This window comes from Hippocampus guttulatus, chromosome 3, assembly GCF_054856545.1.
Source record: "Hippocampus guttulatus isolate MCC_2025c chromosome 3, RoL_Hgut_1.0, whole genome shotgun sequence".
NCBI classification, from domain to species: Eukaryota; Metazoa; Chordata; class Actinopteri; order Syngnathiformes; family Syngnathidae; genus Hippocampus; species Hippocampus guttulatus.
The window spans coordinates 29,020,408-29,151,877 of NC_141263.1; the positions used below are offsets into that span (position 1 = coordinate 29,020,408).

Consider the following 131,470-nt stretch of genomic DNA (forward strand, 5'->3'; position numbering starts at 1 on the left):
GATTCAAGGGTTGTTCATGTTCAAGTGGAACGATGTGCGTTGATTCCAATCCAATCCAATTCCGATCCAATACGTACGCCTCGGTTTGAGAGGGGATGATTCAATGAGATTCCTGTTCATCTGAAAAATGTATACAGTGTTTGTTCATATACTTTTTGTCCACTAATGTCTCCCTTTCATACTTTTGCTGCTGTCATTTGGGAATTTCTCCATTGTGAGACAAGTAAAGCTTTTCTCATCTTATCTTCTGTTTTTGGGCATTTGACTCAGCCTGATTGGAGTCTTTTATTCCATTCCGTCTCGTCTATGTTATTAATTTCATCTTTCAACAGTCTTTGTTCTCAGTTGTTTTACTTGAAGGACATTGCGGTTGCGCTCTACAAATAATGGAGTTTAATTGAATTGTCGTTTTACATGAATGAATTGAATTGAATACAACTTTATTGTCAAATGTGCTGTACGTATGTGTGACATAAAAGCACAGATGAAATTTCTTCCCTCTCGACATCAAACAAGAGGAGCCGCTGCGAGTGTCCGCGGCGCCATCAAAAGAAAAGTTAACAAAAAAAAATGACAAAATAATACAAGACAACACATGACACACAGACAATCGCGCAATCTTAACCACTTCCTGCATACACTTTGTTGTCTGAAGCCGTTATAGATGAAAGAGGAGCGAATCAAAGTGTCCCGTCCATGATGACTGAGACTGACCTACAAATATGGCGGACACACACACACACACACACACGTCTGACGTTTATAACGAAGCAGTTTGTGTCACGAGTTTCGATTAATTTAGAGGATCCAAAAGGCAGTTGTCTCAATAAAAGTGAATTGAGGCGATGGCCGGAAAGTCCCGCTTCAAGATGGCGGCTAAATCTGCACGTCTTCGAACGAGCTCCTAATTCAAGCTGATGCTTTTGAAGGCTCCGCGGAGTGAATGTTTATGTTTGAGCGCAACAAGACCCGATATGAGTATTCGAAAATCAGAGCTCTTTTGGTGTATTTTTATTTCATTTTGTCGGATGAAAGGGAACCGTTTCAATGGTAGATCAAGGAACTGGCAGCAGTAATCCATTTACATCTGTAGATGGCGGTATTGTGCTAATTCGGCATGCAAACAGCCGTATAAAAACAAGGAAGAAAAGTCACATCCGCGGGAAATCGCTGCACTACTTCTTGCACGTTGTACGCAAGCATACATTTGATCTCCACCAAACGATCGTTTGACTCCCCGGATTCTGATTTAGTTGAACGCACGGAGGCGCCGAGGCACCACCTACGTCCCAGCCGACCGAAACACAGTTTGGAGGAGTTTCGTGTGGGAATAAACGCCTCTCTGCCTATTTTAGCTGAGGTCGCTAGCCGCTAGCTAACAAAGAGGCGAGAGGCGCCCCGCGTCGCAGAGAGCAAGAGCGAGTGGCAAGGGCGACGATTACCGTGGGCCAATGTGTGCGAAAATTGTGAAAGACGAAGAGTACGGGGAGGACGTTTGTGGAGCAACCCAGGAGAGCGAGCGTCAAGTCCTGGACGCCGATGTCGAGCAGCCTCCACTTTCGCTCGGTGACGCAGGTTCGTTCACGACAACTTGTTTGCCGACCACACCCGTTGCATTTCATCGCAATGCTGCGGCGTTAATTCGACCGTCAAAGCGGCGGATCTCTTGCCATGCCGCATTCCAACCTGGGTGTGTGTTTTGACGGAAGGGTCTCCAGCTTTGATCTCGGGTAGGCGTTTCACATGCGGTTTTGAAACCGGGATTAGGGTTTCCAAGATGGCTTCTAAACTTGCTTTTACTGTTTCCAAGTTGGGTTTTGAACGAGGGTTAGGGTTTGAAATGAAGGTCTTAAGCTCGGGCGTTAAACCGGGGATGGGGTTTCGATGGAAGGGTGTTAAATTGGGGTTAGTGTTTCAAAGTAGGGCTTTAAACCAGGGTTCGGACAAAAGTCTTGAGGTGTCTAAAACGGTCCGAGGAGTCTGCGGGTGAGAGAGCTTGTGGAGTCGGAGCTCAAAATGCAAATTGCAGTCACCTTTAGATTTGCGCTTTGCCTTTGGGCTCCGCTTCTCCTTCATCCCGCCGGACCCAAGCCGAGTCGGCATGAGGAGTCCATCCGTCTGGCTCTCCGCCCTGCCCCGACTCGTCTGGGAACGAGAGCCCAGGAAAGTCAAACTCCTTTCCTACTGAAAACCAGCGTCTCAGATGTGGAGCTTTGGATGGCGAAACACAAGTTCTTCAAAGTCCTCCCGAATGGCCTCACCCGAGCTTGTACCTCAGCGGCCACGAAGGCGACCCAAAAGGCCCCGCTGGGCCTCCTTCATATTGACGGCAGCTCCCTGCCGGTGCCGCCGTCTCCATTGGGTTAAAATGGGACATCTGTTATCATTACTTTTGAGGTCGCTTAGCATTATTTTCATTCCTATTCAAAAGTGCCTGCCCTTACATCGTAATTGAACCCTTGGGCATCGAGAAAGGATACCTTAAACATTGGCAAGAACATGTGCAGACAACAGCATGCAACTTCAGACTCCTTTGAATAAAGCTTGTCTCGGTCAAAGCGTGTGTGTGTTTGTTTGTTTGTTTGTTTTTTCTTTTGCTGTCCCGCAGACGTCAGTGAAGATCTTGTTGGCTCGCGGCGGCCGGCGTCTCCCCGCATCGAAACGAAAGAGGCGCCGCAGCCTGCGCGCGTTAAAGAAGGGATGCCGGATCCCGCTCGCATCAAAGTGGAGGAAGAGCCCGAGGCACCGCGCGTCAAAGAAGACGAGCGGGAGGAGCGAATCTCAAAGTCTCCGTCGACTGGCGTCATTGTGAAGAGCGAAGGAGCCCACCGCGGAGGAACCCCGTCGGACGGCCTCCTGGCTCCGCTTTCAGATGGCGATGACGTCACGTCACACTCTTCCGACTATGGCGGCGACGACGACGACGATGAACAACGCTCTAAAGAGGATCCGACGTTTGGCACTGGCAACAAGTGGGTTAAATGTTCTCACTTTGACAAAAAGTCCTTGTTGAAAGCACACACGGGAGAAAACCCATACGCCTGCTCCGTTTGTGGCAAAATATTCTCGAGACAAACGCATCTGACAAATCACACACGAACACACACTGGCGACAAACCGTTTGTCTGTCCGGTTTGTGCTCAACGGTTCACCACGAAGGCCAATTTAAAAAGGCACGCCAGAATGCACGACGGAGAGAAACCTTTTACTTGCTCGCTTTGTGGCAAAAGCTTCACGCAGAGCGGAGATTTGCGAATACACGTGAGAACGCACACCGGCGAGAAACCGTTTGTCTGCCCGGTTTGCGGCACAAGGTTCACCATGAAAAAGAACCGAACAAGACACATGGGAACGCACACGGACGAGAAACCTTTTGCTTGCTCGGTTTGTGGCAAAGCCTTTAACAGGAAGAACAATTTGAAGACTCACGCGAGAATACATGTTGGCGAGAGACCATTCACTTGCAGCGTGTGTGACAAGCGATTCTTTCGGAAGGATCAGCTTAAGAAACACAAATGTGCTGCTCAGAACGGCAGAAGACCGTCGAGCGGCAAAATAAACTCTTGAGCGACTGAGACTGTTGGGGCTCTCGGACTCATTGCCGGTGGCTGGAACGAGGTCGAGATTTTTCTCTTCTATCGTTGGCCTTTTTACTATTTTTCAGAGATGAATTTCAACCGTTCTTCATGTTTTGTTTTGTTTTGTTTTAAAGGTTCAGCAACCGGTGGAATGTCTTCTTAAAACTTTTTCATTCCACAAGATGTACTTGTACGTCTTTTTAAAATTAGGCCCCGCCTACCAAGGAAGTACTTGTACGTCATTTTTTGCGTCATAGAGGGGAAGAGGGTCTGATGCAATCTGTGAATGAGAATAAGCCGTTTGCATTGTAAATCATGTAAAAAAGCGACCAGCAGGTGGCAGTGGTGCCTCACGTGTTTGAAATGCTTGCTTTAAAAAAAGAAAGCTATTTTTCTCCGCAGAAGCCCAGGAATCGCCATTTCCATGAAACTTAGCCATTTTGTAATGCCTATTGCCGAAGAATGGAAAAAGATGGAAACATTTTTTTTCTGCTGAAAGAATAATGAAAACGCATAGTCGAATCGTTGCTGAGCAAACCTTTAAAGGACGATCTGAAAAACCACAACAAAGAAAAGATCTCAAAAACAACGTGCAAGACTTTTATCATCAAAAAACGGATGTCACAGTCTGTGGAGAACACTGCCATCTATGGGCGGGAAAGCGCATTGGTAGACGGAGGTCGTACGGCGGCACTCCTTCGATTTATCGTAAAACGAGGCCGAGCGCAATACGTTATATGGATTAGAATGTAAATGACTACAGTCTTCCGCCCCATTTATACTATTACCCCCCCCCCCTTTTTATTGCTATTCCGACTAAAATGAAAAAGAAGACATTTGTCCAAGTGAAGCTGCCGTACCTTTTCTCCCACAAACGGGAGCTTCTTTACGTCGGGCTCACGCAAACGTGCTCGCTTCACTAAAGCGTTCTTTCCGAATTGCCTCTCGAACGTACGCAAGCGTCGACACGCGGCCTCCTTGCCCATTTAATTGGACTCAATCCAAATTCGTTCAATCTCGGTGGCCTCCGTGCGCGGTGAAGCTTCTCGCTTTAGCTTAGCTTGACCTTTTTTAGCTCGCTTGCTAACAAAGAGACCCCGGGCGGCTGTTAGCAAGACGTCGCTAGGCCACCGAGAAACGCGGCGACCACCATCGCGTGGAAATGTGCACGAGACGCGTGAAAGAGGAGGAATGCGATGAGGAACTTTGGTGGACCAAAGAGGAGAAGGAGCCACAAAGCCAAGCACTTTGCAAGGCGGAGCCTCGAGTTCCGTCAGACCCAGCAGGTATGTTCGAAGACTTCTTCCTCTCACTCTTGATCGGAATTACCTTGGAAAATATTCATGCGCGTTGAAGATTATCACGTCGTAAATCTTGTTTGGAGTCATTCGAGCAATCTTACGTCTCCGAACAAAACCGAGAGCAATTTCAACAACGCTCGATTCTTTATTTCATACCCGGAAGGATCGCAGAGTTAAAACAAACGCGGGCACGCGCACAATTTCAAAGAGCAGCAAGAAAATAAGAGCAGAAAACAAAGCCAAGCCACTTTAGTCTTCAGGCCTTCAGGCAGTATGCCAGGATTGACATCGCAACCACTCGTGCTGGGTCCAAGATCCAAGGTCAGTCGTGTCACCGTGTAATGTGAGCAAGTGATCAGATTGATTGTAAAACGTTGGTTGAACGTCCGCCGACGTCTTCGATGCTCGCTACGCAACGAACATTAACTGGCAGAATGTTGTCTGGTGTTTTACTTTTTTTGTGTGTGTGTGTCCCGCAGTCGCCAATGACGCTCTTGGCCCTGAGCGGCAGGAGCCAGAAAAGGTTCCGATGAAAGACGAGGTGGAGCCAGAGGCACCGGGGCCTCTTTGCGTTAAAGAGGAAGAGCGGGAGGATGAGCTCAGCTTTCCGCTGGCTTGTGTCAGCGTGAAGATCGAAGAAGGGGACGGGGACCACTGCGGAGGGTCCCACTCCGACGGCCTCTCGCCGCCCCCGTCAGAGAGTGAAAACATCACGTCGCACTCTTCAGACTATGACGACGGCGATGACGAACGCGCCACAGGTGACGGGACGTGCCCGACTGACGCCAAACGAGTCAAGTGTTCTTACTGTGACAAAACGTTTTGCAGAAAGTCCGTGTTGAAAGTACACACGAGGAAGCACACCGGAGAGAGACCCTTTGTCTGCTCGGTTTGTGGCAAGGGCTTCATTCAGAAGGGCGCTTTAAGAGCCCACGTCAGAACGCACACTGGAGAAAAACCTTTTGCCTGCTCCGTTTGTGGCAAAAGCTTCATTCAGAAGGGCGCTTTCAGAGCACACGCGGGCACGCACACCGGGGAAAAACCTTTTGTTTGCGCAGTTTGCGGGAAACGATTCTTTCGGAAGGGCGATTTAAGAATACACATCAGGACGCACACCGGCGAAAAACCTTGCGCGTGCTCCGTTTGCGGCAAGCGATTCACTCGCAACTCGCAATTAACGAGGCACGCCAAAACGCACACCGGAGAAAAACCTTTTGCGTGCTCCGTTTGCGGCAAGAGATTCACTCATAACGCCACGCTGACGAGGCACGCAAAAATACACACCGGAGACAAACCCTTCGCCTGCTCCGTTTGCGGCAAAAGCTTCACCCAGAAGGGCGACGTCAAGGTGCACGCGAGAACGCACACCCGAGAAAAGCATTTTGCCTGCTCCGTTTGCGGTCAAATTTACGACTGCAGGGCAGATTTGAGAACGCACGCGAGAACGCACGGCGGAGAAAAACGTTTTGCTTGCCCAGTTTGTGGGAGCCGATTCGCGAGGATCGGCGACTTGCGAGTCCACGCGAGAACCCATACCGGAGAAAAACCTTTTGCCTGCTCCTTTTGTGGCAAGCGATTCTTAAAGAACGGCGACCTCAGAGTCCACACGAGAACACACACCGGAGAGAAGCCGTTTGCCTGCTCAGTTTGTGGCAAAAAATTCACTCGGAGCGGAGGGTTAAAAAAACACGCGCAGACACACACCGAAGATCCGAGCGATCAAAGATCGCGGGGTCAAGGAGAGACGGAAGGGCGCTTCCTCTCCAAAGTGAAAAAGGAAAGCGAATGGGACTCCATTTCTGCAAACTGACGTCACGGGGCGATTGTGCGGTGTCCGGCGGCGGGTGGGCTCTCGCCGAGGGGCTCTTTGCTCATCTGCTCTCTCACCGCCCGGAAGCTGGCGCGCCATCTACCTACCTGTCATTTGACACTTGTTTGATCAATGACCATGTCATTAAATTCATTCGAAATACCTTTCTGGACCATTGTTTGTGTCTTTTCAGAGAAAATAAGCAAGCATTCATTGCTTTTCTTTAAAACGGGGATTTTCTGAAGTGATGCCATAGAAATCCGAAAATACAAACGACCGAAATGTGTGAGGAGAAAACCTCCAAGGGGGGAACAATTTGAACAAAGGTTTTTCCAAGATTTATTCCTATCAATAGACACAACAAACAAACACGCTGCCCAGTGGGCGATTCGTGGCAAAAAGAGAGAATCTCATCCGGCAGAAATCTTTTCAAGGCTTTGACATTGATGGCGTACCAAATGGTCCCAATATCTCGCCTGACTCGGTTTCCACAGTGGATACTCAATGGAACCAAACAATATGCACCTCCAGTTCCAGGAAAAAAAAAATATCTTTGGGGGATTCAGATCTTTTTTTTTTTTTTTTTCGAGGCATTGCCATTGTACACAGTCATTTGAATGCTTCATATAATTCATCTATTGCAAAATGAGTTCAATGTTGACGTTGCACTGGCTTCTTTGGCCATCACAACAATTCGGCAACGGGGCGTTTGTTGTCCCGAGCGGCAGCAGGCTCACCTCCATTGGCGCCCGTCCGAGTTGAAGTCTGTCGTCACCGGCGTGCGCCGGGTCGCGTTTTCTTTTGGTCTCATCGCTACATCTTGTTCTGGTCAGTGTCGCTCTGTTGACAAAAATCTTTGCATCCCAAGTGTGGGGGAGAAGTGTGACAGCAACAAAAAAGCATTAGCCGCCCCCCAAACCTCCAAAATGCACTCGCACTGTCTCACGTTACTGGGGCAAATCAAAAATCGCTTCAAAATGGGAAACCGCCTTGGGCCTTTTCCGATGTGGGAAAAGAAGCACCCTTTTCATCTCTGCTTAACCCCGTCACCGAAAGGTGAGCGACGTGGACTTTCTCGACACAGGCTCGGATTCGTCCGCAGCTTCACTGACCGCCGCCCTTCTGGCCAGCGCACTTATGCCGACTCAGGAGATACCTCCGAAAGAATTTTTGATCGCACACGCCGCAACCGAATGGTTTCTCTCCGGTGTGCGTCTTGGTGTGCCTCGTCAAGTTTGAGTTCTGGGAGAATCGCTTCCCACAAACTGAGCAGGCAAATGGTTTTTCTCCTGTGTGCGTTCTCGCGTGCGCAAGGAGCGCTGTTTGGAAAATGAAACGTTTGCCACACACCGAGCACGCGCAAGGTCTTTCTCCGGTGTGCGTTCTTGTGTGCGCTAATAGCTGCGAGTTCCGAGCAAAGGTCTTACCACAAACTGAGCACGCGCAAGGTTTTTCTCCAGTGTGTCTTCGAGTGTGTATTGTTAGATCTTCGTTCCGAAAGAATCGCTTGCCACATAGTGAGCACGCAAAAGGTTTTTCGCCCGTGTGTGTTCTGGCGTGTGCTCTCGAGGCGCCTTTCTGAATGAAGGTTTTACCACAGAGCGAGCAGGCAAAAGGTCTTTCGCCGGTATGCGTTCGGAAGTGAGTCGCGAACTGCGCTTTGAGCAAGAATCTCTTACCGCACACCGAGCAGAGGAACGGTTTTTCGCCAGTGTGTCTTCTCGCGTGTCTTGTCAAATCGCCCTTCTCGTTGAATCTTTTGTCACACGCGGAACAGGCAAAAGGTTTTTCTCCAGTGTGCGTTCTGGTGTGTTTGGTCAAATCTCTCTTGCGATTGAAGCGCTTGTCACAGAGCGAGCAAGCAAAAGGTTTCCCTCCACCCCGCGCACAAGTGTGCTTGCCTAAACCTGCCTTCCGAGCGAATCTTCTACCGCAGTCTGAGCACGCGAAAGGTTTCTCTCCAGTGCGCGTTCTTCCGTGTCCGACCAAGTCTCCTTTTTGAAAGACTCGCTTCGCGCAGTCCGAGCAGGAAAAGGGCTGATCGCCATCATGTCGCCTTCTTGTGTGCCGCGTGCCACTATGATGGAATGTTTGACCGCACACCGAGCAGGCAAAAGGCTTTTCTCCACTATGTGTTCTGAGATGTACTCTCAACGCCGACTTGCCGTCAAAGCTTTTGTCACAGAGAGAACATTTGACTCGGTTGTTGTCCGTCGGGCATCTCGTGGTCGAGTGTCTATCGTGATCATCGTCATAGTCGGAAGAGTGCGAGGTTGCATTGTCACCATCTGAAAGTGGAGCCAAAAGGCCGTCCGATTGCGGTGCTCCACTGTGGCCTCCGTCCTCGTCTTCGCGCTTCACAGCGACTCCGGCCGATGGAAACTCGTCCTCCTGCTCTTCCTTTTTAATGTGAGGGGAATGCAGCTCGGCTTCCTTTTTGATGTGAGATGATTCTGGCTCCCGCCGCTCGGGCCCCAGATCTTCACTGACGTCTGCAGAAAAAAAAGGGAAGCGGGGGGGGGCTCACGACATGGCTTGATCGAGTCTCGTGTCCCGGCGCAAAATGCCGCCATGCACGGACCGTGCGATTCATCGGCAGATCGCGCCAACTCTTGGTGATTGATCGTCAAGCGGAAAAAAACATTTGTGGCGGCCCTACCGCCAATAGGTTTTGCCATCCATAGGAATACATTTTGGTTGTGTGTTGTCAACATTTGCGGATGGGTTTTGAAATGTGGCTCCGTTTGAAATGATTTCCGGATCACAACACACTTTCGAGATGCCACCTGCGGTAAAAAGATCCACCCTGAGAAAAGACACCGGAGATTTGAGATCGCTCTTGTGATTTGCAACAAGACAATCAGTTCAAGTGAATACTTGCCCAAATACCCATTTGCAATTGCGTTTGTTTAAAATGGATTCGGCGGCCCGGTAGCCCAGTGGTTAGCACGTCGGCTTCACAGTGCAGAGGTACCGGGTTCGATTCCAGCTCCGGCCTCCCTGTGTGGAGTTTGCATGTTCTCCCCGGGCCTGCGTGGGTGCTCCGGTTTCCTCCCACATTCCAAAAACATGCGTGGCAGGCTGATTGAACACTCTAAATTGTCCCTAGGTGTGAGTGTGAGCGCGGATGGTTGTTCGTCTCTGTGTGCCCTGCGATTGGCTGGCAACCGATTCAGGGTGTCCCCGAAGACGGCTGGGATAGGCTCCAGTACCCCCCCCCCCCCGCGACCCTAGTGAGGATCAAGCGGTACGGAAGATGAATGAATAAAATGGATTCGCTTTTTCCCGTTTCTTGGCGTTTTCGCTCGACAAGAGGCTGTTGGTTCCCGAATCTTTTTCCGAAGAGCGTAAAGAAGTCAACAAACCCGCGCTGCGTAAGGCGACTCGAGGCTCCGACTTGCAAAGTCGCTGAAGTTGAGGCCGCTTCTCCTCTTTGGTCTCCCAAAGGTCCTCCTCGGGCTCTTCCTCTTTCACTCGTCTCGCGCACATTTCCGCGCGACGGTCGCGACGCTTTCCGGTCGCACTCGATCTCTTTCTTCGCGACGAAGCTAAACTCAGCTCAGCTAGTTCGAGCCGCTTCAACGCGCGCCGAGACGACTTTATCGGGACGCCAAAATGACACTACGGGCGCTTTAGTGGAGTGAAGTAGAGAGGGCGTCGTGTGTCGACGCCCTCCGGACGCCCAGGCAATCGATCAAAAATAAAAAAAAGATTTGATCGAAGTCGCTCGATCGCGTAGGCCCGAAACGAAGTGGCTTCGCGCTGCAGCAGGAGCGGTACGGCAAAGCCACTTGGACAAAAGTCTCCTTGTTGGTTTACCCTCGCCGCCTCATTCGCAAAGCGGAAATGGCGCCCGTCAGTGACAAGTCTGCTGTCAAATGAATGCAGGCTGCGCGAAAGCCGAAGGGCGCGAAGAGGCGGACCCCGTTTGCCACACGCAAAGTCCACTTGTTTCTTTGATAACTTCTTTCATTTTGCTTTGGAAACGCTGCTTGCGGTTTGCGACGTGGCCCCGCTCAATACACCGCAATGCTCGTCACCTCGAAAACGGAGTCCAATTTGTCATCGCAAGAGTGGGCTTTCAAACTCGAGCCAGGGTTTCAAATCGGCGTTTTAAATTTGGGTAAAATTTCAAGTGAGATGGAGACGACTGGGGAAACAAAAGAATGCAAGATTTTTTTTTCATGAAAACAAAAAACTTCCGAACACAATCGCCATGCGGGTGGCTGCCAGAAAAACTGAAGATGGAGGGGAAGTCCATTTATTTCAGCATTTGGTTTCAAAAAGTGAAACTTGTGAAATGAATACCGCAGCCTTTGTTTGTTTCGCGGTTGATGATTATGCCGGAAAGGCACAACATAAAATGTTTCCCCAAATTAGAATAGCACGACTACACCGTTCGCTCCCTGTTGTTGGCTTTAGTCGGCTTCGGAATCCCGAGGAACCACAAGACCGCTTGCCGACTTGGCAGGTGGGCAGGAAACCATCTCGGGGAGGCCGCGGGGGGTCGCTGTCGCGCGGAAGCTTGCCGCGGTTTAAGCGGAAATGACGTCTAGCTGCCGCGACTCATGTCGCCGCCGCAAAACGGGCGAGCTCTTACCGCGCGAGCGCTTTTCTAAACCCGAAAGTGCAACGAACGAATCGGCGCCGAACAGACCGAAGCCTCGACCTTTTTTTTTTTTTTTTTCTGGACGAAAGCGTCGTCCAGGACAATTTCGCGTCCGGTTAAACTCGCCTCGGCGTATTTTGAAGCTTCTCAAATGAGCTTGGCGTAATTTAGCCGGCAAGCCGCTAACGCAGCGCCGCCTCGCTCGGCGTGAGTTTCAAGCGTTGCCTTTATCGCGGCGAAATGTGTGCAAAAAGCGTGAAAGAGGAAGAGTACGAGGAGGAGGTTTGTGCAATTAAAGAGGAGAAGGAACCGCAGCTCCTGGACGCTCAGGCCGCGCTCCACGCAGCAGGTTTGTTGACTCCTTCCGCGCTCGGTTGTTTGACGGCGTCTCATCGCGGCACTTGTGACGCTGAAACTCGGAACCGCTGCGTCCGAATTATTGAGCGCCCGATTCCGGGGTGCGGAGGTCCGGCGGGCTAAATGGAGGGCACCGCGCGTGACTCGGAACGCGCTTGGCATCCGAGTGAGCCTCGATGTTGGAAAGTCCGATCCGCTCCCCCTTTGGCCTCCTTCCCTTCACCTTTGTCGGATTCCGTCACCGGGTGACGGGAGAGGTGAACAGGGGCCTCCTGTCCGACGCGGGCAAGCTTTCCGAATTGATTTGGCCTCCGCTTTTCCGAACTGACGTCCCCGTGCAACGGCGAGTATTGTTGACGCGAGTTTCCAACTTGTGGACTTGACCCGCAAAACATTCGCCTGAGTGAAAAAGATCCAGACACTCATCTGTGTTTTGTGAAGGATCACTGGTGATTTTTTTTCCCAGTCATTTTGGAATAATTCACGTAAAGGTGTTTCAAATTGGATTTTGGTTTGTGCGGAACCGCCCCTTCCCTTCTGCCTCGAACGGACATTTCTCGGGCTCACCATTGGCTCAAGGCGTACGCTCGTACCAAGAAGCCTGCGAGAAGCACTTCGGAATGACCTTTTAAACCGCCGCCCTCAAACTCGAGGCCCGCGGGCCAGATCTGGCCCGCCACAACATTTTACGTGGCCCGCGAAAGCAAATCAAGCATGTCAAGTTCCACCACGCGCGCTAAAGTCTGAACCAAAATTTCAAATTGTCATACGTAATCCACACTAACAGTCGTTATTCTTGACTCGGGTCTTTTTTTTGATTTTTGACTCGGACCTCGGTTGACGTACCGCGCGCGAGCGCTCGGTTCGCCCGACGCGTGCGCTCGTCCCCACCGTGAGGCGTGACCGGTCGGGGCCGCGAAATTCCATCGCCTCGTGGCGCGCCGTCGGCGGCCCGTCGTCAATGCTTGCCTTGTTTCTGTTGACCTGTTGAGAACTTCACGAGGTTTGTTTGATCGCCGCGGAGCAAGACAGGAAGAGAGCGCGTTCTTCTGACATGTGGGAGCACTTCAGCCTCATCACTCCCGACAAGGTACGCGCGGGCGCCGCCGACTCATTGGCGAGCGCGCTCAGTGGAGAAGCCGCACGGCGTCCGCCCGACTGTGGGCCGCAAATGTCTTTCTGTCCAGGTCCAGTGCTTGGCGTGTTCGGCGGAACTCAAGTATCACGGCAACACGTCCTCCATGGTGCGGCACTTCGCGGCCAAGCACGGCCCCGCTCTCAAACAGAGCAACGCCAGTGAGTGCCCTTCCCCCGCTTTCGCCCACAGGGGGGGGGGGGGGGGGGGGGTACGATTTTGCCGTCTTTGTGAAATTACGGCAGTGAGAAGAAGTCGACCGATGTGTCGTTTCCCAGCGGCCGCTTCGTCAACGTGCTTTGAAGCGCGACTTGGGGGGGGGGGGGGGGGGTACTCGTCCGCTCCTTTTGTGTTCTAACACGTCGAAACCTATGCGCAAAGTACGGATCGTACGTATTGATGAAAGGAAGGCGAACATTTTTCCCCGGACTGCCTCGGGGTCTTAAAACGCCAAGCGAGCGACGCTTCTTTGTGCGATTTTCAAAACGTAGCGCTAGAATGTAGGCCCAATGCGAACGACCTCGGTTGCTACTTGCGCAGGCGCGGGGCAGTACCCCCCGGGGCGGTGCGGGAACAGACGCTCGGAAGCAAAAGGAGCACGCCGCGGGGAATGGGAACCGAGGCCGCCAGAGCGAGCGGCGGCGCTCGCGATTTGTCGTCAACGAAACGCGAGTCCGCGGCGAAGCTCCGCCGGCCGACGACGGACAAAACCCCGCTCGGGTCGGCGGCCTCGCTCCCTTTGACTTCTCCGTCTCGACGCAGCGGGCCGGAAGCAAGCGCTGGACGAAGCGCTGGTGAATCTGGTGGTGAAAGACTGGCAGCCGTTTTCCATCGTGGACGATTGCGGCTTCAGGGCGTTGGTGGCCTCGCTGGATCCCGCCTACGCTCTTCCGTCCAGGCGGGCCCTGAAGAAGATGGTGGCGGAGAAATACCAGGAGGAGAAGAGCAAGGCCAAGGCCGCCGTGGGCGGCGCCGAGGCGGTCAGCCTGACCGCCGAGACGTGGGGCTCCGCGGGGACGGACGCCCGCGTGGCGGTGACCTGCCACTTCCTGGACGACTCCATGCGAGCGGCCACGGCGCCGCTGGGCGTGCTGCCGCTGCCCGAAGCGCACACGTCGGCTCACGTCGGCGAGCGCTTGACCTCGCTGCTGGAGGAATGGGCCATCGGGGGCAAAGTCACGTCGGTGGTGACCGACGCGGCGCCCGAGATGGCGGCCTCCGTCGGCGACCTCAACCTCAGACACGTGCCGTGCTTCGCCCGCTCGCTTCATCTGGTGGTCAAGAAGTCGCTGGACGCCACGGCGGGCCTGCGGGAGCTGCGCGGCAGGGCGCGGCAGCTGGTGGCCCTGTTCAAGAGCAGCGCCGCCGCCCAGGAGAAGCTGCGGCAGGCGCAGGCGCAGATGTGTCGCCCCGCCGCCCCGCTGGTCCAGGAGGCGGAGGCGCGCTGGACCAGCACCTTCCTCATGCTCCAGCGCCTGTGCCAAGAGCGGCGCTGCCTGGACGCGGCGCTGGCGGCGCTGGGGACGGACGCGGCGGCGGCCCTGTCCCCGCGGGACGACGAGACGGCCGCCGCCTGCCTGCGCCTGCTGGCGCCCTTCTACCAGGCCGCCGTGGAGATGTCGCAGGAGAAGCGGCTGGCGGGCTCCAAGGTCATCCCCATCACCAAAATGCTTCTGCTGCACCTGTACGAGACCAACGGCAAAACCACGCACCCCACGGCCAAGCGACTGGGCCACAACTTGGTGTCGGCCATGCAGGAGACCTTCGACACGCTGGAAAGCCAGACGGCGCTCACCCTTTCCACGCTGCTGGATCCCAGATTCAAAACCTTCGGCTTCTACAATCAAGCGCAGGCGCAGACCTCGGTCAAGCGGCTGGCCGCCCAGTGCTCGCAGCTCATCGTGTACACGCCGCCCGGCACGCCCGCCGGAGAGCCGGCCTCCGCGGAGGCGCCGCCGCCGCCGCCCACAGGTACGGCGTCTTGCGCGGCGGGCGCCGGCCTCCGCGCGCTCGCTCACCACTTGTGTCCCTTTTTTTTTTTTTTTGCGCGTCAGGTATCGACCTTTGGAAAAGTCTGGACCGAGACGCTTCGGAAGCCATGAGGTGGTCCAGGAACGCCTCGGTGGACGCCACGGCGGAAGTGCAGCGCTACATGAGCGATCCGCCTCTGGGGAGGGCCGAGGACCCGCTGGCTTACTGGCTCAGCCATCAAAACGTTTACCCGCATCTCTTCCGCTTGGCCAAACATTTTCTCTGCACGTCGGTCCTCCGTTCCTTGCGAGCGAGTCTTTTCCAAATGCGGGGAAGAGGTGAGCAAAAAAAGGAACCGACTCAGTCCCAAAAGTGTGGAAATGATCATGTACCTCAATAAAAGTCTTTGAGCGCGCTCGAGCCGGGACCCCTGGCTTTTTTGTTTTTTGTTTTCCCCTCCCGCGAGATCGCGACGTTATCCGTCCAAACGACGCCGATACTCCGCGACGACGGCCTTTTTGCCGCGGTCCATCGACGACAAAGGCTGTCGCAAAAGAGAGGAAAGACGATTTCGACGTCGACAAAAGAAGTGCTGACGCCAGGGCACGGCGACACCCGGCGGGACGCGCCACGTGAAGTATTTGGGCCAGAAATCAATTTACAACTCCGGCCCGTACATGGCCAGCCAGTATTGAGCCACCCTTAAATGCAGTTTCAGATTTATTTTTTCAACACTATTTTTATTTTTACAATTGCACACCGATGCGGAATTCCATTCATCACACACACACGCACGAGGTTCAATCAGGCCCGCAAGGTAATTTAAAATTGCATAAAAGACACAGAATTAATATTTTAAGAAGGTGCGATTCATTGAGTATCCGCTAGGGAACACTGTTGACCAGAGAAGAAGACAGCCTCGGTCCGTCGCTGAGACAGACCCGTGACAGCAGACGCTATCAATAGCACTCTCACATTTACACATTTAATAGCACCCTCCTTAGTTTGTAAGGTGTAGGCAGGGATTACATTTAGATTTTATATGCACGTGTAAAGTTTAAAACTTCCTTTCTTTATAAATCTTGTTTCTTCATAAAGTGCATGACTATATTTTTCAATACCAATTACTTGTTAAAGTTTGCACAATCAATGGGATGAGTTGCAATGCATAGATGTGAATGATAAAAGTAAATTGCACATTTGTTGAAGGAAATGTAAGGTGCTTCATGAAATGTTTTGTAAAAGATACGTTCATTAAATATCAACATTTTCCAAACGTTCTTGTGCTTCTTTATACCAGAACAAAGGAAAGACATGTTGTTTTGGTTGTTTATAGCAAAGTATGGTATCATTTTAATGGGCCGGCCCACTTGACATCGACCGAGGCCGTATGTGGCCCACCATGTGAAATGAGTTTGACACCAGTCATGTATAGTAAGGCGTTTTTAGCCGAAAAAAAAATGACCATGTATAGTAAGGCGTTTTTAGCCGAAAAAAACGACCATGTATCGTAAGGCGTTTTTAGCTGAAAAAAATGACGATGTATAGTAAGGCGTTTTAGATGAAAAAAATGACGATGTATAGTAAGGCGTTTTAGATGAAAAAAAACGACCATGTATAATAAGGCGTTTTTAGCCGAAAAAAAACGACCATGTATAGTAAGGCATTTTTAGGCGAAAAAAATGACCATGTATAGTAAGGCGTTTTTAGCTGAAAAAAATGACGATGTATAGTAAGGCGTTTTAGATGAAAAAAATGACGATGTATAGTAAGGCGTTTTAGATGAAAAAAAACGACCATGTATAATAAGGCGTTTTTAGCCGAAAAAAACGACCATGTATAGTAAGGCGTTTTTAGCCGAAAAAAATGACCATGTATAGTAAGGCGTTTTTAGCTGAAAAAAATGACGATGTATAGTAAGGCGTTTTAGATGAAAAAAATGACGATGTATAGTAAGGCGTTTTAGATGAAAAAAAACGACCATGTATAATAAGGCGTTTTTAGCCGAAAAAAACGACCATGTATAGTAAGGCGTTTTTAGCCGAAAAAAATGACCATGTATAGTAAGGCGTTTTTAGCCGAAAAAAACGACCATGTATCGTAAGGCGTTTTTAGCTGAAAAAAATGACGATGTATAGTAAGGCGTTTTAGATGAAAAAAATGACGATGTATAGTAAGGCGTTTTAGATGAAAAAAAACGACCATGTATAATAAGGCGTTTTTAGCCGAAAAAAACGACCATGTATAGTAAGGCATTTTTAGGCGAAAAAAATGACCATGTATAGTAAGGCGTTTTTAGCTGAAAAAAATGACGATGTATAGTAAGGCGTTTTAGATGAAAAAAATGACGATGTATAGTAAGGCGTTTTAGATGAAAAAAAACGACCATGTATAATAAGGCGTTTTTAGCCGAAAAAAACGACCATGTATAGTAAGGCGTTTTTAGCCGAAAAAAATGACCATGTATAGTAAGGCGTTTTTAGCTGAAAAAAATGACGATGTATAGTAAGGCGTTTTAGATGAAAAAAAACGACCATGTATAATAAGGCGTTTTTAGCCGAAAAAAACGACCATGTATAGTAAGGCGTTTTTTGCCGAAAAAAATGACCATGTATAGTAAGGCGTTTTAGATGAAAAAAATGACGATGTATAGTAAGGCGTTTTAGATGAAAAAAAACGACCATGTATAATAAGGCGTTTTTAGCCGAAAAAAACGACCATGTATAAGAAGGCATTTTTAGCGGGAAAAAAAAAACGACCATGTATAGTAAGGCGTTTTTAGCCGAAAAAAACGACCATGTATAGTAAGGCGTTTTTAGCTGAAAAAAATGACCATGTATAGTAAGGCGTTTTTAGCTGAAAAAAATGACGATGTATAGTAAGGCGTTTTAGATGAAAAAAATGACGATGTATAGTAAGGCGTTTTAGATGAAAAAAAACGACCATGTATAATAAGGCGTTTTTAGCCGAAAAAAACGACCATGTATAGTAAGGCGTTTTTAGCCGAAAAAAATGACCATGTATAGTAAGGCGTTTTTAGCTGAAAAAAATGACGATGTATAGTAAGGCGTTTTAGATGAAAAAAAACGACCATGTATAATAAGGCGTTTTTAGCCGAAAAAAACGACCATGTATAGTAAGGCGTTTTTTGCCGAAAAAAATGACCATGTATAGTAAGGCGTTTTAGATGAAAAAAATGACGATGTATAGTAAGGCGTTTTAGATGAAAAAAAACGACCATGTATAATAAGGCGTTTTTAGCCGAAAAAAACGACCATGTATAGTAAGGCGTTTTTAGCCGAAAAAAATGACCATGTATAGTAAGGCGTTTTTAGCTGAAAAAAATGACGATGTATAGTAAGGCGTTTTAGATGAAAAAAAACGACCATGTATAATAAGGCGTTTTTAGCCGAAAAAAACGACCATGTATAGTAAGGCGTTTTTTGCCGAAAAAAATGACCATGTATAGTAAGGCGTTTTAAGACGAAAAAAACGTCCATGAATCGTAAGGCGTTTTTAGCCGAAAAAACCGACCATGTACAGAAAGGCGTTTTGAGCCGAAAAAACGACCATGTATAGTAAGGCGTTTTTAGACGAAAAAAAAGACCAAGTACAGAAAGGCGTTTTTAGACGAAAAAAAAACGACCATGTATAGTAAGGCGTTTTTAGCCAAAAAAAACGACCATGTATAGTAAGGCGTTTTTAGATGAAAAAAACGTCCATGAATCGTAAGGCGTTTTTAGCCGAAAAAAACCCGACCATGTATAGTAAGGCGTTTTTAGCTGAAAAAAACGACCATGTATAGTAAGGCGTTTTTAGCTGAAAAAAACGACCATGTATAGTAAGGCGTTTTAGATGAAAAAAAACACGACCATGTATAATAAGGCGTTTTGAGACGAAAAAAACGACCATGTATAGTAAGGCGTTTTTAGCCGAAAAAAACGACCATGTATAGTAAGGCGTTTTTGGCCGAAAAAAACGACCATGTATAGTAAGGCGTTTTTAGGCGAAAAAAACGACCATGTATAGTAAGGCGTTTTTTGCCGAAAAAAATGACCATGTATAGTGAGGCGTTTTAAGACGAAAAAAACGTCCATGAATCGTAAGGCGTTTTTAGCCGAAAAAACCGACCATGTACAGAAAGGCGTTTTGAGCCGAAAAACCCCCACCATGTATAGTAAGGCGTTTTGAGACGAAAAAAACGACCATGTATAGTAAGGCGTTTTTAGCCGAAAAAAACGTCCATGAATCGTAAGGCGTTTTTAGCCGAAAAAACCGACCATGTACAGAAAGGCGTTTTGAGCCGAAAAAACGACCATGTATAGTAAGGCGTTTTAGCCGAAAAAACCCCACCATGTATAGTAAGGCGTTTTGAGACGAAAAAAACGACCATGTATAGTAAGGCGTTTTTAGCCGAAAAAAACCGACCATGTATAGTAAGGCGTTTTTAGATGAAAAAAACGTCCATGAATCGTAAGGCGTTTTTAGCCGAAAAAAACCCGACCATGTATAGTAAGGCGTTTTTAGCTGAAAAAAACGACCATGTATAGTAAGGCGTTTTAGATGAAAAAAAAACGACCATGTATAATAAGGCGTTTTGAGACGAAAAAAACGTCCATGTACAGAAAGGCGTTTTGAGCCGAAAAAACGACCATGTATAGTAAGGCGTTTTTAGACGAAAAAAAAGACCATGTACAGAAAGGCGTTTTGAGCCGAAAAAAACGACCATGTATAGTAAGGCGTTTTTAGCCGAAAAAAAACGACCATGTATAGTAAGGCGTTTTAAGACGAAAAAAACGTCCATGTACAGAAAGGCGTTTTGAGCCGAAAAAACGACCATGTATAGTAAGGCGTTTTTAGACGAAAAAAAAGACCAAGTACAGAAAGGCGTTTTTAGACGAAAAAAAAACGACCATGTATAGTAAGGCGTTTTTAGCCAAAAAAAACGACCATGTATAGTAAGGCGTTTTTAGATGAAAAAAACGTCCATGAATCGTAAGGCGTTTTTAGCCGAAAAAAACCCGACCATGTATAGTAAGGCGTTTTTAGCCCAAAAAAACGACCATGTATAGTAAGGCGTTTTTAGCCCAAAAAAACGACGATGTATAGTAAGGCGTTTTTAGCCGAAAAAAAACGACCATGTATAGGAAGGCGTTTTTAGACAAAAAAACGACGATGTATAGTAAGGCGTTTTAGATGAAAAAAAACGACCATGTATAATAAGGCGTTTTGAGACGAAAAAAACGACCATGTATAGTAAGGCGTTTTTAGCCGAAAAAAACGACCATGTATAGTAAGCCGTTTTAGGCCGAAAAAAACGACCATGTATAGTAAGGCGTTTTTAGGCGAAAAAAACGACCATGTATAGTAAGGCGTTTTTTGCCGAAAAAAATGACCATGTATAGTGAGGCGTTTTAAGACGAAAAAAACGTCCATGAATCGTAAGGCGTTTTTAGCCGAAAAAACCGACCATGTACAGAAAGGCGTTTTGAGCCGAAAAAACGACCATGTATAGTAAGGCGTTTTTAGACGAAAAAAAAGACCAAGTACAGAAAGGCGTTTTTAGACGAAAAAAACGACCATGTATAGTAAGGCATTTTTAGCCGAAAAAAAAGGACCATGTCGGCTAAAAACGCCTTACTATACAGGGTGGTTTTTTTTCAGCTAAAAATGCTTTACTATACATGGTCGTTATTTCGGCTAAAAACGCCTTATTATACATGGTCGGGTTTTTTTGTCTAAAAACGCCTTCCTATACAAGGTCGTTTTTTTTCAGCTAAAAACGCCTTCCTATACATGGTCGTTTTTTTTCGGCTAAAAACGCCTTACTATACATGGTCGTTTTTTTTCAGCTAAAAACGCCTTACTATACATGGTCGTTTTTTTTCGGCTAAAAACGCCTTACTATACATGGTCGTTTTTTTTCAGCTAAAAACGCCTTACTATACATGGTCGTTATTTCGGCTAAAAACGCCTTATTATACATGGTCGGGTTTTTTTGTCTAAAAACGCCTTCCTATACATGGTCGTTTTTTTTCAGCTAAAAACGCCTTATTATACATGGTCGTTTTTTTTCGGCTAAAAACGCCTTACTATACATGGTCGTTTTTTTTCGGCCGGTTTTTTTCGGCTAAAAACGCCTTACTATACATGGTCGTTATTTCGGCTAAAAACGCCTTATTATACATGGTCGGGTTTTTTTGTCTAAAAACGCCTTCCTATACATGGTCGTTTTTTTTCAGCTATCCATCCATCCATCCATCTTCTACCGCTTATCCGGGGCCGGGTCGCGGGGGCAACAGCTTTAGCAGGGAAGCCCAGACTTCCCTCTCCCTAGCTACTTCTTCCAGCTCTCCCCGGGGGATCCCGAGGCGTTCCCAGGCCAGCTGGGTGACATAGTCACTCCAGCGTGTCCTGGGTCTTCCTCGGGGTCTCCTCCCGGTGGGACATGCCCGGAACACCTCACCAGGGAGGCGTTCAGGAGGCATCCGAATCAGATGCCCAAGCCACCTCATCTGGCTCCTCTCGATGTGGAGGAGAAGCGGCTCGACTCTGAGCCCCTCCCGGATGACCGAGCTTCTCACCTTATCTCTAAGGGAGAGCCCGGACACCCTGCGGAGAAAACTCATTTCGGCCGCTTGTATCCGGGATCTCGTTCTTTCGGTCACGACCCACAGCTCGTGACCATAGATGAGGGTTGGAACGTAGATCGACCGGTAAATTGAGAGCTTCGCCCTTTGGCTCAGCTCCTTCTTCACCACGACAGACCGATACAACGTCCGCATCACAGCAGACGCTGCACCGATCCGCCTGTCGATCTCTCGCTCCCTCCTGCCCTCACTCGTGAACAAGACCCCAAGATACTTAAACTCCTCCACTTGGGGCAAGATCTCTCCCCCGACCCGGAGGGGGCACTCCACCCTTTTCCGACTGAGGACCATGGTTTCAGATTTGGAGGTGCTGATTTTCATCCCAACCGCTTCACACTCAGCTGCGAAACGCTCCAGTGAGAGTTGGAGAGCCCCGTTTGAAGGAGCCAACAGCACCACATCATCTGCAAAAAGCAGGGATGCAATACTGAGGCCACCAAAACGGACGCCCTCAACGCTTCGGCTGCGCCTAGAAATTCTGTCCATAAAGATTATGAACAGAATCGGCGACAAAGGGCAGCCTTGGCGGAGTCCTACCCTCACTGGAAACGATTCCGACTTACTGCCGGCAATGCGAACCAAACTCTGACATCGGTGGTATAGTGACCGAATAGCCCGTATCAGGGGGTTCGGTACCCCATACCCACGAAGCACCCCCCACAGAACTCCCCGAGGGACACGGTCAAACGCCTTCTCCAAGTCCACAAAACACATGTAGACTGGTTGGGCGAATTCCCACATACCCTCGAGGACCCTGCTAAGGGTGTAGAGCTGGTCCACTGTTCCACGGCCGGGATGAAAACCACACTGCTCCTCCTCAATCTGAGGCTCGACTTCCTGACGGACCCTCCTCTCCAGCACCCCTGAATAGACCTTACCAGGGAGGCTGAGGAGTGTGATCCCTCTGTAGTTGGAACACACCCTCCGGTCCCCCTTTTTAAAAAGAGGGACTACCACCCCGGTCTGCCAATCCAGAGGCACTCTCCCCGTTGACCACGCGATGTTGCAGAGGCGTGTCAACCAGGACAGCCCCACAACATCCAGAGCCTTGAGGAACTCCGGGCGGATCTCATCCACCCCTGGGGCCCTGCCACCGAGGAGCTTTTTAACCACATCGGTGACTTCAACCACAGAGATAGGAGAGCCCACCTCAGGGTCCTCAGACTCTGCTTCCTCCAAGGAAGACGTGTTGGTGGAGTTGAGGAGGTCTTCGAAGTACTCTGCCCACCGGTTCACAACGTCCCGAGTCGAAGTCAGCAGTGCCCCATCCCCACTGTACACAGTGTTAGTGGTGCACTGCTTCCCCCTCCTGAGACGTCGGATGGTGGACCAGAATTTCCTCGAAGCCGTCCGGAAGTCGGCTTCCATGGCCTCACCGAACTCTTCCCACGCTGGGGTTTTTGCCTCGGCGACCACCGAAGCTGCGTTCCGCTTGGCCAGTCGATACCCGTCAGCTGCCTCTGGGGTCCCACAGGCCATAAAGGCTCGATAGGACTCCTTCTTCAGCTTGACGGCATCCCTTACTGCTGGTGTCCACCAGCGAGTACGAGGGTTGCCGCCACGACAGGCACCAACCACCTTACGGCCACAACTCAGATTGGCCGCCTCAACAATAGAGGCACGGAACATGGTCCACTCGGACTCAATGTCCCCCGTCTCCCCCGGAACATGGGAAAAGCTCTGTCGGAGGTGGGAGTTGAAACTCCTTCTGACAGGGGATTCTGCCAGACGCTCCCAACAAACCCTCACAATACGTTTGGGTCTGCCAGGACGGACCGGCATCTTCCCCCACCATCGGAGCCTACTCACCACCAGGTGGTGATCAGTTGACAGCTCCGCCCCTCTCTTCACCCGAGTGTCCAAAACATGCGGCCGCAAATCCGATGATACAACCACAAGGTCGATCATCGAACTACGGCCTAGGGTGTCCTGGTGCCAAGTGCACATATGGACACCCTTATGTTTGAACAAGGTGTTCGTTATGGACAATCCGTGGCGAGCACAGAAGTCCAATAACAGAACACCACTCGAGTTCTGATCGGGGGGGCCGTTCCTCCCAATCACGCCCCTCCAGGTCTCACTGTCATTGCCCACGTGAGCATTGAAGTCCCCCAGCAGAACAAGGGAGTCCCCAGCAGGAGTACTCTCCAGCACACCCTCCAAGGACTCCAAAAAGGGTGGGTATGCTGAGCTGCCGTTTAGTGCATATGCACAAACAACAGTCAGGACCCGTCCCCCCACCCGAAGGCGGAGGGAAGCAACCCTCTCGTCTACCGGTGTGAACCCCAATGTACAGGCACTGAGCCGGGGGGCAATGAGTATGCCCACACCTGCTCTGCGCCTCTCACCATGAGCAACTCCAGAGTGGAAGAGAGTCCAACCCCTCTCGAGAGAACTAGTACCAGAACCCAGGCTGTTTTTTCAGCTAAAAACGCCTTATTATACATGGTCGTTTTTTTTCGGCTAAAAACGCCTTACTATACATGGTCGTTTTTTTTCGGCCGTTTTTTTTTTGTCTAAAAACGCCTTCCTATACATGGTCGTTTTTTTTTCGGCTAAAAACGACTTACTATACATGGTCGTTTTTTTCATCTAAAAACGCCTTCCTATACATGGTCGTTTTTTTTCAGCTAAAAACGCCTTACTATACATGGTCGGTTTTTTCGGCTAAAAACGCCTTACTATACATGGTTGTTTTTTTCGGCTAAAAACGCCTTGCTATACATGGTCGTTTTTTTTCGGCTAAAAACGCCTTACTATACATGGTCGTTTTTTTTCAGCTAAAAACTTCTTACTATACATGGTCTTTTTTTCATCAAAAAACGCCTTACTGTATATGGTCGTTTTTTTCGGCTAAAAACGGCTTACGATACATGGTCGTTTTTTTCGGCTAAAAACGCCTTACTATACATGGTCGTTTTTTTCGGCTAAAAACATCCTACTAAACATGGTAGTTTTTTTCGGCTAAAAACGCCTTACTAAACATGGTCGTTTTTTTGGGCTAAAAACGCCTTACTATACATGGTCTGGTTTTTTTCGGCTAAAAACGCCTTACGATTCATGGACGTTTTTTTCATCTAAAAACGCCTTACTATACATGGTCGTTTTTTTTGGCTAAAAACGCCTTACTATACATGGTCGGTTTTTTTTCGTCTAAAAACGCCTTTCTGTACTTGGTCTTTTTTTTCGTCTAAAAACGCCTTACTATACATGGTCGTTTTTTCGGCTCAAAACGCCTTTCTGTACATGGTTGTTTTTTTCGGCTCAAAACGCCTTTCTGTACATGGTCGTTTTTTTTTGGCTAAAAACGCCTTACTATACATGGTCGTTTTTTTCGGCTAAAAACGCCTTATTATACATGGTCGTTTATTTCAGCTAAAAACGCCTTAGTATACATGGTCGTTTTTTTTTTGTTAAAACGCCTTACTATTCAACATGATTTTGCTGGGAATGATGATTGGCATCAATTCTTTTCAATGCGCATGATTGGGTTGACTTCCCAGCAATGAGAGTCGCAACCTTGGTCAACTTGTAAATCAAGGCGTCAGTTTCCCGACCCTCTGAGCGAGCACCCAAGTCACGGCAAGAGATGTGACTTGACTTGTTTTGTCTTTTTGGGTCCCGCAGAAGTCGGCGAAGATTTGAGGCCTGAGCGACGGGAACCACGGCGGACCCGCGCAAAAGAGTTAAGGACGAAGAAGAGGAGGGTCGCCATTGACCTTTGTCCCTTTCATGAGTGTAGAAGACGAGGACAAAGCTGCAGGTGAGGAGAGCCTAGCGCCAGCTCAAGTCACCGCGTGGCAGCAGAGAGAGAGAGAGAGACTGTACACGCGTTACTCCAATCGAGACTCTGAATGTTGTTTTCCAAGTTTAATGAAGCAAAAACGATGAAATTAAGAATACAGCCAACTTGATGACAACCATATATTTATACCCCCATCCCTCCCTTAAAAAAAACGAAATGAAATTTTTCACCTCATGAGTTGGCACGGCATTGAGCAAAACACAGCAGGTATGCTGGAGAAACGCGGAGGCGGGTTGAGAAGGTTCCAATGGTCAAGGTGAGCTCGTGGAGGCAAAGAGCAGATCAATATTTCACCACGTTGGCCGACTCAAGAAGCGGCGCGGCTGACTCAAGTCGGAGCCGGCAACTTGCCTTGTCGGTTTCCTCAAGAGAATGCCGCAACTTCACAGTGGGCCACTTTGAGGCCCTTCCCATTCCAATCAAATTCGAGTGACACCAGGTGCTTTGAGCATTGTGCTGTCGACGGTGGATGGCAGTGATGAAACCTTTGACCTCGTCCTAACGCGGCTTCCGTTTCTTGCATTCTCCGCGGAATCTTTAGGCGTTAGGTGAGCGTCCGCTCTTGGCCGTGCGTTCTGGCGTGTCGCCTTAAATGGCCGTTCTCCGAGAAGCCTTTGCCACAAAGCGAGCACACAAACGGTTTCTCGCCCGTGTGCGTCCGCGCGTGCCTCGTCAAATGTCCGCTCTCGTTGAATCTTTTCCCGCACACCGAACAGGCGAAAGGCTTCTCCCCGGTGTGCGTCCGCGCGTGTTTGGTCAATTCGGCCCTCTGAGAGAATTTTTTGCCACAAACCGCGCACGCAAACGGCTGCTCTCCGGTGTGTTTTCGGGTGTGTATTTTTAACAGTCCCTTCTCGCTGAACGTCTTGCCACAAAACAAGCAGGTGAAGGGCTTCTCCCCATCGTGCCTTCTCACGTGGCTCGTTAAATTTCCGTTGGTGGAGAACCTTTGCCCGCAAATGGAGCAGGCAAAGGGTTTCTCGCCGGTGTGCGTTCTCGCGTGCGCTTTCAACGTTGTCTTTCGGTTGAAGGTTTTCCTACAAATGGAGCAAGCAAAAGGCTTCTCCCCGGTGTGCGTTCGTGCGTGTCTCGTCAAACGGGCCTTCTCGGAGAATCTTTGGCCGCACACTGAGCAGGCAAAAGGTTTTTCCCCCGTGTGCGTTCTCGCGTGTCTCGTCAGGCGGGCCTTCTCGGAGAATCTTTGACCGCAAACTGAGCAAGCGCAAGGTTTTTCTCCGCTGTGCGTTCTCGCGTGTTTTGTCAAGCCTTCCTTCAGGGTGAATCTTTTCCCACAAACCGAGCAAACAAACAGTTTCTCCTCCGCGTGCGTTCTCGTGTGTTTCGTTAAGTCTCCCTTGTGACCGAATCGTTTCCCGCACACCGAGCAGACAAAGGGTTTTTCGTCCGTGTGCGTTTGCGTGTGCCTCGTTAAGAGCGAATTCAGGGTGAAGCTTTTGCCGCAAACCGAGCAGGCAAACGGTTTGTCGCCGGTGTGGGTTCCCGTGTGTATTTTCAAATGTGTCTTTTCGGAGAATCTTTTGCCGCAAACTGAGCAGGCGAAAGGTTTCTCTCCATTATGTCTTTTGGTGTGCCTCGTTAAATGTTCTTTTCGAGAGAATCTTTGATCGCACACTGAGCAGGCAAAAGGTTTCTCTCCAGTGTGCGTTGTGGTGTGCGCTGTCAAATGGGCCTTGAGTGAGAATCTTTTGTCACAAAGGGAACAGGCAAAGGGCTTTTCTCCAGTGTGCGTTCTCAAGTGTCTCTTCAACCTGGACTTGTAGACAAAGGTTTTGTCACAGTGAGCACATTTCACCCGTTTGTTGCCAGCGTGACTCGCCACGTCTCCTTTGTTGCGCTCATCATCATCATCATCCTCCTCCTCGTCATGACCAGAAGATTGTGACGTGACGTCGTCGCTTTCTGAGAGTGGGGGCACCAGGCCGTTGGTCTGTGATCGTCCACAGTGTTCTCCCTCACTTTCGGCCTTCACGTTGACGTCAGTCAACTGAAAAGCTGCGATTTCATCCTCCTGCTCTTCCTCTTTAACGTGACGAGGCTGTGGCTCCTCCTCCTCCTCCTCCTCCAGTTTGACGCGCAGGGACTGCAGCTCCTGCCGCTGAGGACGAAGAACTCCTTCAGCGACGTCTACAGGACACAATGCACACAAAGACGCAGTTTGCAACTGTGACTTTGACCTCGTGTCTCATTGTTTCTCATAGTATATTTTGGGGCCATTTGTGTGCGTGTGTTTTTGTTAAGTCTCAAGAGCGGAAACTTTTGTGAACCGGTTGGAGGGAAAGCTTCGTGTGTTGGTGACTAAGATGGCAGTACTACCAATACGGCAATAAGGCAAGAGTTGAAGGTGGACCAACCTGCTGCACGGACCACAACTGGATGTTGCTTGAAAGCTCGCCGATCTCCCTCCTCTTTTCTTGCGCAAACTTCCTCCTCGTACCGCGTCGTGCCCCTTGAACACATTTTCAGACAGCGGTGCCAACACCACACGCGCACCCGATCGTTTATTCGCGATGCGTTGCCAACAAACGCGTTCCTTGGTTCGCCGGCCACGAAGCTGTCCAGCTATCCATAAACTAAGCGAAGCTAAAGTAGGCTAAGCTAAGATAGGCTAAGCTATGAGGAGAAGCCCCGACTTGCACCGAGACCGGATGATCCCGCACTCGGAAACGTCAGGAATGATTTCAAAGTCCAGCCAAATTCCGGACGTCCTGTGTCGAAGTTTTAGTCCGCCGGTGACGATTTCGGACACCAGAATGAGGCGACCAGCGTCGAGCCACGAGAGCGGGGATGCGCGGGGGCGGGGCCTGATTCGGAAGCGGAAGTTGATCAGCGGACGGAAGTTGAACCTCATCTCGGGCCTGCGTTTGTCCACCCCGTGGCACGGATGAAGAGACGCGACCCATCTCGCGTGGATTCGCCTTAGCGATCAAAAGTCTCGCCGGCTGAATATGAACCGACTGTGCACGCCGCGTGCCGTTACACCCCCGTGCGTGGCGGCGTCATGCGCGGCTCCTTGTCACGTGACGAAAACAAGCCAGCTTTCAGGGCAATCTAGGACGATTTTTTGTTTTGATTGATTGAAAAATCGCTCAAACACAGTCAAAAGAAAACGTTTAGTGGACACAAACGCACACACACAAAGCGGCATTCTGAAGACCCGATTATCAACAACCTACAACCGTTTGAGTTCATTTCATCGCATTAATTTGCGACATTTATGCAAGACTGCTCAGTCCGCCTGATGTCTTTGTGCAACAATCTTGCTTATATTCTCGGCCGATCAGAAAGGTAAAAAATGTGCCACGTGTGCCATATTAGAATCGCCACACCACCATTTTAAGAGGCACTTAAATGATTGAACCTGAAACGTTCAGCAGTTCTTGTAGGCTTTCGCTGCCTTTTATTTTTTATTTTTTGCTTTCCAACACAGCTTGCCGGTTTTGTGCTAAGACTGCCCGCCATGTTGAACGGTCTATAACTCCCTACACCTTGACGAGAACCCCAGGTACAGCTGAAGACAAGGCAAGGAAGGCTGCTTTATTTCTGCGGCGCATTCCAGAAAAAAAATGAATAAAGTCATGAAAACATTTACAATCGACAAACTGAAGCCATTAAAAGCAAAGAACAGAAATAAAAGATGGCTTACAAAAAAAAAAATCACACAAAGAATGTCCTGTACAGCGATGGAAAAAGCTCTTTATTTCTTTCTTTTTTTTCTGGAAAGCTTGAAAGAGCTCAATACCAACGCATATTTCCAAGTGGGAGGCCCGGCGGCACGTCGACCTCGCAGTGCGCAGGCGCAGGGTTCGATTCTGGCTTCGGCCATCCTGTGTGGAGTTTGCGTGTTCTGCCCGCGCCTGGGTGGGTTTTCTCCGGGTACTCGGGCTTCCTCCCACATCCCAAAACACGTCCGACAGGTTAACGGAACACTCGAAATTGTCCCGCGGTGTGGGTGTTGCTCGACGTGCGATGCCAACGCGGACTTTCTGGGCTCTACGAGCCAGCGGCAGAGGAGCGGCGTGCCGCGCCGCACGTCGCCCGTTCACCGTCACACTTTCAATCCCGTCACATGCAGACTTTGACAGCTACGTGCAAATGCTAAGATCTCTCCGAGTCACGTTCTAGGTCTCGTTTACCGCCGCGGCATTTGTGTCTCTTCACATCGATCTTGTTAAAGAACCTCTTGGTGCACACCCTGCAACTGAACGGTTTCTCTCCGGTGTGCTGTCTCGAGTGACTCGCTAAGCGGCCCCTCCTGGAGAATCTTTTCCCACAGACCGAGCACGGGAAAGGTTTCTCTCCGGTGTGTGTTGTGGTGTGGCTCACCAGCTGTCCTTTCAAGGAGAAGCTCTTCCCGCAAACCGAACAGGCAAACGGTTTCTCTCCCGTGTGTGTCCTTGAGTGGGTTGTCAAAATGTGCTTTCCCGAGAATCTTTTCCCGCAGACTGAGCAGGGGAAAGGCTTTTCTCCAGCGTGTGTCTTTTCGTGCACCCGTAAACTTGTCTTCAGAAAGAATATTTTGCCGCAAACCGAGCAAGCCAAAGATTTCTCCCCGGTGTGCTTCCTCGTGTGGATCGTTAGACTTTCCGTTTGAGAGAAGGTTTCGCCGCAAAGTGAGCAGGCGAAAGGTTTTTCTCCGCTGTGTGTCCGCGCGTGCCGCGTCAAATGTCCCTTGATGAAGAATCTTTTCGGACAAAGTGAACAGGCAAAGGGTTTCTCTCCGGTGTGCGCTCGGGTGTGCGTCGCTAAACTTTGCTTTCGAAGGAAGCTCTTGCCACAAACCGAGCAGGCAAAAGGCTTCTCCCCGGTGTGTATTTGGGCGTGCGTCCTTACCTGGCCCTTCTGAGTGAATCTTTGCCCGCAAACCGAGCAGGCGAAAGGTTTCGCCCCGGTGTGCGTCCTCATGTGTAACTTCAAATTCCACTTTGAACTCAACGTTTTGCCACACCGAGAACATTCCGTGCTTCGGTTGTCGGCGGGACACGGGGCGTCACTTTGCGAGCGTTCCTCATTCTCCGTGTCGGGAGAGGGCGAAGTTAGGTCGTCGTCGGACAGCGGAGCTAAGAGGCCGTCCGCTCGCGCCCCTCCCCGGTCACCTTCCGTCGAGCCGCTGCCGCGGGGCCGCGCCCCTCCGCTCTCCTCGCCTCCGACCGGGTCTCCCTCCTCTTCGCTCTTCAAACGGACAAAACTCATTGGCCGCTGGGTGACTGCATCCACCCGGCCTTCTCGGAGGGAAGACGGACGTGGCCCCTCGTCCTCCGCCTTCACGCGGAGGAGCACTTCCCCTTCTTCCCGCTCCTCTTTGATGTGGGGAGACTCCAGCTCTGTCCGCACGGGGTCAAGATCGTCGCTGACGTCTGCAGGACACGAGACGATAAACACACGCGCTTCGGGTCGCATCGTGTTATCCTAGCTCGGTTTTACGACGGCCGATATTAAAGACGATTGTCTGAAAAGACAAGGAAAAGAATATTTCTATTTCTATTCCTTTCCCATTTCCAAAGAGTCGATGGCTTGGGCGGAGTCTCGTGCGAAACGCTTCCAATGCCTCTTTCGTAGCCGACGCCAATGTCAAAATGTCCTTTGGCAACTTGCCGTACGGTGACGCGACGAGACAGTCTCAAGCCGCGGCGTAGGAATCTCAACGTCGCCTCACGCGCCCGCACTGCGATCGACGGTCACCGAAATCGATGTCGACTTTCTTTACTTGATGCTCGCATCAACCTCTGAACATATTCAAAGTATTCGGGATTTTCGGGCGTTTTCCTCTCCGTGGAGCCCACGAGCAGAAAAGTTTCAACTCGGCTCAAAAAAAAAAACGCACACGTCAAACAAATAACTCTTGGTTTCGAGTTTCAACCTCCAGAAAGTAATTTCTCGACCAATTTGTGGGACTTTTTCGCGTTTTCACAATTTCATCAAGAACACGACCGTGGCAATGTCGTTGCGTGATATCACACGTTTTTGAGCCAATTTGGGATAGGCGCACCGCACCGCGCGAATGACCCACGACGTGAAACAAGTCAAACTACATCAAGGGGTAAGGACGAGATGTTCTTCTACTTCTTCCTTTCATAACTTTGCTGCTGTGAATCGGGAATTTCTCCATTGCGAGACTAAGAAAGGTTTTCTTATCTGATCTTATTTTCCTTTCTAACTTCTTCCCACCTCCCTTTGAAGGCGTCGACCGCGCTTACACGATGCCCATCGATGTCTTTTCTTCCTCGGCACCTTTCTGTCATCCGTTTGTATGTTGTGCAAAGCCGAGAGTGCGCCGACCTTCTCCGGGGAACACGAGACCGGGCCGCTGACGAGCTCGCGACTCCTTCTCCCTTTTCGTCCCGCCGATGTCCTCCTCGCACTCTTCCCCTTTCTCTCTTTTGGCAGCCATCGGCACGCGGCAATCACGCCAAGGAACGCTTCCCACTCGGTCTCCGCGACGCCTCTCTTTTTTGTCTTTGCGAGCGGCTCGCCGTGGGAAGCTAAACCGGGGCCCGAGAAGCTTCCGGCCGCCCTCGCGCGATCGCGTCCGGCCGCGACGATTTCCCAAACGATGCGGACGTTGCCGCTTCCCGCTCAGGTCCCGTCCGGGACTCTTTTGGAAGGACTCGTTTCCGACGCGGAAGTGCGGGTTTCGCCCCGGGAAGTACGGCAAGTCCGCTCGGACAAGCGACGTCATCCTCGCGAATCAGAACAGACAGAACCGCGGACAGCAGAGAGCTTTTCCGGCCGCTCTGCTCCCACCAAACTCTGGACTCACTTCCACCCACTGATTGTCTCCCTCCATTCTAATCCCGTTTTTAAAAAAACGAACCTATTCCAGATTGCATGCTCCGTTTAAATGACGTCTCTTTTTTTTATGACGTATACTTTTATCTGTGGTTTTGTATTATATGATTATTATTCTTATTAGAAACTTCCGTGTCGAATTGCCGTAAAAATCTTTGACGTTATGCGGCTTAAGTCGAAGGGTTCTGATGAGTCCCGTGCTACTCCGGCGATGTGGTGCCACGCGCGCAAAACGGGAAGATGAATATTGAGAGCGATGCATCGTAACATACGGATAACTTACAATACACCCGGTATGGAAAGTCGGCGCGTGGAAAACCTGTTGATCACTTCATTGATCATGTATGTGGATCGATGTGGCTAATCGACAAAAACAGAGAAATTTGAAAGGCGACGGAGTCCAAAAGGGTTTTCCCGAAAGGTTCCCTAGCGAGCGGCGTCTCCAGATACCAGTCTCAATCATTCCGCGAGCGCGGGGGTCACGCAGAACGCTCGTATCGCAAACCACCGTTCCCTTTGAAATGATGAGAAATCCCTTTCATTTGTTTCAGCCCATCCCAACCCCAAAAAGTGTCGGGCTTTGCTTTTTTTTTAAATCAGGCAAAAAAAGCATTCTTTAAAGCTGATGAAATCATATCGCAATGAGCTAACATCATCCGAGCGTTGAACAGTTTTTGCCACATTTTGGCTCCGATTCAGTGGCCATAATAGTGCGCAGTGTGTCCCTTGGCCATCTGAGGGCGCTGTAATACAGAGCTACAGGTAGACGGCAAGAGGGCCAATCCCGAGGAAGCCGCGCGTAGACTTCATTCCTCTCAGAGGATAAAGAATTGAAGCTGGCGAGTTTTGTCTGTCTACGCGTGCTGCTTCACGCACTCTTCATGGCTTAAAAGGCTTATAGCCGCGACGCCGATGACATTTGTTAGCTTAACCGTGGCGTTTCTCATGTTGTGTTAGCATGAAGCTAGCAAAGGCTTTGTAGTTGTCGCAGATGCGCAACACGTCGCGCGGCAAAGCAAACGAGTCATCCGAACGAGGGCTCGTGTCCGGTCAAAGCCCCTAACGCGGGCCCGACGCGCGGCGGGGCGCTCTCGGCTCGCCGCCCGCCACGCCCCCCTCCTGTGCGACGCAAACGCAATCAAGCCGGGAGCGTGCGCCTCGATTAGCGCACGCGTAATCGCATGAAGGAGAAGCAGACGGAGCGGCGGAGCTCATCTTCAGATTGCAGACGCGCGGCCGCACTTAGCGTCAGATGTCATCGTTAAGCAGCGAGACGGATGGCGAGGAGAGCGACTTCCTGTCTCTGGGCTGCGGGCGAGTCGACGCAGGGGGGGGGGAGCGACACCGGCGCTGGGATTTCTTGGACGGCCGACTGCCGTTCATCCAAAACGCGGAAGACGAGCGCACGCGTGAAAGCTCGCTGGAGGCCGCGCTATGGCTCGGGCTTTCGTGGCTGCTTGGGGAACGGACGGGCTCGCTAGTTTTTTAACGCCGACGATGATGGCGGGAGAACGATTTCTGAAGTCCCGCCCCAAATAAGCACCCAAACTAATCGTAGCAATAAGACAGTCGGCCGCCACCGCAACCGAGGACTTTGTCTTTGAGGGGCCGAGCCAATCGCCCGACCCGAACCCAATCGAGCCCGCATTTCACCTCCTGATGAGGAGGAACCACCCCCCCCCCACCCAAAAAAAAAAACCCCAAACAGGGACAGCCGAGAGAAAGCGCTTCAAAAGAAGAAAAGCCACAGTCTGGCCAAGTCGGCGCCTCGGACGCGCGATGCACTGATTGCAAGGAAGGCTTGCGCCATGTCGATGTGACAAGCGGCTGGCGTCTGTCATGGTTGTGTTTGTGACCAACAGGTGGCACTGTAGGGCTCCGCCCTGTTGGTCGTTGTGTCATTGGTGGCGTGAAAGGACTCCCGGCCTGGCCCGGCCCGGCACGACCGCTCGGTGTCGGGTCATTGTTTGTTTCCGTCGTTGGTTTTGTTGCCGTTTCTGTTCCTTTTCTGCTTCGTGCGATTCTTGTCGGTTGTTACTTTGGACCCTTTTTGTTTTTAAGACTTTGTTTGTTTCGGCTTTAGTTTCTTCATCCGATTTGTCAAGTTCATCTTGCTCCTCCTTCCCGCCCGCCTGCTTTTTGGGGGTCCGCGATGCGACGGCGTCAAACAAAAGGTGCTCCGTTCCGACTTGTTGAACGCCTCCTCCGGATGTCGAGAGCGGGGGAAAGATTGAGCGGCTCCCGCGCGAACGTGCTCCTTTTCTGCTTTTCGGTCGTTGGCGCAAAAGCGGGCCCGGCGAGCGAGCGAGCGTGACTCACCCTTTTCAGCTTGCGAGGGCGCACGGCAGCTTTACCCGTGGCGCTAACGCAATTGTGCCATCAAAACAGAATCAGCGTCCGATTGCGGAACGCAATCTAATATCGGTTTCCCAAAGCGGCAGAGCCAGATGGAAGCGGCCATCGCAACGAAGGCACTCCGAGTCGAGCTTGATGAATGGCCCGTCGACGATTCGAAAGCCTCATCGGTTTATCGCGGAGTGAGAAAGAACCGCAAGTTCTGACCGTCTGATGCGGGCCCCGAAAATGGGCATTTTTAAACACATTTTGCAGTCGTTTGGTCTTGCCAAATAGCGAGCCCGCGCTTACTGTTGACTGGGTTTCATCGGCCAGATGGATGGATAGAAAGACAGCAATTCGGATGGATGAACGATGGATACATTTGGCTCGGTTTTGGTGCCCGGTGCAAGTGTAGCGCAAAGGTCCAATCTGCGTGGCCGAAAGTCGCTTAGACCGAGTGTTGGTATTTTCATAGACACGTGTGTGTGTAAAAAAAGGCTAGAAGCTTCCCATCGGGGTTGAAGTTGTTCCATCTCGGAAGAGAAATGGAGTCGGAGGAGTTTGTTAGGAATGTCCGAGAGGTCAAAAGAGCGTCACGTAGAGTGATGAGACTGACGCTCGAAATGGAATGGCCGCAAATGCTCGTTAGTGGCTTTGCTTCGCGGGTAGGATGTGAGTTGGGAGGAGAAGGAGAAATTTGGGTTGGACTTTCGGAGAGAAAGTCAGAGAGGCTACACCGAGGTGCTTTGGACACGCGCGGGCGGATGAGAGAGGGCGAATATATCTGGGAGAAGGATGGCAGGCGGGTGGCCGAGAGGAAGAAACCAAGCGGAGGTCGGCGGATGGGGTGAGAGGACATGTGAGAGAGAAGAACACGCGCAAAACGGGCTTAGGTGGAGAGGCGAAAAGAAAAAGACCAGTCTGGAGCGAGGAGCGAGGAGACTCTTCTTCCTGGGCTCCGCTCACAATTGCGATCAAACTTGACCCATGACAATGGGCGGGGAACGAGCATTCATCATATTTTCCGCCAAAAGTAGATGCTGCTGTCAAGAGGCGAACGGGAATGGGCGGGTTGGATTTCTCCTCAGATTTGAGGAACATCAAGGAGGCCACACCTTGAGTCACAATGACGTACACACACACACACACACACACATATATGCAAGGCTGAAGACCAGAGCTCGATTTCTCAGAAGCGTTGCCAGCCGTTCCCGAGTGACTCAGTCGTCGACGCGGGTAAGCGAAGAGAGTGGATCTTGGAAATCTTTTGAGCAGGACCAAACAGCTCACTGACAACCACCAGACGGTAAGGAGCGATCCTGACTTTTGGGCTTTGGGCTGTCTCGCTGTATTTGATCAAAATGAGCAGTGGATTAAAAAAAAAAAAAGTGGACCCAAACTCATTTTCAAGTTTTTTTTTTTTTCAAATATTTCAGTTACGTGAATCACGATAACATTCCATCATAAATGATCGCAATGCTATCCGTGATATTTTTGTTCATGTTAAAAAAAAAAAAGTACCCGAACAAAAGCGTACACTATTGCAGTCATTAAAAAAAAATAACGTGTCCTTGAGTGTTTTAAATCAAATGTATTATTATTATGATTAAGATATCCTTTTATTTGTCCCGCACTGGGGAAATTGACAGTCTACGGCAGCAAAATTGGGGGTAGAAGAAGAAAGAAGGAAAGAAAGCGTTTGCGTTCGCAAATGTACACAGTTCGATTAAGTGCAAAATAAATATAGGTATAGATAAGGCGGCTGCGCTATTTACAATTTATTTCTGACGGCAGTCGGTCGGAAGCGGCGTCGCGATCTTTGAACGGGCTTCGTTTCATGACTGTGCGTACCTAATAAAGTGGCCTTCCAAGTCGAAGTTGTTCCGACGACGATTCAAACGAAACGGCCGCACGTATTCGTTTCAAAGCCTTTCGAGTTCCAAAGCGTTTGGGGTCCAGGGGGCGGAGCCACATGGCGGCCGGCGGTGGCCTCGGGCACCCAACGTCAAGGCGAATTTGGATGCCATTTTGGGCACGGATGCGCTACTCTTCCATCCCCCCCCCCCCCCCTACCCCCCCAGACTTTGCCACACGTTGGGTGACGCCAACTGCGTATTTAAAGCGCAAATGACAACCGATCTGAAGGCACGCTTCAAGAGAAGCCGCCTTTTCTCAAGAATTGCTCATTCTTACAGTCACGGCGACTCACGACGATGACTTTCGCACCGTAGCGAGCAAACGACACGGCCGAGAAGTCATCGTTGATCATACCGTCCGCGGTCATTGGTTGGCATTGCGCTTCTTACATCCGACTTGAGCGAAAGCCCCGTTGATGACGGCGTCTCGATCGCGCCGATTGGCGAGCGTCTCGCAAATCTCTGCCCGAGATGGATGTCGCTGAGCCAGAGCACGAAAGCAAAAGGAGAGCAAAGGCGACGGCACCGTCTGGTCAATTGAGCGGAGCCAAAGGTTTCTTCGGATTCAGACTTAGGTTGTGGCCGTGTTGGCGCAAAGCCGCGGACGCTGCGATCAACCGAGACTTCTCTCGGTCCGGTGGGCGTTATGAGCACGCAAAGGCAGACGTTCCGGCCGCCGCCGCGCTCCGTGTTGAAAAATGTCCGGCTGCACCCCGGCTTTGGTTCTTGCCGCCTTCGGTGACAAAGAAAGACTGGAGACGGGTGAGCCACCCTTTCGCCGTCTTCTTCTCGCAACGCGCTCGGCCGCAGATGGCCGCGGCTTCGGGGAGCGTCTGCGGCGGGACGCCGGTCGGCGCCACCATCCTCTTCTCCCTCAAGGACGAAGTGGGCGGTCTGGTCAAGGCTCTCGGCACTTTCCAGGTAAAGCCCGCCTTATCCGAAGCGCCCGCGATCTTCAGCCGGAGCACGTTTGCGTCGGCCCCGCAGGAAAAACACCTCGACCTGGTTCGCATCGAGTCGCGCGAGTCCAAGCGCGGGAATGCCGATTTTGAGATCTTGGTGCACTGCGACATGGATCACCATCAGCTCAGAGAGTTGACGCGGCTCCTGGCCCAGCACGCCGCCGCCGTGGAGGTCGTGTCCCGGAGCCACGCCCACGGCGAGGATGAAGGCCAGACTCCCGACGGTAAGGCCCCGAAAACCCGCGCGACGCGGGCGGGCCGAACTTGAGCGGATTCAAATTCGGCTTTTCAAATGCCTCTCCGTTTTCGCACGACGACCTTTTTGCGTCTCGGCCGGCATTCAACGCGGCTCGGTTTTCGCACGCCCGAAGCCGACCCATCGCGCGAGTGGCCGAAAAGGAGTTCGGCGGACAGCGAGCTCCATTGATCCGCAACGCGGGCCTCGCCATCTCCTCCGCAAAACACGACGGCGGCCCGTAGGCCGTCCAACTTTGCAATAACGGCGAGAGCAACGGGGACGGTTTGGCCCCGCTTTTCTGCTTTTGAACGAGCTGACAAACGTTTGCCCCTCGGGGCCAAATAATGACAGAACGCGCCGCGCCAATGAGGGCCGAGCGTTGCCGAGCTGAGCGGGGAGGCTTGGTCTCGCCTTGAGTGGCCGGCATTGCGCGATACGTTTCGGCATCGCTCGGATTTTTGGCGGCTATTTACTGAACGCACAAAACGAGTGGCGAGAAAAATCTAATAATTCCGGAACAATGACGACAAAAGTAGAAAATTCTCATTTGCTCACCGCGTGTGCCATCACGCATTTCCATCCAAGGAAGAAGACCATTGATCCCCTTTTTCCACCCGGCCGGGTCAACAAGCCGTTTGTTGACAGTCCCGAACAAAGTTGACTTTGAAAAGCGAAACGTCAACCGAGCCCGAACACAAGCAAAGGGTTAGGGTTTAGGGTTAGGGTTTAGGGTTAGGGGTTAGGGTTTAGGGTTAGGGTTTTGGGGTTAGGGTTAGGGTTTAGGGGTTAGGGTTTAGGGTTAGGGGTTAGGGTTTAGGGGTTAGGGGTTAGGGTTTAGGGGTTAGAGTTAGGGGTTAGGGTTAGGGTTTTGGGGTTAGGGTTTAGGGGTTAGGGTTTAGGGGTTAGGGTTTAGGGGTTAGAGTTAGGGGTTAGGGTTTAGGGTTAGGGTTTAGGGGTTAGGGTTTAGGGTTAGGGGTTAGGGTTTAGGGGTTAGAGTTAGGGGTTAGAGGTTAGGGTTAGGGTTTTGGGGTTAGGGTTAGGGTTAGGGTTAGGGTTAGGGGTTAGGGGTTAGGGTTTAGGGGTTAGGGTTTAGGGTTAGGGGTTAGGGTTTAGGGGTTAGAGTTAGGGGTTAGAGGTTAGGGTTAGGGTTTTGGGGTTAGGGTTAGGGTTTAGGGGTTAGGGGTTAGGGGTTAGGGTTTAGGGTTTAGGGGTTAGAGTTAGGGGTTAGGGTTTAGGGTTAGGGTTTAGGGTTAGGGTTTTGGGGTTAGGGTTTAGGTTTAGGGGTTCGGGGTTAGGGGTTAGGGTTTAGGGTTAGGGTTTAGGGGTTAGGGTTTAGGGGTTAGGGTTTAGGGTTAGGGTTTAGGGGTTAGGGTTAGGGTTAGGGTTAGCTAGCTTCATGCGAAACACCACACATTGGCGAGGAAACGGCATCGCGATCGCGGATCAGGAAGTGTTTGGACTCTTCAGCCAACCGGGGCGTTTGGCTCGTTGCTAAAGACAAAGTGGTCCAGAAAACCCCCAAAACCTCACAGTCAACATTCGAGCCAAAATGTCGGCTCGAGCGACTCGCGTTGCGCGCGAGCCTTGGGGGAGGTCCACGCATCAGTCGACGCGTCTTTGGCCGTCGGTCGCGGGCGAGCTGAAACTAAGACGCTTAGTTGCTTTGCGAAGAGCGGGCTGTTCCCTCATGGCCAAAAGAGCGCTCTTCGGACCCCTTCTTCAAGCCGTTGTCGGAAAGACATCAAAGGCAGTGGTCGTGTCGAAACGGCAAAGGCAAAACCTCATCTGGGAGTCTTTGGAAACATCCGCGGCCATTTGGAATCTTTGACGAAGGCTTTGCGTGTGTCTTTTGTCAACGCCGAAGGTAAATGAGTCTTGGACAAATTGAGCGCGTGTTTTTGAAATGTTCATTTCAGAGCAGCGTGCCATTCCGTGGTTCCCCAAGAAGATTTCCGATCTGGACCTTTGCAAGCAGGTTCTGATGTACGGCTCCGACTTGGACGCCGACCATCCGGTTTGTTTTGGCTCAAAAAACAAAAGCGGCCCCAAAAACCCCTAACAAAACAAATGAGGTGTCTTTGTAGGGATTTAAAGACAGCGTTTACCGCAAAAGAAGGAGCTACTTTGCCGATTTGGCTCGGAGCTACAAACAGTAAGTCGGAGCCTTTTTGTTTGCCGTCGTCGTCGTCGTCGTCGGAGCCATCGTCACCCGCGTTCCTCATCATTTGGCAGCGGTGAGCAGATCCCGCGCGTGGACTACACGCCGGAGGAGGTCCAGACCTGGTCTCGGGTCTTCCGCGAGCTGCGCCAACTCTACCCCGGCCACGCCTGCAAGGAGTTCCTCGACAACCTCCCCCTGCTGGCCCGACACTGCAACTACAAGGAGGACAACATCCCCCAGCTGGAGGACGTCTCGCGCTTCCTCAAAGGCGCCACATATCGCCTATTCCTCGACACTCGCGAACCCGATAATCGGACCGAGATCGGCGATCATTCCGAGGCTTCGACGCGCCCGACCGACAGACCTGATTTTGTACACATCGTAGATGAGTTTGAGTCTTTAACGATCGCGCCCGACGTTTGGTTTTGGTCGACGTCAAAGCGGAACGAGTCTCCAACGAACGCCGCGTGCAGCTTTTTTTTTCGGTCTCGAAAACAAAGCTCACGTTCCGTCGACACCAAGAGCGCTTTGACGCCGTCAACAAACGACGCGTCAAGATCAAAGACGTTTTTGTCAAGGTCAAAGTCCATTTTGTCCGACTAGCCCGAGCTATGCCACGTCAAAGACAAACCAATGCAGATGTTTTTGTCGACATGGAACACAATGTCGTCTTCCCCGACTAACGTGGGTGGTTTAGAATCATTCAAATCAGTACGTGGAGTTTGTTTTTGTTTTTTTTAATGTTAACATCAAAGACAAAATTGGGAGTCGTAGTCAAACGAGACTTTGTCAATGTCGGAGCCGATTGAGCCCGGAACTTGCGCCGTTCCGCCGTTCATACTCCATTTTGGAAAGGGTGAAGACCTTTCATCGTCTTTCGCGAAGCTTTTTGGAAACGAACCGACGCCTTTGTAAGCATCAAACGACGTCCGCGTTTTTACAAAGCTCAAAGGCAATTGGGTCTTTAAAGCGCGTGCGGAATATGGGAAAACCAAGCGCAATTTCGTCTCCCAAAAGTCCACGTCGGACCTGAACTTTTTGGGAAAAGACATTGAAGACTCTTGGACAAAACAATGTTGTCTTAAAAGAACGGAGCTAACGCAAAATACATGACGGGATTGTGTCAAAACAAGTTTGACAGCCTCGGACAAACAGACTTGATTTTCTGAATTTTCAAGGCAATTTTGTGTCAACGTTCAAAGAAACACGGACTGATTTTGTGTGTGTGTGTGTGTGTGTTTGCGTGCATGCTAGTAGGGCGCTCGGGGTTCAGCATTCGTCCAGTGTCTGGCTACTTGTCTCCTCGAGATTTCCTGGCAGGTTGTGTCTTTGTCACGACTTTGGATCGCAGCTCTCGGATGCTTTCTGGCCTCACCGATTTCCCCCGCGGCCCCCCCCCCTTTTTTTTTTTTTTTCTCGGCAGGGTTGGCCTTTCGAGTGTTCCACTGCACCCAGTACATCCGCCACAGCTCCGACCCCTACTACACCCCCGAACCGTGAGTCCAAACGCACAAACTCGCATCCGCCGAAAAGCGGAAAGGGTCTTTGATATCCGGGGGCCGTCGGTGTCAATGGCCGCCGCCGCAGGGACGCGTGCCACGAGCTGCTGGGCCACGTGCCGCTGCTGGCCGAGCCGAGCTTCGCGCGGTTCTCGCAGGAGATGGGTCTGGCGTCGCTGGGCGCCGACGACGACGCCGTGCGCAAACTGGCCACGGTAAGCGCCGAGGTGCCGCCGGCCCGCGGCGCCCCCGCGGCGTCTCTCTCAAGCTCTCCGCCGCGTCCGGCCCGGCAGTGTTACTTCTTCACGGTGGAGTTTGGACTCTGCGAGCAGGACGGAAGACTTCGCGCCTACGGGGCCGGCCTGCTCTCGTCCGCCGGCGAGCTCAAGGTAGGGCGAACGCCGCCGGCCGCGACCTTTGGCCCCCGCGCCGACCTTTTCGCCGTCACCGTTTGCGTTTCATCGCAGAAGCCGTTTGGATTGAAAATTGTGATTTCCAAGTTGGTTTCGGGGGAGTCGTGAACTCACTCGGAGATGATTTGTCGTTCATTTCAATGGTCCTTTTGCCATCGGATGGTTTCGATTCGTGCGTTTGGCACATTTTCACGTTGCTGGAAATGTACCGGCGGGCGGTCTTTTCACGTTTGCGCCATTTTTTGCTTTTCTTGGCCATTTTTGGGGGTTTTGCGGCGGGCGGGCGAGCAAGCACGCGCTGTCAGGCGAGGCCCGCGTGCGCCCGTTCGATCCTCGGCTGACGTGCGACGAGGAATGCGTCATCACCGCCTTCCAGAACGTCTACTTTGTCACCCGAACCTTCGACGACGCCAAGAACAAGATGAGGTGGGTGAAAAGAAAACAAGTCAGCCAATTTTCCAATCGCGACTCGCTTAGCCACGAAAAATGGGGAATTTGAGCTCATCAAAATGCAACTTTGTTCTCGACAAAAAAAAAAAAAAGGTTTCATCTCCAAATATGGCACCGACAGTCCAGCCAAAATGTGTCTTGAACTAAACAACAGCAAACCAAATAAAGTCGGAACTTTGGCCTTGTAGGATTTGTTGCTCAGAGGCCACATCCCTCGACATGATGACTTTTTTTTCTTCCGTTCTCAACGAGACGTCGTTCTTGTCAAGCGATTTTGACCTTTTTCATTTCACAGTAACCCGAAAGAAGAAGAATGGCAAATAAATAACGGTCGCCACATCCTTCAGTGACTTGAACCTTGTACAACGATGACTTTTTCATCAGAGAAATGACATTTTAGCCCCCAAAGACTTGCTTTGTGAAAGCATACAAAATGATGGTTGTGAGAAAAAAAAAAACTCGATTCTGAAATGTTACTTTACCGTCAAATAAAGTTCTTGCTCAGAAAACTTTTTGCACCCTGAAATATACAGTCTACTGTATATATATTTGTTATCTGCATGTTTTCAGAGGATGACAAATGTTGCCATCCCAAATGAAACTTTTCTGACTTGACTCTCGCAATGTCCCTTTTGCGATTGTGCGCGCTTGCAGGGAGTTTGCCAAGGGCATCGGCCGGCCCTTCTCGGTGCGCTACGACGCGTCCACGCGGAGCGTGGACGTGCTGCAGGACGGCGGCGGCGGCGTCCGAACGCCGGTGCAAGATCCGCGCCGCCAAGTGGACGACGCCCTCAACAGACTCGCTAGGCACAGCGCCGCCGTGTGATCTCACGTGAGGCTGCTCGACGTGCAAAAGTTTTATTGGAGAAAATTCTAACCGTTTTTTTTGGGGGCGGGGGGGGGTTGGACAATAAAGTTGTATTCATTTCAATTCAATTCAAAATCTTGAACTGAGATATGATGCTTGTTCACAAATGTTTTAGCACAATTCTCCTAACCAAAAAGTTGGGGCCGGGGTGGCGCATCCCTGTTCCTGAGAGATTTTTTTTTTCAAATAAGACAACTTTGAGCTCATCATTTTCCATGATTTTCGAGAAAAAAATAATAATACTCCACTTGAAGAATAATGGCATTTTTTCTCCAAAATGATGTCTTATTTCACTGCGTTTTTGTTCACTTTTTAGCTGAAAAAAAAAAGACTTTCTGAAAAATGTCAACTTTATTCTCCCACGATTGTGATGATTTTGTGTTTATAAAAAATGACCCCCCCCCCCCCCACCCCCCACCCCACCCAAAATGTGGCTTTGACTGTCAGGTACATTGTCGCTACGTGATGATACAATTTGTCGGCGGTTGTCCAAGTGTAATTGTTGCCATGCACGAAATATAAAATGAAGCTGGAATCAAGGCCCGAAGTGCAAAATGGTTATTTTTGTCATCGCGCTAAGAGTGGCTGACGACGTCGAGTGAGTTCGCTGATGCGGACTGCAGAGGCGCTCTAACGTCCGTCACTGAACGCTGCCGTTGTGCTCGTCGCTCACGACAGAAAAATAAAACACCACATAAGTCTCAGAAGACTGAGCACTTGAATTAAACCGTGTCCCCCCCACCCCCCCCAAAAAATAGGCATTCTTTGAAAAACATCCTAATTGCTGTAAAATCATGAGGCTTTTTTTTTATTCTCATAAAATAGCTCGCTACTTTGGTTTCTTTTTCAAAAAAAAAGACACCTTTATTCTCTCAAGTAAAGGCATGTCGAGCCCACTTTTAGGGGTAAAAGAATCCAAGCACCCTCTAAATGATGTTTCTTTCAAAAAAAAAAAAAAACTTATACCCTACTCAGGTGACATTTGCCATCCATTCTCCCAACTACTTTAGTCCCACCAGCGAGCCGGAGCCTATCCCAGCAAGTTCTACGGAAATGCAGGCGGGGTAACCCCTTGAATTGGTTGCCGGCCCATCGCAGGGGCAACCGATCACACTCACAATCGCAGCAGGGGGACAATTTACTCAACTCAACTCAAATGTATTTACGGAGCACTTTCAAACAGCCGTCGCCGCACACAAAGTGCTGTACATGGAGCAACTAACATATACAACAGGAAGCAAAACAACAAATCAGTGTCAAAGACGGTAGAGGGCACCAAACAGTAGAACTAAGATCATAATTTAGAGGCTTCTGTTAACCTACCGTGCGTATTTTTGGACTGCGGGGGGGGGGGGAAATCGGAACACCCAGAGAAAAGCCACGCAGGGCACGGGGAGAACATGCCGCCTCCACGCGGGAAGGCCGGAGCCGGACTCGAACCCTGTACCTCTGCGTCGTGCGGCGGACGCGCTGCCCAGTCGACACTTTCCCTGCATTTTGTGTTTACTTGTGTTATCTTTGACTGCTATTTACATTTGTTTTGATGATCTGAAACATTTAAGTGCGACAAACACCCCAGAGCGGCCTCCTACTCACCTTTGACGTGCGCGGCCAAATCCAGAGGAATTCCTTTCCCGACACTCCTCAACGGACCAATCGCAGGCCGGGAAACCGGCGGAGCAGTTGGCAATGATGCGTTGATCCCAAGAGTTGCACGCCGGTCTGCCCACCAAGTGTGAAACTAAACAACCGAGTCCATCTTTGGCCATCTAGTTCTGATAATTAGCAATTGAGACGGCCAAACATTTTTGCCGATATTCGAGCGGAGAGGAGAGGGAGTTGGGAGTATCGGTGGCGCGTGCTATTTTGGCCATTATACGGTCCATAAACACAGCGACACTGCCTCGGGTAACAAGAGTGCGTCGGTATGGAGCATGACGTTGCCATTTACCCGTTGCGCAATCTGGGCCCTAAATACATCGAGAAGCGGTCATCGGCATCACTACGTGAAGCCGGATGACAAAACCGGCAGCGCAGAAAACCAATGACTGAATTGAAATGGAGCAAAGCGTGGACCGTTTGGCCGGCTGATGAGCGAGGCGCTATCGCGGTGCAATCTGGGAATTGAAGTATAAGAGGGGTGTGCGTCGTTTGGGAAAATTTAGGCGCTATATATATCCATAAACAGATAATAAACATAAACGTGGCCCCCGGTGACGTCAAAAATAGAAGATATAACAACTACATATCTTGAAATGGGGCAAATCAGTGATATTTTGGGGGCGCGAGGGGCGAGGCGCTGTCGCGGTGCAATCTGGGAATTGTAGTCTCGCCGTTGCGTGCTCCGTTCGGCCAACTTGGGCTCTAAATACATCCATAAACAGTCGTCGGCATATCTGTGTGACCCAGGTGACGTCACAAATAGCATATAAAACGAATAAATATCTTGAAACGGGGCAAATCATTGACATTTTGGCAGCATGAGAGGGGCGAGGCGCTAGCGCGGTGCAATCTGGGAATTGCAGTATGACGGTTCCGTGCTCCGTACGGCCAACCGGGGCTCTCAATACATCCATAAACAGTCATCGGCATATCTGCGTGACCCCCGGATGACAAGATAAGCGGCATAGAAAACGAACGAATGCATTTAACGTCGGCAAAACGGGGAGAAGTGAAGGTAAAATGGCCGGAAGAGCCGTCACCCACCAACGCTTTGAATGGGAGGGGCGTGCCCGGAAAAGGCCCGGCCTGGCGGGCCTTGGATTGGCTGGAGGGTCTCGGGAGGGGGAGGGGGAGGAGGAGGAGGAGGACGGGGACGACGGGGAGGACTGGGGTCTCCGGAGCAGTTGCTCGCTTTGGGTGTTGTCTTCTCCTCCGTCTTCTTGTGCGGAGCCATTTGACTCGCCGCCGTCCCGTTAAGTCAAGTCGTCTGCCGAATCCCCGTCAGCATGGGCGTCGAGGGCTGCACCAAATGTATCAAGTACCTGCTCTTCTTCTTCAACTTCATCTTCTGGGTGAGCTACCAAACAACCAACCGTGTTGCTCTTGTTGTTTTTCTTGGAGGCCACATTTTGCTTGCGTGTGGTCGGTCCGCCTCCCCACCGCCCTATTTTCCTTCTTCTTCTTCTTCTTCTTCTTCTTCTTCGCGTCGTTCGGTTCGGGGCCGGACAAAGCATGCGAGGCTCCGGCTAGCGCGTGCAAGTCAATCTCCGAAAACAGACGAGCCCCTCAAAAATGAAAGGATGAAACCAAGATTTATCGCGGTGCGAATTCACACGGCGATCAGAATCGGACGTCGTATCCCGCGTGGAGCTTCACGCCGACGCCATTTGGCGGCCTTGGCTCGCGATCTCAACTGTCGCACTTGATTGATCCGAGCCATCGTTTATTTTTTTTTAATTGAAACGATCTGGCATCACGCGCGCGTTTTTGTGTGGGGAGGGGGGGTTGTTTTTCGTTATCGTGTGGCGCGAGCCATTGACACACTGCCTTTGATTTAAGCACAAAATGCTGTGCGCGCGTGTGCGTGTATGTGTGCGTGCGTGCTCGGCGTTCGTATACTCCAGTTGCAGTGTGGGCCAAGGCCCGACACCCCCTTAATTGAGTGAAATATGCTACAGAGTGAGTCTTCGTTACTGTGCGAATGAGTGAACGCATTACTGTTGGTGCGCGCGCGTGTACCTATATGCTTTGGTCTTTCCCATCTCCTTCCCCAATTTCCTTGCGAGTGTGTATGAGTGTAAGTATGTTTTAATGTGTGTGAGAATAAAAAGGGAGTGTGTTTCAGTGTGCGCGCGTTCCATTGTGAGATTGTGTGTTGTCCTGATTAAGTGACCTCGTGCGCGCGCGTGTGTGTGTTGTTGTCTTGGCCTTTGAGCGTGGCGCAAGTCCTGACATTGCAACCTTAATTTCCGCACAAAAATGCAACATTGCATGCGTTTCCCATGACGTCACACGCTTCTGGCCACGCCCACGCCCACCATGTCGGATATTGACGTCTTGTTGTTTGCCACTTGTGTGTGTGAGGAGAGAAATTTGATGGAAAGCTGACATAAACAAATTGTGAATTGCTGTGCAACGGGACAAATTGTCATGTTGCTTTTTGCCCCTCCCACTTTGAAGCAGGGCCAGTATAATTCTGCTTGCGTGTGTGTGTGTGTGTGTGTGTTGTCTTGCTGTGCCAGTGGCACAGACCACATGCTACAGAGGTGTGGGCACGCATGTGCGTCGAGACGACTGAAAGAAGCATTTATGGATGCTAAAGTTGTTCACGCCCCAGTACGAAGTCTGTCCTGTTATTGTCGTCGTGCGCGCACACAAAGATTGAGCGTATGTGCGTGTGGCAAAAAGTCAGCTTTGGGAGTCTTCCCACTGAGTCATCACGGTGATTCCTTCTTTCCACAGTTTGTGTTAGTGCGCGTGCGTGTGTGTGCGCGGGCGCGCAACTGCTCGGTGTGTCTCCCGACCACAAGTGGCTGTCGGAGTCGATCGAACACAGCAATCAGGGTCCAACTAAGAACGGAACAAGTCCTGATTGCGCTTGATCAAAGCTTTCCAATCCACACAGACGCCACACAAAAAAAAAAAAGCACAGTCAAAAAGAAACATGTAAGCATGGCTTTTTTTGGGGGGGGGGCGGGGGTATTATAGGCTATTATTGTACTAGGAGGCTAACAATGCAAAAGTTCAAATAAGAACCCGTGAGAACCACGTTGCAGCCAGCAGCGGAAAGAGAGTTGAGCATATTTTCAGTTTAATCGTCGTATTATTTGTGTCTTTGTCGACGTGCCACCTGAAAAAGTCAAGACGTCTTTGAGGAGCCGACGGTACTTGGTCAAAAATAGATTGCATTCATCACTCGCTAATAAAATGCACGCATCTTCTGTTTTTCACCCAGTCCTCTGCTTCTTCACTTTTTTTCAGTGTCATGCCCCCCCCCCCTTTTTTTTTTTAAATGCACTCGCCCATTTACTCAGTCTATTTCTGATTCAAAACACACGCACACATGTATGGCGGTTCAAGGGAGAGTCCATTATTGGCCGATTTTCGGTCTTGACAGGCTTGGTTGCCGCGCCCTTGAAACACGAGGGTCCAACGGGTGCGCCCCCCCCCCCCCCCCCCCCAGAAAAAATGCCTAATTGCAACAGCGCAGGTGGCGAATGTCCTCGCCGCACATATTGCGGACGCGTGTATGGGTGCGTTCTCTGGCGCGGATAACAAGTCTTCCGACCTTGGAGGGGAAAATCAAAAGGCCGCTAAGCGCCGTTCGCACGGCCGGCGCGTCTTTCCATACGCGGCGCTGTGGCAAATACAAATGGCGATTAAAGCAATTAAAGCGACAGACGGCACGGCGGCGCTTCCCGGCATCGCCCCCCCCCCCCCTCCCTGTCCCGTCGCAGCTTAAATGACTTGGGAACGAGCGAGAGAAAAGATGCGCGCGTCTCCTCTATGCTGAACATCCGAACTTCCTCGCACATTTTGCTCCTCGGTGATGGATGCGTAAATCCTTATTTTGAGACGGGAGCACTTTAGAATTTCTTGGATGAGGCCAATGCCGTCGCCGCGCTGGGCCGATCCCGTCTGGCTTCTAAACGGGCTGGCCCACCCGAGAGCTTTTCGCATTATTAGCAAACCGCCGAGCCTTCCATAAATCAGCGCCTGGCGGACACCGAGAGGGTTAAGAGGTGGCGCCGGCGGGAGGGAACCCTCTACGGAAGCGGGGAGGGGTCTAGTGGGTGGGGGGGGGGCCCATCCCCCACTCCTCCGCCGACATGCCCCGCGTTCTGTTACCCGCCCCGCCCCCTCCGCCCCTCCTCCTGAAATAGATCCCAGCTTGGTCATGTTTGAAGCAGCCGCGCTGCGATTGGGCCATTTGGCGTCTTGTTCGCCACCGGTGGCGCTCACGTCTTTTCCCCTCGAAGAGCGCACGTTCGCTCCGATGTGAGGAACCCCCCCCCCCCCCCCCCTTTCACCGCGCTGTGGAATGCGCGAGCAACAGATGGTGGACCAATCGGCGTGTGTTCGTCTTTGCGCCGCTCGGTGTACAAATGAGCCGCATGGGTGTTTTTCAAAAAATGGGGGTGGTGAGGGGGGGGGGTGAGAGAGAATAAAGAAAGTCGACTAGAAGAGGCCTTTGTTCGTGGAGAAATCGCACATTGACAGCACACCTAAATGAAGACAAATTCCAGGAATAGCGCCATCCATCCAAACACGCGTGTGTGGCAACTACATGCTCGCTGCGTACCGTGCGGTACGCGCGGGCGAGGTGGTCATCGGCGGGTGGTATTGCTTGCATCTCCCAAATTGGGGAAGCCCGTCACCGATGAGTGACCGGGAAAAAAAACAACAGGATTAGCGATGGCTGAACCACTCGAAAGATGGACCGATGGAATTCGAGCACTTGTTGATGACTGCGCGGCGGAGGCCTCCTCATGGCGGAGATTAGGAGCGGCCCACAAATCGCACCCGGGCGGCGCCCATTTAAATGGATCCGGAGCTGAAAATCAACTCCTCAAGCACTTGAAAAACGTGGAGCAAAAATCATTCGGTCGACAATAAACAAGAAAACAAATGAATAACCAAGAGCACAAAAACGCTCCAACTCCAAATCAAGTCGCATGCGGAGTCCAAAGCCAAAGAAGAAGGAAAAAAAAGAGCTGTTTTCGCGCTTCATGACGTTCCGTTTGCTCCGTGACCACTCTTGTCACGTTCCTCCAATCTTCTTAAAAGGAGCACAAATCACCCGCTTTTTATTGGATTCTTCTTCTTCTTCTTTTCCTCCCCGTACACGCATTAGACAAAGATAACGGCGTTGAAATAAAAATGAGCGTTTGTGAATCAAGATGCTTGCAGGGAAGACACGAATCACGTCGATGACTTTTTATCGCAGATGATAAAGAATATATGACGTTAATGCTACGTCGTCGCCGTCGGGCGGAAATCTCTCCTCTGTTGAAAATGGCAATGTTCATATTTTGTCACCAATCGATGTTATTGGTCAAGTCCTCGCGTGTGTCGCGTGTACTATTTCGGTGTTGGGAATAGCTTGTCCTCTTTGATAGTGCCATATTAACGGTTGGAGAAAAAAAAGGGCTTTTTGGGGGGTGGGGGGGCGACACAAGGAGTCCGCCCCGTGCCAGTAATATGCTCTCTCGCTGTCTTGCGCCACCATTTATGTTCAAATATGTCTTTTGTTGTGTGTGTGTGTGGGGGGGGGGGGGGGGGGTTGGTCAAATACTTAACAGGTGGCTTAATTGTACAACAAACTTCAGCGGGGAATGGCAATCAAGCCAATTTATGTGTTAACTTTCACACTTGCCGTGTTGCGGCTCGTAACTTGAGAAAGTTGGCCATGCGTGGGAAGGTACCACATTGTTTCCAAAAAAAAAAAAAAAGCAGGAGATCGGCATCTGCCATCATTTTGAGGAAGTCGAAAGGAGACGCTCGCTCTCGCAGTTCTCCGAACAAGAGCCGAGGCAGCGCGCTCGGCTCAAGATGTCCATCTGTCACGCTCACTTGAGGTTTCCCGTACCACGCAAAAGACAATTTGGCGGTCAAGCGGTGTCGCTAGGGTAGCCGGCGACGCGCAACGCCACCGAGGGGGGAGGCCATCTAACTGGTTCTCCTCGCTGTGTTTCAGCTGGCGGGCTGCGTCATCCTGGGCGTGGCCTTGTGGCTGCGTCACGACCCGCAGACCAGCAGCCTGCTGGAGATCAACTATGACGGACAGCAGGCGCCCAGCACCTTCTACATCAGTACGTGCCTCCTCTCTCGCACCCCCCCCCCCCCTTCCGCCGATCGCCGCCACCCATCGTCCGCGCGTGTCGTCCGGGCCTCTCGGAAGATGGAGGAGAGCGCCGCCAAATGTTTGTCACTGCCTCGTGAGGGTTGTCATATGACTGGCTCGATACGTGTCGCGTTAACGCGGGGGGAGGGGGGGGGGGGTCAATGCCTTGGAAACCACTTTTGTTTTGGTGTCTTGTGATGGAGGAATGATGGCGTGGCCCCGTTAGGGGCAGCCGAGGAGAAGAGAGAAGGCCTCGTTGGTGTCGGAAAAATTCCTCACGGGGCCCCGCCCCCTCCTCTCCCTCCCTCCTTCTTTCCACTGCGGCCCCCCCGCCCCCCTCTCCCTCTCTTTCCAGCGTCTTCCCCATCTGCTGGCGGTTAGCATGCGAGTCACGCCGTCCGTTTCTTCTATTTTCTTTTTCTCCTCCCCCCACTTCCTTCCCTCCCCCCCAAACATGCCCCTCCTCCTCACCCCTCGGCGACGCCGTCGCACCGCCGCCCGGAAATGATCGCGGCGGCGCGAGCGGGTCTCCGGGGCGATGGACGGCTCCCTTTTTGCCCGCGTCACTTGGCGGGCGACGTCGGATGAGTCGCGAGTTCCTCTTAAGCGGATGTGTCATTTCCTGCGTTCAGAGCGCCGCTTCCGACGGCTTCTTTCCCCCCCCCCACCTCGAAACGTCGTGCGATGGCAAGCGGGGAGTAGACGAGGGGGAAGCTCCCGTTAGGCGCAAATTGCCAAGTGAGGCCGAGGCCGGTGAAAGAAAGACGAAATGACGGTTGGATTTTTCAGGTTAGCCAACCGTAAATGACGCCGAGCCTCTCTGATGACTTGGTCGGTAGAATTGCCGACGAACGGAGATCTCACGACACGTGACGTCATCCCATCTCATCTGCCCGTCGCGAGATCGGCCTGGCGATTGCATCAGCCCGGCCGCCGTTGCGAGATTGTCGGGAATTCTCCGTAACGTCCGGCCAAAATATTGCGCTTTGGTTTCTTTGTTTTTCTTCACTGTCGAGGCTTTTAGCGTTTCCGAGCGGGCCGCGCCCCGAAAATCTCCGCTTCCAGGACGGCGGCCGAGTGTCGGGACGCGTCTCCGGGGGGGATGCGGTCGGAGGTTGTTAGCCTGCCATTTGGATGCGCCCCCCCCTGCCGCTCTGGCGCACGACACGCAGCCAATTAGCATCACTGAAACAAACTTGCGCCGCCGTTGGGCTCCACCGCCAAAGTGGAGACGGAGCAGAGAGGCAAAAGTACTGGCGCTCTGCGGCCTACCTCACTCGCAATACAGATTAGACCCCCCACCCCCGCTGATGACAAAAGTCAGTACACCCTGCATGTTTTTTGCAAATATCGTATGATAGCCAGACATTGGCCACCGAAGAAATGTCATTTCATGTCCAATGAAGTCATCTGCGTACATCCGGCACAAGAGTCCAAATGTAGCGCCCCCTCCAAATAGCTCCACACGCAGCCAGTGTGGAAAAGCGCCGGCAACAAAAAAAAAGTGAGGAAACCGCCAAGGGAGAATGTAGCAATTAGCGCTATTCCCTCCCTCGTGTCGAAAGAAAACGCTGAATTACAGATGCTTGTTTTCCAACGGAGAGTGTAAAAGTCAACGCTGGCTGGAAAATGCTCCGCCACGGACGGACTGAAGTACAATAACGCGGAATCTTCCGCTTTCGTCCGCACGCTTGCCGACTTTCTGTCGAGTATTTCTTCAAAACGTGGCAAAAAAAACACAGGGCGGAGCTAAAACGTGAACTTTGAACATCTGTTTTCCAAATGGCGCCCGCGACGTCACGGGAAACGGGAAGCGGCGGAAGCGGAGAGGTCTTGCGGCTCTTGCATTGTGTCTCGTAACAATAGCGGGCTAATTGCGACTAGCTCAACACATCTGGAGAAATGATTACGAGTCGGTTCGGCCACCTGTGGGGTAGATCGTCGACTCGCGTTCGCCCCCCCCCCCCCCCCCCCCGACAAAACTTTTTCCCGCGTATATTTTTGTCAACGACATGGTTCATACCGCCGCCGTTTTTTTTTTTGCGAACTTAGCTCGAAGCTTGTTTGCTTCGCGGGAGTTTGGCGTTCGCTCTTCGCTCTTAGGCTGGCAAGACTTTGCGGAATTAGCCAAATCCGCCGCCGGGCGCGCTTTGACTTTCTGTGCCGCGTTGAGTCCGGCCTCGGGTAATTCCTCCGCTCCACGCTCGCGGATGCCGCGGGACGACCGGAAGCGGGCAACGGCGCGGGGGGGCACCCGGGAGGCGCATTCGATCACGACGGACAGGAAAGGACGCTTAAGGGGAAAATGGAATTATGGCAGCCCGTGGGGGGGGGGGGGGGGGGGGGGGTGCGTCGTGAAAGACGGCGGCGGGGCTTTTGGCCAAGGTATCGATTTAGAAAATGAGCATTAGTGTGAGTGGCTCTGCAGACAGAGCGGGGATGCCGAGCCGCAATTGGATTACGCCTGACAAGAGCGGCTAATGATGACGAAGGGGAGGATGAGGATGCCCCCCCCCCCCCCGCGCTTGCAACCACAGCGTCGCTCTTCTTTCACCCGTACGAGAGAATGGGGCCCGCCGCCCCCTTCTCGGTGGGCGCTTCCCACTCGCAGTTTGTCAAAACGCCAGCCCCGGAATTGGCTCAAGATGGCCGATTCCCTGTTCAATTTCCTTGGCGGGCCCTTGAGACACTGCGAGGCATCTCGCCGTGATGGTCAAATTCTTATTTTTCTGTCTTTCCGATTGGAATTTGCCTTTCTGCTTTCAATCAAAATGGCTGACTTCCTGTTCAATTTTGCCCACGGGGTCTTGGACAATTTATTTATTTTTTTCCCCTCCCGTGCGTCTCGTTACGATCGTCACGTGGGACGCGACGTCGAAAAATGAACACTGACCGCCGACCGGTCGAATGAATTGCGGAACATCTCTCGTTTCGCCGGTCGGGTCCCGTCTGCTGAGATGGAGATGCTAACGGTTGACGTATTGGGTATAGTAAGCCGGTCGCCCCAGGAAAGAAAGCGCAAAGGAAGATCGTTCCGGACGCAACAATGTCGCCGTTGTCGGCCACTCCTGTCAAAGTGTCCTTGAGCGAGGTGAGCAAGGTACGGAGGGAGGCGGCTCTCCCGATGCCGCGCGGTGAGCGGGTGAAGGTGTCAACAACTCGCGCTAGCTCCACGCTCACCGTCTCGGATGCTAACGCTAATGCGCTAATGCTCAAACGCTAGCAGTCGCGATGCTAACCCCGCCGAGCAAGACGGCGAGCCGGGTGGGGTCGGCTCATTTCTGGAACATGAATCGCTCACGATGAGTCCTCTTTTCGATTTTTCCTTGTTCGCTCTACTATTTGTGGAACTTTTGGGAGGCAAAGAAAGAAAGAGAAGGAAGAAAAGTGAGAAAGGGCAAGGGGGGGGGGGTGGAGAAAGAAAACGACTTCCTGTGAGCATAACTGAGATATGACTCACCCTCGCAAACTAAACAGCACTGCACCCCCTGTTGGCCGTTAGGGAGCGTGACACGCATCGCTCGGAATCCCTTTCTCGGTTCTGCGGTCCCGCTTTGGGTTTTGTTGTTTTGTATTTTTGCACATTTATACTCACATCAAATGGACGCGGGTTTCGTTTGAAAACTCCAAACGTCCGGCGGTAAGTTAACGTGTGCGTTTCCGTGTGGCGGGCGTGTCTTCCAGGCGTGCACATCCTGATCGCGGTGGGCGCAGTGATGATGGTGGTGGGTTTCCTGGGATGCTACGGCGCCATCCAGGAGTCGCAATGTCTGCTGGGAACGGTCAGTCGGTCGCCGCCGCCGCCGCGTACGTCTCCCGCGTTGCCGTCCGCGTTGACGGTCTCGTCTTGTCGCGCTCTCCTTCAGTTCTTCGCCTGCCTCGTCATCCTGTTCGCCTGCGAGGTGGCGGCCGGGATCTGGGGCTTCATGCACAAGGACACCGTAAGACCACGTCGACGCTTTTTACACGAGGCATGCGGATGGGAGCGAGTCGGCTTCGGAATCCGCGTTCTTTGCGGCGGGCAAAGTCCAATGACGTCGACGTGTAAAAGGCCTCCCTAATTTTGCCATTCCGCCGTGTCCAAATCCTCCAGTCGCAGAATGAGACCCGATTCTTCTTCGGGGTTCGGTTTTCTTGCCGAGCGTCCGTTTGCTTTTGCGCGCCGATGCGTCCGCTTTGTGACGCGAGCGACTTTGTGTTGTCGCGCACGTCAGGTTTCCAAGGAGATGATCAACTACTACGACTCCATCTACGACAAGGCCATGACGCAGAGCGTCACCGCCGACACGGAGAAGAAGAGGGCGGTCGCCTCCGTGCTCAAAGTCTTCCACGAGACGGTACGGACGGCCGGCGGATCCTCGCGGAAATGGACGCGGGCCTATTGCCGCCGCGCCGTAAAAAAAAAAACAAACAAACAAAAAGATGGCTACGTTTGGTAGCCTGCCGATAGCTTTTCCCATTGTGTGTGTCGCGTTAAGCTAACAAACGGACTTTGACGCGATACGCGCGGTGTCATTTGTTTTCGTTTTGCGTTTGCTTTGGCGGTAAACCAATCATACCTGGCAAACTGTTGCTCGGTCGCTGCCGCCATAGCCGGCGAGCTAACTTTACATTTTCACCGTCGGCTCAAGATCAAATTCGACGGCTTGTATGTGGAAAAGCTCGGAAGTCGAAGATGATGATGATGAAAGTGTTATTTTGTTGTTGTTGTTTTTATTTTAGCTGAGCTGCTGCGGCAAGGGTGAAGGCACGTCCATTCTGACCCAATTTACCGACATGCTCGGCGTCACCGACCTCTGTCCCAGCTCCGGAACTTCTGTCGTAGGTTCACAACACGCCGCAAACAAAGTCGTCATCGCGCCCCTCGGGAAGTTCCGATCGCACTTTTTGGCACCCGAATCGGGGTCTTTGGTTTTAGGAATCTGCCAGTACCGAATCCCAAACCGGATAGGAGGGCGGCGACGCGAGGCCGAGCCTCATGGCCGCATTACGATGTCCGAAACAAGAAGGACGCGCTCACGAAAAGATCTTTTGTTCATGATGGAAAGAAATCTCATCCGCGCCGCATGCGGCGCATAGAGCAGATTTGACAATAAAACTCAACTCGATGACGGAGGGACAATCGCCATGAAACTTTGACGCCGCCTGCGTCTTTGCCGTCGGAATACGCCGGCCCGTTCGGAACGGGGAGGGATATTTGCGACCGTCCGGTTGAATTTATTTCAATGTCGCTCTCCGAAAAATTTCTCGGCTTTGGTTGCAGAGCTGCCACACCCGCATCACCGAATTGTTCTCGGACAAGATCTACCAGATCGGCATCGCCGCCCTGGTGGTCGCCATCATCATGGTGAGCCCGCCGTCGCCGTGACGACCAGGCTGTCATGTCGTCATGCTGTTTTTGTTTTTTTGTTGGTGTGTGCGTAGATCTTTGCGATGATCTTCAGCATGGTCCTGTGCTGCGGCATCCGCAATAGTCCCGTCTACTAGAAGCTCCTCCCCCTCCCGGCCGTTCCTGCCAACGGGAGCCGTACTTGGCTCGCCGGATTCCCGTACGACGGCGTTTCGGCGGCACCCGTCTTTTATTCCCAATGCTGGAGCTCACCGAAGCCTAACCCACGTGTAGACACACGGCAGTATATTCTCCTCTTTTAAAACGAAACTCGTGTACCCTCCTCTGGCGTTTTTGGGGTCACTTTTCTTTTCTGTTATTTGATTGAAAAAAAAATGTGCTTTTTTCATTTGGCCATCATTTTGCTGCAATTTCCTGTTGTAGTAAATGTTTTTTTATTTTTGTTTTATTTTTAATCTTCTATGCCTTTGACACTTGTTTCGACACATTTTTTTTTCTCCTTTTGGAGACCGAAAATGTACACGCACGGAACAAAACTGCTCAATCATCATACATCACTTCAACAACGTCAGACGAGCTCAAATAGCAACCAAATGTTGTCTTTGGTGACAATCTAAACACCGACACGCTTCTTTCACCTGGAATGAAAACGGAAGTGTTTCTATATATATACTGTAGTTTTTTTTTGTTCTTTCGTCATCGGCCGTAGAACGGTTGTTAGTTTCACCGAAACACCAGTTTGGGACCACTGCACGGAGACTTTTTGTGTGTGTGGGAGGTGGGGGGGGGGGGCAGGACTTTGATGCACATTTTTTGCTTTTATGGCCACTCCAACTATGAAATAAGACCGAGAGGGGGGCTTATGACAGCTAAATTTCAGATTTTCATTTCGCACCCCGGGCGATGCCCGCTCACTGCCCGACTGAATCTGAACAGTTGCCTTCACTTGTCCCACTTCCACCGCGATGTCGTTTCTCTTCCTTGTCATCACGATGACAATCTGACAGTGCTCACCTAATCTTTATCTTCAACTGAAAAACTGTGCTGATCTCAAAATTTGAAGCGACGCAATGCTGCCATCTACCGCAGTGGGTTACAAACCTGAATTTTACAGACCGTCTGGGCGAGGCGTCCTTCCACACCTAGCCCTTGAAAAATGGACAAATGTACCACGTGACGAATTTCGACATCTGGGGCAGTCGATTCATTCATTGAATTGCCAAGTTTTTATTACCCAGAAACTCACAGAAAATGTTGGGGGGCGGGGGGGGGGGGGTTCCCTCTATGGGTTGCGATTAGAGTGTCAATGTTTAACAGTATTACATTTACAAATAATCTGAAAAAAATCTTGATGTATGATGATTGACGGTTGAGGAGGGCACATTGGTTCACAACATGTTGAAGTTTTTTTTTTCTTCTCTCTCACTAGTGTATAAAGTGTGTGTGTGTGTGTGATTGTATACATATATATATATATATATATATATGTGTGTATGTGTATGTATGTATTAACAGTGCTTTTTTGAGTGTGGGGATCTAATCCCGCACCGCCGGACACTGGCGCTCTCTCCATCAACATTGACTCGATTCCTGTCCCACTTTTATGGGAAAGCTGGAACTAAAGTTTGGATGCCGTGCGGCGCTCGTCGGCATGCCGATGCGCATGAAGGGAATTAGAGCGAGGGGGAGGGGGGCACTGAACTTCAAAAATGAAGTGCATTGGTGGATGCCTCGGGCACGGGTGTCCTTCTTGAGTTGTAAAAGAAAAGTTGTCTCCATCTCCGAAGGATGCGCAAAAAGATTCAAGAAAAAAAATCGGTTGGATTCAAGTCAATCAGTATTTCTTTGCTGCAGCGGCACGATCGAATACATGTAGCTAAATGTGTCGAGCTCTTTTTTTGTTGCCGTTTATATATTTAGGTCCAATTAAAGAGCGCGAAAAAAAAGTCCTAATGTTCAAAATAGATTTTTGCTATGACGGTAACGCGCCTAGCCTAGCTTCACCGACAATAGTGGCGAAATACTTCTATCGGTGACATATTTTTAAGATGCGCCGCACGCGTTCTGGAAGGATTTAAAACAGGTTGGAAAAAAGTGAACGTCACGAGATCCTTTTTTCTTTTCACGATACCGCCGGCTTAGCCGAGCTTCGCTCGCGTTAGCGTGTGAAACAAAAGTTGTGAAATGTCTGCCTGAGAGATCATTTTAAAATCCGCTCCATTTACAGACGCTTTCTAAAAATGAGGAGGGGGGAAAAAAAAAAAAGTCGTCCCGTTCGGAGATTTTTGCTCTGTTGAGAACACGCGCGCCTCCCACCGCACAAAGGAGCGGGCAATATATGTTTGGCATGGAAAAAAAAAACAAAAGGTGCACGCCTGCGTCCGTATGTTGCACTGAAGCAAAAAAAAAAAAAAGAAACGTTACCATTTTCAAAAAGGTCGTTTTTGCCGAATGCTGTAAGATATTTGCTCACGATAACGGTTTACCCCGTTTGTTTGTTTTTTAGCTAGCTTCGTCCACATCATCGTGTTGAGCAAAAGTGGCGAAATGTTTTCTTTGGCGATGAAGGATCAATGAAACGTTTCACCGAACAGAAACGGAATGAAAAGTTTCGATGACGAGAAATCCGATTGCAAGTCGAAATGTTTACTAGCGCACTACAATATATTCATTAGCATGCTGACTAAAAACGCCATTCGGATGCCCCTGCCTGATCTTGAAGTTTCCGTTCGACTCGCGTTGCAAACTCATTTGATGAAGGAAAATTGTATCCGAGTGTTTTGTGCTTGAATGCCCCCATTGCTAATGTGTCTTAACGAGTTGCGCCGTCCATCCTCCCTCGAGAGGCGTCGAGCAATCGGATGCCTCGTCCTCTTCGTCCTCCTCAAAATGTCTCGTCGTCGTCGTATTTACGCTCAAGCATACTAATTAGCCGAGGCCTCGTTTATCGTTTGTCTGGTACGTCCCGAAGGGGCGGGATTGCAGGCGGGGCCGCAAGTGCGCGCAACAAATTGCTGCTCTCCGATTGGCTGCCGTGAGCCCGCGGGGCCCCGCCCGCTCTCCGCACGCTCCCGGTGACTTGTTTGCCCGAATATAAAAGGGATTAAATGTATTTTACAAAGAAAGTTTGCGTTTGTGTGCCTTTTTTATCGGAAAACGAGGCCGCGCATTGAAGCAAGATGGCCGCCGCGCACCTCCGTCATCCACAAAGAATGGTGACGGTGAAATGAAACGTAAGCGTTGTTTCTGTTATAATGAACAGTTGAATGTTTTTTTTTCTGCCATTATTTAAAGAATACTTTGTTGTTGCACGGTTATAAGCTGCGCCGCCGTTTTTGCTCTTTCGATTTATGAGCGTCATATTGTAGGTCAAGTGATTCATGCTAACCTGCAGTTGACATGTTTTACAAAGTATGTGATGGAATCCATGTGATGCGGCTGCATAAAGGAACATTGTTTTTGTAAAACTCGTGGCATATTTTTCGAATCCTGACAGCAGTAGAAGTAGGTTTTGTTGTGTTTGTTAGTTTTTTTGCTGTATACCTCCCCGTACCTTAAGTTATGATCTGAGGGTTGTTGGATGTTTCTTGTCTTTCAACACATTGGCTCAATATTTGCAATGGAGTTCCCCAGGGATCAATCTTAGGTCTTCATCTATACGCTATACATTTTAAAAATCCAGGTATGTCTTAATGGGCGGACCGCCTACAAAACGGTGACAAACTGTTCTGGCGAGCCCAGACCAGTACCGCTTTTGCCAGAGTCCCAAGCAGCCCCGCACCGCAGACGGTCCGAGCTGACGCCCGTCGATTTGGCCGCCGCTCGGCGTCGACGGCTCCTCGTCTTCACCGAGTGGCGTCCGAAGCCACGGGTCGGCTGCCGCTCAAAGCCATCGGCCCCGCGGTGGGAACCGCAACCGTCGGGCCGGCTGGAGACCTCTCGTTCGACTGACCCCGGCGGCGGCCCCCAGCGTGTGAAAGGACCCGCTTCTCCTCAACTCCGGCGCAAAATTGAAAGCGCGTCACCGGTGGCTGCTCTGAGAACGTGGCCATGGTTTTGGACTGCGATCCGTCGTCGTGACGACCGAGTCGTTTTCTTGGAACGAGCGGGACCGTCGCTTTGAGCGGAGGAATGACGAACAATCAGGACAAATGTCAACCGCCGCGCCAAGAGACTCTTACGGCAGAAAAGGTCGAAATCAGCCACTGCCTAGCTTGACCGTGCGCCCTTTTATCGTGTCCAAAACTATCGGAGATCAGGATTTCGTTCATGATTGGGGGAAAAAAAAAGCCCCAGATTGCAGAGGCCGTGCCTGGCCGTTGCCGGGGGATGTCCAAGTCGGGCCCGTTTTCGCCAACACAGCTGATCCGACCGAGAAAAGGGAAGGGACGCCGATGACATCTTCAGTTCACAAAAGTACCGCCGGGGGGCGTCACGATGGAACAAATGACTGCGGTCAGCTCATTGGGTCACCCTTACGATACACTGCGGAGAATCAAATCGGAAATAACAGCGATATAAATCAGAGTATCATCAAATAAGAGCGCATCGGGGACGAACGGATGGATTCGTTACTTGACTGTAAATAAGAAAATACAAATAGGAGTGCCATCAAGAAACTTCTCTCCAAATTCTTGTTTGATTCACTTCTGGGCTCACGCATTTGAAACTAAAATATTTCAAAAGGAACCATTTTACAGACGACTGATGAATTGCTGCACTGTGGAATGTATAATACAACATCTGGGAGAAATCATTTTACGGATGCGACAATTTTTAAATAACTAATCAATATTCTGAAAATAAACACGGTTCAAACTGGGATTTGACAAAGTGAACGCTTAAACGACTCTCGGAATAAAAAGACGAAAACCAATCCGGCATTTTTGTGGTTTCTAAATGAAAACCAAATTATCGTCGGATTCGTTCGACCTCGTCCGACTCATTGGGCCGCGCGTCCGTTGTCAAATCGGAATGTCGGCGCGGACGTCCGACGCGAGGTGAAAACAGCCTCGGGCCCAAAAGACAGATGGGGGGCCGCCGGAATGTCACTCGGCTGCAGTCGCAAGGATCGGGGCTTTCTTTTCTTTTCTTTTCGTTTTGGCTGTGTTTTGTTGTTGTTGCAGAGGATAAAGAAGACGGGTCTGTAAGCAGAGGCGGTCCTTTACATTGACTTCACTCATTTTGGGAATGAACCGTACTGTTGCCCGAGTACTCTTACGTTTGACTTCTACGTGAGTTGTCGTTGTTGTTAAGAAGAAGGGGTCGTGACGCTCAGCTGCAGCGTTTCTGCATGCCGAGCGACTGCTGCGATTTTGTCGACGTGTGTCGTGTTAGCATTAAGCCAGCGGAAGCTGTCGGCTCGTTTTAAACATGCGATTGTACAAATTGAGTTCTTTTTGTTTTGCGGTGCGGGTACGTCAAGTTTGCCGTCGCGAGTCGCGGCCAGAAATCAAAGGGCGCGCATCTCGCTCGTATCTCAAAGCGCCGGTGTTGCTCTCTGTGCTTTTTTTTTTTCTGTCGCATCGATTGAAAGTTTTCCAGAAAGTGAGATCGGCTTCTCGCTTTAGGTCTCCTTCGCGCGCAATGCTCCGGAATGTCTCCCCCCCCCCCCCCCCCCCCCCCCCATCATCTCCCGGCGCTCCTCCTCGCAGAGGATTTGGGAAAGCGGACGTGGAGGCGGAGCCACGTGAACATTGATTCCACATCCCTGAGATCGCACGTGAGTGTATGTCACTCGTTTGGTCCGTGTCAGCACTTGGCGGCTATTCGGCCACGCAGTTGTGCACTTTTGCGTACGAGCTGCACGGAGGCGCCCACCTGTCGCGCCCTTGTACTCAACCCAAACGACGCTCGCCCTTTCACCCCGTTCTGGGGACGACATTGCCGATGCGTGTCTGAGGGCGCACGTGTGCGCGCGCGTGCCTATATACCCATGCCATTTCCACCGAGACACATTCAAGGGGTCACGACCTCTTTACGGTTCGGGAGGCTGAAGAAAGAGGACAGCGCATTAAAGTTCTCCAAAGTTAAGTACACCACCACGACACGACAGCACACTCGACAAAAGTAGCGTCCGATAAAGTAGACGGTCGGGAATGCAGCAAACGAAGGGATACAAGGCGACAGTCAGTCGGCAGGTGGACACCGGCGGACCGGGCTTCATCGGCTCCCGGCCCGGGCCCGGGCCCGAACCCCCGCCCAGGTCCGCCTCGCCCCGCCCCTCCGGGCTCTTCCTCCGCGCCCGCGGACGGCGTCGGGGCGCCTCCCCCTCGGTCAGTCAGATTGCGAGTGGCCGCCGCCGCCGTCGCGTGAGGCTTGCCGCCGTGGTGCGACCCGCCCCGGATTGTCGCGTGCGCTTTGCCCGCTCGCCGTCTCAGGATGAGCGCGGCGGTGGCCGACGGCTGCTTCCTGTCCGCCCTGCAGCCCAACTCGTCCCGCACCGCCTACGTGGTTCCCTCGGACGGCCGCTGCTCGGACGCCGGGGCCAAGGCGCGGAGGGTCCAGGAGCAGGTTCGCCTGCGCCTGGCCGAGAAGAAGTCGCCGTCGCTGGGGAGGCTGGCCGACGCCGACGCCGACGACGACGACGCGCCGTTCGGAGCGGCGGCAGGTGAGCGCCCACCCCCGAGGAAACCTTCTCGACTGCCGCTCTTTCTTTCCGGCGGCGTTTGCGTTGCGTTGCTGTGCGCGATGAGTCGGTCCCGCTCCGCTGCCAAGTTCCTTCCATGGCGCCGGAAGCTTTTCTGGTGCTAACTTCACAAATCCGCGGCGCTTTTTCGGTTGGTTAAAAACACTTTTCTACTTTCATGTTGGTTTGAACCAGCAAACGAGTAAAAAAAAAACAACAACAACAACAACAACTTCGCTTTCACATTGTTGCTTACACTTTTAAATTCCCTTCCCCCCAAAATGTTTTCGAATATAACGGGGCCCCTTAAAAAACTCAAAGGTCGTTCAAGCGACCTACTTGTTGCGTTCGCCGAAGCTCCGTTTGCTCGATCGATGCAAAAATTCAACAAATCTCCTCGCTTGCTTCGTTGCGATGAAAAACATCGCGAGTTGTCCTTGTTAAATGCGATTAAGGTGGGGGGAAAAATCGGTACAAAAATGATAAATGACAGGAAACAAATTGCCATTCTTTGAATGTGTCAACATGCTGAAAAACGGCCTTCATTTGGTTCGGGTACATTTCACCGTGAGCTTGTTCATTTGAATGGCTTTTCAAAAAAAAAAAAAAAAAAGAGCCACTTGACACCTCTGAAATCGACGCGACGTGCTTCATTCAATTCACCCCAATACGACGACCCGTAGTTGGCTCGGAATGAGACTTCACACGACCAACAATCAAGACATCGACGCGAGTGCACGTCTTTCGAGCAAAGCAAGAAGCAAAGCCCCGCACGTCGTCGAGCTGCGGCGTTTTATTGTGCCGAATAACATTTTTCGTTCCGTTGCAAATGCAATGCAAGCAAAGCTGCTGAATTAATCATTGGATGTTGTAACGCGATCGGCTCGGCTGGAGTGCGCCTCATTTTGCAGGACAAACGGCCGCCGGTGGCCATGATGTTGCCACTTCCGCTGGTACGCCGCTCCTGTGTTGGCTTTTCGGCCTTCTGCCGGGATTCTTTTGGTTATTTATTTATTTATTTTGAGGGGGGGGGGCGCTAGATATGATGCTCATGTCCAAGGACTGGCTCGATATCAACAACACGAGCACGCTGATAAGAAACAAAGGGGGGGGGGGGCGCAGCGGTCGCCTGGAATGGTGACCTCAGGCCGCGAGCTGAAAACATTTGCTGACTGGAAACAAGTTTGTCAAAACGGCGCGCAAAGTCCCGCCACTCCTTCGCTGTGGCGGCCATTTTCTTCTCGTCTTATCTTCACTTTTGGAGGGCCGTTTTTTTTTTTAGTTTGGCGGGTGGGGGTGGGGTGGGGTGATGTGGGGGGGGGGGTTCCTTGACAGGAGCTCAGGAGCGTTGTGATGGTTTCCAGTGGTGGGAAAAAGGAGCGGACGCAGACGGGTTTTTTTGCGTGCGATAAGAGAGCTCAGCCCCAAAAAAAAAAAAAAAACGCCAAGCGCCCGAGAGCGCGTCTGCTCATTGTCACGCGACGCTTTTGCCGGGCCGTGCTGATTGGCAGCTCATCAGTTGGCCAATGTTGACGTGGACGCGTACCGCCGGATAGGAAGCGGGTGGCGTTCAGGACGGAACGGAGCTGAAGGATGTTTTCGGCGGCGGCGGACGCCGACTCCCTCGCGTCTTCCCCCCCGCGATCAACGGGAGGCAATCGGCATTGACTTTTGGCACCTCTCGGCCTCCCGGCGGTTGCCGTTTACGGTCGGTCGGTTCCTCACGCTGGCGTGTTTTGCCGCAGGACTTTGCGGTAACCTTTGCGCGGCGGGGGGGGGGGGGGGATCGCCACAAAGAGCTGTGAGGTTTTGGTTCAATCCTATTTTGGGGCGTATTTCAAGAGCCGTCACGCAACCCTGGCGTGAAGGCTCCCAAATTGGACATTTGGGCAGCATTTGTCGTCGCCGAGCGCGTCGGTTCACCGCGGGCCCGTTTGAACGGTTGTCCGCCGATCCCGAGGGACATTTTCACAGAGAAGAAGGAGAAGGAGAGTCTCGATAAGTCCCGACGGCGCGTGCGGGAGGACGCCCCCAAGACCCGGCGTGGCGGCCTTTGTGAAAAGATGACAATTAGCGGTTTGCGGCTCCAGCGAGCGGCGCCTCCTTCCGCGTCATAAATCAGCAAGAGCGGGAGTGAAATGGCGGCACGGCGGTCCTTGCCCCTCCCTCCCTTTACTTGGAAATAACCGGCAGAGGTTCCCCGGAGGTCGGGGCTCGGCCGCTCTGCCGACATTCTTCCCCGAAGCGGCGTCTGGCTTTGCGTTGACCTTCGGTGACCTGCCGGCAAAGCTCCCGCCGCTCCTTATCTGCTCCCGGGGGGCCGGCCGGCTCTCCTCGCAGGGGAGTTGACGGCCACATTTGGCAATCGTGTTGCGCCTGCGTGGCGCAGCTCCTCTTCTGTACTTGTAAAAAAGCTTAATTGCTGTCTCAATATCAATGACACCGATATGCTTGCTCAAAAATTCCACCCCCCCCCCCCCCAAAAAAAGAAACTTTGGCAGGGATGCTTTGGGGCCAAAACAATATTTTCTACTTCTCTGGAAGAACGCAAGCCAAACATTGTTGCTGTCACCGGTGAGGAAACCTGAGGTGTTTGTGTAAAGGAGCCCGACTGTGAGGTCACAGTGGGCGAAAGGGCTGGGGGGGAGCGGGGGGGTGGGGTCCACGTTTCCCCTTCACATAGGAGTCCCGTTTCCCAGTTTAAAGGCGGCGGAATACCGTCAGCCAAAAGGCAGGCGCCGGACCGGGGTGCGGCGTGACATCACAGATGCTACACTGCGGGGGCTCCCCCCCCCGCCTCCACCTTTGAAGTGAACGCGCGTTCGAATGATTGTCAGTTCTCTCCTATTGTTGCACAGTCGGTCGGTGCTTTGCTTTGTATCGAGAGCATTCCTGCGTCGACATGTGACCTGGCGAGGCTCCGGCTTGGCACGCGGCCCGGAGACCCTCCCTAAAAGCCCCCCCCCCTCCCTTGACTAACCCTCCCCTTAGCCCCCGCCCCTTCCTTCCGCCCTGCTGGAACGGACCATCGGAGCTGCTGGCCTTCCTCTCTGTCAAGATCACTTAAAAGATCTCAGACAAGGGTCTGCATTGTGAGCAGCGCGACGTCCCTCATGGGCGCGGCCCCCCCCCCCACCACCACCACGCACACACAAAAAGGCACCCCTCAAAAGACGTGAGAAGTTGGACATTTTGTTTGGTAGCAGCCATTTTAGACTCATTCTGGCCCTTCCGCGCTCACAAATTATTTGGGAGATTCCGCCAATTTCGCTGAGCAACATGAGATTGGGGAGAGCAACAAAAAACAAGTCTCACGTCTCCAAAGACAAATGAAGTCTGGATTTCAGCCCCCAAAGCCGGCCGGCTCCACGAAGCCACGTGAAATTTGGGAGCCGTGTCTATCTTGAGTATAACCACAAACCCAAAAGACGCCGGAGGAAGCGTCTCGAATTTGATGGCCGCTTCCTTCAAAAAGTTGCACAACAGGTTGAAATGTGGTGATTTAAGGAACGCGTGTGTGTGTGTGTGTGTGTGCGTGTGCGTGTGTGTGTGTGTGCACGCGCAGCATGCGAGTACACCCTCCCCACCGCGAGAGGCTTCAGCTCCAGATCGATGATCCACACGCCGAGTCGCCCCATAGCGGTGAGTACTCACTGGTGTGCGCGACGGCGTCCTATGATTTGAACGCCGTGATGTCATCGTGACATAACAAAAAACAATCAGAGGCCAAATAGTTGAAGGAGCAGCTCATAAGCTGAGCGAGCACGCCCTGCGTGTCCAAGAGGAAAGCAAAGAGCGTCGAAACCCGTCACCGGTCCAAGGACTCTGCGTCGCCCTTTTTGTTTTTGCCGCAGCTGCGATTAAAGCGAGAACAATGACATCGGGGGAGGGGGAAAGGGGGGGGGGGGGCGGATGCAAGCAGGATGTCGACGCGTTGCTTTCGATTGGCCGCAGCGACAATGCAAAGGCCAAAAGTCAGCTTCCTGCTTGTGGACGCCGCTTCCTGGCAAGAAGGAACACGCCGGAGGTGGGAAAGCGCCTTGCGGGACACCGGGGAACTTTTTGCAAGTCAAAATGGGGGCCGAGCGCTTTGCTCTGGGCCTAAATTTGCCGGCGGTCAACCCCCCCGAAAATGTGGCCGGCGTTCCCGTCGTGACCGGGGGGGGGGGTCATCCGTCAGATTGCCAACGCGGGCTCTGACCCGCGAGAGCGCGCGTGGTGAAAATCGATCGGCATAACGCGAGCGTCGGCGCCCCCCCCAGGTGGCCACGATGCCGTCCCGCGGCTTCTCGTCCCGCTCGGCGACGGAGACCTCGTCCAAGGTGCGGGTCAGCGTGGCGCGGAGCGGCTTCCAAACGCACGGCGGCCGGCGCGCCAAGTCGCTGTGCCAGGCCGAGATGAGCGATCGCTGGGCCCCGCCGCCCTTGGAGTACCTGATCCCGCCGCCCCCCGGCCTGAGGCGCACCCTCAGCGGCACCCTGGCCCCCCGGGGCCCGCCGGCCGGCTACTGGCCCGACGAGGAGATGCCGCCGCACTCGACCTACCGGGGCCCCTCGCACCGCACCATCAGCCGCATCGCCAACCGACAGCAGCACGGCGCCGCCTACGGCCACGACGGCTGGGGGGGTCAGCGCGCCCCGCAGTGGCACGTCCACCGCCCCGGCCTGGCTCCGGGCTACCCAAGTGCCGCGCGGCACGTGGCCTCCCTGCAGAGGGCGGCGTCCCTGCGCAGCGTCGGGAGCGCGGGCAAAGGATTGGACGTCGCCGACGGGGCGTCCGTTCGCAGCGACGATCTGCCGGGGGGGTGAGCGGCTCGCTTTTCCACATTTCCCGTCGAGGGCGTGACGTCCCGCGGAAGGACCTTCTTCTTTTTGACGGAGACCGTCGCCGTGTCGCCCTCGTGCGTAGGATGCGAGGTCTGGACATGCGCACCGCCGTCGGGTATTTGTCGGAGCCCGACGCCGCGCTGCAGATTCTGGGAGCCGCCTACCTTCAGCACCGGTCTTACCACAGCGACGAGAGCAAAAAGGAGGTAGGCGACCCCCCGACTCGCCGTCGTGGTTTTTTTTTTACCGCCGCGTCGCCAACGCCGGTCGCGGCGTCCCGCCAGGCGCGCCTCCTGCGGGGCATCCCGGCTCTGGTTGGGCTTTTCTCCAGCGACGACCCGGAGGTGCGGCGCATGGCCACGGGCGCCGCGCGCAACCTCATCTACGACAACGCCGACAACAAGGCGGCGCTGGTCGACGCCGGCGGGGTGGCGCGCCTCGTCGCCGTCTTGGGCGAAGCGGACGAGGAGCTCCGCAAGAACATCACAGGTCCTTGAAAATGGGGAGGGGGACGGGTAGAGAGTCGGCGTCGTGCTGAAGCGCGCCCCCCTCCCGCCGGCAGGCGTGCTGTGGAATCTGTCGTCCAGAGACAACCTGAAGGAGAAGCTGTGCGGGGAGGCCTTGTCGGAGCTCAGCGCCCGAGTCCTCGTCCCCCTCTGCGCCGGCCTCCCGCTCGGCCCCTCCGAGAGAGACGTCTTCAACAACGCCACCGGATGCCTCAGGTGCGGCCGTCGAGCCCTCCCGCGTGTCCGTTGCGCAGCGTCCGGCCAACTCTCTGTCGCGTAGAAACCTGAGCTCGGTCAACCGGAGGGCGCGAGAGAAGATGAGGGACACGTCGGGTCTGGTGGACTCGCTGGTGTCTTACATCCAGCAGGAAGTCGACGCCGATGACAAGGTAACGCGAGATTCCCACGCTCCTTCCTCTTCCTCTTCCTCTTCTTCATCTTCGCGCGGCGGCTGCCCTTCAGGGTCTGGAGAACTCGGTGTGCGTGCTGAGGAATCTGTCCTACCAGCTGTACTCGGAGCTGCCCCGCTCGGTGCGACTCCGGCTGGAGGGTCCCGGCAGAGGCTCCGCCCCCGCGGACGCCAAGGCCGTCGGCTGCTTCGCCGCGTACGGCAAGAAGAACGCCGAGGTGAGGCCGCCCGAGTCCCGGACAGGCGCCGGCTGTTTGCTTGAGGCCCCCCCCCTTCATGAACAAGGATCGGGTTCGGCGAGAACAAGTCGGGCCGGCGAGGCTCCGATGACTCGCGACAATAGCGGGCCTCAGCCGTGAACGGCGACGCCCTTCCTCTCACCGTCCGCCCGTTCCTTTTCGAGCAACCGGTCGCCGGTCGAGGCACGCCCCCGCACAAATGGCCAAAGACGGGCGAACGGAGCGACCGGCCACATGGTCGCGGGACTTACAACGGATATTTACTTTCAAGACAAAAAGGCGCGTAGACGGACGATCCGCCTCAGAAGAATACTCGCGGCCGTCTTCTTGATCCTCTGCGAAGAACGGCAACTATTCCTGCCGCTTAGCGAGCCGCTCGGTTGCGAAACTCCCCTTTCCGTCGGTCCGTTTGCCCCCCGGTAGAACGAAGCGCTGCGCGGGGGGGGGGGGGGCGCCGGAGCGAGGGAACGGCGTTTTCCTTCACTTCAACCGCGAATGACCCGCCCCGGGGGCGGCCGCTGACGCGCGCGGCGTCTTTTTGCGCTTCGCAGCATCAGCGGCGGCAGAGCCTGGCCATCATGTCGGAGGCGTCGCGAGAAGCGCGCGGCGCCGATTGGCTGTGGCACCCGCGGGTGGTGGCGCTGTACAAGCGGGTCCTCCGGAGCGGCGAGAGCGGCCGCGCCGCCGGGGAGGCGGCCGTCGGGGCTCTGCAGAACCTCACCGCCGGAGACGCCGCGGTAGGCCCGAACCGTCCCGAGGGCCCAACGGCCGCCGGCCGGCTTTGACCGAGCGTCCCGTCGCTCGCCCTCAGTGGTCGGCGGTGCTCAGCGCGGTGGTCCTGGAGCAGGAGAGGATGCTGCCCACCCTGCTGGACCTGCTGGACGGCGCCGACGAGGCCGAGCTGCGAGCGCTCACCGCCCTGCTGAGAAACCTGGCCAGGCACGCGCACGACAAGGACCTTGTCGGTCAGTCGCGCGCCGCGACTCGCCTCTCTGCGAGTCCTCCGTTTGAGGGGGGGCCCGAACTCGGCGACCGTTTGCGGGTTCCGTGGGGGGTCCCCGGCACAACCCCCGGAAATGTAGCCCCGAACGCCACTTTGGCAAACAAACGCGACGTTTAACCGACGAGCGCGGCGAAAAGGCTCCCCGAAGACGGCCGCTTTCTTTGGAAGGGGGGCTGTTAAAAAATAAATAAATAAGTTGGGCCAACTCAAAACTTCAAGGCAACAAACTTCGATAACATTTTCAGATGGGCAATTCAACCAAATATTGGAAGTTTTGCCGACCTTTTTTTTTTTTGTCTCACCTAAAAGATAGAAGTCAAAACAACTCAGCAAATGCCCCCCCCCCCCCAAAAAAACAAAACAAAACTGAAATGAAAACGCCTCGCACCACTTTGACGGATTCAACTCAGAAGTGGGCGGAGCCCCGGCCGTCATCGGCCATTTTAGGCCACTCGCCTCATTTGCGCCCCCCCGGAAAGTTAAGGGGGGCCCAAACGAGGTCCCCCCTTTGCCCTCCGGCGTCGGCGTTCTGGCATTTGAGGCGCGACGAGCGAACGGCGACGGGGCCCGGTGTTTGTGCCGTTGCAGCCAAGAGCGCGGTGAACGTGCTGGTGCGCAAGCTGCCCGCCGACGGCCTTCAGAAGACGCCGTCCGGCGAGGTGGTGGTCAACATCTGCGGCGCCCTCAACCACCTGGTGGCCCGCAGCTCCCTGGCGGCCCGCGACATCTCCTACTTCAACGGCCTGCCCAAGCTGGTGGGCATCAAGACGTCGCACGACAACAGGTAGGCGGCGGCGACCCGTTGCGACCTTTTCAAACACCCCCCCCCCCCCCCGAAACGTACAAAGACCCACGTCGGCGCTAAACCGACGGCGGTCAAGTTCCGCCGGCGCGCCGAATGCCGTCGACGGGCTCCTGCGCCATGTGACGGCGACCGCGAAGAAGCTTCAAACAAACGCGCACGAGCGAAATCCGAGGTTGACGCCCTTCGAGAGAAGTGACAGCCGATCCGGAAGAAGTACGGTCAAACCTCGCTTTTTCTCCATAATCCCTTCCGGAAGGCTGTTGGAAAACCGAAACCAGGCTCTTTTTAAAATAAAAATGTTTATCGAACACGTCCGCTCACAATGGAAAGCGAGACGAGGAAGCGTCACTTCCTCGTGTAAGGAAGGCGAGGGGAGTCAAATGGTGCGTTCAAGTGCGCTCCGTTTGTTCGAGAACCGAAATTTGCTCGTCATCCGAGGCATTAAAAAAAACACACGAAATTTTCGGTCGAAAACCGAGGTTTGCGTTGTGAAAATCTAGCCTTGAACGGGGGGGGGGGGGGGGGGGGTTCCTGCACGAGTGGCCCTCGGCCCACTCTCTCAGAACTTGAGCGCACCTGCGACCTGCCGGGTTTGTGTTCCCCAGCCTATTTGGGCCCCGCATCTGGTGAGCCGGCCGGGGGGGGGGGGGCGGGGGGGGGCGTCATCCCCGAACGTCGATGTCATTTTGCGCCGTTCTGAAGCCTCGTTTCTGAAACCTTTGGCGGCGAGTCTTTGCCATCGTGGACATTTGGTGGGGTTTGTGACAGCACCCCCCCCCCACCCCCCCGTCCCTTGCCACTTTTGCAAGACGGCGTTTCTTTTCACTTGGACACCCTTGCAATTCCGACTTGGCCCCGTACAGTATGGAAAAAGAGCAAGGTGGGGGCCACGTTGCGGGGGCACCTTAATGACTCGGAGCGTAATTGTGGCGAATGAGCGTTTGGTGCCGGGCTTCTCGCCGGAGCGGCTTTGGAATGTCCCGCGGCTTCCGCGGGCCGCTTCTCACGCTTTGTCGCCCTGCGCCGCAGCTCCGCAGGTCTGCAAGCCGCCAGAGCCGCGTCCACCGTCCTCTGCAACATGTTCCAGTACAGCAAACTGCACAAAGACTACAAACTGGTGAGACCGCGCCCCCCCCCCCCCGGCACAACACCGTCAGGGTGGGAGGGTTTCAAGTTGTTATTCTTTCATCGGGGGTAACGATTCCAAAGTGGCCTTGCAAAACACGGCTCGGGTTTGAAATGCAGCTTGGGAGTCTTACAAGCCAGGGTTGAAAGTTTCGAACGAGCGTTTGAAGCGCAAAAAGTCAGCATCGAAGGGGGGGGGCCTACGCAGCACGTGAGGAGGTGGGGGGGGCGCCGTCAAAGGCTCTGGTGTTGTCTGCGAAAGTCGTAGCCGTGATTTAGGAGGAATTCTCCAGAATGAAGCTTTGTGAGAGAACAAGAGCGCTGTGGACATCTGGTTGCCGCGGTGACGACCCCTATCGGCAACAGCACGCACGCACGCGCGCCGCTGTTACCCTGAGCCCCCCCCCCCCTCCCCTCCCTTGTCTCAGTGGTGCCGGTCGGCAGGTCGTCGCTCTCGGCGCTCGTCTTTTGTCTTCCGAACAAGCGCGCGAAGAAAAGAAAGCCGAAAGCTCGCGCCTGTGCTCGATCCCGCCGCTGCTGGGGCGCTTTGTCGCCCCCCCCCCATCCCCGCCCCCTGCCCTTCTTTATTTGCGCGGTGAATGGCCGCATTCAAGCGGGCCGTAGCTCAACTTTTATTGGGACGCCAGTGCAACGCCTCTTTTCGGGGGCGGGGGTGTGTGTAGGGGCGGGGTGGGGGGGGGCGTCGTGTGAGTTCGTCGAAATGCGCGCTCGTGTCCAAAGTGTGTTTATCGGGCTTCTAAAGTTTGGGATTTTTCATTCGAGTTGGTTTTTCATTTGTTTGGACGTTAGCTTTTCAAATGAGCTCATATCGTTTGGGGGGGGGGGGGGGTTCCAGACGGTTGGTCAGTTTAATTTGGGGGGGGGGGAATGCTTCATTTTAGTGGACTTGGGAATGGTACAGTCATACTTTGGTTTTTGAGCATAATCTGTTCCAGAAGGCTGTTGGCAAACCGAAACCACGCTCTTTTTAAAATAAAAATCTTGATTGAACAATTGGGCTGGGGGGCTTTTTTTTTTTATCGCACTCATTCCGCCGTTTAAAACTCGGTTTGGTCTTGTTGTCTTTCAGAAAGGATTCGCGCGTCGAGATTTTGCCGACGCCAGCGTCTGAAAGCACCAAGACGGACTTCCCTCAACCGGAAGTGGGCTAGCCAGCTAACCGTAGCTAACGTGGGCGAAACGGGAACAGGAAGTGCCCGCCCGGGGGCTCGGCCCAGACCATCCGGTTAAACTGCTTCCTCGTTTCCATGACAACACTCACTCATCACTAAAACATTTTTTTTACTACCACTTTCTAAACTAAGATGATGATTCATTTTTTTGGTGAAATGAAAACATCATCGTTCGCGTTCGATCTTGTTGTTCACTCACCGTTTTAACCACTTACACGACTCGGAAGCGTTTCTGAAGGTGAAAGAGAGGCGGATCACACGTTCGGCGAGTTAAGAAGGGAAATACTGGAGTAGGAAGCGCTTTGTGACGAAGGTCAATGAACGTCGCGCCTTCAAACTGTTGACATTCGACAAGATGGCGGGAATGGAATTGGGTCCGAAACATGAACGTGGAACATTTGTTTGTTTTTTTGACGATTTTGAAAAATATCAAGCCGCCTCGAGACGGTTTTCATCCTAGCTAACAATTTATACTCGAGTTGATTTTTACAAGATGGCGATGATGAAAGATGAGAGTGGGGGGGGAAAAGTGTTCGGTGGCCCCCTGGTGGCAGTGAACGTCACTCATGAAACGTGCTGACATTTTACAAGATGACAGGGAGGGATTTTTTTTTTGCTTTCGCCATCCATCAAACCGGAACTCGTTTGCTCTTCTGATTGATGGCGATCACCACGGTAACTAAGGCAAGCGCGTCACGAGCGAACGACCGCTCGGCGGGAATGAAACGGTCCGGCGTCATGCCGCGTTCAGGGACCCCGACTCCAAAACCGTGTCGACTCGGCGCCCTCGGCTCAAATGGTTTCTTGCGTGAATTGATCAGAAGACTGAGAACTTGTGTTATTTTTAATCCATTAATCAAATTAACTTTCATTTGTGTTTATCGGATGTAACGCATATTGACACGACCACAAATAAAAAATAAAACATTCGCTGTGAGAAGCCTTCCAAAATGTTGTCATACGCGAAACGACGCCCGGAAAAGGATGAGCTGGGCTCCGGTGAACCCGGGGTCGGTTCGACTCCGCCGGGCGGCGCGCTCGTCCAAACGGGCGGAGAACGCCAGGCCTCGCCCGCTCCTCGATTCCTCACGCGCTCCGATTGGCGCGTTGCCAAAGACGCGTCGGCCGGGTGGCTTTCTCGCCCCTCTTTCAGTCACTTGCGTCGCCGACGTTGCTCGGCCGTCGTCTTTTCGGCGGGGTGGGTGTGAGGCGGCTCGCCAACCGACGCCTTCCCGCCCCCCGGCGGACTGACGAACGCGGCGGCGCCGCCCGGCCTCAGTACCCGGTGCAAGTAACCGTTGTAAAAGTCGGCCGCCGTCAGGCGCTTCTTCAGGATCACCGCCTTGAAGCCCACCCAGCCGTCCTGGAAAACAAGCGCGACGCTCGTCACGCGGGAGCAAAGAAATTCAGACGAGAAAAGGTCGGCAGCTAAAATCCCGCTTCTAACGTGGACATTTTACAAGGCGGCCGGACGTGGCCCGAGCGTCTCGGGAGACCAAATTCTGCCCATTTCTGGCCCCCCCCCCCGCGGAGGCGGCGGCCATCTTGTCGAATGGAAATGGATCAATGTCGTCCCGTCGGCCAACCGAGATGAAGTCGCGGAAGACTTTGGACCACGGTGATTTCTGACATTTGCCAAGAGGGCGGGAATAAAAACGTCGAGCAAAAAAAGTCAACTCGCGCAAAGGTGCCAATGATGGAAACGGGCGTCGCGGCTCACTCCTCTATTATTTTGCCAACGGAAATCAAAGGAACCCCCCCGGACAAATGAAATGCTGACATTTGACGAGACGGTAAGACTGCCGAGCGAGCGAGTCGACCGCCGGCGATGATTCGGGGAAAGCAAAACAACCTTGCAGCGGACGGCCAGCGTGTCGGACTCCTTGTGAAAGCTGACCGATCCGGGCGTCGGCTCCGCGCCCGCGTCTGAAAAACCCAACGAAAAGCACAACTCCAATGTCCCGACGGGGGCCGAGGCTGGAGCGGCGCAAAAGACGGCGGCGAGACTGGCCTGCGAAGGCGATGCGACACCTCCCGGCAAAGTCCGCCAGCTTGATGGTGTCGCCCATCCACGTGGTCCTCAGAGGAAACTGCACAGGGACAAAAGCCATCAGCGGTGGGCTCCGAAGGCCCCCCCCCCCCCCCCCAAAAAAATAGTCTTGTCCTTCATGCACGCCACCCTCCTGAGAAGAAGCGGCTTGGATGGATGATTCCTCAAAAAGGTGAGAAATAGATTTTCAAAAAAAGCCAAGCATGATGGAAAATGAGACTTTTGTTTCACTGCGGTGATTAGTCTCTCGACAGATTTTTTAAAAATATGTTTAAGTACAAGACAATTAAAAAAAAAAAAAAAAGGGAGACAAAGTCTCTGGCCATCCAATTTCTGATCCGCTTCTCCTTAGGCAGGTCACGAGCGTGCCGGAGGCTCTCGGGTCAGTCGGCGGGGGCCACCCGAAAACGCCAATCGCGGGGCGCACATCGACAAGAACGAGCCTTCGTACTCACAATGGCACGGCGCGTTTCGTGAACCTGCCGCGCGTGCTTTTATTTGCAACGTGGGAGGAAGCCCAAGTGGCCGGAGAAGCGCCACGCCAAGCGAGGGGGGGAAGCGCAACCTCCAGCTGCGAAGGCCGCAGCGCGGATCGGAACCCCGCAACTCCGTGCGGCCAGGCCGAAGCGCTCGCCGCTTGCCCGGCGTGCCGCCCGGATGACAAAATGTCGATTTTTTTTTTTAAACCGCATGATTCCAGCAAATCATTTTGGAAATGCTGTGAAGACCGGGCTCGAAATCTTAAAAAGGTGATGATGATTTTTTTTTAAAATATCTGTTCATTCAAATAATTTGAATATACAGTAAAAAAACTAAAATCATTATGAAAACACGAAAATTATATTTAAAAACATCATTCACTTGAGCAAAATTCCAGAGGTATGATCACGAAGAAAAAATATTTTTGGGGGGAAAAACAAGAACAAAACAAAAAAAAAAACACCTTTTAAAATGAAGAGATATGCAAGAAAATATAGGCTGCACCTTTATCGATGTAGCGCTTGCAAAACAGATTTTTCATCCCAATGTGTGTTACGAAGATTTTGTTTCCCCAAAGTGGATGACATAAACATGATTTCAAAAGACAAGTGAAAGAGGGTTTCCAAAAAAAAACAAGTGGTGAATTGTTTTTAAAAGAAATCTTTCTTATTTAAAAGATTTTTGGGGAATCCGCGAGCTCCGACGAGGCGTCAAGCAAATAATAAATAATAATAAATAAATAAATAATGGCGCTGCGATTGATCAATTTTGTATTTATATTGCACTTAATTGAACGGTGTTTGTTTTTTCTTCTTTCTACCCACATTCTAGCTGCTGTAGGCTGTAAATGTCCCCAGTGCGGGACAAATAAAGGATATCTTAATGGCGAGCAGACCCGGCGTGGGCCGCAAGAGGGCGGCGGCGGCGGCGGCTCACCCGCGATCCGATGGCTCGGTGGAGGCGGTCGATGTGTTGGCACGTGTGCTCCTCCCACACGATCCAACTCATGGAGGCGCCGATCTTCGGGGCTGTCGGGAGCACGGCAAACGTCAGTCCTTCGTCGGGCGAGCCGACGGGGAGCGGCTCATACCGAAAGTGACGCCGGCCGGGCTCTGCTCCCGCTTATCGGCCATCTTGCGGGGCAACTTCCGCAGGGTGTCCAGGAGCTGCTTTTGCGGGAAAAAAGGGGCGGACGGAATCACTCGGTGCGATCGCCGCGCCGCGGGGGACAAAAAGAAAACGAGAGAGTGCTTTGGAGGTGCGACCGACCAGCCGAGCCCCTTTGGCGGCGAGGACGTCAGCCAGCTCGTCCGCGGTGCTGCTCTCGGGCACCGGGTGGACGGCCTGGTTCAGGATGGGACCCGCGTCGAACCTGCAAGCGAGGCCCGGCGACCCTCAAGGCGCCCGCCGGCAAACGGACGGCTCCGCGCCCATCCCGAGTCGGCCCCGCTTCCCGCTTACCCGTGAGCTCGTATCTGCATGACGCTCACGCCCGTCACGGCGTCTCCGTTGAGGACGGTGTGGAAGATCGGCGCGGGACCGCGCCAGCGAGGGAGAAGGCTGGGGTGCACGTTCAGGATCCCGCTTGACGCAGAGAGCAAAAGAAAAACACGCCGTGACCGCATCGCGACGTGACTCCGTACATTCGTTCCGCTTTGACGTCGATCGCGAAGACGGCTCGACGATCGAAGGTGCGAAACCCGACAAGGCAACGCAATAGGACCCGCGCCGTCGGTCGCCGAGACGATCGAACGCGCGGCGCCGTACTTGTAGTAAAGCGAGCATGGATAAGACTGACAGCATGGCGCGGAGCGTGACGGAAGTCGGAAAAAGGGCCCGTCGTTGCTTACGGCTCCCACAAGATGGCGGCAGAGCGCTTCGACCGGCCGTCATCGCTCGTGGAACGACGACGGCGGGCTCGTCCGTCGGCACAAAATAAACTCGAATGGCGACCTCGCTCACCGGGGAAACTTGGCGATGAGTCTTTGGCGGAGCAAACAACCGAAGGACACGACCACGCCCACGTCAAAGCGTCCCTCCACGTCTCGCGGCGGCCACCGGTGCAGCGGCAGACGCTCGCGCCGGGCAAAGTCCGCCACCGGAACGTCGGCGCTCAGCGTCGCCACCTCCAGCGATGACACGGCGCCGCCCGCGCCGTTCCTGACACAGAGCCCGCGAGCGTGAGAACGCGGCTGCTCCCGAGAATCCATCGCCGTTCATCTTATCAAAAGCGTCTATACGGCGATCCCTCGCTGCATCGCGCTTCATTTCGGGATTTATGATTGGTCATTTCATTCACGATTGGTTCCTGGTGCAACTTGGAGCGATGACGGCGCAAGTGGATTTATCCCATGAGCCGATTGGCTGCCCATCTTCGCACCTTCCCTCGCGTCTCGTCAGGTGGCCGACTCTCTGATCGGCGTTTTGTCATGCCGTTGTGTTTGCTACGTGCGCGGTCTGGGAATTGGGCCGGTCGGGGAAAAAAAAAAAACAAACAACACGTCTCTCTTGATCGGCTGCGCGGGGATAGCTGGCCGGCAGCTAGCTAGAGGCTAACGGCGGCTACGCTGTCAGAGCGTAGAGAAAGAGCAACGCGAGTCTCGTCTCTCTCAGAGGGCGATGCTGATGAATGTCAATTGCTGTATAAGGTTTTAATCATGAACGATTCAAGTCGATATGTGAAACCGCTGTAGTCTCTGTCTCAAATATTTAAAGTATAAATATTGTTGACATATTTTAAACATGCTGGCACTCTACCCACATACACGGACACAACAATTCCACGGGGGGGGGGGGGTGTGAGCCAAGGCTCCATCGCGGTTTTTCACTTATCGCGACAGGGTCTCGGTCCCCATGAACCGCGACAATTGAGGGAACACCGAATATACCGCGTGTGGACTTTCCCTGACCTGTCTGCCGCGAGGACCTTGAGAGACTCCACGGCGAAGTGATCCGAGCCGAAGAACAGGAGCCTCCAGGGGGGGCCGGACGAGCACAGGCTCCTGCGCGGGCCCCGCGGCGGCGGCCACGGGGTCTCGGTTTTTCGCCCCACGGACGTCCAACCGCCGCCGTCGGGCCGGAGGAGGCGGAGGACAGCCAGCGTGGCCCCAGCCGTCCCGCCACCGCTCCGCATGCTCACATGTGGCCCCGAAAGACGAAATCCTAGTCGATTCTCTTACTGGGGCGGCGGGGGTGTCGAGAAGGTTAAGACAGAAGTTGGACGAGACCCGAGACTGACACGGACGCCGCCATGTTTACAAACATACTTCCGGGTTTTTTTCTTCTTCGTCGGCGGATTTAGCTGAATTCGGCGGCCCCATGCGGATTTGCGCTCACACTACACAAAAAAACGTCCTTGACTTTTCCTCCTTCCCACTCCTTTCAACGGCATTGCCATTCATTTACGCATTGGATTCATCGACAAAAATTTCAATCGGATATCTCATCTGCATCTTAACGATCATACGGTCTCTCTTTTTTGCGCCACCGACATCTGTAAAAAACAAACAAAAAACAGCGACTCGAAGTGGCAATTTTACAATGCCGTGCATTACCAAAGCCTGCGTGGAGGGTGTTTATTTTCATGTTTTATCCAATAAATGACGAGGAGGCCCCCAGTTGAGGGTGCCCCCCGCCTACTGCTCAAAGACGGCTTGGATAGGCTCCAGCGCCCTGGTGAGGAGAAAGGGATTCACTCACAAGCACGCGCAGAAACAAACCGCAACCGTTTTATCTTTTGTACCGCATGATTTGCACGATATTCGATTGAGTCATGGAGCCGATTTTCCTTTGACTTTTCATGATTGCGGTCACATAATCATCTTGGTCGTCGTCATCATCATCATCATCCTGTCGGTGAATGTGAATGCACACCTGCTTAAAAGGAACTCAAGTAAAAGGTCGATGTTGTGGTTTGCGTTCATCTGTCTCCTCCATTCTTGACCTCGTCCTCTTCGTCTTGGGCTTGGGCTTCCCGCCGGACTCGGTAGTCGTCGTCGTCCGGCAGGGGCGGCCCGACCTCGGCCTCGACGTGGGCCTCGCTCTCAGGGTACAGGCAGGAAGTGTTTCCGTCCTTCCACGTCACCACGACGCTCGCCGCTTTCACGTCGCCGGTGTCGCCGTTGCAGGGCGGAGGCCCCCGCCGCGTCGGGCTCCGGGGCGACGGCGTGCCGCAGGCGAGGGCGCCGTCCCGGCCTCCCGGCCACGTCTCGTCTTCGTGGGCGGCGACGGCGGCCGCCTTGTACTTGGCGATCTTCCTCCTGTTCCTGAGCACGCGCATCTGCGGCGTTAAGTTTGCAAGGCTACTTTGTTTGCGTTTGCCTTCCGTGAGCACGAGCGCACACCTGCTAGCCATGGCGCCCATTCCCAGCAGGAGAAAGCCGACCAGAAGGCAGACAAAGGCCAAACCCAACAGCACAAACTTCCACACGGTCGCTGGAATCGATTTGAGAGTGTGCGTGAACATTTGGGACTTCGGGTCCGTTCTGCTTTTGCTCTAAAATGACATCTTGGAATGACCTTTTTCCATCGAAAGGTCAGATTTTGTTTTCCGAATTGGCCTTGCATTTGTCTGATCTGTAACAACTGCGGGAATAAAAATCCCGCTTGCATTTCTTTGTTCATAATGACCGACGGTTCTTACGATCTTCGATGCGATAGAGCCATCGCAGGTATTCTCTCTGTTCATCCGTCACGGTCACCTTCTTCTCCGCCGACGAGCGCTCGTCGTGCGGCGACGCTCGACTCAACCCTGAAAGCAACGTCAAAGGTCAATCCTCAGCAATGATAGCGCGCCTGCGTCATTTGGACAATCGGGTGGCAGCTACCGTGCCAACGACATACGTTGTTCCGACAGCTTTTCGTGGTTTGAACGATCCGAGATCGCGCCGAAGCCAACATCGCGTTGGCCAGCGAAGGATAACTTTACTCTCGCGGTGACCACTCATCCTTCTATTCAACAACCCGTTCATTCATTCGCTTTTAAATACAGCGACGCCTCGGTCGGCTCCCCCGTCCATTCGTTCTCCCCGCTATCCGCGTCTGACGTTTTAGCAGAGGTCTTCTTCATTTTGACCAGTGCGGTTCGTTGCTGCCTGCGCCTTTGGCGGGCGTGAGTCGCCGCCTGGCGGCGGTGAGCGACTTTGCGCCGACGCGGCCGACCAGCGCGGGTTAGCGGAGAAGGAAAGCCTCGCCTCCCGGCGGGCGTCGGGGGCCACGTCATCAAGGACACGCCGCTAACATCGTCACATCCTGATGACGTCATACGACACACCGTGCCGACGTGGTCGGAGCGGTGGCAATATGTCGCCGCTCCATCATAATAATAATGGCGCGTGGTTTTGTTTTACCTGAGAGGAGGAGGATGAAGAGAAGCGAGCAGCCACCAACCATGCCTGCAAGGCACAAGACGTCGTCGGGTCACACATTTTTCTATTTGACGATTCTTATCGGGCCCCTTATCTTAACAAGTGGGGCATTGTGACCCGCGACAGCCACCACAACGGCAAACGAGCGCCGAGCGTGTACGGGGGTCATTCCTCACACACCCAGAAAAGAAAATTGGAAAAAAATACCCCCTGCTAATATTTGCCATTTTGTTGTCTCAAGTTGTACTTGACTTAAGTACAAAATAGACCATGTTTAGTCTCTCATAAAACAACGATACGAATGACAAACAGGAGATCACGTCAATAAAAGGAGAAGTGTCTTGTTCGTCAGAAAAAAAAAAAAAAAAACAATCTGCTTGAACGTCAACCCAGTCAAATCTGACCGTTTTAACTCAAATTGACTTTTGACACATTCTGAAATTTATTTGAGCTACAAATACCGGCTTTCATTTCTTCAATGTGGAATACATATTTACATGACTTCAAATCACAGCTGAATGAACGCATGCGCTGCATTTGCACTTTCTAGGTCCTCGTCCGTCAGATTCAACCCACGCAGCAGTCGATGCCTTTTCATTGCGTACGTGATAACAGGTGACGTCGAAAAGTCACATTTTTCAGAATAAATAAGTGAACTCACTGTGATGTTGTTCCTCCCGTGTCCAGTCCAAGACAAGTGAAAGTTTGACTACTTTTTTTTTTTTTTTTTAGTTGGACTCGACCATCACGGTAACAAAGTTCGAAGCTTGTGCGTGCGTGTGGTTACTGTTTACACAGGTGCCGTTTGTGTGTGAGGCTGTGACTCGGCGGTCAAACGGCGACGGCCTTGGCGGCAAGCTTTTTTATTTTTACGGCAGAGGTCAATGACATGGCGGCGACAAAGGAGGACAACACAGTAAACACGCAAATCCAAGCCTGGCAGGGATTTACGCAGGGGGGTGGAGCTACAAGTCAACGGCTGGTCACAAGCGAGAGCCGCATTTCACGACGGAGAAGCTGGCGTCAAATATCCAATTTTCAATCAACTTCTGGGACCTCAGAAGGAAATCCTTTTGGGTGATTTCCACCCAAAGGTCCAGGTCATCTCAATTCTTGGTGCTCGGAGGTCCTCGAACTCAACGGTTCCGATCGGGTGGGTTCACCTCAAAGGTTGGTGGGCCACCCCCCCCCCCCCGAAGTAGTTTGGCAGGTCCTTCTTTGGGCCGGGATAAATGCTGACAAAAATAAATGCGGACGACATTCGCCACCCTCCACATTCGTCCTCAAAAGTTTCTCCTTTCGGTTTCTGTTGTGGCACTCGAGAGAAGCTGGGGGCAGGAAGTTAAGAAGCAATCAAACCACAAGAGCTGCATTTCAAGCAGAAGTACTTGCGGCTTTTATGTTCCCAATCTCATCGCACTGGCATCGAATATTCTTTTTAGTCAACTTCCAGGAGAGCTGGTTGGAAATTCCACGCGTTCCTGACCTGCAAACCAGCCAAAGTTCCGGGAACTTGTATTTCCTCAGCAGTTCCATCCCAAAGGTTCCGGGACCTCTCATAAGAGGGTCTTCTTTTGGCCCCAGAACCAAAGTGAAAGAATGGTGCCCAGCTTTCAAGGACTCCCGGGGCCAGCGGTGGAAAGGCGCTCTCACCGAGAGGGCATTTGCATGCGCTGGAAGCGGATGAGCCATCGCAAACGGGAGTTACATTTTCAACAAAAGTACCTGGAACTTGTTGTCGAGGGATCAAGATCTCCCCACTCATTCGTAACTGAGCCGCTAGAAGCCCACCCCAAAGGTTGCTGGCCCCGTGGGGAGTACCAGCCCACCTCCCGGGGGAAGTCAAGTCGAGACGGAGGGCGTTATTTCAAAGTCCGCTTTTGATGCGGTCACCTCGTCAGGGCAAGCTCCGCGTGAAAGTCCGCGCCGGCGCCCGCTCGGGGCGCTTACAAAATGAGCGTCTGAGCCAGGATCTTGCGGTTGATCTCGGCCAACGCCACCGAGAACACGAAGGCCCGCTCGTCCGACAGGCCCGCGTACACGTCCACTTCCTTCTCCTGTTTCTCTAAACGAAACACAGCGCCGCACACGCGGTCAATACCCACGGGCAGACAAACCGGGCTCACGGCGAGCACGCCCCCCCCCGCCCCCCCGCACACCCACCTTTGTCGTCCTCGTGTTTCTTGAGTCCGACCGTCTTGGGTCGGCCCCGTCCCCTGCGGATCGGGTCGGCCTGGCCGTTGCCCCTGGGCTGCTGCTTCCTGCCCTCCGCCCCGTCGCTCGCCGCCACGGACGCCAGGCTGCCGTCCAGACGATCGCGACGGATGCGCTCCGTGCGGCGACGCTTGCTTTCCAGCTTGTCTGCAGACACACAAACAAACAGTTTTGGGACTTTACACTTCTCTTGAGTTCCTGGAACTATAACAAGTAAAGATCCGCCCCCCCCCCCCCCCCCAATGCCCTCCAAGGAGGGTCTTTGAAAGTTCTTCCAATCCAAACCTCCAAAAGCTGTGAGCAAAAGTTCCAGGGTCGAGAAGCTCTCGTTACACGTACTTCTTGGAATTAGAAGCATCCAGCCAGTTACGAATGGCGATCCCCGGCCATTTATGTCCTAACTCCAAAGGGCCTTGGACCTCTCGAAAGTCTCTTGACGAGCCATGCCATCACACGAGCCGGGTCACAATGACCCCATTACTGGTGTGGCTTCATTTTGGCGCATTCTACCGTAGGACTTGCTTGGGTACTTGTAACTCTCGGAATAGGTTTCTGGAGCTAGCCAAATTGCTACTGACCTAACAAGGACTTCTTTTACTTTGGAACTAAATTGAGATCATTTGTCAACTGTTGTTGCTTTTGCTCAACGTCCGGGCGACGGTGAAGATTTCCACTCCGGCTAAGTCTCTACAAGTTGGCCTCGGTGCTGATGTTTTGATGAGCAACGGGATGGACTCACCCGCCGCGTTGGTGGACGAGCACTCGTTCAACTTGGCGTTGAGGAGTTTCCTGCTGATGAACACGAAGCCACATGGGCATGACTTGCACGCCACGGGAATCTGAGAAGCAAACAAACAAACAGGAAGCACAAGTTCATCGCTTCCTGATGGCCTTGCGGGACACAGCGACACCGTGTGCATGGGTGCAATAGTGCACGCTGCGGAGTGAACTTGGATTTGAACTTTGGAAATAACCCAACTTGTTTTCCTACATCTTGTATGAATAAAATCCAAAATTCCAAGAGATGTACATTACCAATAACACACTTGCATTTATGTTACTTGGCTAACTTGGGACATTTTACGAGATGCTAAATGCTGTGTTTGTGTTTAGAACTGCTGCTACTACTATTTTGGCCCTCTCGTTTATCTAAATCGTCAAAACATTCGAAACAGGCCTCAGTATTACGACCACAGTAATAAACATGTCATTTAAAAAAATATAATAATAAAATATATATACATACACATACAGACACACACACACTACTCATTTTGGGTGGCAAATGTACACATGAATGTGGAATTTAGAAACATTTCAAGGAATTTGTGTTGTAAACAAAGCAACGACAAAGAATAAACCATTTGAAATATCAAATCTTCATAGTTGACGCAAATTAACTGTCGCTAAGTAGATACACAGACATGTGAATAATTTAATTGTTACAGAGGACGAAGACATTGACTTGTTTGCAGGCAAAATGTGATTTTAAGTGTTGTTTTGAGCTGGAATTTGCTGGGCTGAATGAAGAAAAAGGGACGTGTGCACCACACAACGTATTTCCGCCAAAGCAGCGAACGCCAAGAAATGGAATGAAATATACATCTTAAAAAAATAATAAAAATAATAAATAGACACTATAAAATCAGACATTTTGGCTCACCTGTTGGTCGCATTCGGGACAAGATTTCGTAGCCATTTTGACTTTCTTTGTTTTATTTGTCGACATAGTCTGTCTGCAACGACGACAAAAACGGGTCGCCTCGTCGTCTACGCCAACTAGTCCTCAGATGGAGGGATACATCACAAAAGAAAGGCAAATAAAATATATAAAACACGCGTATAATTTGACACACTCGTCGACACGACGGGCAGCTCAAATGTATAAAAAAAAAGTAGTTATTTTAGCTCCTCGAGTTACGCGCATGCGCAGAGCGTGTCCTCCGGTGCCATTCAGGAAACGTGGGAAATCAGTAACTCCTTTCAGGCTTCTGGTTAGACGAAAGCTTGATTACGTAGAAAACTTTGAACTGGCCATTTATTCATCCACCCTTCCTCCCATCCATTATCCGAACCGCTTAAAATAATTTTCATGATGTGTTATGTTCCCTTTCACCCGAAGTGGTTGTGAAACATTCCTGGACACATCCCATCATGGTCTTTCTGTGTGACGCGTGTACAATATTGCGTCAATCACTGGCTGGTTTATTTTAATGTATTTATTATTCCTCATCATACTCTTATTAATCACAGAGATGAGCCAAGGCACGGGGACTTTTTTGGGGGGGGGGGGGGTGTGTTGGCGTCTCATAAAATAAAATAGCAAACCTCAAAGGTTCCTGTAGCCTGGAGCTACGTGGGCTAATCGTTACTTCGCTATCTGATTGGTCGCGTATGAAAAGTGAAACAAAACTGTAAAACGTACAGATTTGTAATTCTTACTTCAATTAATACATATATTTAGGTAAAAGACAGTTGTGATTTTCGTTGACTCCATTTCCCGTAAACGCTCAGAATGTCACAAATGTTCAGGTAAATACAGTAAATAGATTTGACATTTTGGTCACAGTTATTTTACGTCATTTCCCCTTCAAACTGTGTCAAAAACCTAGGTGACATTCATACTGCAAGCTTCAACAACTGGACGTATTTTTTTTAAGTAGGCTCGTTTTCGGGGCAGATCTGCCTCGTCACGAGTCAGCACTTTATGAATGCAGCGGTCACGTGACATTAGCAATCTTTGCAATCCAAACTAGATTCTTCCCAAATTTGCCCCGATTACCCAAAATAAAAATGAGCCGCTTTCACCCGGAAGCAGAAAACGCACGCGCGCGCGCACACACACACTGTAGTCCATTCCCAAGATGTCAGAAATAATGTATACAAGACATGAACCTCGAGGCGCTTCTTATATTAACGGTAATACTTTATTATATCGATATAGTGCCTTTGCAGAATTAACAAAAAGCAATTACATTGTTAAGAATGTATGGTTTTATTTTCGCAAATGACGACCAAAACTATCGAACTGGGATCGCTCACGGGTGTGATTGACAAGTGTGGGGGAGGGGGGGGCGGATTTTGCACACCGACGCCTCCCGAGCCAAAAGAAAGAAAAAAAAAAGACGAGTGGGAAACTTTTGCAAATCATCCACTCATCTTACGCACAAAACACGGCGGGGGGCATGTGCTCGGGGGAGACGGGGCTTAGCGGACACGGCGGGCAAGACGTAGGTTTAAGTAGCTTCGCCTGAAAAGCCGCGCACGGAAGCATCGATTCCGCGTCCTCGATGGATGCCAATTTGGTGGAAATGCTCGCTCGACTTTCCGACGCTTGTCCACGGGGTCGCGGAAGACGCTCCACGAGAGGAAATGCCAACCGGTCGTGATCGTCTTCTTCGCGGCAATAAAATGGATGGCGGGAGTTCTTGGTGGGGCAACGCTGGAATTCCTTTTGCGCGGGTGCGGCGCATCCGAGTGCGGCCGGTGGTTTCAGAGGACCAGTCCTTCGTAGACGGCCCCCTCGGCCTCCGGCGCCTCCCTCTGCAGGCGCAGGTGCTCCAGCGTGTTGTGGAAGTGTTTGTTGATCTGCTCGCTCTCCTCGCTGGCCTCCAGGTTGGGGAGGTCCTCCCGGATCTTCTGGATCAGCTGATTCAGAACCTGCACCGTCACCTACGCTCGCCAAAGTGCACAACCGCAAAAACACCTCAGGGAGAAGTCAGAGAGTCGAGCGCCGCTGCGTCGGAGACGGAGAGCGGCAAGCATCGTGTGCGTCCACAACAAGCAGCGGGTACTACGGATGTGTCGATGGCGAGGAGTGGGTACCTCGTGTCAGTTGAAAACTTTATCACGTATGTCGGTAGCGGTCAAAAGCGTCGGGCGGCAAGCGCCAACGGAGAGAAGCAAATCGTGTCAACCCCCAAAAAACAGAGGTTGGGTGCGCGCGTGCAAACTCGGAAGCGATTTGGATTGCGGTGTTGCGTCTGGCGTCGGTCTTACGGCATCGTTTTCCCTCTCGTAGAAGCAGACGTATCTGTTGAGGATCTCGATGAAGAGCTGCACTTGCAGCGAGGGGTCCATGCACTGGTTGGCGATCTTCAGCGCTTTCTTCAGACACTCCATCACGCGTTTGCCGTCTCGGATCTGAAAGGCAAGTGGGCGCCCGCTTACTGGCAAGTGGCTCTCGTGGCCTTCTCAATTGCTCTTGCAACTTTGGTCTCGTCGCCCTACTGCTTTGCTATGAGCAATTCATTCACGGTGCCGATCCAACAATAGAGAGGTCAGGCCCCCCCCCCCCCCCCCGCCCCCTTTTTTTTTTTTTTTAAACAAAGACTTTGCAAAAAACAGTTGGGCACAAACTCTACCTTGGATGGAAGAAAAGAGGAAAAAATAGGGATGGAAGGAAAGGGGAATGAAAAAAAGAGGAATAGAGGAAGGAATAAAGAACAAAGGGAGGAAGGCGGGGCGAGAAGAGTCGGTAAAAGATGAAACGCGAAGGGAGGGAAGGAAAAGGCAAAAGATCAAAAGAAAGCAGATGGCAGAAGAGGAAGGAAGGAAGGCAAGGAGAGAGGCAAGGTCAGAAAGGAATGAAGGATGCATGAAAGAAAGCAGGAATCGACTCGAAAAAGAAAGAAAGCGATGAAGGGCAGTAGGAAGGAAGGAAAGAGCACAACGGAGGCCATCAATGAATAAATGGGCTTAGCGGATGACCGGAGCGGCGCACCTCTTCGCGGTTCTTGTCCGTGCTGCGTCCGGACCAGAAGAGGTGGGCGCATATGCTGACGGCGCGACACTGGTCGGGTTTCTTGAGCAGCTTGGAGGCGGCCAAGGCGCACTGCGTCCTGAGCGGCTCGTGGTTCTCCTCGCTGAAGCACTTGGTGCGCTCGAACGTGCCGATGATCAACGTGATGGCCGCCAGCTGCGCTTTGGAGTCGCTGATCTCGTCCTCATACAGCGAGAAGGCCTGCAAAGGCGGCGCAACGCTGCCCGTCAAACGGTCGGGAGGCGCCGCCGCGAGCCACTCGCTCAAATCGCGCCCAGCGGCAAGAGTCCCCGGACGCGACCGACGCGGTCACGACGTCTCGAGAGCAACTCGAAGAAAGCCGCGCGTGACGGCTCGAGAGCGGGCGGCGCGCGTCGGCCGAGCGGCGAGCTCGGCCTTACCTGCGACATGAACTCGTAGGCGACCGTTTCGTGGTTCTCAAAGCCGATCTCGCCGGCCGCCAGCGCCCCCTGCAGGAAGAGTCGCAGCGGCAGCTCGGCCAACTCGGCCTTGATCAAGGCGCTGATGGTCTGGTGGGCGAACGAGAAGATCTTCTGACACTTCTTCTCCCACTTGTCGTCCTGAAGGAGGGACAAAAAACAAGGACATATATGTTGGCAAGTTGAAGCAGTCGCCCCCCCCCCCCCCCAATATTCACAGGTCGTCAACCACCAACTTGCAGGCTTATTTTTCCAACACTTTGGGGAATGTAGTGAACTGTTAGCATGTAAAAACGGCAATTGGATCGAAACCCGCCCCCAGAATAGAAGTAGCGGTAGAAGTACAGAAATGAGGTCTGGCGAGAGAGGTACGAGTAGAAGACAAAGACACCCCCCCCCAAAAAAAGTGCAGGGGATAGTTCTAAGTCGCTGAAGAAGTTTGAAGTGAGGACAACAGAGGGCGAAAAGCGAGAAATAGTCGTTGAAGAAGTCAAAGTACAAGTGGAAGGAGAAGAAGGAGGAGGTGGACAGAGCAAGAGAAGGACACAGATGAAAAGTAGGACAAGTCGTAAGAGTGGCGGGCGAAAAAGTAGAGGTCCAAGCGGCGGAAGATGCTGGAAGGAGAAGCGGAACGGGAGCGTACGAAGCGCACGTCCGCGGGGGAGCTCACCAGCGACGAGTTGTCCTTGTATCGGAAGGCCAGCTGGTAGGCGGCAAACACCAGCGGAGGGAGCGTGTATCGGATCCTCTGGTTTCCGCCCGCGCCAAAGTGCTTGCGGGCCGTGTTCAGGATCTGCACGCCCGATCCACATCGACGGGTCAACGGCAACAAAAGCGAGAGGACCACGGCGAGGGAACGCGGACCCACCAGGTACTGCTGATCGGGGTCGTCCGAGCGCAGCAGATGAATGAAGCGACCCACGAGGCTCTGCTCCTCGGCAAAATCTTCGGGGTCCGGGTCGTCGGCGGGCTGGTCCGGCTGGTCCTGGATCAGCGTGGACACCAGGTTCAAGATGGCGTCCACCTGTCGGGCGGGCGGGGGGGGAGACGTGAAACCGGCGTCGCTTTGCGAGCGCAACCGCAGAAGCAAAAAATAAATAAAATAAAATAGTCCGACGAACGCTTTCAGCAAAGCGACGAGACGAGCTGGTCTCACCTGTTCCTGCGCCACGATGGTGGTGTTGTAGTCCAGCGTGTTGCTGAGCACGTAGCAGCTCATGCTCTTGCGAGACTCGTAATCAAAGTACTCAAAGAGCGGCGGGAAGTGCTTGAGCTGCAGCACCGTCAGCGCGTTGTTGTACGTGTCCACCGGGATCTTCAGCAGGCGCGTCAGCTCCTTGGACACGGCGCTACTGGTCGCTATGCTGCGGGACAGACGCACGGAAGGCGGCAGACCATTCACCGGACGCGGGTGGGGGGGAAGCGGCAAAAGGTGCGGAAGCAGCCCTCCGTCTTTCCAAATCGAGCAACTAAGTCATGGTGACATGTTTCGGGGCGGGCGGAGAAGGCCCCAAAAAAATGAACGCAATCATGACGACTCCGTACTTCCAGAGCAGCATCAAATCTTTGATCCCTTAATCGATGCATCGGATTAAACCTCTGGATAATTTGTCGTTCCGTCGAGCGCTTGCTTGGACACTGCTCAAAGTGCTCTCCCCGGCGGAAGAGGCTGGCAAAGCGTACACGCGAGCGCGTTCACGTACTGTTCCAGGTTGAGCTTGTTGAAGATCTCCACGGTGCTCTCCAGCACCGTGTCCACGTAGTCCACGCGCTCAGGATAACACTTCATGGCCAGATTGATGAGAGACACCTGCAGGGACACCACGTCCTCGGACGGCATGTCCTGACGTGACTGCATGTGAAAACACACACACGCGCGCACCCTCAGAATAAAAACATGAGCGCGTTTGGCCAAGGAAAACCTCCCTTGTATCTTCAACTCGAGTCCAGTTTGGAAGTGTCAAGTCAGTTCAAACGCCAACACTCATAAACGCGATCCATTTGATCACAATTCTCTCTTTTAGTGCACTACCTTTCAGCAAACAAGATTGAAGAAACATTTCATTTTGACAGCGACGTGAAACCTGACCATACATGCTCGATTCTCATTTGGAAATAAACAATGCACGAAAAGATCAACTGTCACCAAGGTTGAATTAACCCTTTGCAATGGGCTAACAGCTTGCTCAAGGTCACTTGCCCTGAATCCCAAACAACGGTGGTTGATTGATCCCCTTTGAGTCATTGGCTCCTCCTCTCCAATATTTGCGGTACTCCCCCCCCCCCCACATGAATCGCTGTCATCCAATCCACCAATTGATTTGAGCCCAAGTGCGCCCCCCCCCAAACTGCAAGATGTGCTGGCTTGTCATTGAGGCAGCCTTTTAACAAAGTGTTCGCCCCCTGGTGGTTGGATTGGCTAACTACTGGTTGAGAAAATGCTAAATTAGCTATACAGCAGACCTCGTAAATATTGTAAACGCTCGGTTTAATTGAGATGTGGCGAGGAAAAATTTGCAATGACAATCAATCGATTGTCGTATTTATGTTTCGAAAGAGGACTCAATGATCGTGGCAAAAGATTCGGCTGCAAATCCAAGTTTTCGGCAGCGGATCTATTCCCGAAGGTGAAGGTACGGTACACAACTCTTCCAATGTGTCACGTGGACTCAAAAGTACAGTCGTCAAAAGACATATGGAGTGAGAATTGGACCGAAAAGGTCATTGTGAACGCGGTGGAAGGTTTTTTTGCCCCGAAAGTCGAGTACACTACCTGGATGACCGTGGCCACTTGCTGCGAGAAGATGTCAAAAAGTTTGATCTCCGCCGGAATCCCGGGCCCATCTTCTCGGTGAGCAAACAGCGCCAGTCTGAAAGGAAACGCCGGTGATCAACTCGCTCGGGCCGTCCAGTCTGGCGCCGACGTGTAACACCCCCCCCCCCCCCCCCCGCTATACTGCCGCTCATCTACCATTTGGCGGGGCTTTAGGCCATCTTGTTTGTTTGCCTTCACAAAATAGTTTTGGTGCTACTGCTATAACGGCCAACGTGAGGCCAAAAACTGCAGTCAAACTGTTGTCAAGACTTCTGTCCTTTGATTTTGAAGGCCTCTCAAGCTCTTTTTAGCACACGGTGGGTCCGAAATTTCCCAGCGGCGACCGCGTGAGAAAGATGGCAGGAAGACTAAGTGAAATCAACAGCTCGTGAGATCTCCGTGTCACTCGCGCCTGCAAAAACCAGGAAGTTGGCGCTCTCGTAGCGCACCGCTCCATACGCTCTCCCGATCAGGAACGCGCCGTCGACGGGAATCGGCCGTACCTGTCAATGAGGGCGATGATGATGTTCTTGACGTTGACGTGCTGATGAAGCTCGGCGCAAGAGCGCAGGAAAGGGTTGAGGGTCTGCAGGTGGAACTCGTCCGGGAACACCTGGCGTGAGCAGACGAGGAGAAAAGGACCGAGCGTGTTCGAAAGAAGAAGGGGAAGAGGAGGGAGGAGGAAGATGCGCCCCGACGACGGCGTGACGCCGCGTCTACCTGGATGATGCATTCCATCAGGTACTCCTGCGCCAGCGAGTCTCGGCAGTTCACGACCTGCTCCAGTACGCCCGCAAGAACGACCTGTGGGGTCAGAGGGGCAAAAAAATATCAACGAGCACTCTCCACACATTTTTACTCATTCATTTGCGAACTCAACACACAAAATGGCCTTTTTTGAAACAAGGAAACATGAATATTTCGACTAATAAAAAAAAAAAAAAAGTCGGCGAGTTTGTGTTCGAATATTTAATCGTGTTCAATTCTGACAATTTTTTTGTATCTTTCCAATCTTTTTAACCTGACATTATTTGCAAAATGCTCAAATATCAGATTTTATGTCATCTTTTGTCCCCACCCCAAAAACCGGAGGCCGGCTCCAGGTGGGCTCACCTGCTTGTACTTGTCCACGTTGACGCCCTCCAGCTGGCTGAGGCGGACGAGGTTGGTGCCCACCAGGATGCGCAGCTCCTGGCGCTCCTTCTCGCGCTTCTCCCGGTCGCGACTGTGGCCCTGGTGCTGCATGCGCACCCACAGCTTGTTCATCTCAGCAAAGTTGAGCAGCACAAAGTCGATGGAGTCGTTGATGTCGCCCGTCATCTCCTCTGAGCCCCTGGTGGAGAGGGCAAAACATTTTTGGCGCTCGTGTTGACAGCGACCTCTTTGGAAGCTCCGACTGTTTAGCTCCGACTCTTCCCGCAGGAAACGGGAACGGAAACTTTCATTTGCTTTCTCCTTCTATTTGGATTCCATCATATTACATCGGCCTCCGCCGAACGCCAACTCGGGGTAACTTTTAAACGCAGGTGATCATCAAACTATCTGACTTGCTTTTCAAATCGCCTCATCGGTCACCCCCCCGCACCCCCCCCCAAGGTAACTGCGGCGACGCTGCCGGAAAGTAAAGGCAGCGCTCTATGAAAAACACTGGCCGTCCGGTTCAAGGAGAGCCCCGGGAGGCGTGCCGGCGGGGGCCTTACTCGGTGTGCTCGCCGTCGTCGGGCAGGATGTTGCGGGTGCACTGCAGCAGGTAGTTGCGGAGGAAGAGGCCCCTGAGGGGGTGCTGCACGCCGCGGCACATCTCCACCAGGTCCTTCAGGATGTCCTTGCGAGACTGCGGGAAGGAGCGCACGTAGACCACGCCCACCGTGATCAGCAGGTAGCTGCCGCGCCCCCCCCCCCCCCGCCCCCCAAATAAACAGCGTCAGCTTTCATTTTGCAGTTGCTCAACTATTTCGACACAGACGTAACACGAACATGCGATCATACAATTTCTTTTTGTCTGCATTGAAAATAAAAGTACGTTCCCAATTGCATTACCAGGATAAATAAAATTCCTGAATATATTTTGCCTTTTTGGGGGTCATATTTGCGTAGCTTTTCACCACTAATCTTGACAATATAATTTCCTAATATTTGTACAATTTTCATTTCATCATTTGGCACTCTATTCCGATTTTTTTTCGCCGAACAATTGCAAATGTCTCGTCTCATTTTAGCCTTGTGGTGTGTTGCATTTTTCCATCTAATATTTTGTGTTATTCTCGAGTATTGCTCGATTGTGTAGCACATTTAAAAATTGCCGCTGTATATTTTCAAATATTTGTGCCACTACCAGCCGACGATTTGGTCGTATTTTCTGAATGATCTTTGTTTTACAGTGTATCCGGGATTTGCATTGTAATGTTTGGCATTTGAATTTTTCTGGCGTCGGCGGCGCTCACAGTCTGGGAATGATGTTCCCCGCGTACTGGACCAGCTCGTACAGGTCAGCCACCTTGCGTCCTTTGGCAAACTCGTCCGTGAGGTAGACCTCCAGGTAGTGCAGCTCGTCCGAGATGGCCATGTCTTCCCGCGCCGCTCGTTAGGGAGCCACAACGCTCGGCGTTGATTCGCACGAGGCATGGAAGGTCGCGGTGCCGACCGGTCGGTCCGCTCATGCGAACTTAAGAGCACGGCTGCATATGTCACCAATCACCAGGAGTTGGGAGACATACCGTACAGTTTACAACTCAATGTGCCCACATGTTGAGTTGATAGGCCCCGATCTTCCACTCTTTACCGGAAACGGTATCAGATGAATTCTAGCCGGCAAAATATTGTTTTTGGGTTTTTTTTTTTAAAAACCCCGATACCATAGCATCCACCTATCCATGATACGAGCCGCTTATCCTCACGAGGGCGCCATGATTGGAGCCGATCGCAGCTGAACCGCCACCCTTTCTAGGACACCGGGACAACATTAGTTTGTCTGTATGTGCCCACACCTCGACTGGCAAGCAGTCCGCCGTTTGCCCACATGTGGCCTGAGCTTCAATGGCGACCAGTCAACTGTTTATCCAGCTGAGCGGCTACACTTAGGAGGACAGGTGCAACACAAGTTGCCTTCATGTTTGTCTATTTCCGCAGTGCCACGTGCCACACAACGGATTTGAGGATACAGAGCTCGTAGTAGCTTTTGGGCGACAGCATGGAGGTGCGCAGTTCCCCCAGCATGTTGGAGGCGTGTTTCAACGCGTCCATCAGCTTGTTCTTGTCCTGTGGCGCGCCCGTGCGGGAGCAAAGAACAAGGTCAAGAAAGCGCAAAGCAACAGCCTCCCGACTGAAGAGAAGAGAGCCCAATCGCGTGAGCTCACATGACCGGACGACACGTTGGAATGGTCCTACCAGGCATCGTTTCATCTGGAAGGACTGGACCTTGACGGCTTGCACGGCTTCGTCCAGAAGCTTCTCCTGCTCATCTTGAGGAGACTGCTGTGTCGTCGGCTGAAATGAATAGTGGGTGGCAATCAAACGAGCAAATAAAAATCAAAACGCTGAGAAACATTTCTGATGAGTTTTACTTGTGTTGGACCGCTATGGCCTTGAAATTTGTGCTAACACTGGAAAAAAACGGAATCTATTCACTAAATATGCAGATAAAATATGACTTCCGTCTCATAAGATTATTTTTTACACCCCTTAAGGTGTTCATTTTCTCAGGTAAAAAAAATAACCCATAGTTAATGGCAATTTATCTCTTGAGACCATGTTTTTGGAAAAGATATGGCTTTCATTTACTACAACTGACCTTTTTTTCTTGGAAAAATGTTTTGTGTTCTGTTTTTTTTGAAGGAATAAAACCCACAATTATTTGTGTTAGAACTTTATAATGAGGTACTTTTTAAAATTGACTTACATACAGTTTGTAATTGAGTTGAGTAATTAGTTTAAGTTTTTTTTTTTTAACTTTCCTATATTAAACACAACTTTAAATTTTGCATAATGTCAGAGTGACTGACATAAAACTTTAAATGTACTTTTTGAGACTAAAATCTCCGCGTCGTTTTTGATGAGCACTTCGGACTACAACAACACTGTCTTTTAACGTTGGTCAGGATGGTTGTACTTGGTAACCAAAGATTTCTTTTCAGATGGTAAGCTGTGTCAAAAGTAGGAGAACCACTGCGTTGGAGTAAAAAGGAAATGCATATGTCTTAGGATACAGTAATTTAAACACATCACCAAAAGGTAAATAAAAACAAATGCATTTTATTGTGCTGCGAATAAATGCGGCCGGAGTTTCCCAATGAACACTTCCTCACTGGTCTAATTCAGCAAACTTTCCAAGACATTCATTTATGACATTCACATTTTCTCGACAATTTACTTATGGTATGTGATGACTTTGAAATTGGTGCATTCCACCAGTTTTCAAGATTCAGACCGTTGTCAAGATTCATCCACTGGGAAATGAATTCTACTTGTGTCATTGAAATGGTGTCTCAAAGCTCTGCCTGGCAACATTGATCTCATGGGGATCAATTCATCTGGAAATGTTGACACGCATACTTACAAAAGTCTGAACTGAAAGGGAGATGAGCGAACCACTTCATCGCCATGCAGACAGTACTCAAGTCAGTACTGAAGTACTGTAATTAAGGCCGCTCGTTTTGGGGCAAGGCAGCAAGTGGAGCCCAAACATTTGAGATTTGATCGACATTAGTGTAACGATAGGCTCGGCTGTTATTCTGAGCGATTGTACGGCCGCTTCGTTTCTTCTTTCTTGTGACACATAAAGTAATCAATTTCGAGGTTTAGTGAACTTTGAGGGAACACGATTCTTAATTGAAAGAGATCTCCCTCTCACGATAACGTTTGACAGAAGCTGAGCGAAACTATGCTAAGCTAACAACATCCATCGGGCGTCAAACGTTAAGTCGTCAAATAACTACACATTACACGTTGGGCTCGTTCCACGCCGCGAATAACGCGACGAAAGACACGTTACACTTTGCAGTTCGCATTGAAAATGTTTTGGCCTTGAGCTGGAAGTCGCTGTTAGCTTAGCTTATCCTAGCCTAGCCTGGCCAGGCCCAAGCCTCCATCTCCGCATGACGAATGCGCGTGATTACAAGCGGCGTTACAACGCTCGTCTGGGTTGTCGGATAGCACACGAGCACGTGTATTCCATAAATGCCAAGATCGGCATTTGTGCGTCGCGCTGGCACTCGGTCAACAAGCCGCTTACCATGATTTCAAGCTGGGTCTCTCAACAGTCCCAACAGCGATGCCTGCTTGTCATGTGACTGCCGAGTTGCATTCGCAGACTTCCTGCGCCAGCGCCGAGTGACGTCACGAGGACCGGAGGACCAGGTGGGCGGGCCGTCGGAATCTGTTATCTGGGCATTCAACACCACGAACGACGACAACAACCACAACAGCAACAACACTAATAACAACAACAAGAGTACGAATAAGAATAACTCGTTATATGTTATAATAATAATGATCATAATAATAAATACATGGATCCTTCATAACATGTACAACTCAACTCAACTCAACTATTTATAGAGCACTTTCGAACAGCCATCGCTGCATACAAAGTGCTGTACGTGGAGCAATTTAACATATACAACAAAGGGTAAAGCAAATCGGTAATAAAGACGGTAGAAAGCACCGAACAGCAAAACCAAGAACAAATCTAAGTCATACTGAGTCAAATGCCAAAGAATACAAGTGAGTTTTGAGGCGGGTTTTGAAGATGGGCGGCGAGGAGGCTTGCTGAATGTTCAGTGGGAGGTCATTCCAGAGAGAGGGACCGGCAACAGAAAAGGCTCCATCCCCTCTGAGCCTCAGTTTAGTTCTTGGTACTTCTAATAATGTCTGGTCCGCAGACCAGAGGCGCCGGGCAGGTGTGTAGGGGCGGATGAGTTCAGAGAGGTAAGGTGGCGCGAGGTCATTTAGAGATTTGAAAACAAATAAGAGGATCTTGAAAATAACTCTCAAATGTATGGGGAGCCAGTGAAGGGATGCCAGAGTAGGAGTTATGCGCTCCCTCTTACGAGTACCAGTCAAGAGGCGAGCAGCGGCATTCTGGACCAGCTGGAGGCGCTTAATGGAGGACTGGCGGACTCCAAAGTAAAGGGCATTGCAGCAATCGAGCCGGCCAACGTGTTAGGCTGTCACCTGTACTGCGCTTTTCTACCTCAGGCACTCAAAGCGCTTCACACTGTTAGCTCATTCACGTACTGATGGCGCAGCATCAGAAACTGGCGGTTCACAATCTTGCTCAAGGACACGTCTACATGGTCGCAACGGCTGGGGGCTCAAACCACCAACAACCACTCTACCACTGAGCCATGACACCCCATGTTGTGATTTAAGGAACCGTGAATTCTGCTCTTTATGAGACAATCTTGGGGGAGAATGTTCAACCACCAGTTTGTGTCCTCAAGCTGAAGCGCACTTGTGTTCTTGAGCAGAACAGCCAGACAATACACACCAGCAAGTCGACTTCTGAATGACATTTTAAAAAATTAAACTGAGGTTTTGGAGTGGCCGTGTCAAAGTCCAGACTTGAATTTGATTGAAATGCTTTGGCATTACCTCATTCACGCTTAAAAACTCTCCGGCGTTGCTGACACTGATTGTTGGGGACAATTACTTTTTCACACAGGGCTAGGTATATCTAAACATAGTTTTTTAAATCCTTAATATATTAGGGAAACAATGCAAAAAAGAATTTTGGAATGGGGCAAATTCTTTGCCATGATACTGTATGGATATTTCGCGTTTGTAATAAGATAAGAGAAGATAAGATAAGATAAAAAACCTTTATTTGGCTGATAATGGATACATTCCCAATTTACAGCAGCAAAATTATGAAAGGGAGAAAATAGTAGACGAAAAGTATATAAATAAATATAAAATATATTTATATAAAATATAAGCATATTAAAAATGGGTGAGTGCACAATGCCACTTTAATCGTTGAATGTCTGAATCTTTGCACGTTATATAGATACATTTTTCTTCTTGCACTAACTTTACTAGATAATTACCACTGCCGAATTCAAATATACTGTACTTTCTTTTTTGGGGAGGCGGTATTGTTTTTAAAATGTTCTTACGCGCATTGCCTATCTCCTTTTCCCCATTCAGTATTGATCTTAAAATTGCCTTTAAAAACTATTTCAACCTCTTTGAAAAAGTGACGATAGAATAGCAAAGTAAAAATATCCTGCTCGGGCAAATACATATCTCGGTTTCCTTTTCTTCTTCTTATTATTTTTATTTACGATTAATTTGTATTTGTTTTAACTACTTGATGCTTGAACATTTTAAAAATGTTACATATTGGAGAAAAAAATGATAGCAAAACATCCGTCCCGCGTGGTGCCCCTCAGAGGACCGCACCATCCACCACTTCCACGAAGGAAATTGTCTACTACCATCTCGGTCTCTCAAAGCTCTGACTTCTCATTACGACGCATCTGAAGTATGCGTTTTAAATAAATTACCGTTCTTAAAATAAATAAACGGATCAAGAATTCACAAAAATGTCTGAAATTGCGGCGCAGCCGTCGGAACCACCCCCGTTGGACAGGTGCAATGGAAGTGGCCCGAGCTGAGGCGAGTGCCTGCCATTTTTACACAGTAACGGCTAGCTGTCACAATCTGGGAAGTTGGGAGTAGTCGCCGTTTAAACTTGTCGATTTGAAAGTGTACAGCACAACACAACATTACATTTGCCGGCCAACGTCCAACACGGCACCCCGGTCTCAGCCAAAGCCAGTCAAATAAACTGTGGCGTAAAAGACGGGTAAGTTGCTCATTTCAAGTTGAGAGAAAGGCTTGTTGGGAGCTAGCATGCTAGCCAGCTAGCCTTGCCGCGGCGACCCGAAGCAGCGTGTGCGCGCGCACCTGGCAGCTGACTGTCAAAAACTTGTCGGTCTCGGTTGGCCTAACGTGACAACAATGCGACGAGTACACGGTGTGTGGCGAGTGGCTGGTGTCAAGTGAGAACACTCCTGCTCACTATTAATAAATTATGTTTTGGTCACTATTTATATCCGAAAAGAGGGCGCACGTGATGTCAGCTCCTAACGCGGGAGTGGCGAGAGTGTTCAAACTTGCAAACTTTATTGCACCTTGGCACGATAACGGAGAGCCATTCGTGTTTTTGGACTTCTCCTTGTGAGGACTCCACATTGCCGCACATAACTCATGGTTGTTTCTGGAATTTTCCCCGTGATTATTAATAAAATATGTGGCAAGTTTACAATCGTTTACGATCAATGGCGTTTCCGCAGACATCACACTGTCAATTGCTAATTACGATCTTACGTTATCTCTTTCTTGTCTTGGGTTTATTTGTCAAATATACGTCTTGATGAAGAATAAACAACATGGGTAAACTAAACTAGTTGAAGCAACTTTTCCACAAGCTGTATTTTGTTAAATAACTGGTTAATTTTGAATAAATATATTACCAATAATATGAATACTTAAAGAAATGTGAATGAGCTACTTTATTCATCCATCCACTTTCTAATCTGCTTATCCTCACGAGGGTCGCAGGCGTGCCAAAGCCTATCCCAGCTGTCTTCGGGCGGTAGTCGGGGTACACCCTGAACTGGTTGTCAGCCGATCGCAGAACTTGTTTATGATGAGAAAAGCCTGCCGGCCTGTTTTTGAGGTTCTACCTGTTAAGATATGATTCCTCTCTGCTAGCTGGATTTGAAAGAAATAATGTAGAATGCTGTTGAAGGTATTTCCTGCTTACTGTGATTACAATCACCTTTGGTACCCCCTCACCCCCACTACTTTTAGGACCCCTCCAGAGGACATGCCAACATCAAAAGAGGAACTGTTATCTCAAGTATCTGTGTTGCAGCGATTGAGGGACTGCGCTTCACTACAATGAGTACTATTGATCCCAGTCTCTTTCCTGAACATCTGTTTGCACACTTAAAACAACGTATGTAGTGTTAGACTTTATCCTCTTCCTCCTTGGTCGATTAACGGGCCCCCAAGCGTCTTCTGTTGTTCCCCCGCACCTTGGGTCGGTCCCTGATTGCTGTCAAGTCCCCCTGGGAAGAGCCCTTATCTCAGGATGTATGCACAGCGGGGGTTCTGGAACTTGCCATCACACCAAATGGTGGGTAGCGGTGCTTTGGTCTCACCTCACCGCTCCCAACTTCTTCCAGCCACACCGGGTCAGATGTCATGTTACTTTCTTTGTTTCCGGGATTCGCATGAGAGGCGTACCTAACCGCCTCTCATTATCATATTGTCTCTATATAGTCTCATGAATGTGTTTCTTCTGGAAGCGTTTCCTGATTCAAACCCGCACCCCTCAGGAGCCCGAATCGATTCGTGAACTGCAGAAAAATAAATGAAACTCTTCGAAGTAACTATTTATCGCCTCCAGCCTTTATTTGGATGACCAACATTCTCCTCGTCCGACATTCAACGAACACGCGGGGAAGAGGAGGCCGCTCTGACCCCAACGTACCGTAGAGTGACGGATATGCTACTCGGTTCAAATCGTTAGCCCGACATAGTTGCCAAAGTTGTTTTTTTTTAACTTGCTCTCACAACATCATCAAGAACATCCGATGCGCTCCCTCTGAGTTATTCACGTCCCGGTAATCCGCAAAGGTTGAATCGAGGCGACTCGTTTGTTGAATTTGTTGTGTTTCGTTCTCGTTAAAATGTGACTTTGGCGGTGATGATGTCAGGTCAACGCACACGAGTCCCTTTTGTTAATTAACACTTGAAATTGCAATTCTAACCATCGCTATATGACTGGTGTCAGAGTTTGGTCTGCGTTGCTCTGAGTAATTGGGATTCTCGTGAGGGCTGGACTCAACCGAGACTGTCATTTGTCACTGATGAGTGACTCGGAGGTGGCAAATCCAGGTCCAGAAAGTCAAAACCCCTGCCACAGGCGCACCTCTCTTTGTAACTCCGAAGGACAGAATTTCTTGGCGCAGCCGCGGTGGCGAGGGGCGTCCAGTTTGGTGGCTCGGGTCTCTGCTTTTTGCACACGATGTGCTTCGGTTGGTGGCCGAATGGGATGAGAATGGAGAGAGAGCGTCCCCGGGATAGCCTGGCAACGTCCCCGCGGAAGAGCTGGACAAAGTGGCTTTGGCGAGCGTGGTCCGCGCTTCCCCGTTTAAGCTGTTGAGCCGACATAAGAAAATAGATGGAGGCGTGTCTTTGCTCTTACGGAAGACGTGAAAAGTGGTTGCGGGTTTGACTCCATCTCGTGTGTGCGTGCGTGCGGGCGCGGACGCAAAGATGGCAGTTAGCGTCCCAGAACGTCTGCTGTCCGTCCCTTTGTGAACACTCGTCACACCCGCAAACTAATCGGGACGCGTACACGGACGCCACTTCGCAGCCTTCCCCGTCCTTCTCCGCCGTAGCCGGCCGGAACTTGATTGTCGGTCGGCGGGGCCGCCGGGCCGGGGATTACGCGCCGGCCGCGTGGCTGCATTGACTCCCGCTTTTCATTCCCGCTGCCCACTGGGCCTTATCGCCATCAATCTGACACGCTGTTTATCTGACGCTGCAGCCAGATCTGCTGGCCTAGGGGAAACGCTCACAAAGGCCGTGGGTCATCAGCATTTTGATTGTGGCCATCACGCCCTCTGACCCCCCCCCCCCCCCCCGCCATCCCGCCAGCATTCCCGCTTCCTCCATAGGCCTTTTCGCTGCCCGTGGCGTCGTCCTCCGTTTGGCCGGCGTTTCCTCGGCCCCGTGTTCTGACCGCGGTCCCCCGCCGGCCAGTTTGTCCACGTGTGGATCCGGTTGCTGTTGACTTCTCACAGAGCAGCGCGTTTGTTGACTTTGGCGGCTCTCGTCCTTGTTCGTGTTGATTTTTGCTTTCGCCGAAAGCCGCCATGGCGTCTTTTAAGCTGGATTTTCTCCCGGAGATGATGGTGGATCATTGCTCTTTGAACCCGAGTCCTGTGTGAGTCACCTTTCTCCTTTCTCGGACTTTAGACTGCTGGAATTGAGGCGCTTCGCCGTTCGTGTTGCCATGTACACGCGCAACCGCGAGTTTAGTTTGCGTCTTTAATGTATTGGCCAAAGTTGACATCAGGTTGAAATTGTTGAAGATTACCAAGGAGGAAGAGGAAGACTTGTGGTTGTAAAAAGGTGGCAACCTGCGCGACGCAACTTTGCACTTGGACTCAATCCGAACGTCGTCTTTTTTTTGGGGTTGGTGGTTTGGGAAGTTCTTCCCCGAATGACATGATCTTACCGAACAATATTTCTGGTCGTCTGCGCGCATTGTCGGCGATGATCCGGCTCGCGGTCATCTGCACAATTCCAAGGGAGGCGGCGGCACTGTTCTTGGTGTTTACCTTTAAATCCAGAAGGCTCCTTCACTTCTGGAAAACAGCTAAGCGTCTTCGCTGTTGTGGATTTTATTCTTAGCCTAAGAATAAAACCCACACGCTGACCGAGCCAAAGAGGATTTCTGGTTGTCATCTTCCTTCAAACACGAACAAGAGTCAATTTGCCTCCATCCGACCTCGGTGGATTACTCTGATCCGAATGGGGGAGGAGCCCGCATTGTTTCCGTTACGAATTCATGAGAATATGAAACAAGCTCCTTACTTGTGAGGTGAGAGCGAATAAGCAAAGCTTTCAAAAGCGATTCCACAAGTAGTGATTTTCAACACGGAGATATTATTCCCGTGTCAACTTTTGGAAAGTGCGCGGGCGTCAGTCAGCATGACACGTTCATTCGGGACCGATATTGGAACACGGGGCTGCCGCTCTTGTGCGCTGCAGCTAACGGGCTCGAAAGGAGAGGAAGTCATTTGGAGGTTTTGGGTCACTTCCACGGTGGTGCGTGCGTTCCAGAAGGGGAAGGCGGCGGTGGTTGTGAGCTCACTGCCTGGCAGCAACAGTACAATTGCCCGTCTGGTTTGCACCTCCCGGGCGCTATTTCGTTTCAGCTTCGGCCGTTGTGAAAGAGCCATATAAATAATCATGTATCGTATTTTATTGTATTTTTTAGGACCCCCCAAAGACCAGATATTTCACGCTGAAATGGATCCATTCTAGCCATGACAGGGTCATCCTGCCCGCTGTGTTATGTCACCTTTTCTTTGAGCAACATTCGATAATGTTTAGGAACCGAGTGAGGACAGGAATTGCGGAAGCTTTGTCGGTGGAATTCTTTCCCGTTCTTGATCGATGTTCAGCTTAAGCCGTTCAACAGTCCCGGATCTCCGTTCTGGCGTTTGAGGCTTCCTCGCCCGACGCACATTTTCACCGGGAGACGGGTCAGGACTGCGGGCAGGCCAGTCGACTACCCGCGCTCTTGTCACGAGCAAGAATGCGCTTTGGCATTTGGTTTGAAAAAAGACTTTGCTTGCATGGCAGCATCCGTCGCTCCAAAACCCGGACGGACCTTTCAGCGCGACCGATGCTTTGGCAGATGCCAAAGTTAGCCGTGCCGTTGGCACTGCGGCAGCCCCTTAACCGTCAAGAGATGCTGGCCTTTGAACTTTGGGTCCATAACGGTTCTTTTCCTCTTGGGCCCGAAGGACACGCGTCCGCAATTTCCCAAAACAATTTGAAATGCCGACTCGTCGGACCACGGGACGATTTTCCACCTCGCAATCAGTCCGTCTTCAACGAGCTCGGGATCGCCGGTGGCGTTTTCTGGCTCTTGCTGATGAATGTCTTTTTTGATGCGCGGTTTAAAGTTGCACCTGTGGATGCAGCATCGATTTTTTGGCAGATTGTTGGAACCTTCGGATGATATTTTGGACCGCAGATGATGAAATCCCTTAGTTGCTTGCAAATGTGCGTCGAGGAACATTGTCCCGAAACGTCCCACGCCGTTGTTTGCAAAGAGGTGAAACTCGGCGAATTGCGGCTTGGGAATGACTGAGCAATTCAGGGAGGCTACCTGGGAACAGCGGTTAGCCCGTTCACCCCGGAGACGTTCCAAACAGGTCTTTGATGAGCACGCCTCAGCTTTTTTTTTTTTTTTTTTTGGAAGCCCGTTGCCGCCATCAAATTCAAAGTGAACGATGATTTGCCAAAACCATTCAAATCGAGCAGTTTGAGCGTGAAATATCACGTGCTTGTCGCCTATTCAATGAAGTACAGCTACGTCGCCGGCGTAGATGGTGTCGATTGATGAAGAAATGATTTGCAGTACTCGGGGTCTTGTGTGTCTTTGCAGTGGCAAGAAGATGAACGGGTCCCTGGACCACCCCGACCAACCCGACGTGGACGCCATCAAGATGTTCGTGGGCCAGATCCCGCGCTCGTGGTCCGAGGAGCAGCTGCGGGAGCTCTTTGAGCCGTACGGCGCCGTCTACGAGATCAACGTTCTCAGGGACCGCAGCCAGAACCCGCCCCAGAGCAAAGGTGAGTCGCGACAAAGGTGCTCCGTGACGGCAAAGAGGTCCCGTTCACCCCCCCCGTTCAACCACCGGGGGGTGCTTCCGGATCCACCCTCCCATAGATGAAAATCTTGTCGCGATAGAAAACTGAAACCGAACCCGGAGGACAAAGTCGCTCGCGGCATTTATTATCCGTGCGAAGCGCTCAGACGACTCGATGTGAAGGCCCGCGGCATCTCGCCCGAGAGGGCGTCACATTGCCGGATTTTTGTCTCGATGATTCCCTAATTGTCTTTGCTGTCAGTCCCGGGGCTTTAAAAGTCAAGTCAAGTCAAGTGTATTTCTCGAGCACTTTCAAACAGCCATCGCCGCATACAAAGTGCTGTACGTGGAGCAAATTTAACATGCACAATAAGCATGCACGTGCACAAAAAGTGGCCATTTAAAAGCAGCGACCCGTCCATTCTCACTCAAAATGCTCGAAAATGACGTGCGGTGATTGAGTTCACCGGCCTCGTTCGTATTGTTCTCGAGGTAACTGTTTGAAATAAGCCTCCGTTGTCGAAGCCGCTCGCAGTCCGCAGTGGAGCAAATCAACGGCCGCCATTGCAATCGGACGCTTTGGACCGTACGGCGTCATCGACTTGCCATTTGTTGAGCCCGTGCGTGCGTTTGCTGTGTTGTCGTGGCAGGATGCTGTTTCATCACGTATTACACTCGCAAGTCAGCCTTGGAGGCACAGAACGCTCTTCACAACATGAAGATTCTTCCGGGGGTGAGTGGCCGCGGCGTCCTTTCGCAGCACGCCGCTTTCCGCGGAAACTGCCGTCCGCCCTTCTTGATGCGGCTCGCTCGTCTCGACGTTCCACTTCCGTTCCGCCAGAATTTGGCATTTGAACCGTTCTTCGGGAACTAAGAAATTATGAAGGCTCACCCACTCGTGAGCGGATTCTGTGCGCTTGGCCGTATTCTTTCTTTGCCTGTTCCAAATGTTCCTAACCCCCGCGAAGAAAATGATCATGACCACGATTGTACTTCGAAAAGGGGCTGAGTGGCAAAAGCAAGCAAGCTTCACCTCGCATTTGGTGATATTTGCAGTGATGCATAACAGCTCTTTTATTCCACTTGCTCTGCTAAAATGTCACAGTCAATGTTTTGTTTTGGGGGGTTTTTTTGGAGGGGGGGGGCAAAGCAAAAGTTTAGCAGACAGAGGAAAGGGAAATTTTGAATGTGAACCAATGCCTGCGGAATAGTATTTGGTATCTGAGGGATTCGCCGTTCAGCAAAATATGACGTCGGCTTAAGATGAGTCTACTTTTTGATCGACGTGCGATACGGATGCATCTCAATAAGGTGGGATGGGATGGGGCAAGTCTCTCTTTTTCAGAACTTCAATTCAAAAAGCGGAAGCCACGGTTTGTTTTTGTTCGAATTTGAATCAAAGTGAATAAAACCCCAAATTCACCATCGTGGAGTTCTGGCGGCGCGAGGTCGGCCGCTAGATTTTCGTTTCAATGCGGAACCGGTAGCTCTGAAGTCGGTAACCCATAACGAGACGGCGTTTCGAGCTGGTACGGGGATCACGTCCAGCCAGATCGAAGTGCAAACGGGAGCGCTCGCCGTGTTGCGGCGACAGATTCGTTTGTTTGGATAAACGTTTCCGCAATGAAAGCGCGACGCTCACCGGTCCAATTCATGGCAGCAACTGAAAAAGAAACGAAAAACAACGAACGGCATTATAAAGAAACAAAGCAAAATGGCACGATGTGGACTGTTCGAAACAAAAAAAAACACTTTTTTGTTTCTTGACTTTATTTGCCCTTGATTTAACCTCCAAACGCGTCCGATCATTTTGCCTGACCCTGTTCTATATCTGCTTTGCTTTTTGAATGGAACTGCAGTTCGTTTGCCCTCTTTTTCGTACGATTTTTTTTTTTTTTTTTGGTCTCGGTCTCCGGCGAAATAATAAAAATCATAAAATTAAGACACGCGCACACACTCTCGACTCACCAATTCATTTCCCGGAATGCAATCGTGTTCATTTGAAAGGTCAAAAAGACAGTTCAAACGAGGGAGGGCGCAAGGCGTCTCCCACAACGCGACGCTTTTATGAACAGCTCACGGCTCGCAGCTGAGCGTCGGGATGATACTCAAATTTATCGGGATGCACCTGCTCATCCATATCGTAGTTCTACAGCAGCTGCCCAACGCGGAGGGCGAGCATTGACGTCCAATCTCCTCCTCCTCCTCCAGATGCACCACCCCATCCAGATGAAGCCGGCTGACAGCGAGAAGAATAACGGTGAGCACGTTTTTGGGAAGGGGGCGCACAAATCCTTCAACGCGTTCCATTTCAACCACGTTCGGCGCTGTTGATGAGCGACTGCGGTCGACCTCGTTTGAGCGGGCGCCTTTACGTGTGATGCAGCGGTGGAGGACAGAAAGCTGTTCATCGGCATGATCTCCAAGAAGTGTAACGAGAACGACATGCGCCTGACGTTCTCGCCCTACGGACAAATCGAGGAGTGTCGGATACTTCGGGGCCCCGACGGATTGAGCCGAGGTGACGACAAGAGTTCTCGCGCCCCTCAGACATCGTACGTGCGGGAACATTGTTGGAATGACACGAGGTCGTCTCGTCTCGGTGTCGCCGCGGGTCGGGGTATCCGCGACGATGACGCGGATACCCCGACTCGTCGGGTCGACTCCATTTGCCGACCGGCTAACAGTTAGCCAGTGAACCGACTCCCGCCTCAGTCGAGCGGGCCGGGGCCCCGCCTTCTACGCCGCGCACATTTTCACAGAGTCGGACGGGGTAGAACGTGAGCACGGCGGCCCCAAGCGGAGCGGCTGTCATGCGTGCATATAAGATAAGAAAACCTTTCTTAGTCTCGCAATGGAGAAATTCCCAATTCGCAGCAGCAAAGTTATGAAAGGAAGAGGTAGAGCAACAGAATATAGGAGCTGCTGGAATAACAAAAATAACACAACGCAACACGTAGGACACAGACAGTCGCGCAATCTTCACCGATTTTCTGCATCCACTTTGTTGTCTGAAGCAGTTCGCGATGAAAGAGGAGAGGATCAATGTGTCCTTTCACCAGCGGATCAGAGACGTCTATATTCCATTTGGGAATCAAACAGCCCCATTCATGAAGCGTACACCCAAAAGAAACGCCAGCGATCGACCGTTGGCAATCATTTAAACGGGTTTCGCAAACAAACCCTGAAATTTCAATGGCGAATGTAAGTCGGCGCTTTTGACGGTCTTTCAGGCCTGAGAAAAACAAGGACTCACGTCCAAGCTCTGGCGTTTGTCCCCCGGGTGTCAGTCCGTCCATTTCTGTAGTAGACGCGTGCACGTTTGTGTGTTGCAGGTTGCGCGTTTGTGACGTTCACGGCCAGGCAGATGGCCCAAGCCGCCATCAAGTCCATGCACCAGTCCCAGACCATGGAGGTGAACAGCCGACACGCACGCATACGCAAACACCCGTCGTCACGCAGATCCGCGTCGTTTCAATTCCGGCGGATTTGCCGTCCGGTTCGACGGAGTCGCCGGCTCGGTCGGGGAAAACAAATGAAGACACGGCCACGTCACCCCCCCCCCCCCCCCCGCGGATCCGCCACACGTTGCGTTTGTGTGTCGCGTTTCAGGGCTGCTCGTCGCCCATCGTGGTGAAGTTTGCCGACACGCAGAAGGACAAGGAGCAGAAACGCATGGCGCTTCAACTGCAGCAGCAGATGCAGCAACTCAGCGCCGCGTCCATGTGGGGAAACCTGACCGGGCTGGGAAGTCTGGGGCCGCAGTACCTGGCGGTAAGCCTCCCGTGCTTCCTCGCCCTCTTCTCATTCCGTGAATATGCCCTCATTCGTACGTGAAGACGATTCCCCAAAAGTACAAGGTAACACAACTGATTCAATGAGGGGGAGGGGGGGTGTTGCTTGCGGCGATCGCGGTCTTCTAGCTTCCCGTAGCTCCATTCACGCCGCGGTCAGAGTTTCCCGTCAAAGTAAACGCACGTTTTATATCCAAATACAAGAAATGCTTTGTTTTCGAGACATTGGCAGCTTCGCGCTAGCACGGGAGTAGATGAACCGTCCAATTGCAAAAGTTGACACGCACGCAGTCTGCGGGAACGCGTACAGACGGCTAATGCGGCGATACTCCCGAGCCTATCGTCTTCCTTAGCCGGTTCCGTTCAGAAAGTTTGTCGCTTTTTTTCTTCTGACTCCCTCTTCTTGCGAGTGTATCCCCGTCCACGCGGCACACTGCCCCTCAGAGGCCAAAGCACGCACAGCAGACATTTACTAGGAAACCTTTTTTTTTTTTTTTTTGCCATTGTTTTGATACCGAAATCATTTTCCGGTTTTTCTTTTAAAGTCGAGCTTTGAGAGTTGAACGGCGGCTAAATTCAGCGAATAATTGCGCGTGCCGACGCTGATTTCCATCCCGGTCCCGAAACAATTGTGACGGCGGATTTTCCCCAAATGACGGACTGTCTGCGACTGTTTGGTGTGTGTGCAGATTTACTTACAGCTGCTGCAGCAGTCAGCCTCCACGGGGAACGCGCTCGGCAACCTGCACCCCGCTTCAGGTACGCCACGTCACACGCCGACCCGGATGTGAGCTCGCCGCGCAGACGACGAAGGCGCGAAAGCCAACGAACGCCCGTCCGACCTCCGCCGCCAGCAAATTGGGCTACGCGAGCGCCTCCCGATTACAGCCGCGTCGGCGTCCGACCCCGCGCAAAAGAATCGCGCGAGTTTTCGAATCATACGAAAAGGCAGAGTCTCCGCACTCAAACCCCATCCGGCTCGTTTGGGATGAACCGGATAGAACCGGATGCGAGGGAGGCGGACATTTTTGCCACCCTCTCTCGTGGGGGCTGGGAAGAACCTTCTGAAGAGTATTTGATTTGCATTGGAGAAAGCAAGCCACGTGCGTATTCACCATTCGGCTGTTCTAGTCACCGAGGAGTCCAAATCAAAAGGATACGTTTTGCTTTCGAGTTGGAGACGTTCTAAATGCGCGGTGAAAGAAAGCAGCAATTTCTGAACATACTTACTGGGCTTTAGTCGAGGAAAGGGTAGCTCGGGTAATGTGCCTTCGAACCTGTCCAGAAAGATGGCATCCTGTGATTGATGCCGTGTGTGTGTGTGTGTGTGTGTGTGTGTCTTGTACACATCAGGTCTTAGTGCCATGCAGAACTTGGCCGCCTTGGCAGCAGCGACCGCCAGCCAGGCTTCAGCAACCGGCTCCAGTGCCATGACTACATCAAATAGTCCACTAAGTGCGCTAACGAGCTCAGGTAAAAGTCCGCGCGCGTGAATGTGTGACTTGTGCTCATACATCACGGAGAAAGAGGGGCGGGGGGTGGGTGTCGGCACTTTTCAAAGCGCTCGCGAGACTCGCGCGCCGCCTCGCTTCTCCGTTCGATTCTTCCGGCCTTCTCTTTGTCTCAGGTTCGTCGCCCACCTCGAGCAGCACGTCGTCCGTCAACCCCATCGCGTCTCTGGGAACGCTGCAGTCTCTGGCCGCCAGCACGGGAGCCGGCCTCAACGCGGGCTCGCTCGCAGGTAGCGCATCCCGGCGTGCGTCCGGCGGATCTGCGGGCGCGTCCTCTCGCCCTCTCGCCCTCTCGCTCGGCATCTCTTTCTTTGCGTTCTTCCTACCGCCGGCCGGGCGCGGCGGCGACGTCGAACCCATTTCCTCTCCGCGTGTTTCTCTTTGGTCTCCCCGCACCGCCGATTTTCCGCTCTCGGAAACACGGGTGCGGAACGCGCGCGGCTCGGCGTCCGATCGATGCGCTCACCCCCGGCCGGCCCTTTGTGCCGAGCAGGAATGGCGGCGCTGAATGGCGGCCTGGGCTCGGGAGGCCTGTCCAACGGCTCCGGCGGCACCATGGAGGCGCTGAGTCAGGCGTACTCGGGGATCCAGCAGTACGCCGCCGCCGCCGCCCTGCCGGGACTCTACAACCAGAGCCTGCTGTCGCAACAGAGCGTCTCGGCCGCGGGCAGCCAAAAGGAAGGTGAGCCCCCGCGCCGCGATGAGAGCTTACGCTTTCATGGTCACTCCCGGACATGGCGCGGCGGGGACGCAATGTGACCGCATTGAAGCTACGCCGTCAGCGACAAATGCCAATTGTGCGAATCAAAGCACCGTGAGCGATTGAGGTTTTTAATTTCATATAGCTGCCACAAGGTGGCGGCAAAGCACTTGATTCCACGAGACGCAAACGAAGCTCCTCCCCCGCACTCCAACTCCGCCATCGATAATTCTCTGGCCAAAGATCATAAACCGCGGGTGTTTTTGTGCAAATATGGACGATCGGGTGAATTTGGAAATGGCAAGTTTGCGGGGGAAACGCCGAGCGGCGGCCTCCGTCCGCTCCCCCGCGTGTCCAAAACGTTCAAGACGGAAGGACGTGGCCGCCGACGAGTAATTCCCTCGCACGTTCGGCCCGCTTTGTGGCCACCGATGAGCACGTTGAGCTTCCGTTCGTCAAAGTTTTCCCCGCCGCCGCGTCGTCCGGGGCTTCGCTCCCGACCGGGCGGCGGAGACTCTCGGAAGGCTTTGGCACGTTGCAAGCTTCTCTTTCTCCTTTGCAGGTCCGGAAGGGGCCAACCTGTTCATTTACCACCTGCCTCAAGAGTTTGGCGACCAGGACCTGCTCCAGATGTTCATGCCCTTCGGCAACGTCATCTCCGCCAAGGTCTTCATTGACAAGCAGACCAACCTCAGCAAGTGTTTTGGTCAGTTTGCGCCACTGAAACGTGTAACGTGCGGAACGAGAGATGAGACGCCGAAGCGCCACGTCATCCCGGGCGGCTCGGCGCTGAGAAATGCATCGCCTTCGGTGCCGTACGCGAGAGGCGTATCGACGTTAGACGTGCTGGAAATTAGGCGCCTCCCGCCTTTTTGCGGGACGTCAATATCCACGCCGACATGACGTCGCGTCAACGTGGAATGCGACGTAAACGCGGCGCGCTGGAGGCGGCTCGAAAAACGGCATGCCGGTATGTCGGGAGTCCGGAACAAAAGATCCGTTCGAGGGGGAGAAACGCGAACGTGACCCGATAACACGATAGGCCGTCCGCCGTAGTAACGCTTCTCCCCCGAACGGGTTCTTAAATACGACGCGGGGAAGGAGCGTCCGAGGCCTATCGACCTTAGCGTCGGTGACGACGTTCGGTACGTAGACGTCGACGGCGAGCCACAAACGGCCCCGTCCCGTACGTTGGCTCCGCCCCGACGCGAGCGTCCGAATCGGCGGCTTTGGTGAAGCGTTTGTAACGAGAGCTTTGTTGGTCGTGCGCCTCCAGGCTTCGTCAGCTACGACAACCCGGTGTCGTCGCAGGCCGCCATCCAGTCCATGAACGGTTTCCAGATCGGCATGAAGCGGCTCAAGGTGCAGCTCAAGCGCTCCAAGAACGACAGCAAGCCGTACTGAGGCCGCTCCGGTAAGTGCGGCGGCGAAGGCGGCCGACCCCCCCTGCCGACGGACTGGATTCTTCCCGCGTTCCCGTTTGCCGTTCGCGCACTTTTGTCCCCCCCCCCCCCCCCCCAGCGAGGATGCCGAACTGCCGTGTTTTCTTTTGAACTCTCTCGTTTGCCGTGCTTCCTTTGAAACCTCGACGGTGACCGCGCGCCGCGCTCGGACAGCTCGGTGGCCCGAATCTTCGTTTTCTTTTGTAAATGCGCTTCACTTTCCCTTCCGCGTTCTCCACTGGAGTCCGGCCCGCCCGTTTGTTCTTCTGCGTCCGACTCCGCGGCTGCGTCGGGAATCCCTGCCGAGCCGCCGTACATGCCGCGAGTCGGCGATTTTGTCGTCGCGTCGCCCGATGCCGAGGACTCGCGACGCTTCATCCCATTTATTGTCTCTCCCGCCAGGCCTCTTGAGGCCTCGTGGACAGCTGGAAAAGCGAGATATGCCAAATGTACCAAAACCAAAACATCCCCCCTTCCCGGCGGCGTCTTTCAGGAGTTGCGCTCGCAAAACGATCTTCGAACTCTTTCGCTGCCGGCCGTTGTCCGACCTTTTGACTGATCTCTCGCGACCTCAAAAACCTCAGCGAATGAGCCGAGCGCAGTCGTCCGTTGCCGCGCGATGAACTCGCCGAGGAAGCTGCCTTCGAAATCCTTCACTCGCTTCCTCTTTGCGAATTGCTTGATTTCAGTTGCATGACGGTGGACTAAAAAGTCCACTTGATACAAAGTCGTCAGGGAGCGGGAAATGACTGAAGGATTCCCAAGACGGGGGTGACGCCCATCATGCTTTTTTTTTTTTTTTCTTAACCTCTGACCCAATAATTGAGTGACGAGCGACACGGTAGAGCGAAACAAAAAGCTTGCGTGTCCCTTGGCCAAGACCGACCTGCGTGGGTTTTTCAGCCCAATGCGTCTTTTTCTATATCTCAGCCCTCAAACGGCTCCGATGTCGCGCGCAGGCCGACCGGTGCCCCAACTTGCGCAAGCCGTCGTCGATAGAATTTTTTTTTTTTTTAAAGGAACAATCAATCAATGCCCTCGGACGGGGGGGAAGGAGAGCAAGGGGGACAATCCGTCAAATGCGCATCATGCCCGATGCGGGCCGGTCGGCCACGCCGCATCACCGAGCCCACCCCAACACGTGAATGCGAGACATCGATGTCGTTTCTCTCTCTTTTGATACAATCCGGCGCTGTGTCTTTATTAAAAGCCCCGCAACGTTTATTTTGTTGTTTGTTTTGTGGGAGCTGGAGAGGGACAGATCCGCCCCGTCACGGTGTGGCCGAAGGGGGGGGAGTTGTCGCGTCGCAAAAGTGTTGGGAGACATTTTCACCCCCCCGCACCCCCAAACGTCCTTCCCATGTCTCCGACGGAATCTCTCTCGTCTGATCGGAGCGCGCGTCGTCGCTTTTTGTAGACGCGAGGCACCGACGTGTATATCGAGAAGGCTCCGCCTCTTCTATTTTTATATTTCGAAAAGGAGAACAAAGGTTTTGTACTCCTCCTGTGTGCTGGAAAACTATTTATTGCCTAAATTATTGAGCTGCTGTCGTTTTCAACCACTAATGTGTCGAGCGACACCCAAGGGATCGCCGGGGGGGCGCCTTCTGGCCGCCCGCGTCGTCTTGGGTCCGTCACCGAGTCGCGACGGGCCGGCGCCTCCTCCGTTCCGCATCTCCGAGTTCTTTTTTTTTTTTTTACGCTCCGTTCATTCGTCTCATCAGTGAACGTCCAACCGCGACCGATGTCTCGGCCCCGTCGTACCCGAAACGGAAAGCAAACATGACGAGATGGCAAGAAAGGCCGAACTTTTATGAACCAACTTGGACTTGTTTTCGGGGAGTGAAAGTTGCGATCGTATGAAGATAAAGTCACATTTTCTGAGCTTCAATGTGGCACGGCGATGAGCTGTTCCTTGAGAGTTTGGCGCTCCTGCGTTGCGCTCCGCTCCGATGGATGCTTGCGGGGAAAATCTTCATTCTTGTCCTGTTACTTTTTTGAAGAATACTCAAAGGATCCGACTTCATTTCTGTCATTTGCAACTGTTTTCTATCAAAATACACGATGCTCATCATGTAACTCGTATTTTATGGAGAGTGCGTCTTGTTCTTTTTGTCCTTTACATGTTGGCCGTTTTATTCTACAACGTCTCGATTCCCGATCCATTACGACTTATTTCCGTAATAGTTCAACTTTCTTCCCACTATTACAACTTTGTTGCGACTTGAAAAATGCAACTTCATCCCCGGAATATTCTTTGAGTGATGTATTTTTCTCTCCAAAATACAACTCATCCAAGAAAGATGTGACTTTATTCTCATAAGATGACGACGACGACGACGACGATTTAAGACTCGACGGTTCCGGTCTAATTTGTCCGCCGGCCCGACTAGACCTTCGTAGCCCGATGCTCCAAATAAGCAGCGACGAGATTCTTGCCATTCATCCGTGAGCTGCCGCGGCCAGTCGCTCTGGAACGGTTCGTCAGTTTCCGGCCGACTCCCGCGTCGCTCACCGGGCCGGGCCCCGCCTTTTTTCAAGCCACACTCATTCAAAGTCACGGCTACTACGGTGTACAATGTGAGGATGGCGGGGGGGGGGGGGGGGCACAAATAATTCCTTGGGTTAGTTTCTCCCACTCCTTTGTGGCAAATGCTTCGTCTTTCACACGCATATATCGGATTGCCGTTGTTCTTTAATCACGCAAAATCTTTTTCCAAAAACGGGCTGATAAGAATCATGAATTCCGCCAACCTTTCGGAACAACTTTCCATGTCATCTCCCTCCGTCTGATGATGTCACTTTTTGAACGGGTGGGCTTCAAGTTCCTTTTCTATTTTCCGTGGCGTGTGTCGCGTTGTGTATCTCGAAGACTTCCTAGCGTGTGACGTCACCGTCCATCGTTCGGGAGATCTACTTGTCGCCGTTTGCCTGCTGAGCCGCCCCCAACAACCGCTGCCCCCGAAAAGTATTTATTTATTTATTTTAAGTATAATCTCGAGGCTTCTCAAGAAACGTTTTGATCGATTGCCCCGGACGGCCTCACGGTAGTTGTGATTGTGTGTGTCTTGACTCGCGGTGTTGCGTTCGCGTGCTGGCTTGTGTGTGAGAATTTAGAAGATGTGCTGGGGGCTTGGGCAGCATTTCATTGTGGCCGCAATATAGTCACTAGAACAGCTTGAGGGGGGGGAAAAAAATACTACAAACGTTTTAGTTGGGAATTCCTCTTTGTTTGAAAAAAAAAATTAAAAGTCACATTTTCACAAGAATAAATTCATTCCTACGACGACTAAATAAAGCTGCCCGATGATTGTATTCAGGACATGATTTCAGTGCCCCGAATGAGATTTTCCATGTGATCCCAAAACATTGAACTGGTCATGCGCAGTGCATTGTCGCCCTTTTTTCTTTTTAGAAAATCAAGTCTAAAAATGTGAATTGTTGCAATTGATTATGCACAATTGTGCGATTCGTTCTTTTTTTTTTTAATGGAATTGCTTGACAGCAGCGCTGGCGCAAGTCCAACATTTTCACATCATTTTACAACTTTTTAATGGTAATTTGTAGCCACCGGGTACAAATTTGTGGTGTGTGTTATGACTATTTTGTGGCCATGAATTAGCATCCCGTGGGCATAGCATGTATCTCGTTGTGGCCACAATTGACCCCCCCCCACACACACACACACACACACACGCACGCACGCCCCTGTCGTGTCCGGGGTGGGGTCAACTGAAGAAGTCCAAAAAAGTAAACATTTTGAAAAAAGGAGTGCTGACTCTGTTGGGGGGGGGGGGGGGGGGGGTGCGCTTTGTAAGTGAATGCTAGGCCAGGCGAGCACCCGCTGCGGCATCGTTAGCCGACTAACATTTGACAGACGTTCCGTTCGTCTGTCGCTCTCTTTTTAGGATGCATGTTTTTATATCTGCACTGAGAGTCTTGACAAACATGGCATGTGATTTGTATTCACTTCTGTAAAATGACAAATAAACTGGTGCCAAGTGTTTTGCTCAACAACAACGTTGTCTTCTTCGCTGCCTGCTTGCACGCGCGCCCACGCGTTATTTCAGGTGACGCGGACACCAAAACTGATGATGAATCGGTTCCCGATTTGATCCGTAACACGCCGTCAGAAAAGCGGCAAAATGTTGATCGTTGGATTCTCTGCAGAAACGCCGCACGAACACGGGGCGATGAACATTGAAGCGCACATGTAGCAGTCTACCCGGGTTGTTGCGTGCAGCTGCGCCGTAGCACCGCGAGAGGCCGGCACCGGATGTCAGCTTCCGCCATCGAAGAAGAAAAAGGCGGAAGTCAGCCAGCCGACCTGCGGCCGCAACCTTCCCTTTTATCGTCAGTCAGCCTTTTCGCTTGGGTTTGTCGGATGCCGGTAAAAAAGTAGACACCTTTATTACTTATTAGTGTTTCGAATGAAACCGCGAATGTAGAATACAGATCTCGGGCTGACGTCACCGCGAACGCCGGCGCTCGGCCATAAGCGGAAGTGAGGCAAGAGACGCCGCGACCTATGCGCTCACCCATCTCGCCACAACTTCGCGGATGTGGCGTGTTGTTGTTCTTCCTTTTCTCCTGGTCGTGTTTTCTTGACGCGAGAACGAGCGGCGCGCTGTGGAATTCCGGGTCGCCGTGCCGCCAAAACGCGCCTTTCGCCTCGCCTCGAAGAGCGTCGCGAGCGAGCTCGGCAGCAGAGCCGAGTGCCAAGCAAGCCTCGCCGCCGTTGTGGACCACACACGGAGGGCGGAGAAACGAGCCACCCGCGGGAGGAAGAAATCTCGGCACCGTTGCGCAGCGCGAGGAGGAAGCGAGGGCGTCCGCGAACGGACGCTCGCGTGGACCCACGCGAGGCAGGTTTGTTACGCTCACGTCCGCTTTGAGTAATTTCAGTGTCGTCGCTTTCCAAGGCGATTTTTCAGCGTGGTTTGTTGCTGTCCGTCCGTCTGCTTCCGCGGGGATCGGAGCACGTCGCCCATTTTCTGATGTCAGTACGCATGTGACAAACCTATCGGATCCCAATCGCGGGAGGCGTTGCTTCCCTTTTGATTTGACTCTTGCTGCTGACACGTTTCCAAGTCTCTTTCGGGGTTTAAAAAAAACGCCGAGCAACGTCACGACGAGAAACACCGATGGCAATAAAGCATCGGAGTAAGTAAACGAGAGTTGTTTGTCATCCACCTTTTGGGCATATTGGTCGTAAGCCAGGGGAAATTGAAGGCAAATCAAACAGGAGTCAATATGAAAGGCACTTTATTGGCGTACCTCGTTTTCAGTTGTGAACTGACTCTTCTAAGCATTCACTGCGACAGAATTCTTTCAAACAAGCTCTGCATCAAAATGTTAGTCAGCCAGAGGTCCAATTGCAACAAAAATGCAAACAAGTCTGAGACTCTTTTTTTCCCCCTTCAATTTTTCGAAAGGTGAAAAAGAAGCACTCAACTTCTCGCGGCACCATATCATGATCAAAAAACAAAAATCTACACAGAGGGATCAGCACTTTCTTCATCTTTGTCCTCGTTTCACAAATTTGCTATCATCGGAAAGCAACCTGTAAGGAAGATATTCCGATTCGTCTTCATTCCAACGGTACATTCGAGAATGCCGCGCACAAATCACGCACAATGACCACCAAAAAAAATAAAAATAAATCCAGACGAGAACTGCTTTCGGACCGGATTCGGCTTCCTGCCTGTTGTGACACTCGCCTAAAGTGACTTTTTTTTTTTGTTCTTCTTTGTCAAGTGTCCTGCAGACATGAGCCCCCCTCCCCGCGTCAAAAGGGAAGAAGACCTTCCGGAGACACGGACACCAGGGCGGCCCCTCATTAAGAAGGAAGAGGAGGAAGACCGGCCGCCCCACCTCAAAGAAGAAGAGGAGGAAGTGGGCATCGGCCAGGAGGCCGGACAGCATCTCGGCGGTCCGCGCGAAAAAGAGGCGCAGCGGGAGGAAGCGGAAGTCGACATCCGCCACTTTCCTGTCATTCAGGTCGTCGCGAAGGCCGAAGACGGCAGCGCCGAAGGCGAGCCTTCGCGTCTTCGCCGCAGTCCAAGCGCGGCGGAAGCGGACGGCGTCTCGGCCGCGCTCTCCGACTCGCCGGACGCCGCCGCCGAGACGAGAGAAAAGCCTTTCGCGTGTCCCTTTTGCGCCAAAGCGTTCGCCAGGAGGACGCATTTGAGGTCGCACGTGATGACGCACACCGGCGAGAAGCCCTTTCCCTGCTCGCTCTGCGCTCAGAAGTTCTCTTCCAAGAGCAATTTGAAGTCGCACGTGAGGACACACACCGGGGAGAAACCGTTTCCCTGCCCGCTCTGCGGCGAGAGATTCCCCCGGAAGCACACGCTGACGGAGCACTCCCGGACGCACACGGGGGAAAAACCTTTTCCGTGCTCGGTCTGCGCCCAGACGTTCTCTTCCAAGAGTAACTTGAAGGCCCACGTGAGAAGACACACCGGCGAGAAACCCTTCGCTTGCTCGGTTTGCGGCGAAGGCTTCACCACCAAAGCCATTCTGGTGGTACACGCCAGAAAACACACCGGAGAGAAACCATTTGCCTGCTCAACTTGCGGCGAACGATTCACCCGGAAAGACACCTTGGCGGTCCACGTGAGAACGCACACGGGAGAAAAACCCTTCCCCTGTTCGGTGTGCGGCCAAACGTACTCGTCCAAGTGCAGTTTGAAGATTCACATGAGGAGACACACCGGCGAGAGACCTTTCGACTGTTCGGTGTGCGGCGAAGGCTACGCCACCAAAGCCATTTTGGTGGCGCACATGAGAACGCACACGGGGGAAAAACCTTTCTCCTGCTCGGTGTGCGCGCAAACCTTTGCTCACAAGTGCAACTTGAGGACGCACATGAGGAAACACGCCACAGAGGAGGCGCTCGCCTGTGGCGGGTGCGATCGCGGCTTCGCTTCTCGGTCGGAGCCGGACGGGCACGAGTGTGCCGCCGAGAAGAGCGGCGATCGGTGACGCCGTGAACGCGAACTTGGGTTATCGCCGCTGCAACCGCCGTTCCCCGGTGCTTATTTCCCTCGAGTACTGCCTAGAAATATGGAAGGATATCTGTGCCGTCCGAATTCACGTGATTAACGGTGTTGTTGTTTTTCATCAAAATCAGTGTTGTTGTTTTTCAAAACCATCAACATATTTCTCACTATCGTTCCGCTTCAAAACCTTCATTTGTTCATCCGCACAACGTCCCTTGCGGGTTGTGAGCATCATCCGGGCCAAAGCAACGGATGGAGCGCTCCCGGCAAATTTTTGTCTGGCAAGTTGGCTTGGTCTTCACCGCGGTTGTTGGATCGCGGAACCTTGGCTTCCAACTTCCGCGGCTTCTTTTTTCCTTGTAAAGAATGAAAAGGCACAAGAAGCTCAGATTTCAAAAAAACGAAACGCCTTAAAACAAATCTGCTCTGATAAAGTCACCGAAGGGAAATCGGACTAAACTCAACATAAAACCAAAAGTAAATGTAATGAAAATTTCTAAAACTAGTTTAAACCTCGAACGGACTGACATCACACCCGGAAAGTAATAATGGACGGAAGGAAAAAGGTGTTTTGTGGATGTGTGAATGGACAGACTTTGATGACCTGTCTAGGCGACAGGACAAAGTCACGTTTACGTTTTGCGTGCATGGAAATTAACGGACGTCCACATTTTGTAACTATGCGGTGCTTTGTAGCGCTTAATTGAGGAGATTTCACACGAACACCCAAGAATTTGCCTGCCCTGGGGGCGAGCCTTCGCCAAGTGCGCTCGCACGCGGGCGAGCGGCCCTTCGCCTGCTCCTTCTGCCAGCCAAAGTTCTCGCGCAAGGTCAATCTGATGGGGGGGGGGGGGGGGGCTTCCCATGCGGCGTGTGCCACGTGACCTTCAGCTCGCGCTCCAAGCCGGCAGACCACGCGCGGACGCGCACCGGCGAGATACCGTTTGCCTGCTCCGCCTGCGGCAAAACCTTTGGCCAGAAGACGCACTTGAGGATCCACACGGTGACGCACACGGGCGAGAAACCCTTCTCCTGCTCAAGAGCAGCCTGGTGACGCTCACCCGGACGCACACGGGAGGGGGGGGGGGGGGGGGACCCCTTCGGCTGTCCGTTGTGCCGGCAAAACTTCGCCTCCAAGTTTCAGCTCAACAAACACGACTGCGGAGCCACCCGAAGGCGACCCGATGCCGCACCTCCAACCTTAGGAACGTTGTCGTGGGCGGCGGAGGAAAATAAAATCCTTCACCCTTGCGTCCTGCTCCGGCCGACAGCAATGAAAGGACTCCCAAGTGTCGTCCTTTCGCCCTGAAATTTGATGACGTTCTCATCTCGAGGCGAGCAAAAATAAAACGGCCGTCTGCGGGACAGAAGACGAGCACCGCGAGTGGGGAAAGGAAAGCAAAAATTGCACTCAAGACAGACCGATGTGAAGAGTTGCACGATACGGCCGAAAAAAAGCAGTTCTGCAATCTTTTTAGGCGATGGGGTGATACGCGATCCCTATTTGGTTTGCTCCCGAAGGTCACGAGTTCAATTGACGCCATGTACAATGAGGAGCGGCACGGCGGTCGACTGGATAGCCCGTCGGCCTTGCGATGCGGAGGTGCAGTGGGGGGGGGGGGGGCTTTTCTGCGGGTGCTCCGCTTTCCTCCCACATTCCAACATGCGCGGCAGGGTGAGGGGACACCCGAAAATTGAGCCGAGGCGTGAGTGCGAGCGCAAACGCTTGTTCGCCCTGCGATTGGCCGGCGAGCGGTTCAGGGTGTCCCTCGGCTACTGCCCGAAGACGGTGAAGCGAAAATCAAAAGAACACCCGCACTTTAAATGTGCACATTTTCACAAAAAAAAAAGACTCCCCCAAAACAGATAGTGTACATGTTCATTTCCGGGAACTTGTTTGTCGTCGCCTTCTGTCTTCTTCGCGTGTTCCCGACACGCGAGAGGCTGGATGTGAGCGCGTCATCTCGCGAGGACACGAGGCCACCGATAGATGGCAGCAATGCGGCAACCGCGTCGCTTCTTCTTCGGCGAAGAAGTCGAAGCCACCGAAGAAGAAGCCGGGACGTTCGCGACGCACGCCGCTCACGAAGCTGATGCCGACGCGCAAATCTTTGTCGAAGCGAGCGTCGCTTCTCCGAAAGCTTCCATTTACGCAGTGAGCCTTTTTGCTCCGTTCATCCAACAAAGACGACACGTGAGGTTTTCTTGAATTTCCTCGCCCGGGCGCTCTTCGAAGCCCCTTCGCTCGTTAGCCGCCAACAAAGACGGGCGCGAGGCTCGCGACGCGCGCCCGCTGTCGTTCCGATTCTCGCGGGGGAACATGTGCAAAGTGAGGATGCTGCGAGCGTTGGTCAACGAGCGGCTCGGCGCGGCCGTGGAAGAAATCTTTGCCGTGTTGGAAAGAACCATCGGCGAGTACGAGGAGGAACTTTCTCGAACCAAAGACGAGAATCTGCGACAGCGGCATCTGCTGGACGCGCTCTTCAAAGCTCCCCCGGTCACAACGGCGCCAGGTTGGTTCGTCCGTCACCTTATCATGTCCAGGGGCGGTTCTGGATCAATTTCACTGAGGGGGCCGGGCTGGGGCCAGGGGTTTTGATGGGAGGGGGTGGGGGGCACATTCAACCCAGGGCTAAAAAGACAGATTCGAAATCTTATTTGACTTTTTATTTCTTCAGACTTTGAAATTGTAGTCATAACATTACAGTGATGAGAAAAAAAACAGTATTAGGAGGGCTAAAATGTCTGCAAGCGTAACAAGACGCAGTGCCCATCTGTTGAGAATATTCAAGCCAGGGGTTGATATGGTACCAGCCTGCCGGGGGCAAAAACTGCAAATACACTGAAGCTAGATGTTTTACATGCATATAATTATCCCAATTTAAAAAGGCAATGTCTTATATATTGATCCTGTTAAATAAAAAGGGAGACTAAAAAGTTACACACACACGCAAATAGCACTCGTGTGGTGGTCATTTCCTTCTCTGCGGACTGCTTCTCATTTTCCCGCTCATTTTTAAGTAGCGCGGCGCACTAAAGGGTCCGACTAGAATGTTAAATCACGCACTTTGGTTCCACCTTTCGCGTCGGCGACTCGGCGGGACTGCGTAATCTGCGCTCGGAGGGGGGGCCAGAATCGGTGCTACAGGGGCACTGGCCCCCGTTGCCCCCCCCCTTCCCCCAGGACCGCCACTGATCATGTCACATTTCAAACAGGTCTGGCGTGTTCTTGTGCTGGAGGAAGATATTCCCCTACAACCTCTGCAACTCGCTCGTTGGCGATGACAGGAACACGCCTTTGCAATAACACGTCGTGTGTGTGTGTGTGTGTGTGTGTGTGTAATGCCCCTCCTGTTTGTGGCACAATCTCGTGGTGTCCCGCGGACGGACCTCCGCGGAGAAGGGGTTCCTCCCGGGCCGCGGGAGGAGCAGGAGCCCCCCCGCACCAAAGAGGAGAGCCCCCACGTTGACGAGGACGGCTTTGAAGGACCGCCACCGCCGGACGCGAGCCAACTTCCGGTCACGCGTGTCATCGTCAAGAGCGAAGACGACGACGACGACGAAGAAGAAGACGACGCGGCCGAGCGGCGCCGCCCCGACGACGGCCGAAGCGAAGCGAAGCAAAGAAGCCCAGCGGGCGGCTCGGCGGCCCCTCGCGCGGACGCCCGAAGAGACGAAGACGAGGAGCGCTCCGGAGGCGCCGGCGAGCCGGTCGAGTGCCCTCGATGCGACGAAAGCTTTTCCTGCCCAAAGAACTTGAAAAGGCACGGCAAGTGCCACGCGGGGGGGAAAGTCCCGGGCTGCGGCGCCAGGTTCTCGCGGAGGGAACGTTTGATCCGGCACGGCCGCGTCCACGCCGGCGACGAGCCCTTCTCGTGCTCGGAGTGCGGCATGACCTTCCGCTTCCGCTCCACCTTCGTCAACCACGCCAGAACGCACACGGGCGAGAAGCCCTTCGCCTGCCAGGCCTGCGGCGCGCGCTTCGCCGTGCGCTCGTCGCTGCTGCGGCACATGCGCTCGCACACGGGCGAGAAGCCCTTCTGCTGCTCCGTCTGCGGCAAGCGTTTCCCCAGGAAGACCAGCTTGAAAGAGCACACCAGGATTCACACGGGAGAGAAGCCCTTCTCCTGCTCCGTGTGCCACGCCAGGTTCCGATTTCACTCCAAGCTGGCCAACCACACGCGAACGCACACGGGCGAGAGACCCTTCGCCTGCTCCGAGTGCGGCAAAACCTTTGCGCAGAAGGAGCACCTGCGCATCCACGCCGTGACGCACACGGGCGAGAAAGCCTTCTCCTGCGCCGTCTGCGGTCAGAGGTTCTCGGCCAAGAGCAGCCTGGTGACGCACGGCAGGACGCACACGGGGGAGAAACCCTTCGGCTGTCGGCTGTGCCGGCAAACGTTCGCCTACAAGTATCAACTGGACAAACACGCGTGCGTCGCCGGCGAGGGCGGCGGCGCGCAAATGCACTTGGCCGTGTAGATCGGACTTCTCGTGGCGCGACCGAGCGGAGTAGTGCCCGAGTCGCACCTTTGGAAGAATGCGATCGGGAGAACCTTTCGTTGAAGGAAAATAAAAACCGAGAGCTAAAAAGAACATTTTCAAGGGCAAGTCGGATCAAAATGTTTTTCTCGGCACCGGTGTGTTCTCTGCCCCCACGAGTCTCAAGGCAGCGACGTGTTGAAGGTGGCGTTTGTGGAGTATGAATGCTGCTTTGATCCATTTCGGCGGGGGGCAGTCGCTCAAACCGATCCCAGCGCAATTTGTTTTTCGGAGTTTGCCCGGTTTTCAGTACAGGATTAAATGCCCCCCCCCCCCCCGAGACGGATCCAAAGGCGGACCGCGTTTTGCCGCTTCATTGCAGACGCAAGATTCAGCAGAATTCCCTCTCCAGGCGAGGAGGGGTGCAGACATCAAAAAATAGTTGGACTGGATTCCTTCTTTGATGCCAACAAGAAATCTTCTGCCTGAAATTCATATCTTGACTGTTTGGCAGTATTTTGGACTTTAGTTTTTAATTCTACAACTAAGGGGGGGGGATCTTTTTCTATTGTCGCACTGTAAAATCATCGAGCCCACTGAAGAGGAGACTCTTTTCACAGGGGGGGGGGACAAGTTTCACCCACACCACACGGACAAGCGAGGTCAATCGGAGACGAAAAGGGGCAGCGCGATGGACGAAAAACGGCGAGGAGCGGCGACAATTTGGCCTCTGAGGGTTCGGTGGAGGTTTTTGCCATAAGATGGCGGGCCTTTGCGCGTGCGCAGTACGCCCGTGAGCAGGTCCGGTCAGGAAATGCCTTTCGCGCGTGCTCAAAGCGCCCCCCCCCCCCGATCGGAAGTTCGGAACGCCGTCCGCAGAACAAACGCTCGAGTCGATCCCGCGGAAGACGTCTCTTGTTGTGGGTGACCTATAACGAGGCCAGGATCGCCATCATCTGCTCATTAGCCTCACAAGCTAGCTCGGAGCCGGTTAGCCGCGAACAAAGGCCGCCGTCGACTCGTCTTTCTCTCTCTCTCTCTCCCTCTCTTTCTTTCTTTGCTTGGTCGGCGCTCGTCGTCGTCGTCGTCCGGGCAAGATGTTTAAAGTCCAGATGCTGCGAGCGATGGTCAACGAGCGGCTGAGCGCGGCCGTGGAGGAGGTCTTCGCCGTGTTGGAAAGAACCGTAGCGGACTACGAGGAGGAGCTTTGTCGATCCAAAGAGGAGAACCGGCGACAGCGTCAACTACTCGACGCCGTTTTCAAACCTCACGCGGACGCACACGCGCCAGGTCTGCTTCTCTTTCCCTCGCCTTGTAGGTTCGCGTTCGCGTTCCTGAAAAAAAAAAAAAAAAAAACACCGTCGACGGACGCTTCGACCAAAGTTTGGGGCCGTATGCCACCCCCCCCCCCAAAAAAAATGAATAATAATCAATAAAGTATACCAGAGCGATGAGAAAATGGGTTTGTTTTCAGTGTCGTGGCAAACCGCGACTACAATGCAGCCCGCGACAATTTGGAGTTTGGATTCTGGAATATATCGCGAGAGCTGCGTGGGCATGAGGACTTTTCGAGCCGTTCGAGCCAGTAGCTGTGATATGAAAGTGATATGTATCGGATTAAACGAAGCGGGTAACAAAGTACGAAACTTTCAGGAGACGCCCGGAGTCGGAAAGACTCAAATCTACGAGACTTTGAAAAACAAGGAAGCGATTCTTACTCGGTCCGATTCTGGCAATTTCCACGCTCGGAGTGAATTGCTTGCGGCTCGAGTCAATGAACATTTCCTAGAATGGTTTGATTGTTCTCATGTTAAAAACTTTCCGCAAACTGGACCGCTAATAAGAGTCGGAGAGCGGTCAAATGACATTGTGCTATCTTCTTTATTTTCCTTTTCTATTTCTAACTTTTGGCCCGGCCCTCCACAATATTTTCTGCTTCTCATTTGCCCCCCCCCCCCGGGAAAATAATTACCCACCCCTGTGCTAGAGGAAGATATTCCCCTACAACCTCTGCAACTCGCTCGTTGGCGATGACAGGAGCACGCCTTTGCAATAACACGTCGTGTGTGTGTGTGTGTGTGTGTGTGTGTGTAATGCCCCTCCTGTTTGTGGCACAATCTCGTCCGAGCCAGTAGCTGACGCCGAATCAACTCGTTTGGGCCTTTTCTGCACATTTTTGGCCTAACGGGGTGGAAAGGGAAAAGCAAAATTGATATTTCGCGCTTTGCCCCCTCGTGTGCCGCAGATGCGCAAGGGTGCCCCCGCGTCAAGGAGGAGGAGGAGCGAGCGGACGAGGCCGACCTCGGCAAGCTGGCGGTGACGTGCGTCGTGGTCAAGAGCGAAGACGAAGGCGAGGAGAAGACGCCGTCCGACGGCGGCGACGCCGCCGAGCGGGAGGGCGCCGGCGGGCTCTTGGCCCGTCCGCGGTGCGACGAATCCCGCGGCGGTCCAAGACGTTTGAAAAGCCGCGCCGAGGCGGAGGGGGGGCGGCCCGGGGCGCCGCCGGCCCGAGCGGAGCCCCCTTTCTCGTGTTCCGCGTGCGACGCGACCTTCAAGTTCCAGTCCACCTTCCTCGGCCACATGAGGAAGCATTCGGGCGCCAAGTCCTTCCCCTGCGGCGTGTGCGACGCCACCTTCCGCTTCCGCTCCACCTTCGTCAACCACATGAGGACGCACACGGGCGAGAAGCCCTTCGCCTGTCAGGTGTGCGACGCCAGCTTCGGCGTGCACTCGTCGCTCTTGAGGCACGCGCGCCTGCACACGGGCGAGAAGCGATTCGCCTGCTCCTTCTGCGACAAAAGGTTCCCCCGGAAGGCCAGCCTGGTGGAGCACGTGAGGATCCACACCGGAGAGAAACCGCTGTCGTGTTCCGTGTGCCGCATGAGCTTCAGGTTTCATTCCAAGCTGGTGAAACACATGCGAAGTCACGAGGGAGACCGAGCTTCGGACCGCGCCGCCTGTGGCCGAGCCTCGGAGTCCGGGCCGCGGCCGGACGAACGCGCGTGCGCCGGCGGCGAGAGCGGCCGCGCTCCAACTCGCTCCAAGGTGTAGATTTCACCGTCGCCGCAGAAAAGAAAAGAAAAAAAAAACACATTTGGGAGTGTATTTTGCTTGACCTCCTTGCGTGCTTGCATTTCGAAAATCGGGTGTGTGTGTGTGTGTGTGTGTGTGCGCGCGCGCGCGCGCCTTAAATGTCCACCGGGCCCAAAATAAAGTTTGTTCAATTTGAATTCCGAAGCTTGTCCATCAGGTCCACTCCCAGCAGACGCGAATGAAAGCAAAGACGATTCCGGCCGATCCCGATCTCGGCCGGCTTCGGGGGGGTCGGCGGGGGACGCTTGCCACGCGGAGACAAACGATTCAGAGGATTCAATCGGCCGGAATCGAACCCTGCACCTCCGCACCGCGTTGTCGAGCGGCTAACCGGTCGACCGCCGGGCCGCTCGCAATCAACTTGCATCACGAGCAATTGCGAACGCGCAAGAATAAAATCCAGACCCCCGCCCCCCCCCCCCCCCCAAAAAAATGTTTGTCAGAAAAAAAGGTCGCTTGGTGCAAGAGAACAACTTGCTTGAGAATTTTTCTCATGAAGTCACACACACGACTGCGATCGTGTTCAAAATGAGGGAGAAAGAAATAACGCACCGCATTCCGACTTGGGAAGCATTGAAAGGCGCACTTCCGAAACGACCGCCGAGTGGCGGCCGCGAGCCCAAAAAGCGGGCCTCGAAAGCGACGAAGAAGAAGAGGAAGGAAGGCGACGAAGAAGTCCGATTAGCGGCACGCTGCTAAACGGAAGCGAATTTGCTGGTAAAAGTCCCCCGTTTTGTTTTTTCCTTTGCTACTTTTGTGCGCTATCGGACTCGTCTGCGCCCGTCGTCTCGTTAATCCAAGCGAGATACGACATCGCGAGCACTTTGCGGCGACTCCCGCTAGCTTGTTTAGCCACGCTGGCCGCGAACAAAGAGCGGCGAAAAGTCTTCTTGCTCGCGCGCGACGATGTGTAAAGTGAAAATGCTGCGAGCTCTGGTGAACCAGCGGCTGAATGCGGCCGTGGAGGAAATCTTTGTGGTGTTGGAGAGAACCATCAGCGAGTACGAGGACGAACTTTCGCGAACCAAAGAGGAGAACCTGCGACAGCGGCAACTTTTGGACGCGCTCATGGAGGCGAGCGCGGCAGGTCGGTTGGCAATCGTGGCCGTCGGGACACTTCGGGGGCCGCTTCTGCGGCGTGTCGTTGCAAGACTCGAAGGTCACTTTTTCCTTCTCGCTTTTCCCTCTAGTGGGAGAGACCTTGGCTTCAGGTGAGCATCCTTCTCGTGAGGTAGCCGCCTCTGCGCCCAGCTGCCCTCCTTTGTCGTTTTCCCATCCGGACGCCTCTCGCTCTTCTTTCCTCAGTCACTTGTCCTTTTGTTGGAGCATCTCAATCTGTCAGTAACTTTTTACCCGTAGTCAAGTCAGATCGCAAGAGTCTCGAAGACGCAGTTGAGGCGAGGGGAGGAAAAACTCCCAACCTCATTTAAGATGACACGGATGCCGAGTGGCCGACGACGTCGACTAAAACGGCGTCGGAGCCGACTCGGTGAGGTCAATGAAAGAAACGCTTTCGGGAGAGCCGCCCCCCCGCGGGACATTTTCCAAACCGAACGGCTCTTGAGACCAAATGCGAGTAACCGAATCCAAACAAAGTCGGTGCCGACCTCGAGGAAAATCTCGAGCCATTTTAGGACCGGCCGCGGGTCGTCCGTGCTCCTTCTCGGCTCGACGCGATCAAAAGCGGGGCTGCAAATAACGGGCGCCTTCGCGTTTGGCCGTTTCCTGCGCCGGCTGTCTGAAAGATGATGTGACAAATGTTCTGAAGAAAGTCTTTGTCCTATCGGGTGTCCGCAGACGTCAGTCAAGACGATGACGACGACGACGACGCCCCGGAGCAGCGGGAGCGCAGTTCCGGGGGGGAGCAGCAGCAGCAGGAGGAGGAGGAGCGGGCGCAACCCCAGCCGAGTCGCACCAAAGAGCGCCGAGCGCGCGGTCGGCCGCGGGACGCCGCCGCCGACGAGCGGGAGGGGGCGCCGCCGCGCGGCGAGCCCCCCTCCCCCGCGGCTCCCGCCCCGGTCAAGGGCGAGACGCGAGACCGAGCCCGGCGGCCGAGGCCCGCGGGCGCGCCGGCCGCCCCCGGGAAAGCGGGCGGCCCCCCGGTCCCGCCGGCCAAGGCGCCCCGGGGCTATCGGCCGGACCACGCCCGATTCGACGCCAAGCACTTCAAATGCTCCCTGTGCGACTCGGCCTTTTTCAAGATGTCCGATTTGCAGCGGCACATGATGATCCACTCGGGAGAGAAACCTTTCAGCTGCACCGTGTGCCCCAAGAGGTTCATCCGCAAGGCGCATCTGGTCTACCACATGAGGACGCACACGGGCGAGAAGCCCTTCACGTGCTCCTTCTGCGGCAAGCGCTTCTCGCTCAAAGGCAACCTGATGCGACACACCAGGAAGCACACGGGCGAAAAGCCCTTCAAGTGCGGCGAGTGCAACGCCGGCTTCGGCCTGCGCCCCGCCCTGATCCAGCACCTGCGCACGCACAGCGGCGAGAAACCCTTCAAGTGCTCGTTCTGCGGCGAAGGCTTCGCTCAGCGCGCCCACCTGATCGGACACGCCCGCATCCACACGGGAGAAAAGCCCTTCTCGTGCGACGCGCGCGGCCAGAAATCGGCCGTCGACGCGGGCGCCGGCGAAGAGCCCTCGGGCTGCGACTCGCGCGAGGACAAATTGCCGCACGGGCGTCAACTCGACAAACGCGCCCGCGCCGGCGAGGGCGGCAGCGCTCGGACGGACTTTGACGCGTAGACGTCGAGGCCGGCGGCGCCGACGCGCTTTTTGTACACGAACGGAGTCCCATCGCGGATACCCATCCCACGCTTTGTAACCCGCGACCAGAGAGAGACCGGTTCGCCCGAGACTAATAAAACCCGACGAAACCGTCCGAGTGTGCTCATTTTGTTCATTGAGAGAGAGCCCCGCGGAGGAAATCCTGCCCTTTTCTTCCCCGGATCGGAATCCAAACATCTGCCGCGGCCGGGGACTTCGTGCCCGTTTCACAAATTGGATACTCTCGCGTGTCATGCAAGGACTTATTCGGAAGCTTCCTAGCTCCTCTCGCCGCTGAACCGAGTGGCCTTTTTATGTCGGCGGGGCTCGGTCGGCCCCCGTTCCGTCCTCGGCGCCCGGCGCCTCGATGCATCGGGCGAAGTTTCACCCGATTCGGCTTTCCCGATGCGCCTCGAGGTAGGAAGTGACGGAAGCCGCGCCGGAAACCCGCGTGGAAAAAGTGCAATGTCCGGTTTGTGACGCGATGCGTTTCGGGTTCAAACGAAGCAATTCTTTCCGCTCGGGTGACACGTTGACTTCAAACATCAGCAAGTGGCGGCACGTTTCGTGATGGAGACCTCGTTTTTAACCCTTTGACGCCCGACCCGTCATCAAGGAATAGCCGGGAAAATCCCATTTGGGGCAACTATTCCGTTTCTCGGCATTGTGTAGGAAATCCAAATTTGGGGAAAATATTTTTCAAGCTGCAGTGTCAAATTTGATACGGATGATTGAATGTCGTATCGAGAATGAGTTACATCACCGATCAAATAGGATACAAATGGCGCGCGCTGCAGGGTCAAATGTGGCTCATGAAAGATGCGGCTTAGTCCGGGTTGAATTCGGGCCGATATCAGGAACCTGTTCTGGCCCGGCGTAGGGCCGGAACAGGTTTCACAATGCGGCTCAGATCTGGGCCGAATGCGGCCCGCATCGTGGATGCCAGACGCGGGCCACTGCGGGACCGTCGTTCATTGAGGTACCGTATGCGGGCCGAGTGGACGCGCCGTGTCTGGGCCGGACCAATTTTGCCGACTGGGCGGCGGCTGCTATTAAAATGGATCAAAAGCAAAAATGTGTGCGCCCATCTGTTTGTCACCCCTGAAACGTGAGTTGAGCATGTGGGTTGTACACGGTCGTTTTCTTCAGCTAAAAACGCCGTGCGATACATGGTGGTTTTTTTTGCGGCTAAAACGCCGCTACCAGCAACGCCGTGCTCCTTCTTGCTTGGCTCTCGACGAAGGCGGACGCTTTTGCTTTCTGCTCCTGTCCCCCACCCCCACCCCCACCCTTCCCTGCTCGCCACTCAGTCCATGTGCTGTCTTTGTCTGACTTTTCCTAGCCTCCTGTCATATTTTCATCCTAAAAACAAACATGGAATTGGTTGGCCGGTCTCTCGATGCCATCGACAACATTTTCTCGATGAGAAGAGCAGGCAGTGGGGAGCCTACTTGCCCCTCGGGGACTTTTGCTGCCGGGTACACCCTAGATCCTTGGAGCAAGCGGAGAATGGTGCGCCTGTCAACGCTGTCCGTTGAGGATGTGGACGACATCTACATTTTCGGCCTTCCGAAAACAGGTATGCTGCCGTTTGGTGTTAGCAGTTTCCTGATCTATCGCAAAATTCAACCGACGGGAGCGGCTCTATTGGAAGTGAAGAGGCTGCCGGTCTAAGGATGCCATAACGCTCAGACTCAGACTGTGCTCAACCGCAAACTGTTGCGGTTTTGGAGCGTCTCTGCAAGATGGTGAAGAACTTGGAGAAACTGGAACCCGTGCTCAAATATTGACCGAAATCACGGATTTGGCTGATCGGCGCCACTAAAGAGACATAAGCCACGGACTCAAGGCTGTCTTAAATTCTTGGGCAGCCTGCTACCAAAACAGCATCCGCTATCTCGACCTTCCCCCGATGAAAGTACGCACGGAAGCTAGTCCCCCACCATCACCCCCTCCCTCATACATTCCCTTGTTTCACCGTCTTCATTGTTTATGTCTTGTGACCTGTTGTAACTGTCATATGCTTGTGCAGGAGTTTTTTGCCTCACTCAAATTATCCTCAAAATGAGGGTAGTTCGAGGGTGTTTTTTTTCTCCCCCTCTCTCTCCCTTGTGGTTTCTTTCTGACTTTCGGGTTGAGTGAACGCTGGCGCGTTTTGGCTGCCGCTGCTCAACCCGTATCGTTTTGTGTTTTTTGTTACTGGAAAGTGTCCTTGGGTGTCTTGAAAGGCGCTTATAAATAAAATGTATTATTATTACCAAACTCCCGAGCGTCCCGCGGAGCACGGCGAGCGACATCAGACATGCGCACGGCGGCCAAAACCGGAGATAAACCAGTGACGACTGCAACTACGACTTCGACTACAAAAAATATATAAATAAATAAAAAATCCTAACCGCGTTT

General features: G+C 52.6%; 18 protein-coding genes across 28 annotated transcripts in view; 11 read left to right on the forward strand and 7 right to left on the reverse strand.

Annotated features, from left to right (window-relative positions):
* LOC147208140 (uncharacterized) overlaps positions 1 to 451 on the forward strand; it is an 11,331-nt gene extending 10,880 nt beyond the window's left edge. The window contains exon 3 of the mRNA XM_086107996.1: positions 1 to 451. This exon is cut by the window's left edge and continues 1,752 nt beyond it. The gene's annotated coding sequence lies outside the window, so the exon portion shown is untranslated.
* Positions 452 to 1,165: 714 nt separating this feature from the next.
* Positions 1,166 to 6,853, forward strand: LOC147208141 (uncharacterized). The gene is made up of 4 exons (XM_086106500.1): positions 1,166 to 1,575; positions 2,609 to 3,561; positions 4,705 to 4,864; positions 5,359 to 6,853. Exons 1-4 carry the CDS (start codon positions 1,452 to 1,454, stop codon positions 6,687 to 6,689), a joined length of 2,568 nt encoding a protein of 855 aa, XP_085962626.1. The 5' UTR covers positions 1,166 to 1,451; the 3' UTR covers positions 6,690 to 6,853.
* On the reverse strand, positions 5,005 to 10,198 carry LOC147208142 (uncharacterized). Its single transcript, XM_086108013.1, has 2 exons — positions 10,055 to 10,198; positions 5,005 to 9,181 (listed from the first exon to the last, which is right to left on the reverse strand). Exons 1-2 carry the CDS (start codon positions 10,176 to 10,178, stop codon positions 7,794 to 7,796), a joined length of 1,512 nt encoding a protein of 503 aa, XP_085964139.1. The 5' UTR covers positions 10,179 to 10,198; the 3' UTR covers positions 5,005 to 7,793.
* A 1,037-nt stretch (positions 10,199 to 11,235) lies between these two features.
* On the forward strand, positions 11,236 to 15,181 carry LOC147208143 (E3 SUMO-protein ligase ZBED1-like). 4 transcript variants are annotated; one of them, XM_086108003.1, is made up of 5 exons: positions 11,239 to 11,647; positions 12,684 to 12,745; positions 12,843 to 12,951; positions 13,553 to 14,761; positions 14,845 to 15,181. In XM_086108003.1, exons 1-5 carry the CDS (start codon positions 11,539 to 11,541, stop codon positions 15,159 to 15,161), a joined length of 1,806 nt encoding a protein of 601 aa, XP_085964129.1. In that variant the 5' UTR covers positions 11,239 to 11,538; the 3' UTR covers positions 15,162 to 15,181. The 4 variants fall into 4 exon arrangements, with proteins under 4 accessions (XP_085964125.1, XP_085964129.1, XP_085964127.1 ...); XM_086108001.1 differs by having other exon boundaries at positions 11,240 to 11,647; positions 12,648 to 12,745; XM_086107999.1 differs by having other exon boundaries at positions 11,236 to 11,647; positions 12,648 to 12,951.
* A 10,085-nt stretch (positions 15,182 to 25,266) lies between these two features.
* Positions 25,267 to 28,034, reverse strand: LOC147208144 (uncharacterized). Its single transcript, XM_086108004.1, has 2 exons — positions 27,589 to 28,034; positions 25,267 to 27,361 (listed from the first exon to the last, which is right to left on the reverse strand). The coding sequence occupies exons 1-2, from the start codon at positions 27,692 to 27,694 to the stop codon at positions 25,761 to 25,763; spliced, it is 1,707 nt and encodes a 568-aa protein (XP_085964130.1). The 5' UTR covers positions 27,695 to 28,034; the 3' UTR covers positions 25,267 to 25,760.
* Positions 28,035 to 28,740: 706 nt separating this feature from the next.
* LOC147208145 (uncharacterized) lies at positions 28,741 to 45,763 on the reverse strand. Of its 2 annotated transcripts, XM_086108006.1 has the most exons (3): positions 45,574 to 45,763; positions 44,464 to 44,589; positions 28,741 to 30,591 (listed from the first exon to the last, which is right to left on the reverse strand). In XM_086108006.1, exons 1-3 carry the CDS (start codon positions 45,761 to 45,763, stop codon positions 29,333 to 29,335), a joined length of 1,575 nt encoding a protein of 524 aa, XP_085964132.1. In that variant the 3' UTR covers positions 28,741 to 29,332. The 2 variants fall into 2 exon arrangements, with proteins under 2 accessions (XP_085964132.1, XP_085964131.1); XM_086108005.1 differs by lacking the exons at positions 44,464 to 44,589; positions 45,574 to 45,763 and adding an exon at positions 31,514 to 32,038.
* LOC147208146 (tryptophan 5-hydroxylase 1-like) lies at positions 37,087 to 42,825 on the forward strand. The gene is made up of 11 exons (XM_086106441.1): positions 37,087 to 37,197; positions 37,264 to 37,462; positions 39,393 to 39,490; positions 39,561 to 39,628; positions 39,709 to 39,905; positions 40,895 to 40,957; positions 41,061 to 41,133; positions 41,225 to 41,351; positions 41,430 to 41,525; positions 41,842 to 41,975; positions 42,654 to 42,825. Exons 1-11 carry the CDS (start codon positions 37,087 to 37,089, stop codon positions 42,823 to 42,825), a joined length of 1,338 nt encoding a protein of 445 aa, XP_085962567.1.
* On the forward strand, positions 45,731 to 59,128 carry LOC147208147 (CD81 antigen-like). Its single transcript, XM_086108046.1, has 8 exons — positions 45,731 to 45,881; positions 50,507 to 50,621; positions 54,338 to 54,435; positions 54,520 to 54,594; positions 54,868 to 54,990; positions 55,376 to 55,474; positions 55,917 to 56,000; positions 56,078 to 59,128. The coding sequence occupies exons 1-8, from the start codon at positions 45,816 to 45,818 to the stop codon at positions 56,138 to 56,140; spliced, it is 723 nt and encodes a 240-aa protein (XP_085964172.1). The 5' UTR covers positions 45,731 to 45,815; the 3' UTR covers positions 56,141 to 59,128.
* A 3,112-nt stretch (positions 59,129 to 62,240) lies between these two features.
* Positions 62,241 to 73,667, forward strand: LOC147208148 (plakophilin-3-like). The gene is made up of 13 exons (XM_086107995.1): positions 62,241 to 62,613; positions 66,197 to 66,273; positions 66,894 to 67,435; positions 67,540 to 67,663; positions 67,742 to 67,946; positions 68,020 to 68,179; positions 68,244 to 68,352; positions 68,426 to 68,590; positions 69,163 to 69,348; positions 69,423 to 69,576; positions 70,203 to 70,398; positions 71,449 to 71,536; positions 72,635 to 73,667. Exons 1-13 carry the CDS (start codon positions 62,385 to 62,387, stop codon positions 72,674 to 72,676), a joined length of 2,277 nt encoding a protein of 758 aa, XP_085964121.1. The 5' UTR covers positions 62,241 to 62,384; the 3' UTR covers positions 72,677 to 73,667.
* On the reverse strand, positions 73,568 to 78,646 carry mtfmt (mitochondrial methionyl-tRNA formyltransferase). 4 transcript variants are annotated; one of them, XM_086108021.1, is made up of 9 exons: positions 78,177 to 78,646; positions 77,230 to 77,427; positions 76,729 to 76,851; positions 76,537 to 76,639; positions 76,358 to 76,433; positions 76,204 to 76,295; positions 74,749 to 74,827; positions 74,590 to 74,663; positions 73,747 to 74,100 (listed from the first exon to the last, which is right to left on the reverse strand). In XM_086108021.1, the coding sequence occupies exons 1-9, from the start codon at positions 78,398 to 78,400 to the stop codon at positions 73,891 to 73,893; spliced, it is 1,179 nt and encodes a 392-aa protein (XP_085964147.1). In that variant the 5' UTR covers positions 78,401 to 78,646; the 3' UTR covers positions 73,747 to 73,890. The 4 variants fall into 4 exon arrangements, with proteins under 4 accessions (XP_085964144.1, XP_085964143.1, XP_085964147.1 ...); XM_086108019.1 differs by having other exon boundaries at positions 76,358 to 76,436; XM_086108018.1 differs by having other exon boundaries at positions 73,568 to 74,100; positions 74,590 to 74,827.
* A 151-nt stretch (positions 78,647 to 78,797) lies between these two features.
* Positions 78,798 to 81,445, reverse strand: LOC147208150 (organic solute transporter subunit beta). Its single transcript, XM_086108047.1, has 5 exons — positions 81,295 to 81,445; positions 80,616 to 80,660; positions 79,910 to 80,017; positions 79,611 to 79,701; positions 78,798 to 79,532 (listed from the first exon to the last, which is right to left on the reverse strand). The coding sequence occupies exons 2-5, from the start codon at positions 80,656 to 80,658 to the stop codon at positions 79,187 to 79,189; spliced, it is 588 nt and encodes a 195-aa protein (XP_085964173.1). The 5' UTR covers positions 80,659 to 80,660; positions 81,295 to 81,445; the 3' UTR covers positions 78,798 to 79,186.
* A 35-nt stretch (positions 81,446 to 81,480) lies between these two features.
* On the reverse strand, positions 81,481 to 84,821 carry hdip1 (HDAC and MIER1 interacting protein 1). Its single transcript, XM_086108048.1, has 4 exons — positions 84,511 to 84,821; positions 83,587 to 83,686; positions 82,797 to 82,994; positions 81,481 to 82,698 (listed from the first exon to the last, which is right to left on the reverse strand). The coding sequence occupies exons 1-4, from the start codon at positions 84,574 to 84,576 to the stop codon at positions 82,580 to 82,582; spliced, it is 483 nt and encodes a 160-aa protein (XP_085964174.1). The 5' UTR covers positions 84,577 to 84,821; the 3' UTR covers positions 81,481 to 82,579.
* A 931-nt stretch (positions 84,822 to 85,752) lies between these two features.
* vps35 (VPS35 retromer complex component) lies at positions 85,753 to 96,225 on the reverse strand. 2 transcript variants are annotated; one of them, XM_086107993.1, is made up of 17 exons: positions 96,095 to 96,225; positions 94,252 to 94,350; positions 94,026 to 94,122; positions 93,309 to 93,432; positions 92,565 to 92,747; positions 91,978 to 92,197; positions 91,585 to 91,668; positions 91,368 to 91,477; positions 90,823 to 90,919; positions 89,753 to 89,901; positions 89,206 to 89,413; positions 88,918 to 89,073; positions 88,720 to 88,842; positions 88,011 to 88,190; positions 87,571 to 87,810; positions 86,847 to 86,990; positions 85,753 to 86,519 (listed from the first exon to the last, which is right to left on the reverse strand). In XM_086107993.1, the coding sequence occupies exons 1-17, from the start codon at positions 96,095 to 96,097 to the stop codon at positions 86,340 to 86,342; spliced, it is 2,397 nt and encodes a 798-aa protein (XP_085964119.1). In that variant the 5' UTR covers positions 96,098 to 96,225; the 3' UTR covers positions 85,753 to 86,339. The 2 variants fall into 2 exon arrangements, with proteins under 2 accessions (XP_085964119.1, XP_085964120.1); XM_086107994.1 differs by lacking the exons at positions 94,026 to 94,122; positions 94,252 to 94,350; positions 96,095 to 96,225 and having other exon boundaries at positions 92,565 to 92,698.
* A 2,277-nt stretch (positions 96,226 to 98,502) lies between these two features.
* celf1 (cugbp, Elav-like family member 1) lies at positions 98,503 to 113,802 on the forward strand. Of its 3 annotated transcripts, none has more exons than XM_086108010.1 (13): positions 98,503 to 98,671; positions 104,066 to 104,253; positions 104,921 to 105,003; positions 106,482 to 106,530; positions 106,657 to 106,791; positions 107,606 to 107,685; positions 107,883 to 108,044; positions 108,754 to 108,823; positions 109,418 to 109,537; positions 109,692 to 109,805; positions 110,069 to 110,257; positions 110,838 to 110,981; positions 111,552 to 113,802. In XM_086108010.1, exons 2-13 carry the CDS (start codon positions 104,076 to 104,078, stop codon positions 111,677 to 111,679), a joined length of 1,452 nt encoding a protein of 483 aa, XP_085964136.1. In that variant the 5' UTR covers positions 98,503 to 98,671; positions 104,066 to 104,075; the 3' UTR covers positions 111,680 to 113,802. The 3 variants fall into 3 exon arrangements, with proteins under 3 accessions (XP_085964136.1, XP_085964135.1, XP_085964137.1); XM_086108009.1 differs by lacking the exon at positions 98,503 to 98,671 and adding an exon at positions 101,541 to 101,827; XM_086108011.1 differs by lacking the exons at positions 98,503 to 98,671; positions 106,657 to 106,791 and adding an exon at positions 101,541 to 101,827.
* A 2,095-nt stretch (positions 113,803 to 115,897) lies between these two features.
* On the forward strand, positions 115,898 to 118,893 carry LOC147208154 (uncharacterized). Its single transcript, XM_086108029.1, has 2 exons — positions 115,898 to 116,586; positions 117,475 to 118,893. Exon 2 carries the CDS (start codon positions 117,487 to 117,489, stop codon positions 118,702 to 118,704), a length of 1,218 nt encoding a protein of 405 aa, XP_085964155.1. The 5' UTR covers positions 115,898 to 116,586; positions 117,475 to 117,486; the 3' UTR covers positions 118,705 to 118,893.
* Positions 118,894 to 120,773: 1,880 nt separating this feature from the next.
* Positions 120,774 to 123,319, forward strand: LOC147208155 (uncharacterized). Its single transcript, XM_086108028.1, has 2 exons — positions 120,774 to 121,234; positions 122,125 to 123,319. The coding sequence occupies exons 1-2, from the start codon at positions 121,042 to 121,044 to the stop codon at positions 123,201 to 123,203; spliced, it is 1,272 nt and encodes a 423-aa protein (XP_085964154.1). The 5' UTR covers positions 120,774 to 121,041; the 3' UTR covers positions 123,204 to 123,319.
* A 149-nt stretch (positions 123,320 to 123,468) lies between these two features.
* LOC147208156 (uncharacterized) lies at positions 123,469 to 126,433 on the forward strand. Its single transcript, XM_086108041.1, has 2 exons — positions 123,469 to 124,493; positions 125,449 to 126,433. Exons 1-2 carry the CDS (start codon positions 124,301 to 124,303, stop codon positions 126,252 to 126,254), a joined length of 999 nt encoding a protein of 332 aa, XP_085964167.1. The 5' UTR covers positions 123,469 to 124,300; the 3' UTR covers positions 126,255 to 126,433.
* Positions 126,434 to 126,815: 382 nt separating this feature from the next.
* The window catches only part of LOC147208157 (uncharacterized), a 10,831-nt gene continuing 6,176 nt past the window's right edge, over positions 126,816 to 131,470 (forward strand). Inside the window, exons 1-3 of the mRNA XM_086106501.1 lie at positions 126,816 to 127,383; positions 127,487 to 127,507; positions 128,094 to 129,042. Of these exons, the coding sequence (XP_085962627.1) occupies positions 127,203 to 127,383; positions 127,487 to 127,507; positions 128,094 to 129,042 (1,151 nt within the window). The 5' untranslated portion in view covers positions 126,816 to 127,202. The remainder of the gene's footprint in view (positions 127,384 to 127,486; positions 127,508 to 128,093; positions 129,043 to 131,470) is intronic.

What these genes read in the sequence shown, in the direction of transcription:
- hdip1 (XM_086108048.1), bottom strand. Translation starts at nt 84,576, where the DNA reads ATGTCGACAAATAAAACAAAGAAAGTCAAAATGGCTACGAAATCTTGT. An exon ending in GTCCCGAATGCGACCAACAG is followed by an intron (nt 83,687 to 84,510) that starts GTGAGCCAAAAT and finishes TTTGCTTCTCAG; the next exon opens with ATTCCCGTGGCGTGCAAGTC. An exon ending in CTCGTCCACCAACGCGGCGG is followed by an intron (nt 82,995 to 83,586) that starts GTGAGTCCATCC and finishes GTGTGTCTGCAG; the next exon opens with ACAAGCTGGAAAGCAAGCGT.
- LOC147208150 (XM_086108047.1), bottom strand. Translation starts at nt 80,658, where the DNA reads ATGGTTGGTGGCTGCTCGCTTCTCTTCATCCTCCTCCTCTCAG. An exon ending in CTTCATCCTCCTCCTCTCAG is followed by an intron (nt 80,018 to 80,615) that starts GTAAAACAAAAC and finishes CGTTGCTTTCAG; the next exon opens with GGTTGAGTCGAGCGTCGCCG. An exon ending in ATGGGCGCCATGGCTAGCAG is followed by an intron (nt 79,533 to 79,610) that starts GTGTGCGCTCGT and finishes GCGCGTGCTCAG; the next exon opens with GAACAGGAGGAAGATCGCCA.
- LOC147208141 (XM_086106500.1), top strand. Translation starts at nt 1,452, where the DNA reads ATGTGTGCGAAAATTGTGAAAGACGAAGAGTACGGGGAGGACGTTTGT. An exon ending in ACTTTCGCTCGGTGACGCAG is followed by an intron (nt 1,576 to 2,608) that starts GTTCGTTCACGA and finishes GCTGTCCCGCAG; the next exon opens with ACGTCAGTGAAGATCTTGTT. An exon ending in CGTCGAGCGGCAAAATAAAC is followed by an intron (nt 3,562 to 4,704) that starts TCTTGAGCGACT and finishes AGACGTCGCTAG; the next exon opens with GCCACCGAGAAACGCGGCGA.
- LOC147208148 (XM_086107995.1), top strand. Translation starts at nt 62,385, where the DNA reads ATGAGCGCGGCGGTGGCCGACGGCTGCTTCCTGTCCGCCCTGCAGCCC. An exon ending in CGCCGAGTCGCCCCATAGCG is followed by an intron (nt 66,274 to 66,893) that starts GTGAGTACTCAC and finishes CGCCCCCCCCAG; the next exon opens with GTGGCCACGATGCCGTCCCG. An exon ending in TGCACAAAGACTACAAACTG is followed by an intron (nt 71,537 to 72,634) that starts GTGAGACCGCGC and finishes GTTGTCTTTCAG; the next exon opens with AAAGGATTCGCGCGTCGAGA.
- LOC147208143 (XM_086107999.1), top strand. Translation starts at nt 11,539, where the DNA reads ATGTGTGCAAAAAGCGTGAAAGAGGAAGAGTACGAGGAGGAGGTTTGT. An exon ending in GGCCGCGCTCCACGCAGCAG is followed by an intron (nt 11,648 to 12,647) that starts GTTTGTTGACTC and finishes TGACCTGTTGAG; the next exon opens with AACTTCACGAGGTTTGTTTG. An exon ending in GCCGCCGCCGCCGCCCACAG is followed by an intron (nt 14,762 to 14,844) that starts GTACGGCGTCTT and finishes TTTGCGCGTCAG; the next exon opens with GTATCGACCTTTGGAAAAGT.
- LOC147208146 (XM_086106441.1), top strand. Translation starts at nt 37,087, where the DNA reads ATGGCCGCGGCTTCGGGGAGCGTCTGCGGCGGGACGCCGGTCGGCGCC. An exon ending in TTGGCTCGGAGCTACAAACA is followed by an intron (nt 39,629 to 39,708) that starts GTAAGTCGGAGC and finishes ATCATTTGGCAG; the next exon opens with CGGTGAGCAGATCCCGCGCG. An exon ending in CGTCCGCCGGCGAGCTCAAG is followed by an intron (nt 41,526 to 41,841) that starts GTAGGGCGAACG and finishes CGGGCGAGCAAG; the next exon opens with CACGCGCTGTCAGGCGAGGC.
- LOC147208144 (XM_086108004.1), bottom strand. Translation starts at nt 27,694, where the DNA reads ATGTGTTCAAGGGGCACGACGCGGTACGAGGAGGAAGTTTGCGCAAGA. An exon ending in AGTTGTGGTCCGTGCAGCAG is followed by an intron (nt 27,362 to 27,588) that starts GTTGGTCCACCT and finishes TGTGTCCTGTAG; the next exon opens with ACGTCGCTGAAGGAGTTCTT.
- vps35 (XM_086107993.1), bottom strand. An exon ending in TCCAGATGAAACGATGCCTG is followed by an intron (nt 94,123 to 94,251) that starts GTAGGACCATTC and finishes GGCGCGCCACAG; the next exon opens with GACAAGAACAAGCTGATGGA. An exon ending in ACAAGGACAACTCGTCGCTG is followed by an intron (nt 88,191 to 88,719) that starts GTGAGCTCCCCC and finishes TCCCTCCTTCAG; the next exon opens with GACGACAAGTGGGAGAAGAA.
- LOC147208147 (XM_086108046.1), top strand. Translation starts at nt 45,816, where the DNA reads ATGGGCGTCGAGGGCTGCACCAAATGTATCAAGTACCTGCTCTTCTTC. An exon ending in TCTTCAACTTCATCTTCTGG is followed by an intron (nt 45,882 to 50,506) that starts GTGAGCTACCAA and finishes GCTGTGTTTCAG; the next exon opens with CTGGCGGGCTGCGTCATCCT. An exon ending in TCAAAGTCTTCCACGAGACG is followed by an intron (nt 54,991 to 55,375) that starts GTACGGACGGCC and finishes TTTTTATTTTAG; the next exon opens with CTGAGCTGCTGCGGCAAGGG.
- mtfmt (XM_086108017.1), bottom strand. Translation starts at nt 78,400, where the DNA reads ATGCGGAGCGGTGGCGGGACGGCTGGGGCCACGCTGGCTGTCCTCCGC. An exon ending in AAGGTCCTCGCGGCAGACAG is followed by an intron (nt 77,428 to 78,176) that starts GTCAGGGAAAGT and finishes GCTCTGTGTCAG; the next exon opens with GAACGGCGCGGGCGGCGCCG. An exon ending in ATGCAGATACGAGCTCACGG is followed by an intron (nt 76,640 to 76,728) that starts GTAAGCGGGAAG and finishes CCTCGCTTGCAG; the next exon opens with GTTCGACGCGGGTCCCATCC.
- LOC147208142 (XM_086108013.1), bottom strand. Translation starts at nt 10,178, where the DNA reads ATGTGCGCGAGACGAGTGAAAGAGGAAGAGCCCGAGGAGGACCTTTGG. An exon ending in AGTCGCCTTACGCAGCGCGG is followed by an intron (nt 9,182 to 10,054) that starts GTTTGTTGACTT and finishes TTTTTTCTGCAG; the next exon opens with ACGTCAGTGAAGATCTGGGG.
- LOC147208155 (XM_086108028.1), top strand. Translation starts at nt 121,042, where the DNA reads ATGTGCAAAGTGAGGATGCTGCGAGCGTTGGTCAACGAGCGGCTCGGC. An exon ending in CCCGGTCACAACGGCGCCAG is followed by an intron (nt 121,235 to 122,124) that starts GTTGGTTCGTCC and finishes TCCGCGGAGAAG; the next exon opens with GGGTTCCTCCCGGGCCGCGG.
- LOC147208145 (XM_086108005.1), bottom strand. Translation starts at nt 31,913, where the DNA reads ATGACGTCGCTTGTCCGAGCGGACTTGCCGTACTTCCCGGGGCGAAAC. An exon ending in TCTCGTGTTCCCCGGAGAAG is followed by an intron (nt 30,592 to 31,513) that starts GTCGGCGCACTC and finishes CGTGTCCTGCAG; the next exon opens with ACGTCAGCGACGATCTTGAC.
- celf1 (XM_086108009.1), top strand. Translation starts at nt 101,757, where the DNA reads ATGGCGTCTTTTAAGCTGGATTTTCTCCCGGAGATGATGGTGGATCAT. An exon ending in TGACAGCGAGAAGAATAACG is followed by an intron (nt 106,531 to 106,656) that starts GTGAGCACGTTT and finishes CGTGTGATGCAG; the next exon opens with CGGTGGAGGACAGAAAGCTG. An exon ending in CGCGGGCAGCCAAAAGGAAG is followed by an intron (nt 110,258 to 110,837) that starts GTGAGCCCCCGC and finishes TCTCCTTTGCAG; the next exon opens with GTCCGGAAGGGGCCAACCTG.
- LOC147208156 (XM_086108041.1), top strand. Translation starts at nt 124,301, where the DNA reads ATGTTTAAAGTCCAGATGCTGCGAGCGATGGTCAACGAGCGGCTGAGC. An exon ending in CGCGGACGCACACGCGCCAG is followed by an intron (nt 124,494 to 125,448) that starts GTCTGCTTCTCT and finishes CGTGTGCCGCAG; the next exon opens with ATGCGCAAGGGTGCCCCCGC.
- LOC147208154 (XM_086108029.1), top strand. Translation starts at nt 117,487, where the DNA reads ATGAGCCCCCCTCCCCGCGTCAAAAGGGAAGAAGACCTTCCGGAGACA.